The 121896-nt window shown below is 44.2% G+C and overlaps 4 protein-coding genes and 1 long non-coding RNA gene across 9 annotated transcripts in view; 2 read left to right on the plus strand and 3 right to left on the minus strand.

Moving 5' to 3' along the window:
• The window catches only part of LOC125449227 (gastrula zinc finger protein XlCGF7.1-like), a 19501-nt gene extending 2453 nt beyond the window's left edge, over positions 1–17048 (plus strand). For 3 of the 5 annotated variants that reach the window (XM_059641452.1, XM_048524928.2, XM_059641451.1), the window contains exons 3-4: positions 12295–12417; positions 15823–17048. In XM_059641452.1, coding sequence (XP_059497435.1) covers positions 12295–12417; positions 15823–16492 — 793 coding nt within the window. In that variant the 3' untranslated portion in view covers positions 16493–17048. Of the gene's footprint in view, positions 1–2005; positions 2119–11851; positions 11987–12294; positions 12418–15822 lie in introns of those variants that run through there. The other 2 variants (XM_059641454.1, XM_059641453.1) reach the window with 2 other exon arrangements.
• Positions 17049–45889: 28841 nt separating this feature from the next.
• On the plus strand, positions 45890–72361 carry LOC125449219 (zinc finger protein 850-like). The gene is made up of 6 exons (XM_059641634.1): positions 45890–46112; positions 46856–48306; positions 59359–59454; positions 60893–60966; positions 65829–65900; positions 71358–72361. Exons 2-6 carry the CDS (start codon positions 47269–47271, stop codon positions 72238–72240), a joined length of 2163 nt encoding a protein of 720 aa, XP_059497617.1. The 5' UTR covers positions 45890–46112; positions 46856–47268; the 3' UTR covers positions 72241–72361.
• On the minus strand, positions 48551–65848 carry LOC125449232 (uncharacterized). The gene is made up of 4 exons (XR_007246873.2): positions 65735–65848; positions 51961–52073; positions 51464–51596; positions 48551–49389 (listed from the first exon to the last, which is right to left on the minus strand). It is a non-coding gene; the product is annotated as an uncharacterized LOC125449232 (long non-coding RNA).
• Positions 72362–79292: 6931 nt separating the features above from the next.
• On the minus strand, positions 79293–102418 carry LOC125449229 (zinc finger protein 239-like). Its single transcript, XM_048524929.2, has 2 exons — positions 101305–102418; positions 79293–80268 (listed from the first exon to the last, which is right to left on the minus strand). The coding sequence occupies exons 1-2, from the start codon at positions 102385–102387 to the stop codon at positions 80167–80169; spliced, it is 1185 nt and encodes a 394-aa protein (XP_048380886.2). The 5' UTR covers positions 102388–102418; the 3' UTR covers positions 79293–80166.
• A 12946-nt stretch (positions 102419–115364) lies between these two features.
• LOC125449224 (gastrula zinc finger protein XlCGF8.2DB-like) lies at positions 115365–121147 on the minus strand. Its single transcript, XM_048524925.2, has 2 exons — positions 120616–121147; positions 115365–116466 (listed from the first exon to the last, which is right to left on the minus strand). Exon 2 carries the CDS (start codon positions 116138–116140, stop codon positions 115367–115369), a length of 774 nt encoding a protein of 257 aa, XP_048380882.1. The 5' UTR covers positions 116141–116466; positions 120616–121147; the 3' UTR covers positions 115365–115366.
• Positions 121148–121896: the final 749 nt, after the last annotated feature.

Raw genomic sequence — 121896 nt, forward strand, 5'->3', positions numbered from 1 at the left:
GATGACCAGGGATGGTATGACTTTGATCAAAAACAAAAAGGAAGCAGACATAAGGCCCAGGAGGATGGGAACTGACGAAGACCTTGAAGTATGTAAGGAAGTAGAAAAGAACTTAAACAGGGAATTAGAAGGGCCAAAAGGGTTGGTGCAAAATTGTTAGCAAACAATATTAAGGAGAATCCCAAGAATTTTTATACATATATAAAAAGCGAGAGGGTAGTCAGGCAAAGGGTTGGAGCCAGAAGAGATAGGTGAGATCCTAAACAAATACTTTGTGTTGGGATTCACCAGAGAGAAGGAATTGGTAGAGGATGATCTCATTCAAATTTAACAACCATGCTTTAGATCGCACAAACCTCGCTTTCAAACATAATGTAAAATTTGTTTGTATTGCAGTCACCCATCCTCAAAAGGTTCTTTCACGGATTATTAAGTAGCTCTTTCTCATTATATAATACTAGATTCAATATGTCCTGTTCTGTAGTCCATTGGGGTTTTTGCTACACATGCTACACTTGCCCCCACACCTCCTCCCTCACCCCTATCCCAGGCCCCAAGATGACTTTCCACATTAAGCAGAGGTTCACCTGCACATCTGCCAATGTGGTATACTGCATCCACTGCACCCGGTGTGGCTGCCTCTACATTGGGGAAACCAAGCGGAGGCTTGGGGACCGCTTTGCAGAACACCTCTGCTCGGTTCGCAATAAACAACTGCACCTCCCAGTCGCAAACCATTTCCACTCCCCATCCCATTCTTTAGATGACATGTCCATCATGGGCCTCCTGCAGTGCCACAATGATGCCACCCGAAGGTTGCAGGAACAGCAACTCATATCCCGCTTGGGAACCCTGCAGCCCAATGGTATCAATGTGGACTTCACCAGCTTCAAAATCTCCCCTTCCCCCACCGCATCCCAAAACCAGCCCAGTTCGTCTCCTCCCCCCACTGCACCAGACAACCAGCCCAGCTCTTCCCCTCCACCCACTGCATCCCAAAACCAGTCCAACCTGTCTCTGCCTCCCTAACCGGTTCTTCATCTCACCCATCCCTTCCTCCCACCCCAAGCCGCACCTCCATCTCCTACCTACTAACCTCATCCCACCTCCTTGACCTGTCCATCTTCCCTGGACTGACCTATCCCCTCCCTACCTCCCCACCTATACTCTCCTCTCCACCTATCTTTTCTCTCCATCTTCGGTCCGCCTCCCCCCTCTCCGTATTTATTCCAGAACCCTCACCCCATCCCCCTCTCTGATGAAGGGTCTAGGCCCGAAACGTCAGCTTTTGTGCTCCTGAGATGCTGCTGGGCCTGCTGTGTTCATCCAGCCTCACATTTTATTGTCCTGTTCTGTAGTTGGCTCTTCCACAAACTCTAGAAAACCATCTGTAAGGCAGTCCTAAGAACTTGCCCTCCACCTTAGCCTTAGTGCTCTGCTGAATTATCTAGTCCACACACAGATTGAAGTGATCCATTATCACTGTGTTGAACATGCTACAAGTTTCTCTCATCTCCTTGTCCATTCCACGGCCTCCCCTACCACTACTGGCACAGAAATAACTCCCAACCAATGTCTGCTACTGCTTGCTGTTTCTCAGTTTAATGCAACAAATTTTACATGTTTTTATTTCCCATCTGAGATCCTCCCTTACTAATGTACTGATCCCATCTATGAGAACTACACCTCCTTTTCTTTCTTATCGGTCTTTAACATCATATCTCTTGAATATTCATTTCCCAGTCCTGGTAACTGTAGGGCCATGTTTCGGTAATATAGCAGTTATATCATTACAATTTACCTGTGTTTGTGCATTTAGATTGTCTATCTTGTTGCAAATGCTACATGCATTCAAGTAGATTGCTTTAATTTTTGTCTTTTTGACATTATTCTGCATTTTAAGAATTTAAAATGCTCAGTTTTGTGTCTCCTGCCTTCTGATCACGCTCGCAGCTTTGCAACTTATTACCAGCTTAACGCCTTTCCGATTTTGTCTACCCCTCAGGTTCTTATTGCCTGACAAGCTAGTGTCCAACACCGACAGTACCAGCAAATCTCCCTGTGAAAATATCAGTTCTGTGAAGATATAACCCTCCAGCTAACCATATTTATTCATAGGTATGACACAAAGGCAAGTATATTGAGGTTGCTCAGAGGTCAGGCATATTCATATTACATGGTGGGAACAGATTCAAGAGGGCTAAAGGATCGATTCGTAGAATCATAGAAACTCACAGCAGAAAGAGTCAATGCAACCCTTTGTGCTGAAACTTACTTTGAAAGAGCTACTTTGCTTAATTCCCGAAACCCAGTTTTCTGTGTCAATTTGCAAATTCTTCATTCTCAAATACCAGTCAACTCCCCTTTTAAAATTCTTCAAAGAGTAAAGTGCCACAACTTTTTCAGGTGGAGCATTCCAGATCCTGACAATTCTCTGGTGCAGAAACTGCTAAACTCTGCATTGAGTCTGGAAGGTTGTCAAGTGCTGAATCGAAGGATGAGCGACTGTTCCTTGAGCACTCACTCAGCCTCACTGAAAAAGTGCAAGAGATGTAGGACAGAAGGTCAGAGCAGGACTGGAGAAGTAAGAGGGCAAGGGACCAGCAAGCAAGCTACTTTTGCAGACCAAGTGGGAGGTCATTAAATAAAATGATTTTCCAGGCTCTGTTTACTATATGATGACATCGGGTACAATACAGTAACAGAATTGCAGGAAGTACAACTGGTCAATAATTTGCTTCATCCCCTGAAATCTTCAGAATAGCCCAAACAATGATATTCTATTTGAAGAGTAAAGGTAAGGAAGACTCAATGTGGATGATGCAGGAGGTATTTTTCACTGTCTGGATGGGGGTGGGCAGGGGCAGGGTGTGGAGCCATGGGACACAGTCTCAGAATAAGAGCTTGGCTATTTGGGACTGAGATCAGGAGGAATTTCTTCACTCAGACTGTTTGGAATTTGTTATGCAGAGGGCTGTGGAATCTCGGTAATTGAGTATATTCAAGATTGATAGATTCATAGATTATGACATAGAAAATAGGAACAGGAGGACCATTCAGCCCTCAAACCTGTTCCACCATTCAATATGATCATGTCTGATTGTCCAACTTAGTATCCTGTTCCTGCTTTTTCCCCTTACTCTTTAATCCCATTCATCCTAAGAAGTAAATCTATCTCTTGATGTTTTAGCACCTAAACTGGTTTCTGTTGCAGCAAGGCCATACCTGGCAACAAATATAGAAAGGGATGAGGGGTTCATGCTGGTTTATGACTTTGAGGTAGATGATCAGCTGTTATCTAGATGTATGGCATAGCAAGTTCATGGGGATGAATGGCCACCACCTTTCTTTATCTTGTTTACAAATCAAAGCAAACCAATTGTTAGAATATTAATTCTACCCCAGTCATAGGGATTTTTAATATCAGCTAAAATAAATCACAACTATCCGTGAAAATGGTTCAGTCCTGGTTGCGATTAACTGCAAAATCCAAAACCTGCTGTCCCTTATTGGTATTTTGAATTAATTCAAAGATGTTATGAAGCAATTCTGGAGCAGGTGGGACTTGAATCTGGGCCTTCTGGTCTGGAGGTAATGACACTACCACTGTACCACAAGACCTCTCCGCTGTCACTTGTGAACTTGTAGTGCCTCAGTAAATCAGGTGATTAATTAAACCCCTTTTCACATTGAGCACATGAATGGTCTCTCTCCAGTATGAACTTAATGATATGTGTCTTGAAGGTGACAGAGCACCCATATACCAGTGCTGCTTATCTTTTGAGGCAAATTCTGTCAAAGTTTTCACTGAATCACAGATACCATTACCACCCACCCCAGCTCTCTCTCGTGTTAACAAGGTGTAGAGCTGGATGAACACAGCAGGCCAAGCAGCATCATAGGAGCAAGAAGGCTGATGTTTCAGGCCTAGACCCTTCATGTGTTGTGTAGGTCCAAACCAGGTGACAGGTTCTCTTTCCTGACTGATAGCGAACGAGTTGGAATTTTATAATGATTCGACAGTTCTTGTGGTCAGTTTATCATGGGCCAGCCCATAAATTACTAGTTTTGTCCAGCTGAATTTCTCAACTTGTCTTTGTGTTTTCGTGAGCTCTTTCAGTCCTGTTGTTCCTGTTTTTAAGTACACAGGGTTTTGGAAGGGGAGGACTTGGGAAGCTCAAATCAAACATCATGTCAAGATCTGACAAAGACTTAGTTGATTTGATTTATTATTGTTGCGTGTACTGAGATATAGTGAAAGGTATTTTTTCGTGTGTGACCCAAGTAAATCACGCCTTTATAGGTACATCAGAATAACAAAATAGAATGCAGATTATAGTATTACAGGGGCGATGTTGTGATCCAGCAGATCAGGCTCATAAGGATGGCCCGTGGGTCCAGCCTGCAGCTGGGAGAGGGGAGATAGTGTCTCAAGACAGAGGAGGAGTTGTTGGAGAGTGAGTGAGTCAAGGAGTTGGTAGTTGCCCTGGACACAGAGTAAGTTTTAAATCTTCACTTTTCTGGGGCTTTTGTGCCACAGTGGCAGAGGGCTCAGAGGCTCCAGGGTCAAGTCCCACCTACTCTGGAGGTGTATACAGCATCAATTAACAGGTTGATTTTAAAAATAACTAAAAATTGAACTAAGGGGCTCATGTCTGCAGTGACAGTATCCCTCGACGTACCGAGATGTGTAGTAATTATTCTGAGCAGGTTGGTTCAAAAATATCTGAATCTATTGGCATTCAATGAGTGAGATCCCTGAAATCTGCCCTTCTTCAGTTCTGAAAAAGTCATATCAGACTTCAAACACTCGCTGTTTCTCTCCGCAAAGATGCTGCCAGACCTCCTGAATTTGTCCAACATTTGCTATTTGCATTTATAATCTGCCATCTGGTTCAGTCTACTCCAGACTTATAGCAATGTTGTTGATCCTTAACAGCTCTCTGAAACGGCTGAGAAAATCACTTAGTTCAAGGACAGTTCAGGATGGATGACAAACCTGTGACAATCTCGGCAATATTTACATCCCTTGAAAGATTGGTGAGAAAATGAGAGGGAGGATGAAATAACTCTACAGAGTCTCACTTTATCTACACGTGCAATCACTGCATCCCTCCCCCTCTAAGGGGTGTGGAATAAGGATGTATGCCTGATCTTTCTTCTTTCACCCTTGCATGCTTTCATACCTGGAGCATCTCGGAAAATATTCAAGATAACGAAGTGTAGAGCTGGATGAACACAGGAGGCCAAGCAGCATCTTAGGAGCACAAAAGCTGACGTTTCGGGCCTAGACGCTTCATTATAAATGAGGGAGGGGGGAGGGTTCTGAAATAAATAGGGAGAGAGGGGGAGGCAGATCAAAGATGGATAGGGGGGGAAGATAGGTGGAGAGGAGACAGACAAGTTAAAGAGGCGAGGATGGAGCCAGTAGAGGTGAGTGTAGGTGGGGAAGTAAGGAGGGGCTAGGTCAGTCCGGGGAGGATGGACAAGTCAAGGGGGCGGGATGAGGTTAGTAGGTAGGAAATGGGATGTGGCTAGAGGTGGGAGGAGGGGCTACCTGAGAGGAAGAACAGGTTAGGGAGGTGGGGATGAGCTGGGCTGATTTTGGGTAGCAGTAAGGGGAGGGGAGATTTTGAAGCTTGTGAAATCCACATGGATACCATTGGGCCGCAGGATTCCCAAGCAGAGTATGGATTTCAACTGTCCAAGCAGTTGTGTACAGCAGTGGTATTTCTGATTCACTTCTCCCCACTTCAGGTCTGGGAAGATCAGATTTAACCTGTTGCAGAGTCTTCTCTGCTGGAGCTGTCCCTGTAGCTGCATGAGGTGTGGTCCGATAATCAAACTAGAACTGTGACAGTTGGGTATCGAGTAAAGCTGTAGGCTGCCTCCTTAAGCATGCTTTCAAAGTTTGGACTGCTCTTTCTGCCAGATCATTGGACCATGGATGGTATGATCTTTAGATTAGATTAGATTCCCTACAGTGTGGAAACAGGCCCTTCGGCCCAACAAGTCCACACTGCCCTTGAAGCATCCCACCCAGACCCATCCCCCCCATAACCCACACACCCCTTTATATGCCAAATGCCATTCAACTTTAGAAGGACACAATCTCCTTGCCGGTAAATGATGGCTCATTGACTGTGACCAACGCTTCTAGGAGCCTGTGTATTGCAAAGGATTCATACAGCTTTTCTACTGTCATCCCCGTGTTTGACGAATGAACTCTATTCATATCCAACCACTTTGAGTGGGTGTCCATTACAGGGCCGGCATTGTTGGTGTATAACTGAGTCCAGGGTTTATTGGCCAATCCCATGAATGTGGTGGAGCTGCTGGTAGCAATTTTGGTCCTTGTGGGCACTGCGCCACCAATGGGGCTATGTGTGCATCTAATCCTGGCCACCAGACATAACTCCTCACGAATATCTTCATTTTCGACACCCCTGGATGACCCTGGTGGAGTTCAGCCAATACCTGGCAACGATCTTTCTCAGGACAACCACTGTTACACCCCATAATAAAATGCTGTCCTCTATAGTGATCTAGTCTGGCCAGGTCCGCAAACATTTCACTTCTGGTCATGATGGCCCTTTTGTTTCCCCCATCACCACCTGCTGTCTAAGTTTTGCTGGGACAGGATCTTTTTCTGTCCATCGTCTGATCGTCAGTGGTGACTGGGCTAGTATCCATAAAATTTAAAACCAGAATTGACTGCTCCAATAGTGACACCACCGGTGGTGTATCTACCAGCATGAGGTGGCTCAAGACATCTGCATTTGCTACTTGGCTTCCCACATGATGTTCTAACTTGTAATTGTTCTTGGATTGAGAGGACACTGCTGAATTCAACCTGCAGCTATAGATGGCATGGCCTTGTCTTCTTTGAGTATTCCTAGCAGTGGCTTGTGGTCTATTACTACTAAATATTTACATCCGTTAAGGTATTGGTGGAACTAACTGACTCCAAATGTGACCGCCCACCTTCCTTTTCTATCCGGGTGTATTTGCACTCTGCATCAGCCAAAGTCCGGGAACTATTTGCTGTTGGGCCACCAGTGAGCCAGCACTACCCCAATATCATGTGGGGTGGCATCTAGAACTCCCTTGAGATCACAATGTGCCAACAGCTTAAACGACTGTAGCTGCTTTTTCACTTCCATAAAGGCTAATCATCATTTCCAAGGCTGTCTCTTTTTCAAAAGCAGATGTCAGAGTGGAAGCCAGGTTACATATGAACTCTCCATGATGATTCACCAATCCACGGAAAGACCTAAGGTCCAGTACAGACGTGGGAGTTCGGGCCGGTTTGATCCACTTAATTTCCCTTCTGAGGTGTATGGCCACTGGGGACAAATGTCTAAGGACTATGTGCAAGTTCTCTAAATGCTTCTTGTTGGGTTTCTCTGTTATTAGCAAATCATCCAGATAAATGACGATCTGGAGTAGACTTTGTAAGATGTTCTCCATTGTCTGCTGAAAAGTGGTAGACAAATGGTAGTCATGTATATTGATATAAACACTGATGGTATTAATTGTAGCATAATTCTGGGAATCCTCATTTTAAAAGCAATTGCAGGTACGCTTGGCTCATGTCCATGTTCGTGAAGGACAGCTCCCCCCACGTCCCCAACCACCAGCTTTGCATATAAGTCCTCTATGCAAGGGGCTGGGTATTTATTCAGCAATGATAAGCAGTTTGCTGTTTGTTTAAAATCCCCACAAAAGCAACCTGACGTGTTGGGCTTCACAATTGGTACAACTGACCTCACAAGCAAAGAGATATTTCCCTCGCGCCCCCCCAACCATCTGCCTTTTATAGGAACCTCTCACTCCACGACTCCCTCACCTGCTCCACATTCCCCACTATCCCCACCACAGCCAGCACTTTTCCCTGCAACCGCAGGAAGTGCTACACCTGCCCCTACACCTCCGCCCTAACCTCTATTCAAAGCCCAAAACAAACCATTCATATCAGATGGGTTCACCTGAACATCCATCAACCTGGCCTACTGTATCTACTGCTCCCAATGTGGCCTCCTCTGCATCGGTGAGACCAAGCTTAGACTCAGACCGTCTCGTAGAGCATCTGTGCTTTGTACGTGACAAAGACAACACCTTCCAGTCGCTAACTATTTCAGTTCCCCTTCCCACTCCCTGGGTGCCATGTTCATCTTGACTTCTTCCAGTATCACAATGAAACTGCCTGCAAACTGGAGGTGCAACACCTCATATTCTGCCTCAGGACACTATAGCCCAATGGCCTAAACATGGAATCCACCAGTTTTAAAATCTCCCCACCGCTGGCCTCATCTCACCTCAACCCTCCCTCTTACCCCTGCCTCCTGACACAATCTGTCCCAACTTCTCTCCTACCTATATGCCCCACCCATCCCACTGACCAAACGCCACCACTTTGTATCTACACTCACTTATCACCATTCCACCTAACTTCCCCAGCCCCGTCCCTCCTGGGGAGTGTTGTTGTGCAAAGAGACCTTGGGATGCAGGTTAATAGTTCATAAAAAGTGAAGTCACAAGTGGACTGCATTGTGAAAACAGGATTTGATATGTTTGCCTTTATTGGCCAAAGCATTGATCAAATGAGTCGAAGGGTTATGTTGCAGCTATATAGGATATTGGTTAAACTACTTTTATAAGAGAGCATTCAGTTCTGGTCTCCCTGCTGTAGGAAAGACATTCTGAAACTTGAAAGGGTTCAGAAAAGATCTACAAGGATGTTGCCAGGGTTGGAGACTTTGAACTATAGGGAGAGGCTGAATAGGCTGGAACTATTTTCCCTGGAGCGTCAGAGGCTGAGTGTTGACTTTAGACATGTATAAAATCATGAGGGGCATGGATAGGGTGAGTAGCCAAGGCCTTTCCCCAGGGTAGGGGAGTGTAAAACTAGAGGAAATAAGTTTAACGGGAAAGATTTAAAAGGTTCCTAAGGGGCAACCTTTTCAGAGGGTGGTGCATGTATGGGATTAGCTGCCGTTGGAAGTGGTGAAGGCTGGTATAATTAACAACATTTAAAGGGCACTTGGATGGATACATAAATAGGAAGGATTTAAGAGTGATGTGGGCCAAATGCTGGCAAATAGGACTAGATTAAGTTTGGATATCTAGGCGGCATGGATGAGTTGGACCAAAGGATTGGTTTCCATGCTGTCCATCTCTATAACTGTATACCTGTAGCACCTACAATGGCTTGCCAGCCTGGATCCTAAAGAAAATGTTAATTGTTTGACAGAAGCTTGGCTTTGTTCTGGGGTGTTGACCTTGAGTCCCTCTGTTCAGGATACGTCCTGAGTAAAGCTATGTAATTGTCCTTCAAGCTCAGTCGGCCTGGCAAGAGTGTCCACTTCCGTTTCCATTGGCATATCCTGTAGCTTGTTCCATTCGCTGTGTTTTCTAATGACAAAACCATTTGTAGTGCCAGTTTCCAAGTCTAGTTGTGTGTCAGGAAGTAGGCACTTTTGCTTGGTGACAACACTAATCCCATTTTCATTGCCACTGAAATAACTCCACAGGGGCCGGTATCTTATCACCAAGACACCCTTCATTTTTTTTAAACACATGCATAGTCCTTGCCACTGGTCCGGGTTCCTCAGAGCTAACTCAGAGTGAACAGAAGCCCTGATACTCTGTTTGTATCTGTCAGCCAGGGCTCCCTGATAGGACCAGGTTAAAGCCCCAATCAGGGAACTCATGTTTGGTAGTTGAGATCTATCTGGCTGACTCATTACAGTCACTGCAGAGGAATTGCAGACTTAAATTTCCCAGGCTGTTCTCAGAGAGTCAGCTGACTGGGAAATACCACAAGGTTCTACTGCATTGTTTGAGTCTATGCTGCTTCAACTCTTCTGTGGCCATCATGAAATTGGCACCAGTTTCCTGTCCAGGGCAACGTGTAGAATTTATAAGCCTCTCCCTAAGAATCACCTCATGGATATCTTCTAATCAATCTATTCAGAGCTGTTATGACAACTCTGGGGTGGGTGGGGCTTGAAACCTGGCCTGCAAGCTCAGAGGTACATTAACAATCACTGCACCAAAAGAGGCCCTTATCCTCACTCACCTTCCTTTTTTTGGTATCTGGAAGTGTTATCATGCATAACTGAATGGCTTTTTTCCCCCCCACCTCCAAATCACCCACAGTGTTTGTTATTAATTAACCACCACAAGTAAATCGTCCATGTTTTTCATTTGTTCAACTTGCATGCAAAGTCGAAGAAAGAATGGCTATGAAAAGCTATCCTCAAACTCTCAAGTTAAATCATCACCAGTTGTAAATAGCCTAACAGAAGGATCAAGCAATGCCCGTGAAGGGCAATACCAACAAAAGATGAGGGAGGGCTAAATCAAAATGGAATTATACAGAAATAAAACACTGTACTTCCCTGAGATGCCCACCTCTGTCTCTGCAAGGACACCCAGGTGTAAATGTAGCTGTGGAAATGGCCAGACAGTTAGCAGCCAATAAATCCCTCTCTTGCCTGCTTTCTGACCCTGTCAATGGCTATCTTGGCCAGGCCCAGGTGCAGACTCACAAAGAGGTCGTCTGACTTGGCCGCACCCCTCCATACCAAATGCCCAAAGATCAAGCATGTAGGGCTAAAGTACGACCAAGAGCACACCAAAAGATTGTTCAAATACCTAAAAAGACAATCATCCTGAACAACATATACGTGGTCAACAGTTCAGCAAAATAAATAGTTGGTTTGTGAGTCTGTGAGCCACAACGTGAAGTTACATGGGTTTGCTACATACAACACCCTCCACTCAGGAGCCCAAGGGAAAGCTGGAAGACCTCCACTGTCCGGCAATTAACAAGAAGCATGCAAGGTGTGTCTGGGCAGTGAATAAAGGATCTGGAAGTGAACTATATGTAGCAGCAGCCTAAAAATATTCTTCACCAGGCAGAAGGACACAGATGTTCCCATAAGGCAGCTCAGATTGTTGGGTATGGGCTCCTGAGGGAGGTTCAGGAACTTAGGCCTGTTGTGAAATTTAAACAAGAATATATGCAGGGAAAATCCCTGAGTGCCCTCCAAATAGTGCAACGTTGTGTCCAAACACTGCCATTTCTAGGTGATGGATTGTATCAGCCAGGAACTGGATGTCCACTGGTGCCTTTATTTACCAATTTCTGTGGTAGTGCCTAGCCACAGGCCCCCTACAACCCAGAGGGTTCCCAACTTTGATCATTCCATGGCTGTCCCTCCTCGTAGAATCCCTACAGTGTGGAAACAGACAGACCCTTTGGCCCAACAAGTCCATACTTACCCTTGCAGCACGCTACCCAGACCTATTCCCCTAGAACCCACCTAATCTACACACCCCTGAACACAATGGGCAATTTAGCATGGCCAATCCTCCTAGCCTGCACATCTTTTGACTGTGGGAGGAAACTGGACCACTCGGACAAAACCCGCGCAAACACGGGGAGCGTATGCGAACTGCACACAGTCGACCTAGAGTGGAATCGAACCCAGGTCCCTGGCGTTGTGAAGCAACGGTGCTAACCACTATGACACCGCCATCAGCAACTGGAACCTACAATGACGAAGGTGTGGAATATTTGGCCCTTTTTCATTTTTGAATCAATCTGTTCAGAGATATTATTATATATCTCTGGAGCAGACAGGACTTGAACCGGTGTCTCTAAGCCCAAAGGTGGAGACACTTTTGCTGTACCACAGGCGATGCTGATGTTCAGTCATATGAATGGAGCGCAATTGATTGACGGGGGCTGCGAACCAATTACTGCGGGCTCGGGTTGGTTTGCAAACCAGTTAGGATGAATGGTAGGTGGAGCCTTGCTGAATCATGTGACCACTCAAAACTTACGTCTCTGCGCAGGCGCATTTGTGATTTGACGAAATTATGGGTAGTGTGAGTTCTGAGGAGCAAATGTAGATAAATAGCTGATTGCAGGCTAGAAATTGATTTGTTGTCGTTTGGAAAAGTTCAGAAATACCTGGTACAGGCCTCCAGTCTCAAATTGGAAATTATTTGCGCCAAACTGGCCAATACCTGCAAGCCTCACTGGTCTTCCAAAGGCCCAAGTAACGGCGGCCATTTTCATCGGGACAATGGGTAGCAGGGCGCACGCGCGGTCATCCTGGACAGACGGGGAAGCGTGAAGGGGGAGCAAATATACATATATATATATATATATCTCTCTCTCTCTCTCTATATATATATACCAAATCCAAGCAGATAGCTTTTTTTCTTTTCTGAGCTTCTGACCGACATAATAGTGATGACTTTTTGTAACTCCTTTGACAGGATATTATATCGAAAGAATATAAAAATGGGAAACTCAAACCAAGCGTCACACCAAGATCTGACAGAGTCCCTTGAATCATCAGAACACGAAAGTCAGCGACCTTTGACTGTCGAAGGGAAAAGGTTTGTCTGCTGGTTTGTTGGAACAGATTTCGGATATTGCTGTGAATGGATAAGCACCAAGATATTTAAAGCCCTGATTATAGATATTTTCTAAACAATGCTTCTGAGGAAGGGTCACTCAACCTGAAACGTTGGCTCTGATTTCTCCCCAGATGCAGCCAGACCTGACAAGCTTTCCCAGCAAGTTCTGTTTTTGTTTCCGATTTACAGCATCCACAGTTCTTTCTGTTTTTGTTTTCTAAGCAACCTGTTCAGAGACCTGTTGGTGGCACAGTGGCTCAGTGATTAGCACAGCTGCCTCACAGTGCCAGGAACCTGAGTTTGATTCCACTCTTGGGTGACTGTAGAGTTTGTACATTCTCCCTGTGTCTGCGTGGGTTTCCTCCAGGTTCTCCTCTTTGTCCCACATTCCAAAGATGTGCAGTCTATGTGGATTGGCCATGCTGAATTGCCTGTAGTGTTTAGGGATGTGTAGATTGGTGGCCAGGGATGATGTGTAGGGATGTGGTGGGTTATAGGGGGAATGGGTCTGGGTGGGATGTGTTGAAGGTTGATTTGGATTTATGGGGCTGAAGGGCCTGTTTCCACACTAGGGTGAAGATGTTATTACACACCTCTGGAATAGGTGGAACTTGAATCCAGGCATTTTGATCCCAAAGTAAGTGTTCTACAATTTCAGCACAAGAACACTTAAAATCCTCATCATACACTTGCTATATATATCGTTTCTGGGTACCCCATCTTAAGAAGTATTCAATTAAAACAAAAAACTGCAGTTAGACCATAGAACAATACGGCCCACAATATTGTAGAGTTACAGAACATAGATAGGAGGAGGCCATTCAGCCCTTCAAGCCTGCTGCACCATTCTTCACAATCATGGCTGATCATCCAACTCAATAGCATAATCCTGCATTCTCCCCAGAGCCTTTGATCCTGTCCACCCCAAGTGTTATATCTAGTCGCCTCTTGAATACATTCAATGTTTTGGCATCAACTACTTTGTGTGGTAATGTATTCCACAGGCTCATCGTACTTTGGGTGAAGAAATGTCTCTTCATCTCTGACCCAAATCATCTACCCCAAATCCTCATACTGTGATTCTTGGTTCTGGACACACCCACATTTGGGCACATCCTCCCTGCATCTACCCTGTCCAGTCCTGTTAAAATTTTATAAGTCTCTGAGATTCCCCTCATTCATCTGAACTCCCAATCCTGACCTAGTCAATCTCTCCTCAAATATCAGACCCACCATCCCTGGAATCGGCATGGTAAACCTTCACTGCACTCCCTTGAGAGCAAAAGCAGAGAAAGAGGCTGAATAACTCCACGGAGGCTGACATACAATCACCAAATCACCGTTTATTTACCACTGGCTGACTTTGTTACAATCACTACAGAACCCATTTGGACAATCGGACTAGCTGCTCTCTGCTGAGCAATCAAGTCTTTCTCAGCCCCTATTAAATACCCAAATACCTCCAAACTATTTCCTCAAGCTCTAACCCAGTTGCTTTTTTAAATCTCTGTAGGTAATCTGCTGCGTATTACCTCACATTGCCTAAAAAAAGTTTCCTTGAATGTCCTCTGTAACTCCTATTCATAACCTTAATATTTGTATCTCTGAATCCCTGTGTCAGAAACTTTTTCTTTGTCTCATTGTCTAAGTTTGTCACAATCTTGCACACCTCTATCGAATATACCATCCTTTACTTTAAGAAAATAAATTCTTAAGTTTCTGTAACCATTCTGAACAAGGCTCACTGGAAGTCAATGTTAATGCTGTCTTCTCTTCACAGATGTTGCCAGACCTGCTGTGTTTCTCCAACAATTTCTGTTTCTGTTGTTGTTTGTTTCAGATCTCCAGCATCCACAGTTCTTTGTTTTATCTAAGTTTCTCTAAATAGTCCTGTGGTTAAAATTCCTTTCTTCTGGTACTAATGTGGTAAATCCCTTCTGCAAACTGTTGTTGCCTCACTGGTGCTTCATTGAGTCTCAGCATATTTTCCTCTTGTTGAACTTAGTATTTCTGTTTATGAAGCTAGAAACCCAACATATATTTTTTCTAACTGTTCTTGTACACCTTGCCATCACCAAAATGTCTTGTTATGTGAACGCCCAGTTCTCCCTATCCCTACACACACTTTAGATCTCTTCCACTAAGAATAGATTCCCTCCCTGTTCTTTCTGTCTTCTCCATTGTCCACCTTCTCACTGTGAGAGTTCTATTTTTGGAATGTGGAAGATTAAGAATTGATCACTTTAAAGTTTTCACAATATTAACTGGAGTTGACAAAGAAAATATTTTTATGCGTTGGAGAATCTAGCACCAAGGACACAATCCAACAATTAAAGGCATTCCTTTCAGGAGTGAATTACAAAACTCTTCATTTAAAGTTAGTAGAAGTGTGGAACTGACTTCTGTAAATAGCAGTTGATGCTAAGTCATTTGGTAGTTTACATCTGACATTGAGAGATTTTGTTAACCAAAGATTTTTGCTGATAAGGGATAACAGTAGGTCTGTTGAGATTGATTATAGACAAACCTGAAGTAATTGCATCCTGTCAAATACCTGTTGTTACAGAAGCTGCTGAACTCAAAGATGAATCTAAAGACGAGCTGCTGTTCCTCAAACACCCATTGAGTTTCATTGGAACAGTGCAGGAGACCAATGATAGAGAGGTCAAGAGTGAGACTGGAGTGAAGAATTAAAATGACAAATGACCAGAAGCCCACACTGCAGCTTTCCATCTAAGTTGAGGTTGTTCCACAAAATGATCATCCAATCCGTGTTTTGTTTTTCCAATGTGTAGAGCAGACCACTTCATGAGCAGCAAATACAGTTTTACATCACAAAACTGAGAGAACGATGCAAAACATACTTCATTTGACGAGTGAAGGATACAAAATAAAGCAAATTGATTGTAAGAATATTAATTCTATCCCAATAATAGGAATTTTTAACATCAGCAGAACTAGGCTCGCCTCTTAGATTGAACAGTGTTCAGTTCTGCAGTTTCTGGTGAATTCACTGATGTCTCAAAGTTGGATGATAGATCAGATCCCTTCTCTCAAACAGAGCAGGTGAATATGCTGTCTTCAGTTAAACCACTAGTGTATGACTGGGAAGTGATGCTTCTGCCAAGAATCAGTTGGTGGTGGAGAGTTGTAGATATGGAATATTCTGACAAAATTCTCACTGAGTTGCAGATGGATGAAGTCGATCTCCTTTGACCCCCTCCTGCAACTCACCGTCACCATCCATACAGGCCAGAGTATTGTGGAGCCTGAGACTGTGTGTCAGGTTCCCTTCTCTGAACTGCACTGATGGACTAGTGGAGTTTTGATGACAATTCAGCAGCTTTCATGGTCACTTTTTCCTGTTTTAAATTAATTTTACAGAGTTTTGGAAACAGAGGATTTGCAAGCAGGATGCTCGAGCCGAACATCAAATCAAAACCTGACAATGACACCTGATTCAGCAGGACCAGAATATCATCAGGCTTTGAACATGGAAGAATTAGGAACTGTTCACAGTGGGGAGAAGCCATACACATGTCCTGTGTGCGGACGAAGCTTCAGCCGATCATCTAACCTGTGGAAACATAAATGCAGTCACACCAGAGAGAAACCATGGAAATGTTGGGACTGTGGGAAGGGATTTATTTCGCCATCCCATCTGGAAATTCATTGGCGTAGTCACACTGGAGAGAGACCATTCATTTGTGCGGAGTGTGGGAAGGGATTTACTTGTTCATCCAACCTGCTGACACACCAGCGTGTTCACTCTGGGGAGCGGCCATTCACCTGCTCTGAGTGTGAGAAGGGATTCACGTGTTTGTCCAGCCTCCTGACACATCAACGAGTGCATTCTGGGGAGAGACCATTCATCTGCACCGATTGTGGGAAGGGATTCACTTGTTTATCCAACCTGCTAACACACCAGCGAGTTCACTCTGGGGAGAGGCCATTCGCCTGCTCTGATTGTGGTAAGGGATTCATTCGGTTGTCTCACTTGTTAAGACACCAACGAGTTCACACTGATGCAAGAGCTTGCAAGTGTCCAGACTGAGGGAGATTGCATTAATGTTTTCCATAAGGTGTTCACATTGACGTGAGCCCAATTGGATGCTCTTGCTTTGTTCAAGACATAACCTAATTTTATTGTACAACAATGATTTCGTAGTGATAAGAGAAGTTTTAAATGTCTAGACTTGGTGCTCATCCTCAGTTGTCCTAAATGCTGGTCCAGCCAGTGCCGTCCATGTCTCATGAGTAATTTTGGAAGAAAAAGTTGCCAGGAACTTGTACAACACATTCCGCAATCTTGACCTGATAACTGTCGATATGTTCAAACTGAAAAGAGACCATTCAGTTGCTCTCACTTGGACCGCGTTAAAGCAATCGTGCCATCAGTGAAGTTACACTGGGGAAAGGCCACTCATCTACTCCTGGTGTGGAAAGGAATTCACTTTCACATCCAATGTGCCGAGACACCAGTGACTTCTCCAATAACTACTGTGTTTGGGTTTTGCATCCAGTTCTAAATCGTTAGGGTATGCTTCTACTGATAATTAAAAGCTCCAATCCCAATACAGGTGTTAATATTCTGTATAAAAGTCAAATAAATCAGCTTTGTATTCAGTACAAAATGGTGATTTTTTTAAATGTCTTTAATGCAAGTTAATTCTTTTTAAAGGACTCTTCCTGTCCCCATATCTTCATTTTCACCTGTATCGGCTCATGGACCTTCTTTGTCACTAAGATTCTGACGGTCCATTTGGGTGTCCCTTTTTTCCTTTAGCCCAATGAGTCAAATTGTTTCAAAACCCCTGTCTATGACCTGAACCCCTATTTTTCTTTAGTTTTGCCTACCATCAGTTGGAGTGTATTGGAGTGGGGATAAAAGTTGTGAGAGCAGGTTGGATGGATGGTTGGTTGGGATCATGTTGTTCCTCAGATTTTTGAGAGGCAGTCACTGGGCATTGGAACACATTCTCTTGACAGACCAGAAATACATTGAATGATATAGCCTCGATCTCAACAAGAGGACAGTCCCAGCTGAATCTCCACAGCACAACCACCATTGATGCCTCAGAGCTCACAGGCTCAGTATCATGACCACACTAGGACTGTGATCAATGATTGCAGAAGCTGTACAAAGAGACAATGGCAAGGCTTTTCATTTAAGTTCTCTGGCAAATTGTTTGCCTCTTATCTCCTGTAAAAGGAGTTTTCAAGCCCAATGATAAGGGTTTAACAGATATTCAGAGCCGACAAAACCAGTTTTAATTCCTTCTATTTTCATATCCTTAAATATAGGCCCCTGTCCCCCACAGTCCTCCCCCACTCCACACAGTTCCAGATTCAGTGCACACTTTCCTAACTATTTTCTCTTCTCCAGATTCTTTTTCTGCCTGTCCTAAAGTGGTGACTGAGGCTGTGGATGAACCTCACTCATTCACTCTTTTACCTCTTCAGCAAATAAACATACCAGTTAAGAGCAATGATTTCAATTTCACTACCTTAGATCATAAATTGAATAACGTTTCTTTGCAAACTCATTGTTCCCAGTGAATTCCCTCCAATAGTTGCAGACTTCCATTGTCTCAGCTGTAGGATCAGGCTATAGTCATGATATCTGTAATGGCTGATGATGGTCTTGAATTTGTTTAGGGAATGTTTCATTATGTTAAAGGCTCCCCATAATTGAAATGTAGCAACTAAGTGACAACCCACGTGTCACAGGGATGTGTCCAAGGCCCATTTATCTTCAGCTGTTTCGTCAATAACTTCCTTTTTTTTAATAACCCTAAATGGTCAGATTCACAGTTTGACCCACTTTGTTGAGACACCAATGGATTTGGATTAAGAAGAAGCTAACTCCACTTCTTGTGGTAAGAGATTCAAGCATCCATGAAACCTCATTGCTCACCAGCACGTAAGTGGGGAAAAGATCTGCCTGGTGTGGAATGGCATTCCAGCTTCACATGGCAGCAAGTTCACACGTGGGGAGACACCGTTCTCTTGTTCCATGTGTAGGAAGTGATTTACAAAGGTTTTCAATCTGTTTATACAACAATATTGCGACACAGAGAAGAGGCTGCTCTACTGCTCTGGAGGGATGGATTCACTCAGTTGTGGACCTCCTGAGTTGTTAGGAGCAGGCCTTTCGGACTTTTGAGCCTGCACTACTATTCATATGATCATAGCTGATCACGTAATTTCAGTATCCAATTTCCGCTTTCTCTCTATACCCTTTTATCCCTTTAGCCACTACGGCCAAATCTAGCTCCTTCTTGAATATATCTAATGAACTAGCCCCAACAGCTTTGTGCAGGAGAGAATTCCACAGCTTCACAACTCTCAATGAAAAAATTCTTCCTCATCTCAGTCCTGAATGGCTTACCCCTTATTTTGAGAATGTGTTTGCTAGTACACACAAGGGGAACATTGTTGGTCACTAAAATAGAATATCATTCATTGTCACGTGTACTCACGTACAGAAGTACAGTGAAAAGTTTTGCAACGTCACCTTTTATGGCGCTATCGTAGGTACAGGTACCTGGATACAAATCCTAGATACAAAAGAGGAATAAAAAAATAAAAATAGTTGCATTACTTTAAAGTGATTCGTAGAATTATAGAATAAGTTAGAAATAAGACAGTTAAAACAATAACTATTACAGTCATATAAACAAATTATGCATGGACATTACATTGCAGTAGGTCAGCACAGGGGCTGCCATACATGGTCTGACTGCCTGCGCTAGTCCCCAGTAGCAGTCATTCTGATTGTTATCCAGTCCTTTGTCTGTCCAACTGTTCATCTCTCTCTTTGGGCTCTATCTCCACCTATCATTTACTCCCTACCCCTCCTCCGCCCACCTTCTGCATAAAAAAACACTTTTTCCCAGCTACCATTGGTTCTAAAGAAGGGTCACGAGACCCAAAGTGCTAACTCTGGTTTGTCTCCACAGAGATTTTTCAGCAATTACTGTTTTTACATCTGATTTCCAGCGTCCACAGATTTAGAGTGATATGGGCTTAAATGCAGGTGAATAGGACTAATTCAATTTAGGAATCCCGGTCAGCATGGACGATTTGGACCAACGTGTTTGTTTCTTTACTGTTGTGGCATCCGTCAGCCTCGAGAGACCATGGATCTGCGCCTGGAGAGTTTTGATTCAGCTGCTGATGATAGCGCAGCATCTGCTGTGGCTGTGCAGGCCCACACGGGAGTGACAATCTCGTCTGCAGCAACTGCATTTGAAGATACTCTCCTCCAGTGTTGCCGTGTTGCTGTCTTTCCGTCGAGCGTGCTTTTCCTCAGCGGCAAGCTTCTGTTTCTCCTCTCCTCGCTCCAGCCCTCTGCGTAGTTGCTGTCTCCAGCATGAGCGATCGTTTGCGACGTCTTCCCAACTCTCGACTTGCAGGTCCATTGACTTCATGTCCCTTTTGCAGACATCTTCGAAATGAAGATGAGATCGTCCTCATGCTCTCTTGCCGATGGCCAATTTCCCATACAGCACATCTTTCGGGATCCTCCCATCCGGCACACGATGTATCTGACCCAACCAGCGGAGGCGGCGTTGTTGGAGTAGGTTGAAGATACTGGGTACCTAGGCGTGGGTGAGGACTTCGGTGTTGGTGACTTGGTTGGTCCACTTGATGTCCAGAATGCATCTCAGGCTGCGAAGGTGGAAAGCATTGAGACACTGCTCTTGTCTGGAGTAGAGGCTCCAGGTCTCACTGCCGTAAAGCAGTGCGCTGAAGACACATGCCCTGTAGACTGCAATCTTGGTGTTTGTAGTCAGCTGTTTGTTCTCCCAGACTCTCTTGGTCAGCCTGGCGAATGTGGAGGCTGCTCGTCCGATTGGCCTGTTGATCTCGGAGCCCAGGGAGAGGCAGTCTGTGATGGTGGGGCCAAGGTGTGTGAATTCGTGGACTAGCTCCAGCTCGTAGTTGTTGATGGTGATGACAGGGGGGTGCTCAACGCCTTGACCCAGCACGTTGGTCTTCTTCAAGCTAATGGTCATGCTGAGTTCCTGCCAGGCTCTTGCGAGGTTGTCCATGAGGCGCTGCAGTTGCTCTTCAGAGTGCGTTGCCAACGCTGCGTCGTCTGCAAACAACATGTGGCCAATGAGTACTTCACAAACCTTGGATTTTGCCCTCAGCCGGGACAGATTGAACAGCGTTCTGTCCGATCTGGTGTGGAGGTAGACATCATCAGTTGATGTTCCAAACGCGTGTTTCAGCATGACTGTGAAGAAGATGCCAAACAGGGTAAGGGCAAGCGCACAGCCCTGCTTCACACCGCTGCGGATGTTGAAAGCCTCCGAAGAAGAGCCGTCAAATTGGACGATGCCTTTCATATCCGCGTGAAACAATTGGACTATTCTGAGGAGTCTCGGAGGACAGCCAATCCTGGCAAGGATTTTGAACAAGCCGTCTCTGCTCACAAGGTCGGATGCCTTCGTGAGGTCAATGAAAGCGATGCAGAGTGGTTGTCTTTGCTCCTGGCATTTCTGTTGTAGCTGTTGGAGGGAGAGGACCATGTCGATTGTGGAGCGTTCTGGCCTGAAACCACACTGGGATTCGGGATATGCCTTTCGGCGATTTTCTGTAGTCTGTTCAGAACTACGCGGGTGAAGACCTTCCCAACGATACTCAGCAGCGAGATTCCTCTGTAGTTGTTACAATCGCTTCTGTCCCCTTTGTTCTTATAGAGGGTGACAATGTTGCAGTCTCTCATGTCTTGCGGCACCATTCCCTCCTCCTGGCACTGGCACAGTAGTTACAACAGGTGGCTAAGCAGAATTCCCTTTGCACACTTGATGACCTCTGGTAGGATGCCATCCAACCCTGGTGCCTTCTTAGTGGGTAAGCTGTCAATGGCTCTGCTCAGCTCGTCATCAGTCTTCTATGCGTCCAGCTCCTCCATGACCGGTACGCATTCCACAGTGTCTAACACATTGTCCGAGATGCCGTTTTCCCTGGAGTAGAGTTCAGAGTAATGCTCCACCCATCTCTCCCTCTGCTTGCTTTTGTCTTTGATGATCTCGCCTGTCCTGGATTTTAGTGGAGCTGTCTTGGTCTGGGTTGGACCGATGGCTTTCTTGATCCCCTCATACATTCCACGTATGTTGCCTGTGTCAAATGATAACTGGATGCTTTCACATAGTTGTAGCCAGCAGTCATTTGCACAGCATCTGGCTGTCTTCTGAGCATTGTTTCTTGCTGTCCTCAGCACTTGCAGTGTTACCTGGGTAGATTGATGTTTGTGTTTCAACACTGTAGCACGCTTTGCCTCAATGGTCGCGTTCAGCTCATTTGCATTTGCTTCAAACCAGTCCCGTGTCTTGTTCTGCTTCTTCCCGAAGGTCTTCAACGCAGTGCTGTGGATAGTGTCCCTTAGAGAGTCCCATCTCTGCTCAGCAGCTCCTTCTGGTGGGTCTGCAAGGAGGGCGTCCTCCAGTGACTTGATGAATACTGCCGCTTTGTCTGAATGTTGGGTCGTAGTAGCATTGATATGCTGCTTGCCTGCAGGCTTGGCGTAGTGCATCTTCTTTGGTTGGAGTCTGAGTTTGCAGCAAACCAGGGAATGATCCGTGTCACAGTAGGCACTCTGAAAGGACCGAGTCATGAGCACGTTTTTCAGGTGGCTGTGTCTTGTGAGGATCAGGTCTAGCTGGTGCCAGTGTTTGGAGCAGGGATGTCACCATGAGACTTTGTGCTGAGCTTTGGCCTGGAAGTAGGTGTTGGTGACACATAGTTCGTGGAGCATGCAAATCTCGAGCAGTCGTTGTCCATTTTCATTCATGTTGCTGATCCCATAGCGTCCCAGACAGCCTGGCCAGGAGTCATGGTCGGCACCCACTTTGGCGTTGAAGTCGCCAAGTAGCAGCAACTGTTCCTGATTCGGGATCGCCTGTATTTTCCTTGAAAGTTGGTTGTAAAACTCATCCTTTGCATCTTGTGTGGAATAGAGGGTTGGAGCATAAGCGCTGACAAGGTTGACAGGCCCATCGAAGGTTTGCAGTCAAAGTGAGAGGATCCGCTCCGATCCATCCTTGCTGGGTTCCACTATCTTCAACAGTGAGTTCTTCACAGCAAAGCCAGCACCATATTCTCTGGTCTTGTCTATGCCTTTCCCCTGACAGAAGAAGGTATAGTCTCTCTCACGTAAGGTCCCCGATTCTGGGAGCCTTGTATCTTGAAGTGCTGCAATGTCCACTTGGAGTCGTAGCAGTTTGTTGTTAATCACTGCTGTCTTGCGGGTGTCGCTGATCTCTCGAAGGTCGTCTGATGGACCAGTTGACATGGTCCGTATGTTCCAGCATCCAAGTCTGAATGCTGGCTTCTTTCCTTGTTTCCTTGTTGTTTTGCTTGGTGCAGTGTTTACAGTCTGCAATTCAGGATACTTGTATCCCTAAGCCCCACACACCCAGTGGAGCAGGCGGACTGTGGCAGGCAGCACCTAATTGGCTGGGGGTTGCCCAGTTTGAGGCGGGCGGTAGCTGTCCAGTGAGGCGCGATGGCCTCTCCCTCCGAAAGCAACCCCGGCACCTTGCTTTATGCCAATCGAGCGCAGCTTATAACCGGTAGACAGCTGCTTTCCGTGTTTTGCTGCCACGATGAAGCGACGCTGGAGTGTCCTCCCCAGGGCGCAGACCTGGGCAGGGTTTTATGAGAGATCGGCAGTAGTCCATGCAGCACGTCTGCCCTCTCCATGCCAACAATGTTGTCCAAGGGAAGAGCAGGGGCTGATACAACTTGGGACTGGCGTCGTTGCAGGAGTTGCCAGAACGAGGTTGGATATCACATCGGACTGCCTTAGGGACTCCAGCTCCAGATTTATCCTCAGGGTTTACTCCCGAAGCCTTTCCCATGATTGGGTATGGCCGCAAGGGGCCGCAAGGCAGCCGAGGTTTAAAATCAGAGTTTTCCTTCTCGTAGATGGACTGCCCTCTCAGGCATACGAGTTACATCTACCCGTAGTTCTGTACTGTATGACTCTATAAAAGTGAAAAAAAACTGTGGATGGTGTAAATTAGAAGCAAGAACATAAATTGCTGGAAAAACTCAGCAGGTCTGGCTGCATTTGTGGAGAGAAATCAGAGTTAAAATTTTGGGTCAAGTGACCCTTCCTCGGAACTGATGGTGGCTAGGAAAATGTAGGTAGAAGCGAACTGTGCAGGGCTGAAGGACTGTCAGCTTGGTGGCAGAGCAAGACTACTGGATGAAATGAGGTTGGTGACTGTAGTTTACACAATGGCCTGATGTTCCATCATGGGGTCATGGTCCGGGGTAGATGGGAGGAGGTATCAGACAGCTGATGCTCAGCCTCTGCAATGCAGAGGTCAGTCCACCAGATGACAGCAGCACCACCCTTATTGGCAGGCTTAATTACAAAGTCAGGGTTGGTTCTGAGAATATGGATTGCAGTCAGTTCCTGGGAAGATAGCTTGAAATGGATAAAAGGTGTGGCAGAGAAATTGTAGTGATCTGTGCCAGGTCAGCATTTCTCATTGAACAGGTCGAGTGCAGGAAAAGAGCCAGAAGGACGGGTCCAGTTGGATGGAGAGTGTTGAAGGCAGGTGATGGGGTCTGTGGGACAAGGAGAGGACTCTTCTCTAAAGAAATGGACACAATGATGAAGGTGACGAAAGAAGAGTTCAATTTCATGCCATGCTAGAAATTCATTAAGATGGGAGCGCAGAGGGATAAAGCTGAGACCTTTGCTGAGTACAGAACATTCAGCATCAGTGAGTGGTTGAGAGTGGAGCAGAATGTCTTCAAAGTGGCTATACCTGGAAGAGAAGTGGCATCACTTAAATACTAGGTGAAAACGAAAAAAACTGTGGATGCTGTAAATTAGAAACAAAAACAAATTGCTGGAAAAGCTCAGCAGGTCTGGCAGCATGTGTGGACAGAAGTCACAGTTAACCTTTTGGATTAAGTGATTCTTCCTCAGAACCGATGATGGCTGGGAAAGTGTAGGTTGAAGCTAACTGTGAGGGTCTGGGGTCTATCAGCTTGGAGGCAGTGGGAGGTCACATCACTGGATGGAATTAGGTTGGTGACTGTTGTTGACCTCTCTATGACTGCCTCCAAGCCGATAATCTCCCTGCCATGCACAGCTTGCTTCTACCTACATTTTCCTAGCCACCATCAGTTCTGAGCAAGGGTCACTCAACCCAAAACGTTAACTCTGATTTCTGTCCACACATGCTGCCAGTACTGCTGAGCTTTTCCAGCAATTTCTGTTTTTGTTTCTGTATGACTGACTAATCCAGGCTCTAGGTTCATCTGCTTTGCCTGTTATACGTCTTTCATTAACAAGTTCAAGTTTGTTTATTTTTATTATTCATCATGGGACGTCCTCTTGAACTGCTGTAGTCCATTTGTCATTAGTGAAATAATTGCAGAATTTTGACCCAGCAAACTGGCGATGAATGTATTTCCAAGTCAGGAAGGTGAGTGGCTTGGAGGGGGATTTCATGGTTCCAGGAACTGCAATCAGCGATTAGTGTGCATTTATGACGGTTTAGTGTGAATAGTCAGACAACATTTGACTCTGAGATAACACAGTGTGGAGGTGGATGAACACAGCAGGCTAAGCAGCATCTTAGGAACACAAAATATTTGACTCACCTTACTTCATTGGTAATTGGCTAGAGTTGAATATTCTAGATATTCAGTGTTTGTCCCTATTTGAAAGCATCGAATTCAAGAATTCTCAGCAGCAATTAGTTTACTTCAATCGAACTTTGATATAAATGTTCCAGTGGAACTTTTGAACGGTTCCGGCATGAGAGAAAAAGATCCTGCTCTTCTTTTAATCCGATTGGTTGGAGGACACGCACGGTCCACCCGTCCCTCTATTGGTCCTAGATAATAAAATGTGAGGCTGGATGAACACAGCAGGCCAAGCAGCATCTCAGGAGCACAAAAGCCGACGTTTCGGACCTAGACCCTTCATCAGAGCTATTGGTCCTACGCTGTGTCAATCAAGCAAGGACCACCACCACCTAGCGCATGCGCAATCTGGATGGCGGACCTGTGTGGCGGTAATTTCTCGGATCTGTAGACGGTAAGAATATAAATAAAAGCAAGGAGCGGCTTTCGGTGCTTTACGTGGGCAGGTCGGATTCATGAGTATCCTGTGTGGCCTCCAACCACCAAATAAGAAACGATGGGTTCACTGTTGCAGCGATTAGAACCGATAACTACCAGGTTACTTTTCTGAGTGGGCCCCAGTTTGAGGCCACCATGCTCCACAGGGGCAAGTGCCATAGGCCCAACTGCAGCCATCTTGGCGCAGGAAACAATAGAGGTTGTTTTGAATGTTGCAAACTCCTTTGCAATGAGCTTTTAATGGCGGGCTTAATACACACATAACTTGAATCGTGGCCTGCTGTGTTCCTCCAGCATCGGCACTTCTTGCTATCTCGAAGAGAATTGCTTGTTTTGAATGTTGATGACACAGTATAAATAGCGCAAAGGAATTGAAACATCCCATATCCGATTGCAACAAGATCTGGAAAACATCGGTTTGAGTTGTAAGGAAAGGCTGGATAGACAGATTTTTTTTCCACAGGAGTTTAATAAGCTGAGAGGTGACCTGATAGTAGTTTATAAAATAATGAGGTATAATAATGTTAACGGTGGTTGCCTTTACCCTAGGATAGGGGATTTCAAGATGAGGGGACACATTTTTAAAGTGGAAGGAGAAAAATTTTAAAAAGACATGGAGAAGTATTCTTTTTACACTGAGGATTGCTCGCCTGTGGAGTGAACTTCCTGAGGAAGTGGTGAATGTGGGTAGTTACAACATTTTGGAAAGTATTTAGATAAGTACATGAATTAGAAAGGTTTAGAGGGATATGGGCCACGAGCGTGCAGGTGGGGAACTAGTTTGGTGTTATGTTTGGCTTGTACTGGTTGGACCAAAGGGCCTGTTTTCATGCTGTATGTCTCTAAATGCCTGCCCCCAAGTGCTAATGATCATCTCCTAGAAACATCACCCAGTAAAGTACAGTGCACTCTTTTAGCAGCCTATTCACCATAGAACAATACAGCGCAGAACAGGCCCTTTGGCTCTCGATGTTGCACTGACCTGTGAACTAATCTCAGTTCATCCCCTACACTATCCCTTCATCATCCATATACTTATCCAAGGACTGTTTAAATGCCCCTAATGTGGCTGAGTTAACTGCATTGGCAGGCACTCTGAGTAAAGAATCTGCCTCTTCAAAATTAATTCCCTGTGACATTGCACACAGTTAGGTGGTAATGTGTACCATCTCCACAATGCACTACAATATCTCTCAAATTCTTTTCACAGTATCTTCCAAAGCAGCACCATCTACAACATGAAAACACTTGGGAAGTAGATGTTTGCAAACACCACCACTTGCAAGTAGCCTTTCAAATCAAAATCACCCTGAGCCAGTAGCACCCATATCCTATGCATGAATGAAAAATAGAAGTGCAAGTCAAATATTTGAGTATTTTTAAGGTGGCGATAGATGGAAGTGAAAGGTTACCAGGAATAGGTGGGAATGTGGAGTTGAGGTAACTCCAATCAGCTGACCTTAATCCAATGATGGAGCAGACACGCAGGGTCAAATAAGTGATGGAGTGAAAGGTTACTGGGAGTAGGTGGGAATATGGAGTTGAGGTTACGGTCAAATCAGCTGTGATTTTAGAGAGTGATAGAGCAGACATGCAGGGTCAAATGTTTTCGGAGACATAGAGATGCACAGCACAGAAACATACCTATCAGTCTAACTTATCCATGCCGATCAGATATCCTGAATTAATCTAGCCTCATTTGGCCCATATCTAAATGCTTTCCATTCATACTTATTCAGATGCTGTTTAAATGTTGTAATTGTAACAGCCTCCACCGCTTCGTCTGACAGTTCATTCTCTTCACACACAACCCTCTTGTGAAATAATTGCCCCTTCGGTCCCTTTTAAATCTTTCCCCTCTCATCTTAAATCTGTGCTACCTGGTTTTGGACTCCCCTATACTGGGGAAAACATTTTGACTATTTCAGTCACTTGGAGACAATAAGGACTGCAGATGCAGGAAGCCAGAATCTACGGATGTGAGCTGGAAGAGCATGGCAGGTCAGACAGCATCAAAGGAGCAGGAATGTCAACATTTCAAGCCAAAACCCTTAGTCAGGACTGAGGAGGGGTGGAGAGCTGAGAAATAAAGAGGGAGGGGCTGGTGGGAGGGAAGGGTAGCAGAGATGTGATAGGAGGTTGCAGGTAGGGAGCATTGTGATTGGTCCTTGTAGAGTAGATAGGTGAGTAGGAGGATGGACAAGTTAGGTCAGGTCAAGGAGGTGAGTGTGGGGAGGGCTGAACATGGGATAAGGCTGGGGTTAGAGGGATTTTGAACCTGATGAGGTCAGTGTTGAGGCCATTGGGCTGTAAGTTCCAAAGCCAAAATATCATTTGTTGTTTCTCCAGTTTACGTTTGGCCTCACTCTGACAGTAAACAAGGCCAAGGATGGACATGTCGCTAAGGGAATGGGAGGGTAATTAAAATGGGTGGCAACCAGAAGGTCGGATTGGTTGATGTGTGCAGTGCACAGATACCGCACAAATGGTCCCCAAGTCTGCATTTGGCCTCTCCAATATAGAGGCGACCACATCAGGTGCAACGGATGCAATAGATCAGTTAGATGAAGTGCAGGTGAATCTTTGCTGGATCTGGAAAGATTGTTTGGGGCCTTGGACGGAGGTGAGAGGGGAGGTTTAGGGGCAGGTGACGCACCTCTTGCCGTTGGAGGGAAAGGTAATGGGTGTGGCGGAGAGGTTGAGGAAGGGAAGCAGGGTATCAGAAATAGTCTAAGTGAATTTATAGGTGGGATGGAAAGCATTGGTGAAGTTGATGAACTGCTCCAGCTGCTTGTGGGAGCATGAGGCTGCACTGATGTAGACATCAATATAACAGAGAGAAGTGAGGGATGATGCCAGTGTAGTTGCAGAAGAGGGACTGTTCCATAAATCATACAAAGAGGCAAGCACAGCTTGGGCCCATGCGGTGTCCATGGCCTCTCTTTTTTGGTTTGTATGAAGGAGGTGGAATCAAAGAAAAAATTGTTGACAGTGAGAACCAGTTCAACCAAGTGAATTAGAGCATCAGTGGAGGGGGACTGGTTGGCCCTACAGGAGACAAAGAAGTGGGGGGCTTTTAGGCTCTCGATGTGGGGGTTACACTGTATGTCCACGGTGATTTGAGGTGCTAGGGGACGGAGAAAATTTTGAAAAGGTGGAAGGTGTAGGTTGTGTCACTATTCACCCTATTCATGCCCCTCATGATTTTATAAACCCCTATAAAGTCACCCCTCACTCTCCAACGCTCCAGGGAAAGTAGCCCAGATTCTGCCTATAGCTCAAACCCTCCAACCCTGTCAACATTCTTGCAGATCTTTGCTGAACCCTTTCAAGTTTCTCAGCATTTTTCTGTTACAGAAAGACCAGAGTTGAACACAGTATTCCAGAAGTTGTTTAACCATTGCCTTGTACAGCCACAACATTACCTCCTAACTGCATTCACAAATAAAGGCAAGCTTACCAAACACCACCTTCATTACCCTGTCTACCTGCACTCCACTTTCAAGGAACTGTGAACCTGCACCCCAAGCTCTCTGCTCGGCAACAGCCCCCAGGACCTTACCAATAAGTGTATAAATCCTGCCCTGATTTGCCCTTCCAAAATGCAGCACCACTCACTTATCTAGACTAAACCATCTGCCACTCCTCCACCCGTCAGTCCATCTGATCAAGGTCCCATTGTACTCGGAGGTAACCTTCTTTGTTATCCACTACACCACCAATTTTGATGTCGTCTGCAGACCCATTAACCATACCTCCTGTATTCACACCCAAATCATTTATATAAATGATGAAAAGCAGTGGACCCAACACCGATCCCTGAAGCACACTGCTGGTCACAGGCCTCCGTTGATAAAGCAACACTCCACCACTACCTTTTGGCCAGTTTAGTACCCAAATGGCTAGTGTTCCCTGTATTCCATGTAATCTAACATTGTTAACCCGTCTACCACGTTGAACCCTGTCGAGCACCTAACTGAAGTCAATATGGACAATGATAATGGGAACTGCAGATGCTGGAGAATTCCAAGATAATAAAATGTGAGGCTGGATGAACACAGCAGGCCAAGCAGCATCTCTCCTGCTGTGTTCATCCAGCCTCACATTTTATTATCAATATGGACAATGTCCACTGCTCTGCCTTTATTAGTCCTCTTCATCACTTCTTCAAAAAGCTCACCAACTTGCCTACTTGCACTGACACCTTCAGGGATCTATGGACTTGTACACCAAGATTCCTTTGTTCTAAGTACTCCCCAGGGATTTACCATTCATTTTGTATAACCTTTACTTATTAGACCTCCCACAGTACATCTCCTTGCACTTATCAGGATTAAATTCCATCTGACATTGCTCTGCCTATGCACAAAGCCATTTGATTATCCCTAATCAGTCCTTGCCTTCCCAAATACATGTAAATCCTGTCCACCAGCATCCATTCAAACAATTTGCCCACCAGTAGTATCAGGCACTCCAGTCTATAGTTCTCTGGCTTCTCCTTACCTCTTCAACGTATGCACCACGTTAGCCAACTTCCAGTCTTCTGGCGCCTCATCCGTGGCTGTAAATGATACAAATATCTCAGCAAGGGGCGGTAGCTCCCAACAAAGTTCTAAGGTACACCTGATCCATTTCTGGGGATTTATCCTCTTTTATGTGTTTTCAGACATCCAGCACTGCCTCCTCTGTAATTTGGACGCTTTCCAAGATATTCTATTTATTTCAAGTTCTCTTGCTTGCATATCCTTCTCCATAACAAACACTGATTTAAAAAATACCTGTTCAGTATCTCACCTATTTCCTGCATCCCACGCATATGTGGCCTTGCTGATCTTTAAGGAACCCTATTATACCCTTAGTTACTCTTCTATCGTTAAAGTATTTGAAAAAACCCTTTGGATTCTCTTTAACCCTATTAGCCAAATGTTTATTTTGGAAACTATTTTTCAAGTGGCTGTGATGTGAGGCTTTGCCTGTGGAAATATAGAATTGAATAGAACAGAATCCTTGCAGTGCAGGTAGCGGCCATTCTACACCAAACTGTGGAGGGCATTCTAGAGCTCTTAATGATAATGGAATCAAGGGTTATGGGGATAAGGCAGGAACAGGATACTGATTGTGGATGATCAGCCATGATCATAGTGAATGGTGGTGCTGGCTCGAAGGGCCGAATGGCCTACTCCTACACCTATTGTCTATTGTCTAACCAATTCTCACCCTATCCCTGTATCCCTGCATTTAGCATGGATAATCCACTTAGCGTACACATCATTTTGACAGTGAGAGGAGCCAGAGCACTAGACAGAAATCCACACAGACATGGGGAGAAAATGCAGACTCCACACAGTCAGTCATCAAAGGCTGGAATCAAACCCAGATCCCTGGCACAGCGAGGCAGCAGCGCTAACCATTACACCACCAAATTGCCCATTTGAAATTTCAAGTCAAATATCAGATTAAGACCTGACCCAAATGATCAGATCCTGGATGTTATCGACCTTAAAGTGTAAGTGGTGCAGGAGTATTTTTTATTTGCAAGTCCAAGTTCAGTCTTTGTTCTTTGCTTTCATCTCATGCCCAAACTGTATTTAAGAATCAGCTGATAGGACCAGATTTGCTTTGTATATCTTATCTAAAATACCATGGGTTTGTATATCTCAATGAAATGCCCCCAAATGTCCTTTACTGTAATGAAGACAACCTTAGTATTGCCAAGGGAACAATGCAAATGAAACCCCTCATCCCTCCTTGGTCCTTAATAATTGCATGCTGTCATTACTTGCTCCCCAGGCATTTTATCAATGGTGCAATTTTTTTTTCCCGACTGTAGTCAGTCCTAAAGTCATAAAGCATGAAAACATAACCTTTGTTCTACTATATCTGTGGAAACCAAAAACACCAAATTTAATTGTGCACTTGGTCCATAGCCTATTGTGGTCTGGAATTTTAACTGCTTATCAAGATACTCCTTAAAAATTGTAAGCATACTTGTTTCCACTACCCTCTCAGGCAACATGTTCTATGTTTCTACCATCTTCTGGCTGAAAAAACATCTTTCCTCAGATTTCCTCTAACCACTTACTCCTCAGCTTAAACTTGTGCCCCCTGGTCTTAGACCTGCCTACCATGGAGAGAATCTCTCAAACAACCATGCCTATGCATCTCACAATTTTGTGTAGCTCAATCAGATCTCCTGTCAGCCTCCTCTGCTGCAAGGAAGACAAACACAGCCTACCTGGACTATCCTATAACTGAGACTAATATCCTTGCGAATCTCCTCAGCACCCTCTCCAGCACAGTCATGTCCTTCCAGTAGTGTGGCAACCGGTGTGGCCTAACCAGTGTTTTATAAAATTGTGACAGATTTTCTTGTTCTTTTATTCCACATTCCAGCTAACGAAGGGAAGCATCCTATATGCCTTCTTCACCAACTTGCCCACCTGTACTGACACCTTCAGGGATCTATGGACTTGTACACCAAGATTCCTTGGTTTCTCAGTACTCCCCAGGGACTTACCATTTATTGTGTGTGACCTTTACATATTAGACCTCCCACAGTACATCACCTTGCACTTATCAAGATTAAATTCCATCTGACATTGCTCTGCCCAATTTATCAGTTGATCAATATCAGATTGTAGCCTGAGATCAGCCTCCTTGCTGTCAACAACACCAATTCTGTGTCATTTGCAAACTTACTAATTATACCTTCTACATTCATATCCAAGCCATTAATGTACATAGCAAACAATAAGAGTCCAATCATCAATCCCTGGTCTATCGCTAGTCACAAGCTTCCAATTACAAAAATAGTCCACCATCCTTTGCTTCCTGTTTGCAAGCTAATTTTGGATCCAGTTTTCTCAGTTGTCTTGGATCAAATGGGCTTTTACCTTTTAGACAGGCCTTCCATATGGGACCTTGTCAAAGGCCTTACTAAATTGTATGTGAACCACATTGACTGAACTGCCTCATCATTATATTTCGCCACCTTTCACACAGGATCCCCCTCTAACAAATCCATGCTAACTTTCCCTGATCAATCTTTCCCAAATGTTGATTAATCTGTTTTGTCAGAAATTTTTACAATAATTTCCCTACCTTTTTAAAGTCATACTAACCTGGCTTATCTTTGCTGTCGTTCTTGGGCAAAGGAACCACGTTAGCTAACTTCTAGTTATCTGGTACTTCACCTGTGGATATAAATATTTTCACAAGGGCCTCACCAATCTCCTCCCTTGCCTCCCAAAGCAGCCTGGGATTCATGCATCTTTATACCTACTAAAACTTTTTGTTATTAATCTTAACATGTCGTGGAATCTCACCATCCCAACTGAACAGTGCTTATGATAACATTCCAGCCTCAGACTCCAGCAGGAGATTTTAAATTTGAAAACAGAGAAGTTGATTGCAAGGTGAGTACTTTTGACAATACATCTACAATCTGAGCCTTTGATCTGTTATGTCTGGGAGATTCTGTGGTTCTGAGTAATAGCCACTGCTGCATTTCACCTCTACACTCCAAAATCACCCTTCTGCTATTGTTTAAGTTCCTCTGTCTCTAGTATTTAGTTCTGCTTAAAGTCTTACTGCCACTGACCACGTCTAAAAAAGTTTGAAACATACCCAACCATACATTGCTTGCTTGTCATCTTTATACCCCGATAGAATCTTCCAAATTCAAAAACTGTTCTTTCTGTAGTCCAGTCCATTTCTCTTCTATTATATTGATCAAGTTCAGCATAATTTTTATTTTCTAATTCTTCTGTCCACATGCTAAAATTAACTCGTGTTTCGCTCTCCACAGATACAGCCTGACCTGCTGAATATTTCCAGAATTTGTTCATTTCGTATGAGAGAGCCTGCTGTATTTTGCTGTTACTTTCTTGCGGGCGTTGCTCCCAGATCTGAGCCTAGAGACAAGGTGAGTGTTACACTCAGAGGTTTGTCCCTGATATTGACCTATTTGTGAAATCATTAAGTGATTCCAATATGGAAAGAGGTCATTGAGCCTATTTTTTGCCCATGCAGTGGGCAAAGAAGCAAATCAGCTTGTCGTACTCCCCTTCCCCCTTCCCCTTCATTATCTGGCCGATATCATCAATCCCTAGCTGTCTGTCGAGAAGACGGTGCTTTATCATCTTGAATCGTTGCAGTCCCTGTAATGAATGCATTCCCACAGTACTGTTAGGTGAGGAGTTGCAGGTTATTCACGTAGTGATGATGAAGGAATAATGATATGTCCCCAAATCAGCAAGAATAATTTAGCATTAGAATTATATTTATTGTCACATGTACTCAAGTTTAAAAAAAGAACAAGAGTACAGTGAAAAATGTATAATGTCACCAACTCACAGTGCCATCTTAGGTATGAGGTACTTAGATACAATCTTAGGTACAAAAAATAAAGAAAATAAAAAATAAAGTCACATTACATTACAGATATAATGGTGTAGTTTGGGAAAATTTAAGGAATAAGCTAAAAAGATAGGCACGACATGTTTTCTTGAGGGGTTTCCATGTGGTCTGACTGGCTTCACTGGTTCCCAACTAGCAGCCATCTTTGCTGCAAGGCTACTGGCCACCATCCCCGGTCCGCACCAGGCTGGCTGGCCACTGTCTCTGCTTTGCTCCAGGCTCTGTGGCCACCATCCCTGATCCCTGTCCCCGGATACCAACCATATTTATAAATTGCCATTCCCGTGTTAGTTTCTTCAAAGTCTCTCACAGCCAATGCCACTTTGGTACATTTCTATCAGTCCACAAGAGGAGATGCTAGCTTCTGGGCCACCAATAGTGGAGCGATTTAAAACTGAGAATGCTCAAGTGACTGGAATTAGAGGAGCTCAGAAATCCTGTAGGGTTGTGGGATTGGATGGATGGCTGGAAGCTAATCTTGGGGTGAAATACGATGTCATGGTCTTATGCAGTCTAGTCCAGTACCAGACTATTGCCAAGCAGATGGATGAAACAGTGGTGAGGGGTTTGAGTTCGGTTTCAATGATTTCAATTTTCCCAGTATTTAAATGTACAAAATTTCTGCTGATCCAGTACAGGATCCCAGATCAAGTCAAGCCTGTGTACAACTTGAAGGGGGATTTGGAGAGGAACCTGCTACCTTGGTCTGTTGAAGTAGTGGAAATTCAGGGGTTAGATGTTGTGATTGAGTTTCAGGTGTACAAAAAATTGTCTCACCATCATCCCAATATATCACCTTCTGTCTCTCTCGCTCTCCCTCCTCCCAGAGAGTGCAGATTCTGATGTAGGCCCAGACCAGGTGATTGGTTCCCTGAAAGACTTCAATGAACCAGTTTGGTTATCATCACAATCCAGTGGCTTTGACGCTCACTTTATTCTAATGTTAGTTCCATAAATGACCAGGTTCATTCATTTGTTCAGCTCAGTTTCAGATTCTACCTGTGATTTTTAGTTATTTGTCCCTCACGTTTTGCAGATTTTTCCCTAGTACTCCATTAGAAGGGAGGATTTGCGGTGGGAGAGTTGAACACAAGCATCACCCAATTCATTATAACCTGAACAATATCAGATTATGAACATGGAACGTAAAAGTACTGTTCACAGTGGAGAGAAACCATACACGTGTAATGTATGTGGACGAGGCTTCAGCCAATCATCTGGCCTCTCAAAACATAAGCGCAGCCACACTGGGGAGAAACGCTGGAAATGTGGAGACTGTGAGAAGGGATTCAATTATCCATTTGAGCTGGAAATTCATCGGCGCATTCACACCGGAGAGAGACCATTCACCTGCCCTGAATGTGGGAAGGGATTCACTCAGTCATCGATCCTGCTGAAACACCAGCGTGTTCATACTGGGGAGAGACCTTTCAAATGTGAAGACTGTGGGAAATGGTATAAAAGCTCCTGGGAACTGACATCCCATCAACTTGTTCACACTGATGAGAGACCATTTACGTGCTCTTGTTGTGGGACTGGGTTTAGACGATCATCTGAACTCACAGCACACCAGCGAATTCACACTGGAGAGAGACCGTTCGCCTGCTTTGAGTGTGGGAAGAGATTCACTCAATCATCCACCCTGCTGACACACCAGCGCACTCACAATGGGGAGAAACCATTCACCTGCACTCAGTGTGGGAAGGGATTCACTAATTCCTCCAACCTCCTGACCCACCGCCGAGTACATAGTGGGGAGAGAGCATTCACCTGCTCTAAGTGCAGGAAGAGTTTCATTGATTCATCCACACTGCTGAGACACCAGCGAGTTCACAAGACACTAAAGTGATGGGATTTTGCTGCTAATCACACCCAGGACTGAACCATGTTCATTGTAGTCCATCTCTGTTGATGTGTTGACAGCTATGCTGTTGGAGTAAATATTCTGCATAAAGTCAAATCATTTTTGTGTTAAATACAGTGTGTTGACTATTTTTAATATCTCTAACACAAGTAATTTATTTTCAAGGGGCTGCTCCTCCATCCTCGGCAGCAACAAGATGCAGAAGGACCTGATGGACTTCTTTGTCACTATGATTGAAACAATCCGATGTCTTTGCTGCTTCCCTCCCTTCCACGAGCCTGCCCCAAACATTTCTCCTTGTCCTATCTCTTAACCCAAACCTTCCCTGGTTTTTCCCTGTCTCTCTGACGGCCTGCCAGTGTTCATTTTTTCCATGACACCCACTTTCTCCCTCAAGTCTATTGCAACTAAATTGCCTACCACCAATGGCTACTTGCCTCTTTTTTTTTTTCTGATATTGTTAATGATTCTTGTGCTAGGGTACCAGCAATGAATGAACATAAGGAACTAGAGCAGACATAGGTTATTTAGCTAATCAAGCCTCCTCCACTAGTGAGTTCACATCTGACTGGATGGTTGGATTCTGTTTTATCCAGTGGCTTAACCTGCACAGAACTTCCACACCTCAGCATCGCTTTCACTCTGAGCTGATATTCTGACAGACATCTGTTCCATCACCAAGACTGCCCATTTTCACTTCTTTGGCATGTCCCATCTCCTCTGGCTTCAGCCTATTTCCTGCTAAAACTCTGATTCATGCCTCTTCTATTCCCAACCTGACTATTCCAATACTTTCTGTGCCTCTCATACTACATCTGGTGTAAATCTGGAATGCTAGTGTCTTCTTTTCTAATTCCTTCATGGAGAGTGGGTATCACTGGTAAGAGCATTAGTTACCACTCCTGATATGTATTTTAAGCTGAAAGGCTTGCTAGGTTATTTCAGAGGTTGGTTAAGAAATTGCCAATGTTGCAGTGGATCTTAAGTCATATGTACATGTAGGGAAGGACAGTAAATTTCCTTTTACAAAGTGCATCTGTGAATCGGATGGGTTTTTGATGACACTGTTAGTTTCATGGTCACCATTGCTGGGACTAACATTTGATTCTAAAATTGATTTATGGAATTCATATTTCATTTTGGGATTTGAGCCTATATTTCCAGAATATTCTCCAGTGACTTTACCTGGGAGGGGGTCCTAGGTCAGAATCGTTTTGAAGCAGCCTAGGAAAGGTCTCCTTAAAGTCAGCATCATTTTGAAGCTGTATGGGAAGGGTATCTTAGCTGTCAGTATTGCCTTGAAGTAGTTTAGGAAGGGTTTCCACACAGTTGGCCTAACAGTGAAGCAGTCTGAGAAGGAACAGAGAAGGTGTCCAGAATGCCTGGGGCTGGGTGCGGTGGTGAAGGGAAGCACCACGTGGGAAAGCTTTGGTTTGATTGTCTAGTAAGGATCTTATGTTAGGGACCGGCTTTAAACATAAATAGATTCAGAAAGGAGTACAACAATGGAGTGGCACAGTGGCTTATATTATCAGGGACTCTGTTTCAATTCCCGCCTCAGGCGATTGTCTTTTGAGTTTGCATGTTTTCCTGTTGCCTTTGTGGGTTTCTGCTGGGTGCTTCGATTTCCTCCCACTTTCCAAAGATGTGCAGGTTAGGTAAAATGGCCATGCTAAATTGCCCAATGTGTTCAGAGATGAGTAGATTAGTTGGGCTACAGCGGAAAGGAGTAAAATGTGAGGCTGGATGAACACAGCAGGCCAAGCAGCATCTCAGGAGCACAAAAGCTGACGTTTCGGGCCTAGACCCTTCATCAGAGATGTTTAAGAAAGGTAGCAAAGACAAGCCAGGGAACTACAGGCCAGTGAGCCTGACATTAGTGGTAGGCAAGTTATTGGAGAGGATGCTGAGGGGCAAGATCAACCAACATTTGGACAGTCAGCATGGATTTGTGTGTTGGAAGTCATGTTTTGACAAATCTTTTAGAGTTTATTGAAGAGGTAACCAAAAAGTTCGATGACAGTAGGGCAGTGGAAGTTGTCTGTCTGCACTTCAGTAAGGCCTTTGACAAGGTCCTGCATGGCAGGCTAGTCATAAAAGTTAAGTCACGTGCTACTCTATGGCTCTAAATAAGGCAGGGCAAGTGACGGCAGTGTTAGTTGGGGAGTGCTTTGGGAACAGTAACCGAAATGTCATTAGTGTTAAAAAAGCTACGGAAAAGGATTAAGGGTCTAGGCCCGAAACGTCAGCTTTTGTGCTCCTAAGTTGCTGCTTGGCCTGCTGTGCTCATCCAGCTCCACACTTTGTTAGTCTGGCCCACAAGTTAAAGTTCTCAATTGCGTCAAGGCCAATTTTGATGGTCTTAGATAGAAACTTTCAAAAGTTGATTGAGGGAGATTGTTTGCAGGCAAAGGGATGTCTGGGAAGTAGGAGGCTTTCAAAAGTGAGTTAATGAGGCTTCAGGAAAAGTGTTAAGTTATGCACTTTGGTGGGAAGAATAGAGATGTAGATTATTTTCTAAGTGGGGAAGGGCTTGGGAATCTGAAGTACAAAGAGACCTAGGAGACCTCATTCATGATTATCTTAAGATTAACATGCAAGTTCAGTTGGCAGTTAGGAAGGTAAATGCAATGTTAGCATTCATTTTAAGAGGGCAAGAATAAAAGAGCAGGTATGTACTCCTGGTGCTGAAAAAAGTCTTTAATCAGACTGCATTTGGATATTGTGAGCAGTTTTGAGCCTTATATCTGAGGAAGGATGTGCTGGGCTTGGAGGGGTTCCAGACAAGGTACACAAGAATAATTCCAGGAATGAAGGGCTTATTATATGAGGAACAGATATAGAATCCCCACAGTGTGGAAACAGTCCATTCGGCTCAACCATTTTCCACTGGCTCCCTGAAGAGCATCCCACCCAGGAGCAATTGTATTCCTGTAACTCTGCATTCTCCATAGCTTATCCACCTAACCTACACATCCCTAAACACTATGGGAAATTTAGTGTGGCCAATCCACCTAACCTGCACTTTGAACTGTGGGAAGAAACTGGAGCACCCAGAAGAAACCCGTGCAGTCACAGGGAGAATGTGCAATCTCTGGGTCTGTACTCAAATGGGTTTAGAAGGATGAGGGGAAACTTAGAAACAAAAAATACTGAGAGGCTATGCTGGAGTGGAAGTGAAGAAGATGTTTCCAGTTGTAGGAAAGATTAGGACAAGACATGTCAGATCATTGACATGGATACTACCATCACACATGGGAACACGACCCAGCATATGCACCACAGATATTCATTTGACTTGGTCAACGTTGTCTGTTTCATATGCTGCAAGCAAAGATGCCCTGAGGCATGGTATATTGGTGAAACAATGCAGATATATGACAAGAGATGAATAGATTTGGAGCAACAATTGCCAAACAGAGATGTTCCTTCCCAGTGGGAGAACACTCCAGTGGTCAAGGACATTCAGCCTCAGATCTTTGGGTAAATGTCCATCAAGGTAGACTTTGGGACACATATCAATGCGTAGTAGCTGACCAGAGACTGACAGCCAAGTTCAGTCTCCATGAGGATGGCCTCCACCAAGATCTTGGGTTCGTGTCACACTACAGGTAACTCCACCACACTATACACACACTCACAAGGACCCTCCTTCATTCACACAGTCTCAAACATACGAACACTCTCTCTCCCACCAGCTCTCACACGTGTGCGCGCGCACACACACACACAAATCTGTGGGGTGAATCTGCATTTGCAGATTTCTAATTACAGATACATTCTATTTTGTTCAAAAATCACACAATTTGTAGACAGTCAATGTGACTTTTTATAAATACTTACTTTGGAAATAAAACCAGCTTGACTTCAAGTTAAGACAGAGACAGATTCTAAACAAGGCCTCATGCCTACCTCCCCACCTACACCCTCTCCACCTATCTTCTTTACTCTCCATCTTCGGTCCGCCTCCCCCTCTCTCCCTATTTATTCCAGTTCCCTCCCCCCATCCCCCTCTCTGATGAAGGGTCTAGGCCCGAAACGTCAGCTTTTGTGCTCCTGAGATGCTGCTTGGCCTGCTGTGTTCATCCAGCCTCACATTTTATTATCTTGGAATCTCCAGCATCTGCAGTTCCCATTATCTCTCATGCCTAAAATCCATCGTTTGACCTGAGGGGTCATCTCTGGTATACTGATAAAACTTTGTTATCTTGGGGCAATGACTTAAAAGAAATTCTGGGATTTGCATATTAATCAATCGAAACCTGCATCTTCTTTCTAACTGATTAAAGATTTACCAGCCATCTTCGTTTTGTTCAATACATTCGCATCAGTTCTATGACCCTTTGATCTTTTGCATCTAAATTCTTTTTCTGATGTCACCTCTCTCAGTCGCACCTGAAGGAGTGAGAATCCAAAAGCTTGTGTTTTCAAATAAATCTGTTGGACTATAAACAGGTGTTGTGTGATTTTTGACCTTGCAAAAGTAGGAAAATAGGGCAAATGATTGCTTCGGAGGTGACGGAGGGAAAGTTTTTGATTTCTGGATTACTGGGATTGTTTTTGGGTAAGGTGGGACATATGCAAATGGATGGTTTGCACCTGATCCGCACTGGGACCAACTTCCTTGCAGGTAGGTTTGCTAGTGCTGTTGTGAGGAGTTTAAGCAAATCTGGCAGGGGAAGGAACCATTAGAATATCGATGAGTGATGCAAGCAAAGGGGTGGAAGGTGGCTCAGTGGTTAGCACTGCCGCCTAACAGAACCAGTGGCTTGGGTTTGATTCCACCCTCAGGCAACTCTCTGTGTGAAGCTTGCACTTTCTTCCCATACCTTTGTGCGTTTCCTCTGGGCCCTTCGGTTTCTTCCCAGAGTCCAAAGTTGTGCAATTAGGTGGCTTGGACATTGCGTCCAGGGATGTGTAGGCTCAATGGATTAGCCATTGATATTGTGAGGTTTTTAAGGATAAGGTAGGAGGGTGAGATGCTCTTTGAGGATTGGTGTGGGCTTGAATGGCCTGATTTTCCACTGTAGGGATTCTATGATTCTGTGAAGTCACAGTGAGGTCAGCTAAGTTGAATGTCAAGAGAATTAGTCATTTAATCCTGTGAGTGCTTAACAAGTTTAATATTTTGCCATCACAGAAACACGGTTGAGGGAAGGGCTGGACAGGCAAGTCAACATTCCAGGATAAAGGATATTTTTGCAAACACTAATGATTAATGACTCAATTACTGCAATAAGGAGAGATGATATCTTAGAAGGGTCCTCAAACAAGGCTTTTTGGGTAGAACTGAGGTGTGTTAAGGGGGCTGAGAATGGATGATAGGACTTCAAAGCAGAAAATAGAGGACTAAATATATAGACAGTTCGCAGAGGTGAGTAAGTGTAATAATGAGGTAATTATTCAAAGGGATTTCAATTTTGCCAACATAAATTGGGATAATCAGGGTGTTAAGGGTTTAGCGGGAATGGATTTCTTGAAATTGTCCAAGGGATTTGTATCAATATATAGAGGGCCCAACAAGGATGGAGCAGTGCTGGATAACAAAGTGTGGAGCTGGATGAACACAACAGGCCAAGCAGCATCTTAGGAGCACAAAAGCTGATGTTTCGTGCCTAGACCCTTCATTAGAAAAAGGGTCAGATGAAGGGTCTAGGCCCGAAACGTCAGCTTTTGTGCTCCTAAGATGCTGCTTGGCCTGCTTTGTTCATCCAACTCCACACTTTGTTATCTCGGATACTCCAGCATCTGCAGTTCCCATTATCTCTGGAGCAGTGCTGGAACTGATTCTGCGGATAGAAGCCAGACAAGTGTTTGATGTGGCTGTGGGAGAACATTTTAGTGATAGTGAGCACAACATGGTATGGTTCAAATTGTTCTGGACAAGGATAAAGATAGCCTTCAAAAGATGCCTTTGGATTAGAGGAAAGCAGATATTATTAAAATAAAGCAGGATCTGGCCATAGTTGACCGGGAACAGCTCCTTGCAATGGAGGCCATTCAAAAAGGAGGTGGGGAGAGTACAGGTCCAACATGTAGCCTTTAGAGGGAAATGTAAAACAGAACTCTGGATGCCTAGGACAATTCAGGACTGGATGAGGAAGCAGAGAATGGCTTTTGACAAGTCCAAAGGGAGCAATTCAGCTGCAGCCCTGAAGGAATATAGGAAGTGCAAGAGGGATCTTAAGAATACAATCAGAAAAGCAAAAAGGGGACAGAAAAATGGACTGGCAAACAGAATTAGGGAAAATCCTAAAATAATTGAAATAAACATCAAAGGGAAGAGGTTAATCAGGAAAGGGTTGGGCCCATTTGGGACCAAAAGGGCAACCTGTGTGTGAAGCTCCAAAATATTGGAAGTGTGTTAAACAAATACTTCTCCCCGGTCTTCACTCTGGAAAAAGAGAACATAGGGACAAAACTCTGGAAAGGGGACTGTGAGGAACTCACACAGTTTTACATAAGAAATGGGAAGGTATTGGAGGCTCCGTTGGGTTTAGAAAAGGACAGATACTCTGGTCCAGATGAATTGCATCCCAGGATACCATGGAAGGTGAGGCAGAAAGTTGCAGGGGGCTCTGACTTTTAATTTTACTTCCTCTCTGTCCACAGGGGACATGCCACAAACCTGGAGGATAGCTAATGGGGTACCACTTTTCAAGAAGGATGCTAGAAATAAATCAGGAAATTATAGACTGGTAAGTCTCATGCCAGCTGGAGGGAAACTAGTGGAGAAAATTCTATAGAGTGACTTAATACACACTTAGAAAGGCATGAGTTAGTTAAGGATAGTCAGCATGGCTTTGTCAGAGGGAGGACATGACTAGCAAATTTATTAGAATTTTTCAAAAATGTGATCATGTGTGCGGATGGCGGAAGTTCAGTTGATACAGTTGATATGAATTTTAGCAAAGCTTTTGACAAGGTCCCATATGGGATACTGATTGAGAAAATTGAACTACATGAAATTCAGGGAAACATGGTGAGATGGATCAGAAATTGCCTTAGTAATAGGTCACAAAGAGTAGCGGTAGAAGGCTGTTCAAGTGACTGGAGACCAGTGTTCAGCTGTGTACCACAGAATCAGTACTGGGGCCCTAATTGTTTGTTTTATACATAAATAATATAGATGAAAATGTGGTGGGAGTATTAAGCAAATTTGCAGACAACATCAAGATTGGTAGAGTAGGTAATGCTGAAGAAGATTATTGTATGTTACAGGAAGATATAGATGGGTGGGTTTGATGGGCAGACCAGGGGCAGATGGTATTTAACCCTGATAATTGTCTGATGATGCATTTTGGAAGGAGAAACCAGATGAGGGATCTTGGGGTAATTATTCGCAGAGCTGTGAAATTAGCAGAGCATCTGAATTGGGACAGTTAAGGAGGCATATGGGACTGTTGCTTTAATCAATTGTCGCATAGAGTATAAGAGCAAGGAGGCAATGTTGGAGTTGTACAGAGCATTGGTCAGGCCACAGCTGGAGTACTGTGTGCAGTTCACTACGGGAAGGATGTGGTAGCATTAGAGGGGATCCAGAGGAGATCCAACAGGATGTTGCCTGAGCTGGAGAAATTGAGCTATAACAAGAGACTAGATGAGCTTGAATAGTTTTCTTTAGAGAAGTGAAAACAGGGGGTGGATGAGGGGAACATGATTGAGGTGTACAAGATTAGGAGGGGTATGGACAGAGTGAATAGAGAGCAATTATTCCCCCTGGTTGAGGGGTCAATCGTGAGAGGGCTTAGTTTTAAGGTAAGGGGCAGGGGATTCAGACGGGATTTGGAAGAAACCCTTTTCACTCAGTGGGTGGTGGGAACTTGGAATGCAGTGCCTGGGAAGGTAATGGTGGCCAGAAACCTTACAACCGTTAGAAAAAATTTGGATTAGAACTTGAGATATCAGAACATTCAGGAATATGGGACATGTGCATGAAACTGGGAATAGCATTCCATGTGTTGTAGTTATGATGGTACAGACTGGATGGGCTGAAGATACTTTTCTGTGCTGTATGAATCTGAATTTTCAGTCAGAAGGTGGTAAATCCGTGGAAGTCATTGCCACAGAAGTATGTGGAGACCAATTCATTGGCTGTTTCTGGACAGATATAGGTAGGTTCTTGATCAGTAAATGGATCAAATGTTGTGGGCAGAATTCAAGAGAATGGGATTGAGAAACATATCAACCATGATCGAATGGTGGACCCAATGGACAAATGGCCTAATTCTGCTGGTATATCCTATTGTCTTACCACTCCATTATCTCTACACCCCTGCCCCATTTCAGTTTTCACTCAGATGCACTGCGATGAATTTTTGATTTGATAAGTCAAGGTCAATGTTCTGTTTTTAATTATTTAAATTGTTGCCTGAAGTCCTTTCTTTAAATTCATTCATAGGAAGTGGGCATCGCTGGCTGGCCAGAATTTATTACCTGTCCCCAACTGAAGGTCATGGTGAGCAGGCTTCTTAAACTGTGACAGTTCATGTGCCGGCAGTAGACCCACTATGCCCTAGTGAATGGAATTCCAGGATTTTAACCCATCCACAGTGAAGGAGCACTAATATATTTCCAAGTTGTGAATGGCTTTAAGGAGAACATCAACCGACACTGTTCCCAATTATCTGCTGCCTTTATCTTTCTAGAAGGAAGTGGTTCAGAAGGTGCTGTCTAAGGATCGCTGAAGAATTTCTCCAGTTTGTTTTGTTGTTACTGAGAAATCAACATTTGTAGATGTGGTGACAATCAAGCATGCTGCTTTGTCCTGGATGATGCCAAACTTCTTGAGTGTTGTTGGAGCCACTCCCCCATCCAGGGCATGTGGGAAGTTTTTCATTGCACTCCTGACCTCTGCAATATTCCTAACCCCTGACCTGATCATGTAGCCACTGCATTGAGATGACAATTCCAGTTGGTCAACGGTAACTCCCAGGATAGTGGCAGTGAGGGATTCAGTGATGGTAATACCATTGAATGTCAAGGGGCAGTGGTTAGATTGTCTCTCATAGGAGATGGTTATAATCTAGCATTTGAGTGATGCAAATGTCCTAGCCACTTTCAGCCTAAGCCTGGATATTGTCCAGATGTTGTGCATTTGAACAAGGACTGCTTCTGTATCTGAGGAGTCTGAATGGTGTTGATAATGTGCAATCTTCAGTGAACATCTGATCCACCTCTGACGGTATGTGTTCTTGGATCCCCAAATCTTTGTGGATCCCCACTTTTAGAATCCCTATTACAGTGTGGAAAGAGGCCATTCGGCCCACTGACCCATATGCGTGGACCTTGAAGGGCATCCCACCCAGACACCAACCTATCCCCATAAACCTGCATTTCACCATTGCTGATCCACCTAGCCTGTATATCTTTGGGCTACGGGAGGAAACCGGTAGAAACCCACACAGACACAAGGAGAACATGCAAACTCTAAACAGGAAGTTACCCAAGGCTGGAATCGAACTGAATATTGGTGCTGGGGGCAGCAGCGCTAACCACCGAGCAACCTTGTCTGATGGTGGAGAGGTCATTGACGAAGCAGCTAAAATGGTTGGGCTTGGGACAGTGTCGTGGGGAATTCCTGCAGAGACATCCCTGGAGCTCAGTGTTTCTGACATCAGTTTCTTTCAGTTCCGAAGCCTTCAGTTTACAAATCTCAGTTTCCCCAAACTAGACGCTGAATTTCCTTTCTTACTACATTGTGTTATTCCCTCCAACAATCTCTGCTTGGATCAATACGTAAATTATTAGTGCATTGTTTCATCACATTCCCTAAATGTTTGCTGCATCCCCACAGGATTTTATCTGGTTAAAGCCAGAATCAGAACACTCCTTTTCTCCTGAAATTTGATACGATCGGGTTTCCAAAAAGGGCAGAGTTTCAGCCAATGGAGCGAGATCCAGGTATTGGCCCGCCCTCAATTCATTCCAATTGGTTAGAGGACGGGTTGCTCTCTTCAGATTGGGCTAGAGACGCTGTCAATCAGCCAGGGGCTACTGAGAACTGGAGTATGCGCATTGGGCGTGTTGGCCTCAGTGTGAAGCTTTGAAGAATTTCCCAGGCAGTCCTGAAGAAGGGTCACTGCAATCGAAACGTTAAGGCTGTTTTCTCTTCCCCGACGCTGAATTTCTCCAGCAATTTATGTCCGCCACTGTTCCAGATCTCCAGTATCCGAATTTCTTTGTTTTATTCTGCCAGGCAGCGGGGACAGGGGGATTGGAACCCATCCTAGGGCAGCGACTGAAGGACAGTTCTCATCTGAGGGAGAGGGTCAGTCAATAAGATGCTCCACTTTAGGTTGGGTGACGGTATCAATGAAGCTGTGGCCAGGAAGGAAACCCTGTAAAGGTGGGGAAGATTCCCAAAGTCTTGCGGGAATGAGGCACGTTAATTTGATTCTCAATTTGTAGACAGGAGCTGGAGAACCAAAGCCAGGGAGAGGAAAGGGATGGCGGAAACTGGGAATGGATGGAAGAAGTGGGAGTCATAGAGTCATACAGCACGGAAATATACACTTCTGCCCAAATCATCCATGCCGACCTGGTTCCCTAAACTGAACTAGTCCCATTTGTCTGTGTTTGGCTCATATCCCTCAAAACCTTTCCTATCCATGTACCTTTCCAAATGTCTTTTAAATGTTGTAATTGTACTCGCCTCTACCACTTCATTTGCAGCTCATTCCATACGTGCACTACCCTCTCTGTGAAAACATTGACAGTCAGGTCCCTTTTAAATCTTTCCCCTATCGCCTTAAACCTATGCCCCTCTAGTTTTGGATTCCCATACGGTGGGGAAAAGATCCTGGCTATTCAACTTATCTATGACCCCGCCCCCATGTGATGTTATAGAGATGGGTTTAAATTCTGCTCAGGGTGGGGGCAACAGCAATGCTGATCTTGGAATTTACAGTCTTGGGGGAACAGGAGAAAAATTGCTTCATCAAAGAGGGAATTGCTTCTTCTGAATTTCTATCTTGTACTGACAGTGGTAACTTTTGTAAATTCCTTTTCCAGGATATTGGGAAGGATTCACAGATGAGAAACCCAAACTTTGTGTTAAATTTTAACAGAGACATTTGATTCATCTGGACTGAACCATCATCGATCTTTGAATGGGGAATGAACATAGAACATAGAACATTGAACATTACAGCACAGTACAGGCCCTTTGGCCCTCGATGTTGGGAATGAGAAATGTTTGATCTGTCTGCAGGAGAATGATTCAAGTGTCAGTATGACTGGGAAGATGTCAAGATGCATACAACTAGAGAGTGTTCCACTGTTAGCACTAATTGTGGATACAGCTTGAACCACTTACACAGCTTGAAATAAATACCTCAGCATTCACAGGAGGGAGAGACATTCCACGAGTTGTGTGCACGGTTAGGTCTTCTTCCAAGCAGAAGAAACACCTAAACACTGGCACCATGGAGAAACCATGGAAATGTGAGGACTGTGGGAAAGGATTTACTTATTCCTGCCGGCTGGAAAGCCATCGACGCAGTCACACTGGGGAGAAGCCATTTGTTTGTTCTGTATGTGGGAAGGGATTCACTCAGACAACTTCTCTGATGTCACACCAGAGGGTTCACACTGAAGAGAGGCCTTTCAACTGCATTTACTGTGGAAAGAAATTCAACAACTCATCCACCCTCACCGCACACCAGCGAATTCACACTGGTGAGAGGCCATTCACCTGCCCCGTGTGCAGGAAAGGATTCACTCAATCATTCGATCTGGTCAGGCACCAGCGGGTTCACACAGGGGAGAAGCCATTCACCTGCCCCGTGTGTGGGAAGGGATTTGCTCGGTTATTCGGCCTGCAGTCACACCACCGAGTTCACACTGAGGAGAATCCATTCAGTTGCACTTACTGTGGAAAAAGTTTCAGACATTCTTCTACCCTTGCCGCACATCAACGCACTCACACTGGGGAAAGGCCATTCACCTGCCCCACTTGTGGAAAGAAATTTGCTCAGTCATTCGATCTGGTGAGGCACCAGCAAATTCACACAGGGGAGAGACCGTTCACCTGCCCTATGTGTGGAAGGGGATTCACTCGCTTATTCAGCCTCCAGTCACACCAGCGAATACACACCGAGGAGAATCCATTCAGCTGCAACTCCTGTGGAAAGAGATTTAAGCATTCATCCAGCCTCACTGCACACCAGAGAATTCACACCGGGGAGAGGCCGTTCAGCTGCGCTGAGTGTCGGAAAAGCTTCAGCAGTTCATCCAAGCTCACTATACACCAGAGGATTCACACCGGGGAGAGGCCGTTCACCTGCACCACGTGTGCAAAGAAATTTGCTCAGTCATTTGACCTGGTCAGGCACCAGCGGGTTCACACTGGAGAGAAGCCATTCACCTGCCCCGTGTGTGGAAAGGGATTTGCTCGGTTATTTGGCCTCCAATCACACCACCGAGTTCATACCAAGGAGAAACCGTTTAGCTGCACTTCGTCCTGAGTGAGTTTCAGCAGTTATACCAAATCTGCTGATACACCAACACCATCAAACTGGAGAGATGCCATTTACCTGCTCTTTGTGTGGGAAGTGATTCACTCATTTGCAACAAGTGGTGGTAGCATTTGGATGCTGTTGTTAATCTCAACCAGGAGTGATGGCATAGAAAGTCTTAGTTCATTTTCACTGATGATAATAGCCATATAATTGGCTGGAATTTAATATTCTGGATATGTTGCTGAATTTTTGGACCAACAGCATTCTTCATTGATACCTCTATCTGTGATCTTTCACCTAAATCAAGAACTCTCAACAGGAATTTGTTTACAATAAAACTAATGAATCTTTGGTGAAAAATCTACAATTCAGTGTCTAAAAATTTCCACTGATGAGCATCACCTATTAGAAAGTGTTGATTGATTTGGGTTGACAATTCTTACTGACATCGACAGTTCGTCACAATGAGTACACAGTTCTCCATTATGAAACTAAACTGTCAAAGGACATGAAGCACAATGGCAAAATATTTACAATAACACCAATACAAACTTCATGAAAGATTATTGATAGTGATTATGTTTCGAAGTTGCTGAGTTCAATTATCTGTAGGAACAACAACATTTGGTAAAGGCAGAAGCCAAAGCAAAGACTAGTTTGAGACCGAAGCTGGTTTGAGAACCCAACCTGAAAAAGTTGTGTTCTTACTTCTTATAGAAATTCTGATTGTCTCTTTCATCGTGTACATCTTAGATGCTTTCTATTTCATTGCTGGTGTTCGACATGGCGTTTGCCAAAACTCGTTTTCACAGCTGTGCTTTCTTTCTCAGCAATTGAAGGTTTCAACTGAAGTTTCACCTTTCTAGGCATAAATGCTGTCCCCTCCACACCTAATGTCAGCTTGGATGAAGAATCATCTCGACTCAAAACATTAAGCTTGCTGTCTTTCCGTGGATGCTGCCTGACCCACTGTGATTTCCAACGTTCTTGTTTTCAGTCTAGTTTGAGACCAACCCAGCAGAGGTGGTATCCACTACTGAAGCAAAAAGGAAGGCCAGGACGATACATGACTTCAGCCTCAGGACACTGCATAGTGTGGAAGAACAGGAAACCTTTTCAAAAGAGTAATCAAAACTGCTTATGACAGTTGAAGTCTAACACATGAAGTAGGATGGAATCTGGATGATGTTAGAAACATAGAAATTAGGAACAGGGAGTAGGCTATTCAGCCCTTCAAGCCTGCTGCATCATTCAATTTGATCATGGCTGACTATCCAACTCAGTACTCTGTTCCCGCTTTCTCCTATACCCTTTGATCCCTTTAACCTTAAAAACTATATCTACTGACACCCATTGCCACTTGAGTGAATGAAGAAAAGCTTGACATCATTCAGTATTTCAGCGTCAACCAGTTTCTGTGGTCGCAATTCCACAGGCTCACCGCTCTCTGGGTAATGCTGCCTGACTTGTTGTCTGCCTCTAGCTCCAGCATCAGTCGTTCTTCTGTCTCAAAGAAATTTCTCCATCTGGTCCAGCCATCACCAAAGATGAAACAGCCACACAATGAAGTCCTCACAGATCTAAACATATGTCCTGGCTGGGTTGAATGCGACTGAGAGTTATACTCCCATGAAACTAACATCTCCCGCCTGCAGCTCACCCTGTAGCTTTCTGTCATGATTGAGTTGAGCAATGAACCCTAAAGGCTGCAAAGGCTATTAATTGTTTCACAAACAGAGAGGCTGCTCCAGCTTACCGGAACTCCTGCTGAACTGCTCAAACACAGAAAGTCCTATCTACCACCACACTTTCATGAGCTCATCCTCCTCCACTGTTGGGACGTCAGATCTGTCCAATGGGACATGTGTGATGGAAAAACATCTCAATTTGCACGAAGAAAGGTGACAGAGGGCATTGTAGTAACTGCAGGGATATGTCAGTCAGTGTCATGGGGGAAGCCTTCACTAGGGTCATGTTTAAAAGACGTCCTCTACTTTCAAAATGACTGCATTCAAAAGCAAAGTACAGTTCCGGTGCTGGCCGATCGAAATTGGACGCTCCAGTCACCAGTGCGTCAGAAGTAGGGAACAGGATATACGCCCTTACCTTATGTTTGTCGAGCTCACTAAAACACTCAGTACTGTTAGTAGGGCCAAATTGAATAAGATTTTGGGGAAATTGCCCTTCAGAGCTCCTCGGTCTGATCCACTCCGCGTGCCCTGTCCTGGACTGTCTGACTGCACCATTTCCCACGATTTCAGTGTAAGAAATAGCACGAAGCAAACACCAATGCCAAAATCAGCCACCCACACCGCTTCCTGACAGCCCAGAATAACAATTTTTCTTAGAAAGATAAAACAGGGAGATGTAACATTGAACAACGACTGCATTTAAAGTCCCATACGGGGTTTTATTAAATCATTCCTTCCCAAACTACTTCCTCGTGTGACTCCTTCAAAGCCTCAGACTTTATGAGTCCCCAGAAGTAAAGTTTCGGAGAGCTGTGAGAGTTGTTGAAGGTGGTGAAGTGGGAGAAAGGTAGGTGATTATTAACAGGTTATTAATATACTTAGATGATTAACACAACCCGGATTATTCATTTTATAAAATCGGGCTTATTAATGCAGTTGGCAAATAACTAATCAAACCTGATTGTTGGTAGAATACAGGCTAAATTTATTGAAATAAATCTTTTATTTAGTGCATCTTGATTATTGATGTAATAATTTCATGATTAATGATGGACTGAGCAACTGGTTATTAGTGTAACAGGAACTGTATAAGTAATTAGATCACGGTTATTAATGTCATGGAGCCGTTATTATTGTAATAGTATAACACTGAATATTTCTCAAGTAAGATCCTGATTGTTCACATAATAGGTACCAGACTGTTAACATTATAGTGTTTGATTATCAATGTGTTATTGTCCTGAGACTTAATGTAATAGAGGACTGAGTGTAAATACAATGGCAAGCTGATATTAGTGTCATCTGTCTGTGAGCATTGATGTAACAGGATCCTTGTTATTGATGCAGGAGAACTTTGATCAGTAATGTTCTATAATCATAATTGTAAATACATTTTGATGTTGATGATTGATGCAGGCAGATCCTGATCACTGACAAAATTGACTACAAAAACAAAAAAATGTCCTGACCTTTTATTTTGCAGCAGCGATCAGGCATCAAAGACCAGTCCATTAGGCCACACCCATTAACCAAAAAAATGGGAATTTAAAGGGACCTCACAGCTGTCTGATATCTGTCCAGGCCCCTCACAGCCACCACTTTCTGGGGTGAAAAGAAGGAGAGATTATTTTACTCAGTGATTTATGATGATGCTGAGGACATTAGAATCATACTGTACAGAAGCCGCCCTTTGAGTCTGTACTGCTAAAAATACACTAAACCTACATGAAAGGAGCACAAAAGCGGACGTTTCGGGCCTAGACCCTTCATCAGAGAGGGCTACTTGGCCTGCGGTGTTCATCCAGCTCCACACTTTATTGTCTCGGACTCTCCAGCATCTGCAGTTCCCATTATTACTAAATCTACATGAATCCCACTTTCCAGCACGAGGCCCAACATTGTTGGCTGTCGGAAGAACCCATCTGGTTCACAAATGTCTTTTGAGGGAGGGAATTGCGATCCTTACCTGTTCTGGCTTGTACGTGACTCCTGACCCACCGCAATGTGGTTGACACTCAGCTGCCCTAGAGGCAAGTTGGGATGGACAATGAAACTGGACTAGTCAGTGACGCTGTCATTCTGTGAATGAAAGAAAAAAAGGCTGTGTGCGTAAGAGAGAGATGCTTCAGTTCAAACTGGAGTGACTATATCTCAGGCCACATGATCGTCTGAAGGCATGTCCAAGGACATGTAGTTAAAAAAGAAGTGGGATTCACTGGATTGCTTTTTGAAAGAGCTCGTGCTGAATGCTCTCCATTTGTAATTTAAGATTTAGTTTAAGATTCAGTAATAGTTTAATGATTCACAATAGTTCCATACAAAAGAATCATCAGGCCACTTAGCTCACAGTGCCCGCACCGTCTCTGAAAATGTTACCAATCTGTCCTACTCCCCTGCTCCTTCCCCCTCACCCTTAAAACTTTTCCTTATTGAGGAAAAGCCCAAATCACTTTCACAAGTGGGTCTGCTTCCACCAGACATTAGGGCAGCATTAATTTTAAGGTGAAAGGCAGGAGGTTTAGAGGGGATTTGAGGAAAGAATTTGTTTTCACTCAGAGGGTAGTTGGAATGCCCTGCCTGGAAAGATAGTTGACATAGGCAACCTCATAACCTTTAAAAATTGTTTGGATGAGCACTTCAAAGTGTGTGAACCTTCAAGACTTATTGCTGGAAAGCAGGATTTGTGTAGATTTAGTGTATTTTTAGCAGTACAGACTCAATGAGGTAAAGGGTCTTTTTCTGTCCTGTATGATTCCAATGTCCTCAGGATGATCATAATTCACTGCATAAAATAATTTCTCCTTTTCACCCTGGTTTTTTTAAACAATTATTTTAAAGCTGTGTTCTGCATTCTGCAGTTAAAAGATCCAAGGGTATAAAGCCTGCAATTCTATCTTTTGATTTCTAACTTAAAGTATGTAAGAAAGCTTTAGATAATATTTAACATAAAACACTACAGCATCATATCTAATATTGACTTGTGTGAATTTAATCTCAGTCCTCACAATAATATATAGCAGTCCAAATCCAGAGAAGCCACCCTTCTATATCAAGTTGTCAGGATTGATTCAACTGTTTCTGTCCAGTTATGCCCTGTGAATACATGAATATGCCGAAACATGAAAGCTTAGACTTTCTCAGTCTTTTAACCATCTTCCTATTTCTAACTCAACACCCCTGGCCTGGAAGTTTCACATACTATAACTTGACACTAAGTTGTGTTTTCCCAGATTTGTCCTACACTCTTTTCTTGGACAGAAACTATGCTTCCGCAGGTCTCCAACAAAACTGCTCCCAAAGCTTTCAATCTTTGGATTTTTTTGAGGTGAAAATTAATCCTTCATTATTGTAAATCAAAAGCAGTGCAATGTTTTCCAACACTTCCATCCCTCTGTCATAAACTTCGCAGTTTCCACAATTACCCATTGAAACTCTGGGAATTTGCAGTCACCTGCCCTCTGAATTCGATCACTGTTCAAGAAGGACCACCTGACCCTTTTGGTTTCCTCTAAACCAAATCAACAAGCACCAACATGCTAACAGTCCAAACTCCAAAACAGATCACTCACCTTCCTTGAATTTTACCAAGTCTTTGTCTTAAATGATGATTGTTTCATCCAAAAACTTCAATTAAAACAAATTGAAGTTTGCTCTCTTCAAAGTATCCATTTCAACTTTGCTTCATTTATTCTCAGTACAACAAGATATATAAAGTGGTTACAGTCAATAAATCACTTCTTCTAAGATAGCTTCCTTTGGCTCTGTTTGCCTGCCAATTCAGTGGGTTTTAGTCTTAGATTAGTTTTAGACTGATTGACTTTTACTCAAAATCACATTGAAACTTACAAATCGTTTCTCTCTCAATAGCCACATACTATCCACAGAGGAGACCAGATTATTCAGGGCTTATCTTCAGAATGGTTCTGAAGAAGAATCACATCGAATTTGAAATGTAAACTCTGTTCCTCTCTCCACTGAAAATGCTGGACGTGCTGAGTTTATTTCAGCATTCTCTGCATTTAATATAGAAACATAAGTTACTAATGTAACGAAGCCATAGAACAGTCCATGGGGTATCAGAGGAATTTCATAAAACAAACTTTGACACTGAGTCATGCAGGAGATAGGAGTATAAATTCCAAAACCTTGATTGGTGAGGCAGATTTTAAACAACCATCTTGAATCGGGAGCATACATTTAGGAAAGGAATTTTCAAGTTCTGCACACAGTCACAGTCATTATTAGAATAATTAAAATCAAGAATGGCACAGAGACCAAAATGAGAGGAGCACAGAAAGTATTGCAACCTGGGGGGTGGGGGGTTACAAAAAGAGAAGGACAAGGCAATGGACAGACTTGAAACAAGGTATGTGCATATTAAAATCAAAGCATTCTTTGGCCAAGAGCCAATATTGATCAGCGAGTGCAGGAGTGATGGGTGAATTGGACTTAGTGTGAGAGAGCAGATAAGACAGCCAAGTTACAGATGATGCCATATTTCTTGTTCGAGGGAGGTGATTGTGAGAGCCTAAGATAATAAAATGTGAGGCTGGATGAACACAGCAGGCCCAGCAGCATCTCACGAGCACAAAAGCTGACGTTTCGGGCCTAGAACCTTTATCAGAGAGGGGGATGGGGTGAGGGTTCTGGAATAAATAGGGAGAGAGGGGGAGGCGGACTGAAGATGGAGAGAAAAGAAGATAGGTGGAGAGGAGAGTATAGGTGGGGAGGTAGGGAGGGGATAGGTCAGTCCAGGGAAGACGGACAGGTCAAGGAGGTGGGATGAGGTTAGTAGGTAGGAGATGGAGGTGCGGCTTGGGCTGGGAGGAAGGGATGGGTGAGAAGAAAAACAGGTTAGGGAGGCAGAGACAGGCTGGACTGGTTTCGGGATGCAGTGTGTCAAGGGGATGAGCAGGGCTGGTTGTGTGATGCAGTGGGGGGAGGGGACGAACTGGGCTGGTTTTGGGATGCGGTGGGGGAAGGGGAGATTTTGAAGCTGGTGAAGTCCACATTGATACCATTGGGCTGCAGGGTTCCCAAGCGGAATATGAGTTGCTGTTCCTGCAACCTTCGGGTGACATCATTGTGGCACTGCAGGAGGCCCATGATGGACATGTCATCTAAAGAATGGGAGGGGGAGTGGAAATGGTTTGCGACTGGGAGGTGCAGTTGTTTATTGCGAACCGAACTGAGGTGTTCTGCAAAGCGGTCCCCAAGCCTCCGCTTGGTTTCCCCAATGTAGAGGTAGCCACACTGGGTACAGTGGATGCAGTATACCACATTGGCAGATTCTGGTGAACCTCTGCTTAATATGGAAAGTCATCTTGGGGCCTGGGATAGGGGTGAGGGAGGAGGTGTGGGGGCAAGTGTAGCATTTCCTGCGGTTGCAGGGGAAGGTGCCGGGTGTGGTGGGGTTGGAGGGCAGTGTGGAGCGAACAAGGGAGTCACGGAGAGAGTGGTTTCTCCGGAAAGCAGACAAGGGTGGGGATGGAAAAATGTCTTGGGTGGTGGAGTCAGATTGTAGATGGCGGAAGTGTCGGAGGATGATGCGTTGTATCCGGAGGTTGGTGGGGTGGTGTGTGAGAACGAGGGGGATCCTCTTTGGGCAGTTGTGGCGGGGGCGGGGTGTGTGGGAAGTGTTGCGGGAGATGCAGTCAAGGGCGTTCTCGACCACTGTGGGAGGAAAGTTGTGGTCCTTGAAGAACTTGGACATCTGGGATGTGCGGGAGTGGAATGCCTCATTGTGGGAGCAGATGCGGCGGAGGCGGAGGAATTGGGAATAGGGGATGGAATTTTTGCAGGAGGGTGGGTGGGAGGAGGTGTATTCTAGGTAGTTGTGGGAGTCAGTGGGCTTGAAATGGACATCGGTTACAAGCTGGTTGCCTGAGATGGAGACTGAGAGGTCCAGGAAGGTGAGGGATGTGCTGGAGATGGCCCAGGTGAACTGAAGGTTGGGGTGGAAGGTGTTGGTGAAGTGGATGAACTGTTCGAGCTCTTCTGAGGAGCAAGAGGCGGCGCCGATACAGTCATCAATGTAACGGAGGAAGAGGTGGGGTTTGGGGCCTGTGTAGGTGCGGAAGAGGGACTGTTCCACGTAACCTACAAAGAGGCAGGCATAGCTGGGGCCCATGCGGGTGCCCATGGCCATCCCCTTAGTCTGTAGGAAGTGGGAGGAATCGAAAGAGAAGTTGTTGAGGGTGAGGACGAGTTCAGCTAGGCGGATGAGGGTGTCGGTGGAGGGGGACTGGTCGGGCCTGCGGGACAGGAAGAAGTGGAGGGCCTTGAGGCCATCTGCCTGCGGAATACAGGTGTATAGGGACTGGACATCCATGGTGAAAATGAGGTGTTGGGGGCCAGGGAATTGGAAGTCCTGGAGGAGGTGGAGGGCGTGGGTGGTGTCACGGACGTAGGTAGGGAGTTCCTGGACCAAAGGGGAGAAAATGGAGTCCAGATAGGTGGAGATGAGTTCGGTGGGGCAGGAACAGGCTGAGACAATGGGTCGACCAGGGCAGGCAGGTTTGTGGATTTTGGGAAGGACATAGAAACGGGCCGTGCGTGGTCAGGAATGTATTGGAGGTGACAGATCTAATGCTGACACAGGTATGGACAGAGTTTTAGCAGCAGATGAGTTGTCAACAGCCATGTTATGGAGATTGAAATATCTGGTATCAGTATGATGTGGAAATGTGATGATCAGCTCATTTAACAGTTGGAAAAGCAAAGCTCAACTCACCAATCTCAGCCCAGTTTCATGAAGGGCAAGTCATGCTTGACAAACTTGCTGGAGTACTTTGAGGGTGTAATCAACCAGGTGGATAGAGTCAGAGTCAGAGAGTCACACAGCACTGAAATAGACCCTTCAGTCCAATTCGCCATGCCAACCAAGTTTGCCAATGGTCCCATTTGCCTGCATTTGGCCTAATATCTTATAAACTTCTCCCATTCATATACTTTTCCAAATATCTTTTAAATGTTGTAACTGTACCCGCATCTACCACTTTCTCTGGCAGTTCATTCCACCCATGAACCATCCTGTATGTGAAAAAGTTGTCTTTTGTGTCATTGTGTCAAAATACTACATGTAAGGCTATCTCCAGTGGATGTTGTTGTGTCTAGAACTCCAGAAGGCATTTGACAAGGTACCAAATAAAAGACTGATCCAGAAGGTTAGATCCCAGGGGGTTAACGGTAGAATAATGGCTTGGATAGAGGATTGGCTGACTGATAGAAAGCAGAGCGTCAGGATAAATGGTGAATGTAACTAGGCAAGAGCTGGAGGATTCAGTTCTTGGTCTGATATAGAGTCACATAAATGATCTGCAAGCAGGGACAGAATGTAACGAACAAAATTCACAGATTGTACTAAAATAGTTAGGAAAGCAGCTTGTGATGAGGAGATAAAGAGTTCACAGATGAATATTGATAGGCTAGGAGAAAGGGCCAGAATGTGGCAGCTGGAGATTATCTATTTGGCTGGAAAAATAAAAGGACAAGTTATTATTTGATGGGAAGTAGATTCAAAGTGCGTCAGTGTATATAATAAGAAAGACAAATTGAATTCTGGTATTTATTGTAAAAGTACTGGAGAATAAAAATAAAGAAGTGTTGTTACAATTATATAAGGCATTGGTGAGACCACACCTGGAGTATTGTATCCAGTTTTGGTCTCCTTATTTGAGAAAAGATGGCGTGACATTGGAGGCAGTTCAGAGGAGGTTCACCAGATTAATTCCAGGGGTTAAAGGTCTGTCAGAAGATGAACAGTTGAATAGCTTGGGCTTATACTCGCTGGAGTTCAGAAGAATAAGGGGGGAATCTGATTGAGGTATATAAAATGCCAAAGGGATTTCATAAAGTGGACATTGAATCCCTTGTGGAACAGTCTTGAACAAGAGGCCTTAGATATAGAGTGAAAGGTGGTAGGTTCAAAACTAAGATGGGGAGAAATACTTCTCTCAGAGGGTTGTGAATCTGTGGAACCCACTACCCCAGACTACAGTGGAGACAGAAACCATCAACAGATTCAAGAAAGAAATAGCTATGCTTCTGATGGAAAGCAGGATAAAGGGCTATGGGGAGCAGGAAGGAAAGTGAAGTTGAGACCAGGATAAGATCAGCCATGATCATGTTAAATGGGAGAGCAGGCTCGAAGGGCTGAATTGCCTATTCTTGCTCCTAATTCATTTGCTACTATATTTATTTTGAGATTAAATATTTGTCTAAGGTTGTGAAGGGCAGACAGTTCCAAGGGAGTGTGACAGAGATGAGGTGGCCGGTTGGTGTTGTCACTGTAAATGCAATAACTAACACTGAATAAATTTCTCCTCATCTTAGTCCTAAATGACTTATCCTGTATCCTTAGATTGATATCCCTGGTTCTGGACTTCTTGGTCATTGGGAATATCCTTCCTTCATTTACCCAGTCTAGTTCACTTAGAATTTCATAAGTTTCTATGAGATTCTCCCTCAATCTTCTAAACTCCAGTGAATACAGTCCTAATACCATTGAATGTCAAGGGGCAATAATGAATTGTTTCTTAGTATAAATCATAGATCATAGAATCCCTACAGCGTGGAAACAGGCCATTCAGCCAAATAAGTACACCACCACACCACCCCTCCGAACAGCATCCTACCCTGAATCATTCCCCTAGCCCTGAAATTCCCCATGTCTAACCCATCTAACCTAAACATCCCTGGACACTATGGGCTATTTAGCATGGTCAATCCGCCTACCTTGCACATCTTTGGACTGTGATGTGAGGCAGCAGTGCTGACCACTGAGCCACTGATAGCTTCTCAGAGCCTCCCATTTGTGTGGTGCAAATGTTACCTGCTACTTTTCAACCCAGGCCTTAATATTGTGCATGCCTTGCTACATTTGAATATGGCCTGCCTTCGTATCTGGGAAGTGGTGCTGAACATTGTGCAATCATCAGCAGACATCACCACTTCTGACCTTCTGATGAGGGAAGGTTGTTCGTGCATCAGCTTAAAATGCTTTTTCAGTTTGTGTTCAAGAATCCCATAAGTAAGTGAGGATTTTTGAGGTGGTAATGAGGACATCCTTAATTTCACCAATTCTTGACCTGCTCTTCTCTTTCATTACTATCACCTATCACATCTCCTAATTCTTCCGACTCCACAATCTCACTACCCCTAGACATACTTACTTGCTCTGCTCTTTTATTCATTACATTTTTAAGCAGAGCTCTCCTCTTCTCTGAAATCTGTTTTGCTATTTTCAATACTAAGAGTTCAGCTATCTTCTTATTAATTTGCTTTTCCCCACTATGTCTAGCTTCGAAATGCAACAACAATTGGACTTCCTCCTCTGTCCATATTCCTTTTCTCTTGCCCCCAGCCATTTTTCCACTATTTTGCATTCTCTGCTCTCTTGGTAACTGCTTGCCGCAATGAAGCTCAGAATAGAGAACTTATTTTGGAAGTCTTCTGTCAGGTGTGCAGATGATGTATCTCAATGCACTGACCATACCCAATGCCTTAATGCTGGAGACATTGACCTCAGAGCAGATAGTGACGTTGGAGCATCCATCCTGCAACTGAAGTTGCGGGATTATGGAGGGGAATGTTTATTTTACCATTCTAAAATAACTGATGCCTCACTCTCCATTGATTTCAATGTTAACAGAACTTAACAGCCGAACCAGTCAGCAATTATTTACAAATGAGTGAGGGTTTCACATAGTTGGAATCTTTCTCTGTTCTTTATGCTCAAGTTGTTCAATCTCTCCTGTAAATCTCCAGCGTTTTCTGAAAAGACAGGCTGTGTAAGGATAAACCATTTTCACTGGCTAGGGATTCTAGGGGGCATTGTCACAGAATTAGGGCTAGACCATTCAGGAGAGATCTTAGGAAGTACCTCTATGTGAAAAGGATGGTAGATATTTGCAACTCTGCTCCACAAATGGTAGCAGATTCTAAATCAGTTGTTAATTTCATATCTGAGATATTTTGTTAAACAAGAGTATTAAGGAATATGAGCAAAAGGCAAATATATGGAGCTAAGTAATAGATCAGTCATGATCTCACTCAGTGGCAGTACAGGCTTGAGGGGCTGAATGGCCTACTCCTGTTCCTATGTTTCATATTTCCAGCATCTGCAGTATTTTGTCTTTATGTCATATTTATCCTGTGAATATTGAGCCCAAACATTGGGCTGTGGTGTGTTTCCTTGTTCATCTTGTTGACTCTAAATGTTGAATTTATGGTTTCAGATAGTCAAGCTCCCAAAAACAGATTGTCTTTCACTGATTTTATGAACAGCTTTGCAATAATACAGGCAGAGTGTGGTCATTTGATTTGGAGAAAGGGCATAATGTTGGGGTTGACCCCTTGTCCTATGAGTATATCAAAGCTGCAAATGATTTCATTGTCTTCTATCAGTCATGACTGAAGAGACCAAATTGCGAGCAGCCTGGATAGTCATAGAAACTGCAGTTCATATTGGGGATAGGGGAGCATCTACAGCTGTGGCACCTCTAACCTACCTTGGGACATGTCATTTATTGTGAATTTTGTATAGATGCTGTAGATGTGGACCAGATTTCACTGCAGCCATCATGTGGGCTAGTTGGCTGCTGTGTTCTTCAAAGAGAGAATTTCATGGCAGAGTTTTGGAAAGAGAATTTGTTTTTCCCTGTCAGTTCCATTTCCTGTCAGTCCCACCTGTACTAACCATTGGTTATTATTATATTTACCCTGGGATATTATTTACCCTGGGACAGTTCCCTGTTGATGATCTGCTTAGGATTCTGTTATCATCTGTGTGGGAGATATGACCTGACAATATGAGTTGAGTTTTCTGCAGGATGGCCTCCATGCTGTTGAACCCAGCTTGATTGAGAACCTAGTCGTATGTTCTTTGAATTCTCCAGATGGACCTCATCTGTCTTTGGAGGCAGTGTTTTGATATAGCAGATCCAGGGGTTCTGCACCATGCAGCAAGATGGTAAGGACACTGGCCAGCTGAAGTTTAATTTTTATCCTCAGCTTAAGACCAAGCTGCTTCCAGACACAAACAGAAACAATACAGTGGATTCACAGTTCAAGGATGTACATCAATATTTCATTATCACACATGATAGAGTCATACAGCGCAGAACTAACCCTTCAGGTCAACTCATCCATACTGACCAGGCATCCCAAACTGAACTAGTCCCATTTGCCTGTGCTTGGCCATATCCCTTGAAACCTTTCCTATCCATTCATCTGTTCAAATGTCTTTTACATGTTATAATTATACCCACCTCTACCACTTCCTCTGGCAGCTCATTCCTTAACATGCACCAGCCTCTTTATGAAAACATTGCCCCTCAGATCCTTTTTAAATCTTTCCCCTCTCAGCGCAAACCTATGCCCTCTAGTTTTGGACTCCGCTACCCTTGGAAAAAGACTTTGGCTATCTCAGGCCATTCAACCGAACCAGTCGACACTGAATTTATGTTCTACTTAAGCATCTTCCCATCTTTTCAGATTTAAATCTCCCATCATTACCAGCTATTCCCATTCTCACTCTTGCTCTTGTCTAGCTTCCCCTGTGCAGGCAGGTGGGATTATTTTAGAATGGCATCATGGTCATGGTGGGCTGAAGGGCCTGTTACTGTGCTGTATTGTTCTACGTACTCACCAATCACACCCACACTTCAGAGCAGCAAATATTCTACTAGGCCGATGGTTTTCCATGACAGGCAAAATATAGTGCAGTCCAGGAGCAAACAGCAAACATCAGCTATAAAAACAGAAGTTGCTAGAACAGCTCAGCAGGTCTGGCAGCAGCTATGAAGAAAATTCAGAGTTAACATTTTGGGTCAGGTGACCCTTTCTCAGAGCAGCACCAGCCTGCTGTTTAATACAAAAACTAACTGGATGAAAAGTTAAGCCAGGTTTTCAGATAAGTTGTTTGATTCACACATCGAAGGTAGGAGCGATACTGTGGGACGCATTTTAAGTTCAAACATAGAAACTGACGAGCAGAATGGGCTTTGAGTTTTGTGATCCGAAGTGTGATACCAAAACCTTCCTAGCAGGGAAAGAAACTCTGTAGTCCCCAGTATAGAGAGCTGGAATGGGTTCACCAGTGTAACTAAAGGTATGAGAACTGAAGGTATGAGAATCCAGAGTTAGAAAGGCAAAAAGATTCAATCCTGGATGTGATTAAAGCTGCAATAAAAGATTACATCTTTGCCAATGAAATATGAACTCACTGGTGTTTCAGAACACTGGAGGACTGAGTGAATCGCCGATTCACAGGTGGAGCATGTGGGAAGCCACTCCTTAGGGTGAACTCAGTGGTGCCTCTACAGGAGAAAGAAGCGGTGAATCCCCGTCCACACACAGACCATTTGATCGGCCTCTCCCCAGTGTCAGCGCTCTGGTGTCTGACAGAATTGTTACAATGTTGAATGAGACCATTCGGCGCATCATACCTGCACTGTTTCCATTGTAGATCAGAAGACGGGATGAATGAATGAATCCCTTCCCACACACTGAGCAGAGGAACAACATCAGCCCATTGTGAGCTTCATATATATTAGGATAATGAAATGTGAGGCTGGATGAACACAGCAGGCCCAGCAGCATCTCAGGAGCACAAAAGCTGACGTTTCAGGCCTAGACCCTTCATCAGAGAGGGGGATGGGGTGAGGGTTCTGGAATAAATAGGGAGAGAGGGGGAGGCGGACCGAAGATGGAGAGAAAAGAAGATAGGTGGAGAGGAGAGTATAGGTGGGGAGGGGATAAGTCAGTCCAGGGAAGACAGACAGGTCAAGGGGGTGGGATGAGGTTAGTAGGTAGGAGATGGAGGTGCGACTTGGGGTGGGAGGAAGGGATGGGTAACAGGAAGAACAGGTTAGGGAGGCAGAGACAGGTTGGACTGGTTTTGGGATGCAGTGGGTGGAGGGGAAGAGCAGGGCTGGTTGTGTGGTGCAGTGGGGGGAGGGGACGAACTGGGCTGGTTTTGGGATGCGGTAGGGGAAGGGGAGATTTTGAAGCTGGTGAAGTCCACATTGATACCATTGGGCTGCAGGGTTCCCAAGTGGAATATGAGTTGCTGTTCCTGCAACCTTTGGGTGGCATCATTGTGGCACTGCAGGAGGCCCATGATGGACATGTCATCTAAAGAATGGGAGGGGGAGTGGAAATGGTTTGCGACTGGGAGGTGCAGTTGTTTATTGCGAACCGAGCGGAGGTATTCTGCAAAGCGGTCCCCAAGCCTCCACTTGGTTTCCCCAATGTAGAGGAAGCCACACCGGGTACAGTGGATGCAGTATACCACATTGGCAGATGTGCAGGTGCACCTCTGCTTAATATGGAAAGTCATCTTGGGGCCTGGGATAGGGGTGAGGGAGGAGGTGTGGGGGCAAGTGTAGCATTTCCTGCGGTTGCAGGGGAAGGTGCTGGGTGTGGTGGGGTTGGAGGGCAGTGTGGAGCAAACAAGGGAGTCACGGAGTGAGTGGTCTCTCCGGAAAGCAGACAGGGGCGGGGATGGAAAAATGTCTTGGGTGGTGGAGTCGGATTGTAGATGGCAGAAGTGTCGGAGGATGATGCGATGTATCATCATTCTCCGACACTTCCGCCATCTACAATCTGACTCCACCACCCAAGACATTTTTCCATCCCCACCCTTGTCTGCTTTCCGGAGAAACCACTCTCTCCGTGACTCCCTTGTTCGCTCCACACTGCCCTCCAACCCCACCACACCCGGCACCTTCCCCTGCAACCGCAGGAAATGCTACACTTGCCCCCACACCTCCTCCCTCACCCCTATCCCAGGCCCCAAGATGACTTTCCGTATTAAGCAGAGGTTCACCTGCACATCTGCCAATGTGGTATACTGCATCCACTGTACCCGGTGTGGCTTCCTCTACATTGGGGAAACCAAGCGGAGGCTTGGGGACCGCTTTGCAGAGCACCTCCGTTCGGTTCGCAATAAACAACTGCACCTCCCAGTCGCAAACCATTTCCACTCCCCCTCCCATTCTTTAGATGACATGTCCATCATGGGCCTCCTGCAGTGCCACAATGATGTCACCCGAAGGTTGCAGGAACAGCAACTCATATTCCGCCTGGGAACCCTGCAGCCCAATGGTATCAATGTGGACTTCACCAGCTTCAAAATCTCCCCTTCCCCCACCGCATCCCAAAACCAGCCCAGTTCGTCCCCTCCCCCCACTGCACCACACAACCAGCCCTGCTCTTCCCCTCCACCCACTGCATCCCAAAACCAGTCCAACCTGTCTCTGCTTCCCTAACCTGTTCTTCCTGTTACCCATCCCTTCCTCCCACCCCAAGCTGCAACTCCATCTCCTACCTACTAACCTCATCCCACCTCCTTGACCTGTCCGTCTTCCCTGGACTGACCTATCCCCTCCCTACCTCCCCACCTATACTCTCCTCTCCACCTATCTTCTTTTCTCTCCATCTTCGGTCCGCATCCCCCTCTCTCCCTATTTATTCCAGTTCCCTCTCCCCATCCCCCTCTCTGATGAAGGGTCTGGGCCCGAAACGTCAGCTTTTGTGCTCCTGAGATGCTGCTTGGCCTGCTGTGTTCATCCAGCTTCACATTTCATTATCTTGGAATTCTCCAGCATCTGCAGTTCCCATTATCACTGATACAATATATATTAGGAGTTTGGATGATCAAGTGAATCTTTTCTCAGACACAGAACAGATTCAGGAAGTCTGGGTTTAGGTCCCACTGCTCCAGAGGTGTGTAATAACATCTTTGAACGGGTTGATGAGAAAATAAAGAATTTCTACTGTGCATAAAAAAAGCAATTGGGCAAATCAAGTCTGCGCCAATCCTCCAAAGACCAAGACCCAGCCTTCCAGCCTATCCCCGCATTTACCATGGCTAATCCACCTAGCCTGCACATTCCTGGACAATATGGGGCAACTTACAATGGCTAATCCACTTGACCTGCACCTCTTTGGACTGTGGGAGGAAACCAGAGCACCCAACAGAAATGCATGCAGACATGGGGAGAATGTGTAATGTCCACACAGACAGTTGCTCGAGGATGGAATTGAACCTGGGTCCCTGGCGCTGTGAGGGAGCCACCATGCTGTTCCATTTCTATAACAAAGTCTGACACCAAGCCACATGTTAGGGAAGCCAGAGACCCATGTTTGATTCCAGCTTCGGGCAACTGTGTGGAGTTTGCACATTCGCCCCGTGTCTGCCTGGGTTTCCTGCGGGTGCTCCAGTTTTCTCCCACAGTCACAAAGATGTGCAGGTTAGGTGGTTTGGCTATGCTAAATTGCCCATTGTGCTCAGGGATGTGTACGCTAGGTGATTTAGCCATGGGAAATGCAAGATGATAGAGGGTCATTATGGGCTGAATGGCTTCCACACTGTAGGGATTCTATGAATGTTATATCGTATCCCTACGGCTGCAATCGCGATAGATCACAAAGCGTCACAACAACGCTTTTCAAATGGCAGGTATCTCACGCAGCATTCACGACGGAAGAAACATTGGTAAATGGGCTGAATGGCCTTTTACTGTTCCAAGGTCCCGTTGTGCCTTATCCTGCGTACGCGAGATGATTGCGCATTCTGGGTGGGAGCATGCGCAGGAGCTGGAGCATGCGTCTTGCCGAGTCCCGGCTGCGATGACATGAAGATTTCGAATGCCCAATCCGTGAGCTGAAGTCATTTGTAGGAGGGTATTGGAAAACGTGTTGTGAGCAGGCAGGCTTCATAAACACGTACTTACAGGCCTAGGCCAGAATAAAGAACAACTGGTCCCGAGTTAACCCCGAACGTGCAGTCGCTACTGTCGCGTTTCCTGGTGAAAATCCTTGGTCAAGGTCTGCCATCTTTGTTGGGGGCAGTATGGCGATGCGCATGCGCGTTTTTCGGGCCGGCAAGCGAATGAAAGCGTAATAGCTGAGAATGAAATGTGAGGCTGGATGAACACAGCAGGCCAAGCAGCATCTCAGGAGCACAAAAGCTGACGTTTCGGGCCTAGACCCTTCATCAGAGAGGGGGATGGGGGGAGGGAACTGGAATAAATAGGGAGAGAGGGGGAGGCGGACCGAAGATGGAGAGTAAAGAAGATAGGTGGAGAAGGTGTGGGTGGGGAGGTAGGGAGGGGATAGGTCAGTCCAGGGAACAGTCCATCTTCCGCACCTACACAGGCCCCAAACCCCACCTCTTCCTCCGGTACATTGATGACTGTATCGGCGCCGCCTCTTGCTCCCCAGAGGAGCTCGAACAGTTCATCCACTTCACCAACACCTTCCACCCCAACCTTCAGTTCACCTGGGCCATCTCCAGCACATCCCTCACCTTCCTGGACCTCTCAGTCTCCATCTCAGGCAACCAGCTTGTAACTGATGTCCATTTCAAGCCCACCGACTCCCACAGCTACCTAGAATACACCTCCTCCCACCCACCCTCCTGCAAAAATTCCATCCCCTATTCCCAATTCCTCCGCCTCCGCCGCATCTGCTCCCACGATAAGACATTCCACTCCCGCACATCCCAGATGTCCAAGTTCTTTAAGGACCGCAACTTCCCCCCCACGGTGATTGAGAACGCCCTTGACCGCGTCTCCCGCATTTCCCGCGACACATCCCTCACACCCCGCCCCCGCCACAACCGCCCCAAGAGGATCCCCCTCGTTCTCACACACCACCCTACCAACCTCCGGATACAACGCATTATCCTCCGACACTTCCGCCATTTACAATCCGACCCCACCACCCAAGACATTTTTCCATCCCCACCCCTGTCTGCTTTCCGGAGAGACCACTCTCTCCGTGACTCCCTTGTTCGCTCCACACTGCCCTCCAACCCCACCACACCCGGCACCTTCCCCTGCAACCGCAGGAAATGCTACACTTGTCCCCACACCTCCTCCCTCACCCCCATCCCAGGCCCCAAGATGACATTCCACATTAAGCAGAGGTTCACCTGCACATCTGCCAATGTGGTATACTGCATCCACTGTACCCGGTGCGGCTTTCTCTACATTGGGGAAACCAAGCGGAGGCTTGGGGACCGCTTTGCAGAACACCTCCGCTCAGTTCGCAACAAACAACTGCACCTCCCAGTCGCAAACCATTTCCACTCCCCCTCCCATTCTCTTGATGACATGTCCATCATGGGCCTCCTGCACTGCCACAATGATGCCACCCGAAGGTTGCAGGAACAGCAACTCATATTCCGCCTGGGAACCCTGCAGCCATATGGTATCAATGTGGACTTCACCAGTTTCAAAATCTCCCCTTCCCCCACTGCATCCCTAAACCAGCCCAGTTCATCCCCTCCCCCCACTGCACCACACAACCAGCCCAGCTCTTCCCCCCCACCCACTGCATCCCAAAACCAGTCCAACCTGTCTCTGCCTCCCTAACCGGTTCTTCCTCTCACCCATCCCTTCCTCCCACCCCAAGCCGCACCCCCAGCTACCTACTAACCTCATCCCACCTCCTTGACCTGTCCGTCTTCCCTGGACTGACCTATCCCCTCCCTACCTCCCCACCCACACCTTCTCCACCTATCTTCTTTACTCTCCATCTTCGGTCCGCCTCCCCCTCTCTCCCTATTTATTCCAGTTCCCTCCCCCCATCCCCCTCTCTGATGAAGGGTCTAGGCCCGAAACGTCAGCTTTTGTGCTCCTGAGATGCTGCTTGGCCTGCTGTGTTCATCCAGCCTCACATTTTATTATCTTGGAATCTCCAGCATCTGCAGTTCCCATTATCTCTGATAGCTGAGAATGGGCAGTCCCACGTGGGCCAGAGCAGGTAAGGATGACAGATCCTCTCCTCTCCGAGCACGGGCTTTTACAACAATTTTTGAGAGTTTCATGGCCACCTTTCATGAGATGGCTTTATTTTCCACATTCATCACTGAAATTAAATTCCACCCGCTGCTGTGATTAAATTGAACCTGCATTCGCGGAGCTTTAATCCAGACCTCTGTTTTATTAATACAGTGACATTATCACAATACTTCCATCTCTCTTCACCCACCCCAAAAAATGCGGTGGGTCCTAGATTGACAGGGATGGATTTTGTAAACTGTTAATTTTGTTATTTTGGATGTACCCAGGAGTGTTGTCACACACAACTGAGCGATATCTTGGTGACTTTCCTTTTTTCATTTTTTTAATCGCTATCCACCACCAGTAAAAAAAAACCCATACAGCCATCTCAATATTTACATGCGAAGCACAGGCAATGCAAGCCATCAAAAGTGACGGGGTGGTAGGGACCGAGGAATGGGACTAAATCAAAATGTAGCTGGAGGAGGGAATAAAAAACTGTATCTCCCGCGGTGCCCACCTCTTGAGAACTCCTTTTAAAGCAGGTTAGAAGAGAAACTTTTCTCAATGGGATACTCAAAATAAGAACCAGATCAAGATCTGAAATTGTCACTTGAATAATCAGAACATGAATAAGGACAGCTTTTGAAAGTGATAGGATTGAGATTCTTCTGTAGGGGAAAAGATTGAATTTGTAGAAATGGAGAGGGAAAGCATGTGGAGGAATTAAAGAACAAGGAGGTGAACTCCAAACAAAAACTAAAATTGCTGGAGAAACTGGGGCAAGAAAGTAGAGTTAACACTTCATGCCGAATTCTTCGAAGAGTCACCAGAGTTGAAATATTAACTCTGCTTTCTTCTTACAGATGCTGCTTGAACCTGCTAAGTTTCTCCAGCAAACTCTGTTTTTTGCTTCAGATCTCCAGCATCCGTAGTTCTGTTTTGTATTTTAGAGGTGCATTTTAATATTGAGGAATTGCTTAACCAGGAGCTTTTGCAGATCAGTAGGCAGAGTTAAGGAACAATGGATATAAGGGACATGGTGTGAGGAAGAATGTAGCAGAGGTTATATGATTCCAAGTTTGTAAGGACTCAATATGGAAAACTGGAAGGAAGGTGTTAGGATCATCAAGTGTACACGGTGAAAAAAGGACTGATGAGAGCTTCAGAAACAGCCGATGTTACTGAGGTGAGTGGGCAATGAAGTGGCAGGTGGACTACAATGTGGGAAAGTGTGGGGTTAGGTACTTTGGTAAGATGAATAAAGTTGGCTGATGTTACTGAGGTGCATCTGCCTGATTACAGACTTGCTCTTTTGTTTCTTCCTCTTGCCCATTTCCCCAGCACCCCCTGTTGCCTTTCACTCACTCCATTCTCTTCCCTTTCCTCATTTCTGAGGGATTGTCATCCTGAGTTGAAACCTTTACAATCTTTTTCTCCATCCGTGCAGCCTTACCTGTTGGATCTTTCCACCATTTTCTGTTTTTATTAAAACCATAAGCTGAATTAATCCAATCAGCCTATCAAGTCTGCTCCACCATTTCATCATGGCTGCAGTGTTAGTCAACCCTATTCTCTTGCCTTATCTTTGTGACCCTTGATCTCCTTACTAATCGAGAGTATATTTATCTCTCTCTGAAATATACTCAATAGCTTTGCCTCCACTCCACTGTGACAATGAGTTCCACAGATTAACTATCCTCCTGTTGAAGAAAATCCTCCTTTTTGGCATTAAAAAGGGTTCGCCCCTTCATCTGAGGCAGTAACCTTGGGTCCCAGCCTCTCTTACGTCTTCTCTCCAGGCCTGTCAGTATTCTGTAAGTTTCAATCAGATCCTCCCTCATCCTTCTAAACTCCATTGAGTACAGACCTAGAGTCCTCAAGTGCTCTTCAAATGAGAAGCCCTTCATCCCTGGACATCCTTCAAGGCCAGCATATCTGTCCTTAGGTATGGGGTGCAAAACTGCTCACAGTGTTCCAAATGCACTATGACTGGAGCCTTATACAGCCTTGGCAGTACATCTCTGTTCTTGTATTCCAACCCTCTTGAAATGAATGCTGACATTGCATTTACCTTCCTAACTGCCAACTGAAGCTGCACCTTAACTTTAAGAGAGTCCTGAACTCGAACTCCTAAGTCTCTTTACATTTCAGATTTCTGAAGCCTTTTCCCAATTCCAAATAGTCTATGCCTTTATTTGTCCGACCAAGTTGCATAACCCCACATTTTCCCACATTGTATTCCATCTACCACTTCATTGCCCACTCTCCTAGCCTGAGCAAGTCATTCTGCCACCTCCTTGCTTCCTCAACACTATCCCTCCACATAGCTTTATGTCATCTGCAAACATAGCGACATTTCTTTTAGTTCCTTCATCCAGATCATTAATGTATAACATGAATAATTGTAGTCCCAACACAGACGCGTACAGAACTCCACTAGTTACCGGCTGCCATCCTGAAAACCATCCCTTTGTCTCTACTTCCTGCCTTCTGCCAGTCAGCTAGCCCTCTATCCAGACCAGTTCCTTACCCTTAATACCATGTGCTGTTATATTTTTTAGCAGCCTCCTTGTCAAAGGCCTTCTGGAAATCCAAATAGATCACGCCCACTGGCTTTCCTTTGTCTGACTTGCTCATTACCATGTCAAAAAGTTGTAACAGCTTTGTCAGCTCTGATCAACCCCCTTAACAAAGCCCCACTAACTCAGCCCTATTTTATCATGGACTTCCGACTACTCTGTAATCTTATCCTTAATAATGCACTGTAAACTCCTACCAACTACTGAGATCAGGTTAACCAGCCTGTGTTTCCAGTCTTCAGTCTCTCTCCCTTCTTAAACAAGGGTATTGCATTAGCAATTTTGCAGTTAACTGGCACCCTCCCTGACTCTGTCACGGAAGTGCAAAGACATTTAGATGATGTAGATTTGTAGTCAGAAGCTCTCCTTGGAGTGAAACATTTCACCATGATTATGACAATTCAGTTCAGCCTCAGAGGCTCGGAGACGTGATTGGGGATTGGCTTTTGTAGCAGAGATTGAGACAATGGCTTCAGTCTTCCCAATGTTTAAACAGAGGAAATTTCTTCACATCCATTCTGCATGTTGGCCAAGTCAGGAAGTGTGTGAATTGGAGAGGACCTTGTAGCTTATGGAGTTCACATGTGCCTGTGGATGTAGTATTTCTAGGTGATGGAGGTTGTTTGGGATATTCTGTCAAAATCCTGGTCATGTTGCAGGATGTGGAACCCCTACTTCGCCACTTCTGTTTCTCTTACTTGTGTAGACACTAGAGTCTTGTGTAAGCCAAGGCAGGGTGGACAGGTATGACAGTATTACAATTTTTATGGTCAACATTTTACTTGTGCCATTCCCACACATTACTAGATTCATCCAGATCAAGTTCATAATCTGCATTTGTTTGGGATTTCCCTCATTCCCTTTTTTTTCTGTTTCAAATCAATTTCCCAGGGAATTCGAACAGGAGGATTTGAAGTCAGAAAACTAAAACCCAAAATCAAATCAAGATCTGATGGAGTCGCCCAACTATCCCAACCTGAATAACATTGGATTGTGAACATGGAAGGTAAAAGCACTGTTCACAGTGGAGAGAAGCTATACAAATGTTCTGTGTGTGGACGAGACTTCAGTCAATTATCTGGCCTGTCGAGACACAAGTGCAGTCACATTGGGGAGAAGCCATGGAAATGCAAAGACTGTGGGAAGGGGTACAGATCCCCATCTCAGTTGGAAACTCATCGACGCAGTCACACTGGAGAGAGGCCATTTACCTGCCCAGAGTGTGGGAAGGGATTCACTCTGTCATCCAACTTATTGACACATCAGCGAGTTCACACTGATGAGAGACCTTTCAAGTGTCCAGACTGTGGGAAATGCTATAAAAGTTCTGGGGAACTGATTCGCCATCAAGGTGTTCACATTGATGACAGACCATTCAGGTGCTCTCAGTGCGGGTCTGGGTTCAGACGATCATCTCACCTCACAGTACACCAGCGAGTTCACACTGGGGAGAGACCATTCATCTGCTCCGAGTGTGGGAAGGGATTTGCTCAGTTCCCCAACCTGCAGAAACACCAGCAGGTTCACAGCAATGAGAGGCCATTTACCTGCCCCAATTGTGGGAAGGGGTTCACTCAATCATTCAGCTTGCTGAGACACCAGCGAGTTCACACTGGGGAGAGACCATTCACCTGCTCACAGTGTGGAAACACATTTACTCAGTCTTCCAGCCTGCTGAGACACCAACGAGTTCACACTCAAGAGAGGCCATTCTCCTGCTCCTTGTGTGGAAAGGGATTCACAACTTCATCCAGTCTGCTAGAGCATAAGCGAGTTCACACCGGAGAGAGGCCATTCAACTGTTCCAAGTGTGGAATGGGATTTACTAAGTCATCCACCTTGGTGAGACACCAGCGAGTTCATAAATAACTGCAATGATGAGATTCTGCTGTTAATCAGATCAAAGACTGCACCAAATTCATTGGGTTCCTGCTAATACTAATAAACTTCTGTCCAGTCATAGGCATTAATATTCTGGATAAAAGTCAAATAAATCAGCTTTGTGTTCGATGTAGTTTGTCAAGTCTTTTAAATATTGCTAACAGAAATTAGTGCCTTTTGATGGGATGTCCCTCTCCTGTCTTCTCCAACAACAAGTGCAAGGACCTCCTGGAACTTCTTTGTCACTAAGATTTATCTAATCAGCTTCTTCCCTCCTTTTGGCAGCAAAGTACCTCAACAGATGCTCCTTGCCCGAGTCTTGAACCCACCACTTTCTCCTCTGTCCCATCACACTCTGTCAGTATTGCTGTTGTTCATCCATCCCACCACCTGGTCCATTGACACTACTGCTACAAAATGCCTGATCCCTTAACCTCTTTGTGTCACTGAATTTCTTCAAAGGTGTCTCTCTTTCCAAATTCTGTACCTCCTCCTCAAATCGGCCAGCATCACCACCTGCTCAAAAACCTTTGACTACTGTATTCTTGAAAACTACTGCCCCATCTGCAATCTCCCTCTCGTCTCAGTCACAGAATTGCTGCGCCTCTAAATGAAGCCATTCAGCCTATTGTGCCTGCGATGTCTCTCCAAATGAGCATCATTTACACCATGTCAAGTGCTTTTTCTCTAGACCTTTGAATGCCATTTCAAATAATCATCCAATGGCCTCTTGAATGCATCAATTGAACCTACCTTGTCTACATGTCCAGGCCCCACAATCCATGCCCTAACTGGTCATACTGTGGAAAATGTTATTCCCCAACATTGCTCTTGCTTCTTTTGCACATCACTTTAAATCTGTGCTCTCTCATTTTTGTCCCTTTTATGTTTCTTCCTATCTGTTCATCCCATTCATGATTTTGAAAACCCCTTTAAAATCTCCTCTCAGACTTTTCTTCTTAAATGTATTCTTATTACTGAAGTTTTTCCATTCCTGGAACCATTTGTATAAATTCCTCTGCATTCTTTTCAGTGCATTCACATCTTACTTCTAATGTACTGCCCACATTGTGCAAAATACTCCTGCTGAGGTCTAACAAGCATCTTACAAAATTTCTACATCTTCTCCTTGATCTTGTACTTTGTTCCCATTAATAAAGCCGAGAGCATAGTACGCTTTATGAACTAGTCTCTCAACCTGTCCTGCCACCTTCAATGATCTGTGCACATCTACACCCATTTAACACAGTGATAATGCAGTACAGCACAATGGAGCGTATTCTCAATGTGAAGGTGGTATGTCATCTCCACAAGGAATGCAGTGGTCCCTCTTGCGGATACTGTCATGTACGTATACACCTACAGGTTGATTAGGATGAGGTTGTGTGTTTTTTGCTCTAGTTGGTTTCCTCACCACCTGCTGCAGATCCAGCCAAGCAGTTGCATCCTTTAGGCCCTACCAGTTTGATCAGTAGTGCTGCTGCCAAATTGCTGTTGGTGGTGGGCATTGAAAACCGCTACCCTGGATATATTTTGCACCCTTGCCACCCTCCGTGCTTCCTCCAAGTGTTGTTCAATATGTACTGATCGAACAGCTGAGAGAGGATGGGACATGGTAATCAGCTTATACTTAACCTGATGCCCTAAGACTTAATGGGGTCCGGAGTCAATGTTGCATCCCAACTCTGCTGGGTCTGTCCTGCCGATGGGACAGGACATATCCAGGAATGGTGTTAGTGACGCCTGGGACATACTTTACAGATAATGCCAGGCTGTTGTTTGACTACTCTGTGGGACAGCACTCCCAATTTAGGCATTAGACCCCCAGATGTTAATATGGAAGACTTTGCAGGGTCACAGGGCTGTTTTTGCCATCGTCATTTCCAATACCGAGGTCGACGTCAGGCTTCTAACCAGTTTCATTTCTTTATTGAGACTTCATAATTGATACAACTGAGTGCCTTGTTAGGTCATTTCAGAGGGCAGTTGAGAATGAACCACATTGCTGTGGATAATAAAATGTGAGGCTGGATGAACACAGCAGGCCCAGCAGCATCTCACGAGCACAAAAGCTGACGTTTCAGGCCTAGATCCTTCATCAGAGAGGGGGATGGGGTGAGGGTTCTGGAATAAATAGGGAGAGAGGGGGAGGCGGACCGAAGATGGAGAGAAAAGAAGATAGGTGGAGAGGAGAGTATAGGTGGGGAGGTAAAGAGGGGATAGGTCAGTCCAGGTAAGACGGACAGGTCAAGGAGGTGGGATGAGGTTAGTAGGTAGGAGATGGAGGTGCGGCTTGGGGTGGGAGGAAGGGATGGGTGAGAGGAAGAACAGGTTAGGGAGGCAGAGACAGGTTGGACTGGTTTTGGGATGCAGTGGGTGGAGGTGAAGAGCAGGGCTGGTTGTGTGGTGCAGTGGGGGGAGGAGGCGAACTGGGCTGATTTTGGGATGCGGCGGGGCAAGGGGAGATTTTGAAGCTGGTGAAGTCCACATTGATACCATTGGGCTGCAGGGTTCCCAAGCGGAATATGAGTTGCTGTTCCTGCAACCTTTGGGTGGCATCATTGTGGCACTGCAGGAGGCCCATGATGGACATGTCATCTAAAGAATGGGAGGGGGAGTGGAAATGGTTTGCGACTGGGAGGTGCAGTTGTTTACTGCGAACCGAGCGGAGGTGTTCTGCAAAGCGGTTCCCAAGCCTCCGCTTGGTTTCCCCAATGTAGAGGAAGCCACACCGGGTACAGTGGATGCAGTATACCACATTGGCAGATGTGCAGGTGAACCTCTGGGGGGGAGTGGAAATGGTTTGCGACTGGGAGGTGCAGTTGTTTATTGCGAACTGAGTGGAGGTGTTCTGCAAAGCGGTCCCCAAGCCTCCGCTTGGTTTCCCCAATGTAGAGGAAGACACACCGGGTACAGTGGATGCAGTATACCACATTGGCAGATGTGCAGGTGAACCTCCGGACCAACCACATTGCTGTGGATGTCTGTTTCTCTGTTGCGGAGGCTGGGACCAAATGTATCATTTCTATGTTTTCAGGTGTTACAAAGACAATTGGGAATGTGCATTTTGAGGAAGGTGGAAAGCAATTTCAGGACAACTTGGACAAGTTTAATGATTTGGCAAGAACATGAAAGTTGAAATATAATGTAAAAAAAATGAGGTTATCCACTTTGAAGAAATAGAGGTGTACGAGTACTTCATAAATAGTAAAAAGTAGGAAGAGTTCATGTCCAAAGAGATCTAGTTGTCTTTGTCAATAAGTCACTGAAGGCTGACATGCAGGTGCAACAAGCTATTAGGATTGCAAAAAGATTTGAGTACAGGAATAGTAAAGAATTGCTTCAATTGAGAAGGAGCTTGGTTAGACCGCACTTGGAGCACTGTGCAGTTTTGATCTCCTTTTCTCAGGTAAGATAATAACCCCACAGAGGAAATGCAACCAAGGTTCATTGGACTTGTCCCAGGAATGGCAGGATCATCCTATGAAGAGAGATTGTGAAAATTGAGTCTGTATTCTCTAGAGTTTCAAAGAAGTGACAGGAGATCACGTTGAAGCTTACAAAATTTCAAGGAATTAAGGGACACAGCCTCAAAATAAGGGGAAGCAGATCTAGGCCTGAGTTGAGAAGGAGCTTCTTCACCCAAAGGGTTGTGAATCTGTGGAATTCCCTGCCCAGTGAGGCAGTCGAGGCTTCCTCATTGAGTGTTTTTAAGGCAAAGATAGATAGGTTTTTGATCAGTAAAGGAACTAAGAGTTATGATGAGCAGGCAGCTAAGTGGAGCTGAGTCCACGATGAGATCAGCTTTGATCTTATTGAATGGCAGAGCAGGTTCTATGGGACAGATGGCCTATTCCTGCTCCTATTTCTTATGTTCTTAAAGGTATGGACAGGGTAGATGAAGGTAAGATATTTCCCTTGTGTTGGGAATCTAGAACCGGGGGCACAATTTAAAAATAAGGAAGATGCCAATTAAGTCCAAGTGGAAGAGCACTTTTTTTAACTCAGAGGTTTATGAACCTTTGGAATTCTCCACCAAGAGGAATGTGGAAGCTCAGTCTTTAAGAACGATTAATGTAGGAAGTGATAGATTTCTGATTACCGATGACACACATAAAGGCGATGAGGTGGGTACAAGGTTGTGATGTGTTCAATCAGCTGTAACCATATAGAATAGCAAGGTGGCCAAATGGCCTTCTCCCAGTCCTATGTTCCCAGAACACCTGAGATTCTTTTATTAATATATAATAATCTCTTGGGAAATAATGTAGCAAACTAAATCTCAGAAGTTTTATTCAGGTAGTATTTACAGTAATTTTAAAATAGTCTATGTGGACAGACAGGTAGCGTTGAGGAAGTAGGCAGTTTGCAGAAGGAATTGGACAGGTTCGGAGAGTGGGCAAAGTAGCAGGTGGAATACAACGTGGGAAAGAGTGAGGTAATATACTTTGACAGGAAGACGAAAGGCATAGACTATTTTCTAAATGGGGAAAGTCTGCAGAAATCTGAAGCACAAAAGGACTTAGGAGTCCTCGTTGAACCTGGGTCACTAGTGCTGTGAGGCAACGATAGTAACCACTGAGCCACTGTGAATTTCTTCAGCCAAAGGATGGTGAATCTATGAAACTCATTGCAACAATAGGCTGTGGACACCAAGTCATTGAATATGTTTAAGAGGTAAATAGAAAGTTTCTTGATTGGTAAAGATCCAGAGGAGATTTACCAGGATGTTGCCTGGTCTGGAGCGAAGGTCTTATGACGAAAGGCTGAGGGACTTGGGTCTGTCCTCATTGGAGAGAAGAAGGCTAAGAGGGGCTTTAATAGAAACATACAGGATGATCAGAGAAAGATTAGATCAGGTGGACAGTGAGAGTCTTTTTCCTAGGATGATGACGTCGGTTTGTACAAGGGGGCATAGCTACAAATTGAAGGGTGATGGATTTAAGACAGATGTCAGAGGCAGGTTCTTTACTCAGAGAGTGGTAAGGGCGTGGAATGCCCTGCCTGCCAATGTAGTTAACTCAGCCACATTAGGGGCATTTAAACAGTCCTTGGATAATCATATGGATGTTGATGGGATAGTGTAGGGGAATGGGCTCAGATTCATTGACAGGTCAGTGCAACATTGAGGGCCAAAGGGCCTGTTCTGCACTGTATTGTTCTATGTTCTATAAGGGGATCAAGGGTTGAAGGAAGAAGGCAGGAGAATGGGGTTGACAAACATAACAGCCATGATCAAATGGTGGAGCAGACTCGAAAGGCCAAATGGCCTAATTCTTCTCTTATATTCTCTGGTCTTGTGAGTTTTGTTTCATATTTAAAGTTCAGTTTTTAAACAGCGGATTAATTTTGGAGGCAATTATTTATTTTATCAGTATTTTATACTGGATTAGAAAGTAAACAGTTAGTTGTTTATCAACACAGGTAAAAAATTCAAACACATCTCTGGGGTAGAGTGGGAGATAAATAATGAAGCAGATAGACAAATATCCTTTCTCCATCTACAGTAATTTCTTTATAAAATAATCTGTTTTTAGGTATAAATGCTTGTTGAGGGAATATTAAAAAGTAGCAAAAAAGAAATAGATCAAAGTTAAATGTCCTTGACTGAATTGAATAAAAATAGACCAAGGAGTGCAAGAAACTGGATGAATGAATAATATAAAATGGAAAAGAGGAAATATTGATGGAATTAAAGAGGCTATGAGACATGAAGAAATGAACAGGAAATGACAAATAATAGAACTCTCCAAAGAAAACAATACTGCAACATGACAACATTGATACAATCATCAACACACTTTATTCCATCAATTTGATGTTGTAAATATTTTTAAAACAACTTTCTCAGACAATTTACAGCACAGCTCTGGGGCAGATGGAATGTGTACCTGGACTTACTGGTCCATAGGCAGGAATATGACCACAAGAGCCCAAAGATCCACTGCATCTGGTATTTCCCAAAACAAGATATTCTGAAAGTGTTACTATAAACTCCACCATTCCTTTCTCCATGATTAGACCTTGTACGTACTTTAATCAATTCCCTCCCCTGTCCCTGTAACCCCACATTTACCATGGCTAACACACATAGACTGCATATCCCTGGACACTGTGGGCAATTTAGCAGGGCCAAACCAGCTAACGTGCACATCTCTGGATTATGGGAGGAAACCGGAGCACCCTGAGGAAACCCAAGCAGACACAGTGCAAACGCCACAGAGATTGTCAAAGATATAATCAAACACTGGTCCCTGAAACTGTGACACAGCAGTGCAAACCACTCAGCCACCGTACTACCCTTTTCCTGCTTCTATTTCTTCTGTTCAGCTAGACTGACGCCTCATGAGTTCCAGACTCCATGGATATACAAATTGCTGTTTTAACCAAAAGCAGGTTGGAGATAGCACTAGAGATAATGGGAACTGCAGATGCTGGAGAATTCCAAGATAATAAAATGTGAGGCTGGATGAACACAGCAGGCCAAGCAGCATCTCAGGAGCACAAAAGCTGACGTTTCGGGCCTGGACCCTTCATCAGAGAGGGGGATGGGGAGAGGGAACTGGAATAAATAGGGAGAGAGGGGGAGGCGGACCAAAGATGGAGAGTAAAGAAGATAGGTGGCGAGAGTATAGGTGGGGAGGTAGGGAGGGGATAGGTCAGTCCAGGGAAGACGGACAGGTCAAGGAGGTGGGATGAGGTTAGTAGGTAGATGGGGGTGCGGCTTGGGGTGGGAGGAAGGGATGGGTGAGAGAAAGAACCGGTTAGGGAGGCAGTGACAGGTTGGACTGGTTTTGGGATGCAGTGGGTGGGGGGGAAGAGCTGGGCTGGTTGTGTGGTGCAGTGGGGGGATGGGACGAACTGGGCTGGTTTAGGGATGCAGTAGGGGAAGGGGAGATTTTGAAACTGGTGAAGTCCAGTTAGCACTGGACAGTTAGCATTGGAGATAGCACTGCTCCCTCACAGGGACCCAGGTTGGAATCCAGCCTTGAGTGATGGAATGAATGGAGTCTGCACATTCTCCCTGCATCTGCATAGGTTTCGGCTAAGTGCTACGGTTTCCTCCCACAGTCGCAAAGATGCACAGGTTAGGCAGATTGGCTGTGCTAAATTGTCGTGGCTAGGGATATGCAGGCTAGGTGGATTAGCCATGGTAAAACTGCGGGGTTATGGGGATAAGCGTAGAGGCTCAGTCTGGGTGGGATCCTGTTCAGACGGTCGGTAAAGATTTGATCGATAGAATAGCTTCTTTCCATGCTGTAGGCATTCTATGATGCTCGGTCTGGGAGAAGGTTTCTGACTTACCCAACCATCTCCCCCATCTAAGCCTAACAGGGATAGTCCTTCAAAAGGAACTAGCCTGTATTAGAGATTTAACAAGACTCAATACTTTGTGTTTCTTCATATTATTAGCACATGTAACTGGGGCTAGAGTTTATTAACATCAATAGAAACAGACCCCAATGGACATCATTCATTCTAGGATGTGATTAACAGCAAAATCCAGTCACTGCAGTTACCCGTGAACTCACTGGTGTTGGCAGTGTGGATTACTGAGTAAATCCCCTTCCAAACTCTGAGCAGATGAATAGTGTCTCTCCAGTGTGATCTTACTAGTGTACAGTGAGTTGTGGTGATTGCCTGAACCCAGGCAAAACATTGTGAGCACCCGAATGGTTTCTCATCGCGTGTGAATACGTTAATGATGCAACAGTTCTTCAGTACTTTTATATCACTTCCCACAATCTGGGCATTTACAAGGTCTCCTGTCAGTATGAACCTGTTGGTGTGTCAGTAGATTGGATGACTGATTGAATCTCCCGACATATGGAACTGATGAATGGTCTCTCCCCAGTGTGAACACATTGAATCAATTTGCTGGAGTTTTTATAGCACTTCTTATGGTCCTGGCATTTAAAAAGGCCTCTCTGCAGTGTGAGTTCGCTGGTGTGTCAACAGGTTGGATGCTTGAGCAAATCTGTTCCCACACGTGGAGCAGATGAATGGTTTCTCCCCAGTGTGAACTCGCAGGTTCAAAGAACAAGAGAATCTTTCCATTCACATAGCAGGTAAATGGTCTCTCTCTAGCGTGACTGCGTGATGAATTTCAAAGTCCGAGGGATAATTTAATCCCATCGCATAGTCCACACTTTTCCACAGCTTCTCCCCAATGTGGTTGCATTTGTTGTTTTGACAGGCCAGGTGATCAACTGAAGCTTTGCCCACATAAACAACACATGTGCGGTTTCTCTCCACTGTGATCAGTGCTTTTTCCTTCCATGTTAATTATTCTATCACAAGTTGTGATAAATTGGGCAAGTGGCAGTTCCAGGTATGGTCGGTTTCAGTTCCCTGGTTGCAAATCTTCTCCTTCTCTTATCCTGTGAAACTGACTTAAAACAGAAAGACAACTGAGAGAGAACCCACAAAAACAGCCAAATGAAATTCAGTCAAATGAACCTGGTCATTTATGGGACTGGCAGTTGGAAAAAGCTGACATATTGTTGTAGGAACCCAAGCAATTCACTAATGGCCTTCAGTACAGAGAACTTGTCCCCAGTCTGAGCTCATCTAAAATTATGCAAAATTTAAAACTATTCCCTGTACACAAAGGATAGTTCTATCAAAAATAAACAAAGAACTGCAAATGCTGAAAACGGAAACTAAGGCTGAAAATGCTGGAAAAACTTAGCAGATTTGGCAGTATCCGTGGAGAGAAACAGAGCTACTGTTTTGAGTCTCGCACAGGACTCGAAACATTAATCATGTTTTTCCCTCCACACATGCTGCCAGATCTGGGAGCTTCTTCAATACTTTTTGCCTTTGCTTCAATTACATCAAGTTCACTTGTGTAAATCAGAAAGAGGAGTCCTAACAGCAATCCATGGTGAACTCCACCACTAACTTCAGTACTAACTCCACTATTAACTTTCCTGCATTTTGAAAAATACCAAATAACCAGTGATCTCTTTTTCCTGTCTTCCAATTTCATGACTCAACTTACTGCCTTTTATTCTAGTTCTAACGCTGCTCACAAGTCTTTTGCATGGAATTTTGCAAATACATTTTGCAACTCTATAAACAGCACATCAGCAACATTACCTCGAAGAATTCTGCTTGACGCTTCATCAAAAAAAAATGTAAGCAAGGCTATGATAATCCGCCAACAAAACCAAGTTGGTCTTCCTTAATTAACACAGTGTTTTTCTTCTGAATTATTAGTTCTTGAGGATTCCCTAGCACTAAGGCTAATTTGAAAAGCTGTGTGTCATTTGGAACCTGTCCCTGCCCTCAAACCCAATGAAGATTAGAAAATTACAGCCATTGCCTCTTTTCACTCAATTTTCACTCCCACTTGCCCCAGTAACATTTCATCTGTTCCTGATGTCACATTAATTTTCATGCACATCCCATTCAATGTCTCCTTCTCATCAATTTTAAACACTTCAAGTGTCTGAATTTCCTCCTCTTTCACTATGGCCTGGGTTGCGTCTTCTTCCTTGATAAAGTTAGAGGTAAAATTCATATTTAATACATGGGACATGCCTTCTGTTTCCTTTCTAAGTCCCAGTTGGACCCACTGCTCCTTTTACCACTTTTTGTTTTACTATTTACACGCCTATAGAAGACTTCTTGATCAACTTCCATGTTTGCTTCCAGTCTTTTCATACTCCCTCTTTGCTTCTCTTACTTGCCGCTGATCGCTCTAAATTCTGCCTAGTTCACAGTTGAATTATCAACCTGATTTTTGTCACACACATACTTTCCTTTTTCACCTTAATTTCTTGACTTTGTCATCTTGTCAATTCATTTGTGCTACTTACTCGCTTCATTGGAATATATCTTGACCGTGTCAGAACTAACCCAATGTTCAGTTACAAATTTGATTCTAATTTATCCATTCATATACAATTGAAATTGGCCTTCCATTAAATAATTATACCTCCTCTTAGCTGAAATCTTTGCCCACTGAAAACAGGCAAATCTTTTACCCTCCAAATTCAAAACTGGATGATATTCTGATCCTACTGAATTCAGTGATTCTGATCTGAGTGCCCGAGCTGTCAATTCTAATCTACTCCTCTACTAAAGAAATTTACAAAAACCTTCAATATCAGTAAAAGATACTCAAAACAGACAATCATTCCAAACAGAAAATGATGCAGTATCTTAGTAGGTATCATGGGGAGGCAATGGCCTGGTGATATTGCTGTTGATAGAATTTAAATTCAATAGAAAAATCTGGAATTAAGAGTCCAATGATGACCATAAAACCATTGTCAATTGTTGGAAAGCCCCATCTGGTTCTTACCCTCTATGTGAAGTCTATGCTTGATCACTCCATCAAGGGAAAGAAATTATTCCTGTCTACCCTATCTATGCCCCTCAATTTATACATCTCAATCACGTACCCTCTCAATCTCCTCTGTTTTACAGAACATAACCCCAGTCTGTCCAATTTTTCTTCATAACAGAAATTGTTCAGCCACGCAACACCCTTGCAAATCTCCTCTGCACCCTCTCCATTGCTATCACATACCTTTTATAACATGGATTCCAGAACAGTACACAATACTCCAGCTGGGGCCTACCTAATGTTTGATACAGTTCCAACATAACCTACCTGCTCTTAAAATCTGTGCCTCAGGCAATAAAGGCAAACATATGCTTTCTAAACCATTTCATCCCCTGTCCTGAAACCGTAAGGGAGCAGTGAATACATACCAATGTTCCTTTGATCTTTGGTGCTTCCCAGGATCCTACTGTTCATCTTGTATTCACTTGTATTGTTTGTCCTGCCCAAGTGCATCACCTCACATATAAGTGGGAAATTTGTGCATAGAGTCAAACGATATTGGTAGATTCTTAAACAAGTGCTTCTCAGCTGTCTTCATTCTGGGGGAGGACGTAGACACAGAATTCTGTGAACTTCATCAGCAGATTGATACAATAAGTGAGGAGGTATTGGGAGTTTTGATGTGTTAAATATGGACAAATACCCAGCTGTATCTGAAGCTGCTGTGGAAAATGAGGGAGGAAATTGCAGGGGCCCTTAACCAAATTTCTGGTTTCTCTCTGGCCACAGGGACCTGACAGAGGACTAGAAGGTAGCCAACATGTTTCCACATTTTGAAATAGATGATCAAGATAAGCCAGGCAATTGCAGACCTGTGTGTCTCACATTCCATGGTAGGGAAATTACTGCTGTGCAGCAGAGCCAACTATGGTGCCGCCGACTTGGCTGTTGCTGCTTTCCCGATTGGCTATCAGCCCTGACAGTATCTAACATATATATCTGATTGAGAGGTGATAGCCACAGAGAGCTCCTGCACTATTCTCTTGTTTACCACATTTCTGCCTGTGTCACCTTTACTTGTGGTGTGACGAGCTCGTTAAATGTGCTTTCCACAATGTCCTCATCATCACGGATGCTCTGTAATGAGTCCATTCATAGCTCCAGCCACTCCATGCAGCTGAACACACGTCCTGCATACGTGGTCACTACAGATACTCAAAGTGTCCCCGATTTCCCATATGTTGCAGGAAGAGCATTACACAAGTTGAGTCCTCTTGCTGTTTTGAATCCCACAAATTGCAAGGAATTGGCTGGGAAAAAGTCACCTAACCATACCTGCTACTCACCAAATCATATTTCTCGCTCCTTCTCTTTACTCCTAAAAAGTTACGAACCACAAAATAAGGACTTCCCCTCTCTCTCTCTCTGTATGAATCACTCAGTCCCTAAATCTGGTTTCTAAGCAACCGATCTTTTTGCCCTGTGTCCTTTTTGAATCCTGATGTCATCTCAGGAGTTCTGCCTGTAGATTCAATGAAGGGTCACTCTGCCCCTCTCCCACTGCTGTTCTGACTGAGTTTGATTGGAGCCATGCCCCTCAGGCTTTAATCTGGACCATCTGCTGCTACCATTCACCCCAGTTTCACTCCACTCCACCTCCTCTCCACTGTTGCTCTGACTGATCATCCCTTTATTCCCTGTTACTATGTCTCTCTTTTCCTTTTTATCCAGTCCCAAATACTCCTGGAAATCCAGGATTCTCTGGACTTGTTATTCTTACATTTCAGCTTGAAAGGAACATGTTGAGCCTATAGCTTTTTGAATATCTCTTACTGCTCCGCTGCAGATTTACACTCAACTCACTGTTCCCAGTCTATTTTGGCCAGATGTGCCTTATTTTATTAAAAATCTGCATTACCCCAATCAAAAACCCCTTTTCTGCAAAGACCACTTTTCTCCTTTTCCATAACAAACTTAAAACATATGGTATTGTGCTCGCTATCACTAAAATGTTCTGTGAAAATTTCAGTTAGCCTCTCCATTGTAACAAATGGGTGTTCAGCAGCTGAAAGGTCTCCACTGGGAAAAATAAAAACAAAATTTCCTTTTACAATGTTTAGATTTTTTTCTCTCTCTGTATGATTCTAATACGAAGTACCACAACTAATCTGTACATTGTTTGGAATTGTAACTTTGAGGAACTGAAACACTTTGACACAAGCAGAGGAAAACATACAGATTTATGCCGGAAGTAGAGGCCAGAGGAGAGACAAACAGGCAGAGCAAGGATGTCAGCAATTTCTCTGAGTTTTTTTTTGACTTGTATCTGCAAATTTAGCCATGGATTGAACATGGCAAATTTCCTATAATGTCCAGGGATGTATGGGTTAGGTGGATTAGCCAATGGGAAATGCAAGGGATATGGTGGGGGAATGGGTCTGGGTGGGATGCTCTTTGGAGGGTCGGTGTGGACTTGATGGGCTGAATGGCCTACTTGCACGCTGTATGTATTCTACATTTTATATATTCTATGTTCTGGGTCCTTGCAAATGAACGAAAACAAGGGTGATGTTTGTTCCCTGTAGCCAATAATTACGTCTGTGGAAATATATTAAAAGTCAGGAATCTAAATATAATTAGCAGTGTTCAAAGCTAAGGCATCTCTCAAGAGTTTTTAAAACCAGCATGTCAACCATTCAACCACAACCACAGCACAAAACCAACTCTCCAAAGTTATTGTTATTAAATCAGGAATGGTTAGTCTGGTTCAGTACAGAATTTTGATGCATTGACTGAGGATCCCCTGACCTCTGGTGTGAAAAATTCCAAAGATTCACAACCATTTGAGGGAAGAAATTTCTCCTCACTTCAGTCCTAACTGACTGACACATTACCTCAGAATGTGATCCCAGCTCTCGACGCTGTGGCCAAGGAAGGGTGTTACAGCAACCAAGAGGTCAAATGTCAAACTACCTTGGATTTTTACACGTTTTAAAGAGCAGCACTGAGAAATGAGCGACATGGACGCACCGAGAGAGTGAAAGGGGGTGAGGTGGATACACAGAAACAAAACGAGACAGATAGACTCAGAGAGTGTGGCAGACACTGAAAGGAACAGATATATTTTACCATTCTATATGATTGTTAATGGAGATCAACAAACAGTAGAAAGAAAGACACACATTCAACATTCAACAAAGCTTTTTAACCACCTGAGAACAACAGAAGGAGCCTTAGAAACAAATGAAGTATTTTTGAAGTGTTCCCACTTGTAATCTATTGACAGAGAGAGGGAATTGGGTAAAATGCTGATTCAACAGGTACGTAAAAATTATCTTGAAGATTTACCTCCTGAAATAATTCCATAGAGGCTGGTATCCCATTAACAAGTCACCTTTTATGTGAACAAGTCCAATGTGCATAGTAATTGACACTAGTCTGGCTTCCTCAGAGCCAGTTCTCAAAGTGAACAGAACCTGGGACCTTTTTGTTTGTGTCTAGCAGCCGGGGCTCCCTGATTGGACCAGTTTAACAGCCCCAGGAGGGAACTCATTTTCGGTGAGGTCCACTTAGCTGATCTTGTTATAATCATTACATTCCTTCCCCTCTAAGTCTGGGGACATGGGCCTGTTCTTTATTTTACAGTCTCTCTTGGGGCATTTCCGCACTAAGTCCAGTTCCTCCGTCTCAGCCTCAGATAGGGGGTGTGTACAGGAACATAGCTCACCTCTTGTGCCCAGGGCATCTTGGAAAAAAATTTATCCTCTTCTTCAGGCGGTAAAGGCGTCGAAAGTGCAACATCTGCCATGTCCAACTGAGACTCTAAGGTTTCTTTGACACTAGATGGAGAGGGAGAACTGATGTCATACCTGAGGATTCACACTGGAGAGAGGCCATTCATTTGTTCTATGTAATGGGGAGGCGAGTTCAGTGATTTATACAACCTGGTAAAGGATCAGTGAGTTCATACTGGATGAGACCCTTTACCTGCTCTGATAGTGAGCAAGGATTCACCGATTCATCCGCCCTTCTCGTAAACCTTTTTCATGATAAACCTTTTAAACGTCAACTTTGGGAAGTGTTTAAGCATTCTTAGGAACTGATGTGCCTTTAATGTGTTTACACTGATCGGAGACAGATCAAAGCTCTGATTATGGAGTTAGGTTCAAGGGATCACCTGACTTCACTGTACAGCAACGAATTCACACTGGAGAAGAGCCATTCACCTGCTCTGAGCATGGTAAGGAATTTAATCAGTTATCCAACCCGCTGAAACACCAAGAAATGCACACTGGAGAGAGGCTGTTCACTTATTCTGCTGGAAGGAGTCACTTAGTCCTCTAACCTGCCAAGACCACAGACCTTGCAAGTAACTGCAATGATTGGATCTTGCTGTGATCATATCTGGGATACAACCATTTTGATTGGCCTCTCTTTCTGACAATGTTAGTAAATTCAAACTGAGTTATTGGTATTGTTGTTCTGGATCAAAATCAAATAAATTGTGCTGTGCTAAATCAGGTTAGTTCCTTTGCAGGGTTTTCTCTATCTTGACCATTCCCATCTCTAACAAGGAGGAGTCATTGGAAGTTCAATGTAACTAAGATTACACCAATTGGATCAGTTGCCTGTATGGCTTCCCTCCCTTCCACTAAGCCACCTAACAAAACAAGTCTCTATAGCTCCCATTATCTGAGCCTTGAAATGCAATTGTCTCCAATTTCTCTCCTGCCTCAACTTGCCCTGTCAGAAATAATTCTATCATGTGACTCACCTTTATTCACTTGACCCTCTTCTCAGTTAATGCTAATTATCAATTATTCCAGGTTCACTAATAATGTTAACTGTTTTTCTGGTACTGCCCCTCTCAGCTCTAAATCCACCACTGCCAGCCATGCTAAAAAAATTAACACCACTATCTTCACAAACTACTACCTCATCTCCCAACTTCCTTTCCTCTTCAGTGTTCCTGAGCTTGGCGTACCCCAAGGATCTAGCCTTAGTCCCTTATACTTCTCATCTACATGGCGCACTGGACGACATCAACTGAAAATACCACGTCAGATTTCACGTACACACTGATAATGCCCAATTCTACTTGATCACAACCTTTCTTTACTCTTCCAATGTTGCTAAATTATCAGATTGCTCACTCGACATCCAGTACTGGATGGGCAGGTATTTCCTCTATTTGAAAATTGGGGAGGCTAAATTCATTGACTTTGATCACCATGACAAGTTCAGTTCTAGAGCTGTACAGCATGGAAACAGACTCTTCAGTCCAACTCATCCATGCTGACCAGATATCCTAAATTATTCTAGTTCCATTTGCCAGCATTTGGCTCATATCCCTTTAAGCCCTTCCTATTAATGCACCTATCCTTTTATCTTTTGTAATTGTACCAGTCTCTACCACTCCTCTGGCATGTCATTCAATACACACATCATCATCTGTGTGAAAAAGTGCCCCTAAGGTTCCTTTTAAATCTTTCCCCTCTCACCTTAGACAACACTCCCCAGGAACCTACCATTAAATATAAGTCTTGCCTTGATGTGTTTTCAAAATGCAACATTTCACATTTATTTAAATGAAACTCCATCTGCCACTCCTCAGCCCATTGGCCCATCTGATCAAGGCCCTGTTTTACTCTGAGATAACTTTCTTTACTGTCCACTACATCATGAATTTTGGTTTCATCTGCAAACTAATTAACCATTCCTCCTATATTCACAGCAAATCATTTACATAAATGAAAAAAAGCAGTGGACTCAGCACCGTTCCTTGCGGCACACTCCTGGTCACAGGCCTCCAGTCCGACAAACAACCTTCCATCACCACCCTCTGTCTCCTGCCTTTAGGCCAATTTTGTATTCAAATGTCCAGCTCTCCCTACCCCGTGGAACCTTGTCACGAAAGTCCTTGTGGGCAACATCTATGACTGTGCCTTCTGTAATTTGAATAGTTTTCAAGACATTATTGATTATTTCTCCAAGTTCTCTAGCTTCCATGTTCTTCTCCACAGTGAATATTGACTCAAAATACGCATTTAGTATCTCACCCATCTCCTGCTGTTCAAAACATTGCCTTGTTGATCTATAAGAGGGCATATTCTCTCCCTAGTTACTCTTTTACCCTTAATGTATCTGTAGAATCTTTCTGGATTCTTTGTAACCCCATTTGCCAAAGCTATCTCATGCCCTTTTTTTTCCCTCCTGATTTCCCTCTTGAGTATACTCCTACTCCTTGAGGGATTCACTCAATCCTAGCTGCCTATACCTGCCATATGCCTCCTTTTTTTTCTTGACCAGAGTCTCAATCTTTCTAGTCATCCACCATTCCCTAAACATACCAGCCTCACCCTTCAGGCTAACAGCTTCTCGATTCCCATTATCTCATTTTTGAAGGCATCCCACTTTCCAACTGCCCATTTACCTGCAAATAGCATCTCCCAATCAACGTTTGAAATTTCTTGCCTAATGCCATCAAAGTTGGCCCTTCTCCAATTTCAAACTTTAACTTTTAGATCAGTTTTATCCTTTTCCATAACTAACTCCAGAGTCCGTCCCTTTCCCTGGTACTCTCTGAGTCTCCTGCATAACTAGATTTAACACATTTAGAACAATCAGACTTCTTCATAACAGACAAGACCCTGAAAGTTTCAAAGTGAGACAGTCCCATTCATAGGGCGGATGGAAGTTGGTTTAATGGATGTGCTTTGTGCGGGTCTCATCTGTCCACAACATTTCTAGATAATGTTGAATTTGATATCCATATTTGCTCAGGTCTTCAAACAGTAGGATGTATCTAGAATCATTGGAGAACATGCAAAGAAGATTTACCGGAATAATGCTGTAACTAACAGGTTATACCTATCAAGAAAGATTTAATAGGTTAAAGATGTGTTTTCCATGTTTTGGGAATGGGGTCTTTAGTCCTTGTGAGTGTTTGTTTGTCATCGAGTTTGATAGCATGCAAGCCCACAGCCACTCTACGACAAGCACTCACAAGGACTAAAGACCCCATTCCCACAACATGCGGAACCAACGTGGTTTACAAAATACCACAGAAACATTACATTGGACAGACAGGAATGAACTAGCCATCAGAATACATGAACACCAGTTGACAGCAAAACAACACAACACACTTTCCTTAATATCAGTATACTCGGACAATGAAGGCCATCAGTTTAACTGGGACAACGTAACAATAGTAGTCCAAGCCAAACACAGACATGCATGGGAGTTCCTAGAGTTTTGGTTCTCAACCCACAATGCAATCAACAAACATATAGAATTTGTCCCCATATCCCTTGGATAAGCATATGGATAGTGATGGGATAGTGTAGGGGGAGGGGCTTAGATTAGTTCACAGGTCGGCGCAACATCGAGGGCCGAAGGGCCTGTTCTGCGCTGTATTGTTCTATGTTCTATACAAACCCATACAGAACAAAACCAGAAATGACCATAACAGACTGGACAGTATAAATCCCAAGTGAAGTAGAGCAACATCGATTTATGAGAGGCCTCACTGATGGTATTACCTAGCATGGTGATAAAATGACTGAAGAAAAACAAACCAGCGAGCAAGGCAACAACATCACCCACAACCAGATCTAGAGATTTTTGCTAAAACCTTAAAAAATCCTCACATCCCACATAAACCTTCTGTCCGTTACCTTAGACCTGTGCCCCCTCATCACTGATCCCTTCACAAAGGTTTTTGTCCTATCTACTCTATTTGTGCACCTTGATTTTATTCATCTCAATCACGTCAGCCTTCACTCAACTCTGCTCCAAGGAAATTAAGAACAAAAACAGAAGCTGCAGTAAAACCTCAGAAGCGTCTGGCAGCATCCGTGAAGAGAAAAACAGAGTTAACATTTCGGGTCCGGTGACCCTTCCTCAGAACTGATGGTGGCAGGGAAAGCATCAGTTTACATGCAGAAAAAGGGAGGGGGATGGAGTATGGAGTAAACAATAGGATAGAGCCTAAAGAGAGAGAAGAGCAGTTGGACAGACAAAGAGTTGATAATGAGCAGGCTGGAAGGGTGCATAGTTGTTAACAGGGACGGTTCGTGACAACAGGTGGCGTATAATGGCAGGTTATGTGGGAACAAGGCCTGGTGTGTGGTGTAGGGGGCTTGGACATGGGAGAATTTAAGCCCTAAAATTTTGAACTCGATATTGAGTCTGGAGTGCTGCAGGGTCCCCAGGCGGAAAATGAGGAAATCAACCCCAGTCTTCCCAATATTGGTTCATGACTAGGACTCCAGCCTGGGCAACATCCTGGTAAATCTCTTCTGCACCCTCCACATGTGTTATGTGCAATGTGCTATCACATCCTTCCTATAATGTGGATTCCAGAACTGCACACAGAAGTCTAACTGTGACCAGGGTTTTATACAGTTCCAGCAGTGTCCCTGCTCTCAAACTCTATATCTCAGTAAATAAAGGCAAATACTCCATATGCCTTCTTAACCAGTTAATCTAAATGTCGCAGGAGCTGACAAAGTCCTGCTGCACTTTTCAATCATAGAAATGGCAACTGGGTGTTATAGAAGAGGATATGGTTTCGATGATGATTTGTCTTCACTTGGCCAATGTGCTCAATTTTCACATCTTTCCTGAAATGTGACCCTCAAGATGTTGGAAAGACTAGAGGGAAATTTTTCCAGAATAGCATCAGGGACAAATGTTTTCGGTTCCATGGAGAGATTGAGGAAGCTGGTCTTATTCTCTTTAGATCAGAGAAGACTGAGATATTTTACAGGTGTTGAATTTATTTTGGAGGAGTTTGCATATCCATTGAGAGACATTGTTTTCAATGCAAGTTGGCTGGTAAAAAAAGTCCAGTGTGAAGATGAGGAGAGATTATTTTATTCAGTGAATTAGGATGATCTTGTGGACATTGTGCTGTAGACCTCTATGACATTCAGACAGAAAAAGGCCTTTCAGCCCATCATATCAGCACTGGTCAAAAACAAATACTTAGCTATTCTAATCCCAGCTTCCAGCACTTGGCCCATGGCTTTGTGTGCCTTTTCATCACCAGTTCACATCTTAAAAACTTCTTAAACATTATGAGGGTTTCTGTCTATCACCCTTACAGGCACTGAGTTTAGCACGCTTGCCATCATTGCTTAGGCCTTTGAGAATAGGAGTTGGGACGTCATGTTGAGGTTGCACAGGATGTTGGTGAGGCCTCTTATGCTGACCAGATATCCAAAATTAATCTAGACCCATTTGCCAGCATTTTGCCCATATCCTTCTAAACTCTTCCTATTCAAAAAAACACCCAGGTGCCTTTAAGATGTTGGAATTATACCCACCTCCAACACTTCCTCTGGCAGTTTGTTCCATACAGGCAGCACCCCCTGTGTGAGAATGCAACTTCTCAGGTGCTTTTAAAATCTTTCTCTCCCTCCCCCACTCAGTAAAAAGACTTTGGCTCTTCACCCTAACCATGCCCCTCATGATTTTAAAAACCACTATAAGGTCACCACTCAACTTCTGATGCTCCAAGGAAATATGTCCCTGCAGTTCAAACTTCTCAATCCTAGCAAAATTCTTGTAAATCTCCTCTGAACCCTTTCAAGTTTCTTAACATCTTCCCAGTAGCAGGAAGACCAGAATTGAACACAATGTTACAGAAGTGCCTTAACCAATGTTCTGCATAACTACAACATGACCTCTCAATTCCTATACTGAATATACTGACCAATAAAAGCAAGTGTACCAAATGTCTTCTTCACTACTGTGCCTACCTGTGACTCTTTGAAGGCACTATGAACCTACACCCCAAGGTCTTTTTGTTGGGCAACACTCTCCAGGACATTAAGTACATGAGTCCTACCCTGATTTGTTCTTGTTACATTATTAACCAGTTGCCTATTCCATCAAACAGTAAGTCTCTCCGAGAAAAGTGTTTATTACTCATGTCACCCTGAAACTGGGAAGTGGTTTTTGGAAGAGTAATTAACACAAAGTTTATGGTCATAAAATGAATGGATCAGACTGAGCAGCATCTGTGGAGAAGAAAGCAGAATTAACATTTTGGGTCCAGTCATCCTTCTTCAGAACTTCCCCAAAATTGTCAAATCCTGTCCTGCTGATGATGTTGAATGCTCTCCTGAGATCTATAAAAGTATAGTAAGGAAGTATGTTCTGTTGCTTACACTTTACCTGTATCTGCTGACCCACCGTTGATCTACTAGCACAGGATCTGTGCTTCTTGGACACACTCACTCTGCAAGTGGATGGAGTCTTATAATCATGACCCTAATGAAAATCTTCCCTGAGATGCTGAGTAAGATCTCCTTGCAGTTATTGCAATCTCCTCAGTCTCCTTGTTTTATGAAAATTGTGATTATTTTTATACCACACATGGCCAGTAGAATGGATCTGATCTCCCAAATGAGAAGCAAGAAGACATGAAGCTGTGGTAGTAGCTCAGGGTTTCTGTGCTTCAGCAGTTCAAGGAAAGTACCTTGCTGCTGGTGGACTTTCTACATAGTAAGTAACTAATTGTTCCTCATCCAACTTAACCATGACAGGAGTCACAGGAGAGTCAAACTGAGACTGGAAGATGTTTTCAGTTATAGTGGTACAGCTCAAAGTCATGTTTTATCCAGTGAGACTTCTGTTTATTTCAGTTAATGAGGAATCTACCATCTGTTGATTTCATCTGGGAACTTTGGTATCCAAGTGCTCTCTTGGGGGTGGAAGTGAGGGGGGAAATGGTAGAGGTCGAGGAGGCACCAGCATATAGAGTATGCAGGTTTCCTTCCCATTGTCACAGTCAGTTTATATTTCCTGACAGGTTCCTTTATTTTACACATTGTCTCCCTGTCTTTTACACAACTGTCTGAGCTACTTTCAGGCTATACAGCCTTCTTGCTGATGTTGTGCACAAGGTCAGACTTACTTTTTACTTCAATGAAAAATGTCACCTCCAATGAGTTGATCTCAAACCAGCCTTTGTTGTGGGTTTCACTTCTACTTCATGTTGCCGCTGCTGGGTCATAAATGATTCATCTAACAACTTCCAAACTGCACCAACCTAAATTCTGCTTTACATCCCTTGATAACTTAATTTCACAAAGCACATTGTGAAATGACTGCAGCAAAATGGGAAACCAGTGAGAATTAATTTCTCATTTAAGTTTAATCAGTGGAACCTTTCAGAGTTGTATATCTTTTCAAAGACCAATTGCCCACATTGCCCCTCTGAAAAGCATCCCACCCAGACCCATCCCCCTACCCTGCACTTCCCAAGATTAATCCACCTGGCTTGCACATTCCTGGACACAATGAGCAATTTAGCATGGCCAGTCTACCTAAACTGCACATCTTTGCACTGGGAGGAAACCGAAGCACCCAGCAGAAACCCATGCAGACATGGGGAGAATGTGCAAACGCCACACAGTCACCCAAGGCTGGAATCAAATTTGGGTCCCTGATGCTGTGAGGCAGCAGTGCCAACGACAGACCCACTATGCTACTTTGGCATTGAGACCACAAAAAACAATCTGTACAAAATAACTGAGGGCATTGTTGTTAAGTTTGCAGGTGACACAAAGATAGGTGGAGGGACAGGTAGTTTTGAGAAAGCAGCAGAAGGAATTCAGCAGATCAGGAGATTGGGCAAAAATGTGCCGAATGGAATATAACGGCAGCTCTCTGGTTACCACACCCTCAGGGATCCTGATTTGATTCGAGCCTTGGGTGACTGTGTGGAGTTTACACATTCTCCTTATGTCTGCACAGGTTTCCGCTGGGTGCTTCGGTTTCCTTCGACAGTCCAAAAATGTGCAGTTTAGGTGGACTGGCCGTGGGAAATGCAGGATTAGTGGGATAAGGTAGGGTATGGGTCTGCATGGAATGCTCATTGGAGGCTTAGTGTGAACTCAATAGGCCAAATGGCTTACTTCCACATTATAAGAATTCTATGATTCTATGCCTCCAAGACCTCCATTCACCACTGGCTGCCATGCTGAAAAAGATCTACTCTCTGCCTTCTTCTGGTCAGCCAATCATCTATTGGCTAAGTACCTTGCCCCTAATACCTTGGGCTCCTACCTTATGTGTGTCCTGTGTGACACTTTGTCAAAGGCCTGTGGAAATCCCAAATGTATCACGTCTGCCTGGCTCTCCTTTGTTAAACTTGCTCATTATCTCCTCAAAGAACTCAAACAGATTTGTCAGGTATGACTTCTCCTTGACAAAGTCATGCTGGCTCAACTCTACTTTACCACACACTGTCAAGACTGCTGCAACCCCATCTTTAATAATGGGCTCTTAAAAACTTACAAACGACCAAGGTCAGGCTAATCAGTTTATAATTTGCTGTTTTCTGCCTCTCTCCTTTCTTAAACAGCAATGTTATATTAGCCATTTTTCATTACTCTGCAACCCTCCTTGACGTCAGTGATTCTTGAACAATCATTGCCAAGGGCTCTGCAATCTCTCAGCTATCCCCTACAGAACTCTGTGATGTAGTTCAGACTGGGTGATTTATTCACCTTCAGGCCTTTTACCTTCTCTTGAGTGATGGTCACTATACTCACCTCTATCCCCTAACTCTCTTAAAATTCTGGTGTACTACTTGTCTTCAACTGTGAAGACTGATGCAAAGTACCTATTCAGCTCCTTTACCATTTCTTTCCTCATTACTACTTCTCCAGTCTCATTTTCTAGTGGTCCAATGTCAATCCTTACCTCTTTTATATATCTTTAAAAAAATTCTTGCAATCTTGTTTAACTAGCTAGCTTATTCTCAGATTTCATTTTCTCCCCCCCTTATTGATTTTTTAAGTTACCCACTGGTGGTTTTTAAAAGGCTTCCCAATCATCTGGCTGCCCTCTAATCTTCACCACATTGTATGGTTTTTCTTTTGCTTTAATGCTGTCCCTGGACTTCCCTTGTCAGCCATGGTTGCCTCATCCTCCCCTTAGTATCTTTCTTCTTCCTTGGGACAAATTTCTGCTGTCCCTCCTGAAGTGCTCTTAGGGTGGCACGGTCGCTGAGTGGTTAGCACTGCTGCCTCACAGCACCAGGAATCTGGGTTCAATTCCACCCTCAGGTGTGGAGTTTGCACATTTTCCCTGTGTCTGCATGGGTTTCCTCTGGGTGCTCTGGTTTTCTCCCACCATCTAAAGATGTGCAGGTTAGGTGGACTGATCATGCTAAATTTCCCATAGTGTCCAGGGAGAGGTGGGTTAGACATGGGAAGTTCTTGGTTATAGGGAAAGGGAATGGATCTGGGTGGGATATTCTTCAGAGGTGTGGTGTGGACTTGTTGGGCCAAATGGCCTGTCCCCACACTGTAGGGATTCTATGACTACTCCTGCCACTGCAGCTCCATATTTTGTCTCCTAGAATTCCCAGTTCCATTCCTGGCTCCCCAGATACTGAAGTAGTTATAAAATGCAACAAGATCTAGACAATATCCAGGCTCGGGCTGACAAGTGGCTAAGAACATCTGCACCACTCAAATGCCAAGCAATGTCACCTCCAATAAGAGATTATCTAACCATCACCCCTTGATATTCAATGGTGTTACTATCTTTGAAACACCCCACCCCCATCAATATCCTCAGGGTTACCAGGACAAAGCAACTCACTTGATTACACCACACCCACAAACATTCACTCCCTCCAGCATCAACACTCAATCACAGCAGTGTACTATCTACAAGATGCACTGCAGATATTCACCAAATGTCCTGAGCCAGCACCTTCCAAACCCACAATTATTTCTACGTGGATGGACAAGAATAGCAGATACTGGGGAATAATACCGCCTTCAAGTTCTCCTCCAAGCGACTCACTGTCCTGACTTGGAAATATATTGCCATTCCTTCACTGTTGGTGTGCCAACATCCTGCAATTGCCTCCCTGATGGGGGCACATAACAGCATTGACGATAGCAGTTCAAAAAGGCAGCTCACCACCACCTTCCCATGGGCAACTAGGGATGGCCAATAAATGCTGCCTAACCAGCAACACCCATGCCCCATGAGTGAATATAAGGAAAGAATTTGTTGGTGCAATAAGATAGTTGACTCAGTAAATCCCCTTCCAAACTTAAAGCAGCTGAATGGCTCCTGCCCCCAACACCCTAACTGTCTGCATCAATGTAGAATCAGCTGGCATCCATAAGGGAATCCTTTACCACAGTCCTCACATTTCCATATTTTTGCCAGAGAGCTGTCCTCAACAAGAGTGTGTTGTTGGATTTTCAGTTGTAATAAATAATTGAATTCTACACTGCAGCCCTCATATTTCTATGATTCCTCCATAGTGCTGAACTCAATGTGATCACAACAATGGATCATTAAATCCTTTGACACACTCCCTACATCAGGTCAGCACTGCTGCCTCACAGCATGAGGGAACCTGGGTTCAATTCCACCCTCAGGTGACAGTTTGTGTGGAGTTTGCTCATTCTCCCCATGTCTGTGTGGGTTTCCTCCCACAGTCCAAAGATGTGCAGGCCAGGTGGATAGGCTATGCTAAATTGCCCATAGTGCCAGGGATTTGTAGCTTAGGTGGGTCTGAGTGGGATGCCCTGAGTGTTGGTGTGGACTTGTTGGGTTAAAGGGCCTGCTTCCACATTTTTTTTTCTCTGTGGTGTGCATGTCTGAGTGTCGGTCTACGTTAGGTAATCACTTGAAGCTTTGTTCTCAGACAGAACAGTGCATGGCTTAATCAGTGTTGGGAAAGGTGTCATGCTTCTCACAAACTATGAAAAATAGGTGAAATTTCTCAGTCACAATATTGGAACAGCCCAACTTGGGGGTCTGTGTCTCACAGACCTTTTCAGTCATTGATATTTGAAATGCTTTCCCATAGACAGAACAAACATCTTTCCTTTGTCAAAGGCCCATGGTATATGGTATTCAGGTGCTGATGGGCCATGTCGATGTGAAGTTTGCTGTTCCCAACCTCAAATCCTCTTTCAAGATCCTGAGTTTCCAAAACTCATCACCATTAGTCCAGGGTGGAAGTTCAGGGCAGATAATTCCCATTTCTATTTGTTTTTTCTCATTTCCCCAAAGCCATAAATTTCCATCCACATATCTCCCTCCTCGGGCTGAAATCCAGACCCACCTCCCCTATTTGTTTCATCCATTCCCATTTTATCTCTCTCCTCTGCCTATCTTCCATTCTCTAGGTCATATCAACAGACTAAGAACCAAAATCAATGAGTCTGACTCACAGCAGAACTTTGCAAATCCTGCTTGCCTTCCCCGGTCTCCTGCCTTGCCACAACCTCATTGATAGCCCACCCAATCCAAAATGGAACACTTTCTTGACTGACGCACTCCCTCAAGACAGCTGTCCTCAGTAGTTGCCCCAGGATGGGGTCTATGCCCCTGAGAATGAGAAGCCCCGTGGCTGCAAACCAGAATCAATCTTGGAGAGCTCCTCATCCTGGAAATACAGCCCGATACCATTCTTTCTGCTCCCAGGGCTGGTGCCTACATTGCTCATACTTCAGTTACAATGGGGCCTGGCTGAACCCCCAATCAGAGTCAATAAGGGGTGAAATGGAGCTCAGATCTCTGGAGCTCTGTTTCTGGCTTTAAACAGATGATACAATCATACAGTGAAGAGGATCTCCAATCCAACAAGTCTGTACAGCCTCTGAAACAGGTTGTAGTCTACTTTTCATCTAGTTTCTCTAGCACTAAGATAAATAAGCATGTGCTTAATCATACAGTACAAAACAGTCCTCCAACCCATTAAGTCTGTACCACCAAAACTACATTCAGTCTGCACTTGCCCCATTTTTCAGCACGAAGCTCATAGCCTTGAATGCTATAACATCACAAGTGCATATTAAAAGGTTCCCATCTCATCTGCCATCCGAGGCAGTGATGCCAGACCCCCCACCTTAAAATTATGCCCCCTTGTTACTGACCCTTCAACTAAGGGGACCAGCCGCTTCCTATTCCCCTCATAATCCTACACATCTCAAGCAGAGAGCATCTCAACCTGCTCTGCTCCAACAACCTGAGCTTATCAGCCTCTTTTCACAGCTAAAATACTCAATCCCAGGATTCATGGTGGTGAATCTCCTCTGCACCCCTCCAGAGCAATCGCATCCTTCCTGTAGTGAGGAGATCAGGACTACAGACAGTACTCCAGCTCTAGGCAAACCAAAATCTTGACAGTTCCAAAAAACCCTCCCTGATCTTACAATCTACAACTTTCATTGACAAAGTTAGCCATCTGCTTACTTAACTACTGTATTAACCTGACCTGCCACCTTCAGGGATTTATGGCAAGCACAAGTTCCTTCCGTATCTGAGTTTTCTACTGTCCTGTCATTCGTTGAATGCCAATTGTTCTGTTACTTCTTCCAAATTATCACCTCACACTTAGCAAGGTTAAATTCTATCGATCACTGATCTGTCCATCTGACAAATTCGTTTATGTCCTCCTCTAACCCAAGACCTTCTTCACTGTCAACCTCCCAGCCAATTTTAGTATTAGTATTATCCACCTACTTATTTTTCATTCCACATTCCCCCACACCACACAATGTTCACAGCACAAACAGTAAACGACCCAACACTGATCCTTATGGTAAGCCACAGGCCTCCAGTCACACAATTAGCCTTCTAGCAACACCCTCTGTCTCCTGTCACTAAGCCAATATTAGATTCAATTTGCCAAATTATCCTGAATCCCATGTCTTTTTACCTTCTTTATCAGTCTCTCATGTAGGACCATATTGAAAACTTTGCTGAAATCCCTATGACCTATACTACCCACATCATCACACTTTGTGACCTCTTTGAATAATGCAATCAAATTTGTTAGTCATGATTGCCCTCTAATCAAGTTATGCTGACTATCCTTGATCAAGCCTCGCTTTCGAATTCAGAGATTAATTCTCATCAGAATTATAGACAATAGTTTCGCTATAGCTGATAAAAGATTCACTGGTCGTAATTCCCTGGTTTAGCTTTACTGCCTTTCTCGAAAAGTGGAATCATATTTTATGTTCTCAGTCCTGTGGCACCTCCTTTGTGGCCAGACGGTAATTTAAAATTGGGGTCAGAGCCCCTGGTCTTTTTCTCCCTCATTTCTCACAGAAGCCTGGCAAACAACTTAATTGTTCCTGGGGATCTCTCAACTTATAAGCCCACCAAACCTCCAATACCTTCTCACTCCCTATATCAACCAGATAAAGATAAAACCCTGTCTGTTTGAAGGAAATATTTCAACATTTGTTTTAGAAATGGATATCATGGTGAAATAGTGTGTAAACAAATGATTACTTAAGAATAACTGGGCATTTAGGGAATGACACCTTTAGAACAAGGAGAGTCCCTGTTTCCAATAAATTAACCGGCAGAAAAATTAGGACAGGTTAAGATGAAGGCTAATATCATCGTTATTCAGAACAGCACAGAGAATTTGCTAAACAAGCAGCACAGTCAAACACACAGCATCCAATACATACACCACACACTACATTAAACTCACCAGTAGTTTGTACTCTGTGACAGTGAGGCCCTATGGTCCCCTGGGTCTCGGGTGACTTTACCTAATTTGCAGCAACTTTCTGAAATGTTATTAAGCTGTGGTTTGATACGTTGGTTAATAATACAAAACCAAATACGACTGACAGTGCAAATGCTTCACTGAACCTGAAGCTGTTCTATAGAATGGTGGATCAGGACTAGCAGTTTTGAAGTGATGGGTTGTTTGTCACTGATATTGTGCAGTCTTTGATGGTAACAATCTTTGTTCTTTCTTTGGGAACTCCAGGTCTTCTCCCAAGATAGTGCTGGTTTGTTTCCCTGGACCCTCCATCTCTCTTCCTCCTTCTCTCTACCCAGCTATCCTTGTTGATATATATTATTTTGCAGGTTGGCCACCAATGTTATATAAATCATCTGTTTAAACCCTCATGGCCAATGACCACAAGATGACTGTTGTCCCCTTGCCTATCCCTATTTGAAAGTTAGTTTTCATTCTTTCCAATGTCAAAAACATATCTTCGAAGACCATGCACTCTATAATAGGGCAGTGTGACCAATAAACTTTTTTTTAAGGATTGTAGAAGGCTAGTTACAACTGTAACATAGTTAAATGAAGTCTCATACTTCAGACGAAATACTAAATACGCTAAAGGTGACTCCAATTCCTAAACACACACACATCCACACAGATGCACAGTGACCAATGCACATAGAGAAACACGTGGACACTCTTGACCACATGTTCAGGCATCCTCCAAACACACACAGGTTCACTGCTGCCATAACTCTGAATCCCATTGGTGGTCCCACACTTCATAGACCCATCCACTCTGCTCTCATGACTCCAAACCGCTAAGTCTCATGATTCTTCCAGCTCTTGCCCACCCACTCTGCTCTCAACCTGTCAAAGAACCATGTTCACTGCTTGCTTCACAATTTTCTCAGTCTCTCCTCTAGTCTCACTCTTTGTACTTGCAGATGAACAAAGCTTCAAACTGATCATCCAAGCTGGACGGACAAAATGGAAATCGAGGCAGGAGATAAACGAGAAAAACATGCAAGTTCAGACCTCAGTTAAGGAAGAATATTAGCAGTTTTGCCCTGTGCTGGTGAATGTGAAGAAATGGCAACAAACAGCTGATTGGATGATGTCAATGACTTGGCTGCAGTTTATTAACATTAACAGAAACAGACTCCAATGAACATGGTTCAGTTCTGAACGGATTAACAACGAAATCCAACATGGGGAGCTGCTTGTGAACTTGCAGGTGTGTCAGCAGATGGGATGACCGAATGAATCCCTTCCCACAGACTGAGCAGGTGAATGGCTTCTCCCCAGTGTGAATGTACTGGTGTTCAATGAGTTGCGATGATCGCCTGAAACCAACACCACAGTGTGTGCACCTGAATGGTCTCTCATCTGTGTGAACACGTTGGTGTATCAGCAGATGGGATGACTGAGTGAATCCTTTCCCACACTCTGTGCAGGTGAACGGCTTCTCTCCGCTGTGAACTCTCTGGTGTCTCAGCAGGTTACAGGACTGAGCGAATCCTCTCCCACACTGAAGGCAGATGAATGGCCTTTCGCCAGTGTGAACTCGCTGGTGTACACGGAGTTGAGACGGTCCTGTGAACCCAGATCCACAGTAAGAGCATCTGAACAGTTTCTCGTCAGTGTGAATTTGCTGATGTGACTGAAGGTTGGATGACTGAGTGAACCCCTTCCCACATTCAGAGCAGGTGAATGGTCTCTCCCCGGTGTGAACACGCTGGTGTCTCAGTAGGTTAGATGAAGTCGTGAATCCCTTCTCACACTCAGGGCAGGTGAATGGTTTCTCTCCTGTGTGAACTCGCTGGTGTACTGTGAGGTCTGATGACTGCCTGAATCCAGTCCCACATTCAGAGCACCTGAATGGTCTCTCATCAGTGTGAACACGTTGATGGGACATCAGGTCCCCAGAATGTTTAAAGCACTTCCCACATTCCAGACATTTAAAAGGTCTCTGATCAGTGTGAACACGTTGATGTTTCAGCAGGTGAGCAAGCTGAGTGAATCCCTTCTCACATTTGGAGCAGGTGAATGGCCTCTCTCCAGTGTGAACTCGCTGATGTTTCTGCAGGGAAGAGGAATCACTGAATCCCTTCCCACATTCTGAGCAGGTGAATGGCCTCTCCCCGGTGTGACTGCGCCGATGTGTTTCCAGTTTAGATGGATAATCAAATCCTTTCTCACAATCTTCACACTTCCACAGTTTCTCTTCACTATGAGCAACGCTTTCTGCTTCCATGTCCACAAACCGATGACATTCAGGTCCTGAAGAATCAAGCGTCTCCATCAGAGAATTTGCTTTGAATTTCCCATTTTAAATCCTTCCCTGTGAAACCCTGAAAAACTGATTCAAAACAGAAGGCAGGCTGTGAAATTGAGCTGAATGAACCTGGTCATCTGTGAAGTTGGCATGATGAAAAAGTGATCACGAGTCAGCCTATAAATCTAGCAAGGTGCAGATTCGGGCCTAGTGTTCACAGGGCACTTAGCTTAGAGCAACAGTGGCGGGGAGGGTCCCAGTAACAGGTAAACTGCAGGAACACTGCAACAACCTTCAATGTGGTTCCTGCAACATTATAACTCCGAAAGGTGAGAAAGGGTCTGGATTGGAGAGTACTGGGCACCTGACAATTACTGGTTAACCCTTTCTTACCCACCAGATTTACAGCAGTGGGAACATAGTTAACTTTTCAAAACCTTAGTGATGCAGTAGCAAGTCCAACAAAACAAGATTAATAATTCTAGTCTAAGGCATTAATTGTAAACTTGAGATGTCAGGAGATTCCAACCAAGCAGAACATGTAGCTTGTTAGGTGCGGGGAGTCATAGATACTGTCCGTGACCTAGATGACTACATGTGCAGGAAGTGCTCCCAGCTGCAGAAGTTGAGCCTCCGGATCTCAGTGATTGGAGACGCTGTGGTGCATCCGCAAGGCTGACAGTTATGTGGAAAGCACATTTCGAGAAGTGGTCACATTGCAGCTCAAGGGACGAGAGGGAAGGAGGGAATGGGCAACCACCAGACAATTCAGAAAGAACAGGCAGGTAGTTGGGAGTGTTCTGGGGTCCCACTCACTAACCAGCATTCCATTGTGGGACCTGATGAGGATTCTGGTACCTCAGAGGAATGCAGTCAGAGCCAAACTTCTGGCACCACAGGCAGTTTGACTATATGGGGTGGGAGAGAGGGAGGGGTAAAAAAATGACAACAGTCATAGGGGATTCTTTAGTCAGGGGAGCTGACAGGTGTTTCTGCAGCCAAAGACATGACTGCAGGATGAAATGTGACCACGGTCAGGGACGTCACTGAATGGCTACATCTTAAAAGGGGATGGTGATCAGTGAGAGGTCAAGGCACATATTGGTATCATAACATGGGCAAAGTGAAGAATGAAGTCTTGCATCAAGAATTCAAGGAGCTAAGCAGTAGATTAAAAATCAGGTCCACAATGGTTGAAATTTCTGGAGTACTCCCAGTGCCATATGCTTGCTGCACAGAAAAAGGAAACTAGGTCAGATGCATGTAAGACTCAAGAGTTGGTGGAAAAGGAGGGTTTTAGGTTCCTGGATCACTGCGACCGTTTTTGGGGAAGATGGGACGTGCACACATGGGACAGTCTGCACCTGAACCACAATGTGACCAACATTCTTGCAAGTAGGTTTGCTAGTGCAGTTGGGAAGAGTTTAAACTAGTCTAGCAGGGGAGGGAACGTAGAATATCGATGAAAGAGGGACATATCGCGCTACGACAAAGGACACAAATTACAGTGAGTTCAGCTATGCTGAATGTCAAGAGTAAAGTAAGGCTGGAATGTCTTTATTTTAATGCTAGAAACGTAACACACTGATGAGTTAATGGGTTTGATTGACACATGGAAGTATGGTATTGTTGCCGTCACAGAAAAATAGTTGAGGAAAGAGCAGGATTGGCACCTTAATATTCAGGGGTATAGGATCTTTAGGTGAGACAATGGACGATGTAAAAAATGAGGTGGTGTAGCAATGATTAAGGAGTCGATTACAGCAACAGCAAGAGACAATATCTTGGAAGTGTCTCAAAGAAGGCTCTGAGGGTAGAACTTTATGAGTGTTAAGGCAGCAGCCACTTTACTGGAAGTGCATTATAGTCCTCCAAAGAATCAGCAAGCAATAAAGGAGCAAAAATATAGACAATTCACAGAGTAATAATGGACTAATTAAATGAGGGATTTCAATTTTCCCAACATTTTGTATCCAGGCTAGCCAGTGGAGAAGTCCTGGAGGACTGATGAGTAGCTAACGTTGTTCCTCTTTTCAAGAGGACAAACAGGATAATCCAGAAAACTATAAACCAGTGAGGGTCACATTGGTGGTTGGGAATCTATCGGAGAGAATTCTCAGGGATAGGATTTATGCGCATTTGGAAAAGCATGGCCTAATTAGGGACGGTCTGCATGGCTTTGTGCAAGACACGTTATGTCTGACTAACTTGATTCAATTTTTTTCAGGTGGCAATGAAGGCGATTGATGAGGGCACAGCAGCAGATGTTGTTTACATAGATTAGAACATAGAAAAGTACAGCAAGTACAGGCCCTTCAGCCCACGATGTTGTGCCGTAGATTAATCCTAATCCAAAAATAAACTAACCTAACCTATGTTCCCCTCAATTCACTGCTGTCCATGTGCATGTCCAGCAGTCGTTTAAATGTCACTAATGACTCCGCTTCCACGACTACCACTGGTAAACTATTCCATGCACTCACAACTCTCTGGGTGAAGAACCTCCCTCTGACGTCTCCTCTATACCTTCCTCCTAACACCGCAAAACTATCACCCCTCGCTGCAGTCAGTCCTGCCCTGGGGAAAAGTCTCTGGCTGTCGACTCTATCCATGCCTCTCATTACCTTGTACTCCTCAAATTATAGTAAGGTTTTCAATAAGTTCCCTCATGGTAGGCTCATCCAGAAGATTAAGACGCATGGGATCTATGATAACTTGGCTGCCTGGGTTCAGAATTGGCTTGCCTACAGAAGGCAGAGGTAGTGGTGGAAGGGTGTTTTTTGCTGACTGGAGGTCCATGAGTAGTCGTCTTCTGCACAATATCATACTGGGACCTCTGCTGTTTGCTTTACTCATACATAAATGACTCGGATGAAAATGTAAATGGATGGGTTAGTAAGTTGTCGACAAAACATAGATCAATGGAGTTGTCAGAAGGTTGTCAAAGGATACACTGGGATATATATCAGTTGCAGATTTGGGTGCAGAAATGGCACATGCGGAGTTTAATCCTGGTAAGTGTGAAGTGCTGCACTTTGGGAGATCAAATGTTAAGGAAAAGTACACAGCATTATACTGAACAGCAATGATGTACAGAGGGATCTTGGGGTTCAAGTCCATAGCTCCCTGAAAGTAGCCACATAAGAAGACAGGGTGGTCAAGCAGGCCACTGGCATGTTTGCCTTTATTGGTCAAGGAGTTGACGACAAGAGTCATGATGTCACGTCCTGGCTTTGTAAGATTTTTGTTAGGCCACATTTAGAGTACAGCGTTCAAATCTGGTTGCCACATTACAGGAAGGAGGCAAAGGTTTTGGAGAAGGTGCCGAAGGTGGTCTACCAGGAAGCTGCCTTGATTAGATGGTTATGAGCTAATAGGAGAGGCTAGTAAAACCCCGGTTGTTTTCTCTGGAGTGGCGGAGACTGAGGGAAGACTTGATCAAAGTCTTTAAATTATGACATCCATAGATAAGAGTTGACTTGTCAGCATCTTTTTCTCCACCAAGAGTTGAAATGTCTGATACATGGGGGCATATATTTAAGGTGAGACAGGGAAAGCTTAAAGGAGATGTGAGCGGCAAGTTTTGTTTTGACATAAAGAGTGGTAGGAGTCTGCAGTGTGTTACCAGGGGTGTTATTAGAGGCAGAAATGATAGGGATATTTAAGGATTTTTAGATAAGTACATGAATATACAAGGAATGGAGGGATATGGACCAAAGGCAGGCTAAAGAAGGGATTAGTTTAGTTTGGTGTCATGTTTGGCACAACATTGTGGGCCGAAGGGCCTGTTCCTGTGCTGTGCTGTTCTATGTTCTAATGTAAAGTGGGATTATCATAGTGTTAAAGGTTTGGAAGGTGTGGATTTCTTGAAATGTACCCGGGGAATGTTTTGTATCAATACATAGAAGGCCAAAATAAAAAGTTTTGGATCCGATTCTGGGGAAAGAAGCAGGTAAGTTTTTGATGTAGCTGTGGGGAACGTTTTAGTAATAAAATCCATACAATTGATCACTTTTTTAAAAATTCCATCAAATTTATTAGGCAGGACCTCCCTCTGACAAAAACATCCAGCACAACACACCTTTTTTTAAATTTTGGCTTCTATGTAGGCCACAACTGGAGTACTGTGTGTAATTCTGCTCCTCTCACTACAGGAAGGATGTGATAGCACTAGAGGGGAACAGAAGATTCTCACCAGGATGTTGCCTGGGATGGAGAGGTTGAGACTACATAGGCTTTGATTGTTTTCTTTAGAGCAGTGATGACTGAGAGGGTAATGATTGAGGTGTATAAGATTGAGGGACATCGACAGGGTGACTAGAGAACAATTGTTCCTCTTGGTTGAGGGGTCAATCACATGGGAGCATAGTTTTAGGGAAAGGGGCAGGGCATTCAGAGAAAACATTTACACTCAGAGGGTGGTGGGAATCTGGAACGCATTGCTTGGAAAGGCAATGGGGGCCAGAAACCATGTAATCTTTAAAAAAATTTGGATGAGCACTTCAAAAATTGTATCATTCAGGAATATGCGACAAGTGCAGGAAATGTGGATTAGTGCACCTTTAGCAGTAGTTATGTCAGTACTGACCTGATGGGCTGAAGGGCCTCTTCTTCATTGTATGAATCTACGCATGCCCCAAATACCCAACTAGATCCTTCAATGAAGGGAACTTGCTACTCAGTCTATTACCAAATAAGTACCTGGCCTCTGTGAGAGGAGTGCGTGAGAGAAAGCAGAAAGGAGAAAGCGAGATAGAAGGAGATAAACTGAGACAAGTAGATGGAGGATTGGACAAAAGTAGTGAACTTTCATCTGCCTGCAACTCAACCACTGTCTCAAACCGAAGACCCTCGGCACTCAAAGCCTACAGCAGCCAGTGCACGGGAAAGCCATCAGCTCCCACTCTCGTACCAGGGTTTATAGCTGACCATCCTCCAAACTTAAGTGACTTCAACAGTTTTTTTTTAAAACTAACAGAGTTGTCAGAATTTGGAACACTGGGCCTGAAAAAGTGGTGAGACTTGACATTATAAGGAATTTGAAAAGGAAGTCAACAGATACTTAAGTGTAAGGAATTCACAACATGAAAAACAGGAAGATAGAAGACTAAATGTCACTCTTCTTTCAAGAAGAAACAAGCACAAAGCATTGTCTGGCCTCTTCCTACGTTGGAAGCTCCTGAGAAAGTTGACCATTCAGTTAACTCCCGCAACTGCACAGTCTAATTCATCATCGAGAAACTTTTTTCACCCAGTTGGTGGGAATCTGGAATTCACTGCCTGTAAGGTGTGGTAGGGGCGAAATCCTCATAGCACTGAAGTAGTATTTATATGTGCACTTGCCATGCCAAGGCATCCGTGGTTATGAGCTGAGTGCTGAAAAATGGGATTAGAATAGTTAGATGGTTGTTTTGACCAGCACCTACTCAGTGGGCCAAAGGGCATTTTTCTGTGGGGATTTGGGGAAAAACCACTGACTGTGTTGTCGCCAGGACTGATCTGTAACCCTTTGTTTCATAAGGTGCAGCGCCTTATAAAGGTTAATAAAAGGTTTATCAATGTTAGATTTAGGATTCACATAGACCTTGAATGAACTGAGGGAACAGATCCAAACCTCCCTCAAATGTACAGGGCAAATGATTCCTAACTTACTCCTGAAAGGTTTGGCTCTAACTTTGAGACCATGTCCCCTAATCTGAAACTCCGCAAACCAGTGGGAACAGTTCTTTTCAATCTACCCATCAGTTCCAATTAATAGCATGAAATTATCCCTCAAACTTCTAAACTCCAAAAACTATCACCCCCAAATAAAAACAGAATGCCCTGGAATAACAGAGCCAATTTGTGGAGGCAAAAAATAAATTAATGCTTTGGGATAGTATGACTCTTCTTCAGAACTCACAAAATTCGGTGATACATTTTGGCATTAGGGATAGGGAGAGGAAATAGATACTTAACCTTAATAGACATTTAAGTGCGCTTTGATGGAGTTTAGGTTAGCAAAATACACAGGGCTTTGGGTTCATAAATAAAAGTATTGAGTATAAAAGCCAGAAAAACATGTTGGCCTTATATAAAACTCTGCTTGGGCCACAATATTGCTCCAGTTCCAGTCACCATGCTGATTCTTGAAAGAATGCAGATGAGATTTACGTGAATGGTTCTCAAATAAAGGAATGTAGTCAAATGGTTGGTTTGGAGAAGTTACAGTTGAAGCAAAGGAGTTGAGGAAATATTAGATTGAGGTGCAAAAGATGTTGTCAAATTTTAGAAAGGTGGTCAAAAGGAAAGCTTGTTTCTATTAGCTGATGGCACATATACCAAAAAACATAAATGATTTTTGAGCAAGTCATACTGAGAAGCACACACATTATTTATGCAGTGATTGATAATACCCAGGACACTCTGCTCAAAAGGGTGAAGAGTGAAGGGGATCAATGATTAAAATAGGTCATCAGGACAGGCACTCAAGGAACGTGGAATGCTCCACAGAGAACCAGACTGAACTTGATGGACTGCATACTATGTGTGATATTGACTCAATGACCATTGGATTAAGAGGAAAGGTTGAACACTCTCTGGAATCCAGGTATCATTCATAGAATCAGAGAATCCCTAGTGTTGGAGCAGGCCATTTGGCCCGTCAAGTACACCACTCTTCAAAGAGCATTTCACTCAGATCCAGCCCCCTTCCCTATCCCTGTGACCCCTACATTTCCCATGGCTAATTGACCTAGCCTGCACATTCCTGGATACTATGGGCAATTTAGCATGGCCAATCCACCTAAACCACACATCTTTGGACAAATCTTTTCCACTCTCCAACATGGATCAATACATTTCTCCCTTCCTCAGATGTAATGCCCAGAACTGCACATATTCTCCAGGTCTAACGAGGTTTTTGAATATTTTGGTGCCTTTCCAATCAAATAAATTCCCTTGTTCTTCCTGGCAAATCACTGACAGGTGGAATTTATCACTGAAAAGTGAGATAATGCACTTTGGAAGAAGTGGCAAGACAAGGGAGTCACTGAATGGCACGACACTAAGAAGCTCAAAGGAGGATGGTAGCTCAGATGAACAGTGTAGTTAAGGGGGCACATAGCACACTTGCCTTTATCAGTCACAGCAGGGAGGTTATGTTAGGCCAAGGCTGATGCAGTCTGTGCAGTTCTCATTACCTCACTACATGAAGGATGTCACTGCACTGGATGGGCTGCAGAGGAAATTCACCAAGATGTGGCCTGGGATGGAACATTTCAGCAATGAAGACAGGCTAGATAAACTTGGGTTGCTTTCTTTGAAAGAGAGAAGATTGAGGGAAACCTGATTGAGGTGTATAAGATTATGAGAGGCGCAGACAGGCTGGATAGAAAGCAGCTGTTCTCCTTAGTTGAAGGGTCAATAACAGAAAGTGTGGAGTGGATTTGGAGGGGGGGGGGGTCACTGAATGTGTTGGAAACCTCAAATGCAAAAGGTACTTCAGACAGGAAACTTTACAAAACTTTAAAAAAAAGCATGGATTAGTACTCAAAAATGTAATAACCGTGAAGGCTATGGGCCAAATGCTGGGAATCAGGATTAGTGTAGCTAGGCCAGTAGGGTGGGTGGCACTGCGGTAAGCACTGCTGCCTCACAGCACCAGGCACCTGGGTTTGATTCCACCCTCAGGTAACTGTCTGTGTGGAGCTTGCATACTCTCCTCGTATCTGCATGGGTTTCCTCCCACAGTTCAAAGATGTACAGGTCAGGTGGATTGGCCATGCTAAATTGCCCTTAGCATTCAGGGATGTGTAGATGGATTATAGGGGGATGGCTCTGGGTAGAATGCTCCAAGAGTCAGTGTAGACTTGTTAGGCTGAAGGGCGTATGTCCACAATGTAGGGATTCTCTGACTCAATGGGCTGAAGGGGCTCTTCTATGCCATTTGATTCTATAAACTAAACAAACCTTTCACATTCCACATTCAAATAATCAGGTCCTGATGAATTGGCTGATGCTTGGCTTGATCTGCTTGTTCACAAACCCTTCTGTATTTAAAATCTGTGAAAGGAGTTTATAAAACAAAATTACCATCAGTCGTAACAATAAAAAACAATTAGAAGAAATATTTCTCCAGCTTACGCTTTCTCTGTGCAGATCATCCTCTCACAAGTGAACGTAAGGTAGCACATGCGCCCTCCTGCGCACTGCCCCATTGCCGTGGCTGCTGCGCATGCGTCCTATTGAACATTTACCCCAATGACACTCTCATCTGCTTAACCAAACTCGTCCTCGCCCTCAACAACTTCTGCTACACCCGCTGTGGCCTCCTCTACATCAGGGAAACCAAGTGGAGGCTTGGGGACCGCTTTGCAGAACATACATGCTCAGTTTGCAATAAACAACTGTACCTCCCAGTCGTGAGCCATTTCAACTGCCCCTCCCATTCCTCAGATGACATGTGTACCCTGGGCCTCCAGCATTGCCACAACGATGCCACCCAAAGGTTGCAGGAACAGCAACTCATATTCCGCTTGGGAACTCTGCGGCCCAATGGTATCAATGTGGATTTCACAAGCTATTGTGACTAGGGCTAATGTGGTATATTGCATCTGCTGTTCCCGTCATGGCCTTCTCTACATCAAGCCCCACTCCCATCTCCTACCTGCTAACCTCATTCCGCCCCCTTGACCTGTCCGTCCTTCCTGGACTGACCTATCTCCTCCATCCCCACCATTGTCCTCTGTCTCCTCGCCACCTATCTTCACCTCTATCCCTATTTATTTCAGAACCCCCTTCCCCTCCCCCATTTCTGAAGAAGGGTCTAGGTCCGAAACGTCAGCCTTCCTGCTCGGCCTGCTGTGTTCATCCAGCTCCACACCTCGTTACCCCAATGAAGATGGCGGTTTGGAACACAAGGCTCAGGTCTGTTCGAATCCCGCAGCCCATAACCATACCCTGAGAATTTGAGAAAAGGACCCTCTAATTTCCATCAAAATGTTCACAGTCAACTCTCCAGCTCCATTTAAGTTTTAGTATCATTTTTTAAATCATGATCCTCTGATTTCACAAACGACACACCGTTTACGGCCGCGACTACAGTGCGCCTGCGCAGGGGAAAAGGTCGACGTGCAAGTCACGTGTCGCGGTACCACCCCCGCCTTTTTCTGATTGGTGATGGATGTTCGGCACACCCCGTCCGTACTGGTCCACAACTTCCGTCAATCACCAGGCCATGGACCTGCAGCGAGAGAGGGTGGAAGCTGCAAATGCACCGGACGCAATATCTCAGAAGCAACCGCCGCTGTCTGGTTAAATGAATAGAAATGTGGGTGACATGTTAAAGGAAACAGTTAGGTCATGATAACAAAGCGTGGAGCTGGATGCAGCAGGCGAAGCAGCATCTTAGGAGCACAAAAGCTGACGTTTCGGGTCATGTTGCTCATTTAGCGAACCTTTGCAGGCACGATGGGCCGAATGAGTCCTTCTGTGAAAGCTGGGCCTCTTCTTTATATAACAAGGGGTATAATAAGGTCGAGACCCTTCTTCCGCTAATGCTGCTTGGCCTGCTGTATTCATTCAGCCCTACACCTTGTTATCTCAGATTCGCCAGCATCGGCAGTTCCTATGACCTCTTTGTATGTTCAGTTCAACACTTCATTGGCCAGAACGTCAGACGCGAAGACGTAGGCTCGGAATTGGGCCGTTCAGCCCATTGAGTCTGTTCCACCAGTGTGACCATAGCTGATGAGATAATCATCAGCTCTATTTTTCTATCTTTTCTCTGTAATTCTCAATTCTCTTACTGATCTATCTCAGAATTAAACATACACAAGGGTTTCACCACACAGCTCTCTGTGGCAAAGAGATTCAAAGACGCTCAACTCTCAGAAGAAATTATCCTCGTTTGAAACTTAAATTGGCACCCCTTTATTCTGAGACTATGCCGTCTACTCCTACACTCTCCCACGAGGTGAGGCATCATTTTGGCAATTACTCTGTCAAGCTCCTTAAGAATTCTGTGTTTCAATGACATCACCTTTTTTTCTAAATTCCAAAAGGTTTAACCTTTGCTCTAAAGACAATTCCTCTGCACTGGGTATCATCCTTGTCAACCTTCTCTGAACTGCCTCTAATTAACTAGTATATTTCATTAGATGAGATGACCAACTGCTCACAGTACTTCAGATGTGGTCTCATCGGATATTGTACAGGTTCAGCAAGGCTTTCCTACTCATACACTCTTATATGGTTCAGCATCATTCATGACTACTCAGATACTGTAACAGGATCTCAGTAATATCTAGGCTTTGGCTGATAAGTATCAAGTAACATTGGCACCACACAAAAGAAAGATAATGACTATCTGCAATAAAGAGACAATCAAACCACACTCCCCACCACCACCACCTTGACATTCAATGGTGTTACCATCATTGCATTCCCCATTATCAATATCTTAAGGTTACCACTGGCCAGAAACGCAACTGGAATCACCACAAAACACAGTGGCTCCAACAGCAAATCAGAGGCTCGGAAAACTGGAAGTAACTCACATCATGACTCCTCAAAGCTTGTTCACCATTTACAATACACAAGTCAGGAGTGTGATGGAATACTCTCCACTTGCCTGGGTGGGCGCAGCTCCAACAGTACTCAAGAAACGTGACGCCATTCAGGGCAAAGCAGGCCCCTTGATTCCACCCTGACTTTCAGTAACAGCAGTGTGTACTATCTACAAAATGCACTGCAGAAATTTAACTGTGACAAGCCCACAAGCATTTCCACCTAGAAAGACAGGGCAGCCAATACATGGGAAAACTACCACCAGCAAATTCTCCTCCAAGCCACTCCCCATCCTGACTTGAAACAGATCACTGTTCCTTCAGTGTTTCTGGGTCAGAATCCTGGAATTCCTTCTCGAGGTCAACCTACTGTATATGAACTGCAGTAGTTCAAGAAGACAACTCAACGCCTCCTTCAAGGGAAGCTAGGGACAGGCAATAAATGCTGGCCCGACAGCAAAGCCCATGTCACATGGATAAATAAAAAAATACTTCAACCACCCTGAAACAAGGGGCCAATGTTTCAATAACCTTTCTGATTACCTGTCAGCTGGCTTTGTGTTAGTACACAAATACAAGTATCTTTGTGTTGTAGTTGTGTACAAATTTTCTCCATTTAAATAACATTCTTTGTTCTCCCTTCCAAAATGAACAACCTCATATGTTCCTACATTATACCTAAATTGCCAACTTTTTGCCTACTTACTTAGCCTATCAAAATCACTCTCTAAAATTGTTTGTATTCTTCTGGCTACCTGCCTTTCCATCTGTTTTTGTCATCTGCAAATATGGCTACAGTACATTTGCTTCCTTTCTCCAAGTCATTCATACATATTGTAAACAGTTGCGCTCTCAGCACTGATAATTGGAACCCCATTGGTTACAGTTTGCCTCCCTGAAAAAGAACTGCTTATCCCCACATGCCATTTTTTGTCCATTAGCCAGTCCTCTATCCACACCAATATACTACTTTCAACACCACGGCCCATATGACTCAACCTTTCATGAAGCGAGAAAGTAACACAGCAGAAGTATAGACACTTAGAACAAAAGCAGGGATGTAATAAAGGTCAGGTTTGGCTACAACTTGATCCAATCTGGTCACCACTTTTGGGAAAGAATGTGAGAGAGTCCTTGAGAGGGGGCAGAGGAGATTTTCCTAGAATGGTCCCAGGGATGAGCAAGATTAGCTACATTTTACATTTGACAAGCTGCAGTTGTTCTCCATGGAGCAAAGGCTTTTTTGATCAAGGTGAACAAGACGATGGAAAAGGTGGATGAAGAAAAGCTGTTCCTATTAATGCATGGGGACAAGGGGAGACAGGCTTATTCATTTCAGAAAGAAATGCAGGGGTCGGGGGGGGGGGGGGGATGAGAGGAGGAACATTATGCAATAAGTATTAACAACATTGCTGAAGAAAGAGGTGAAAGTTAATTAACAATTTTGAAATAGATTTGGGGAGGTAAACTTACAAGGCTCAGAACACAATGGTGCAGTGGAACTGAAAGCCTATTTCTACAAAGGACCAACAAAGACTGAAAGGCCTTCTGTGCCATAATGACTTGAGCATCTAAAGACAATCCTTTCAGCTACTCAAGTCTTTTCAATTCACCCTGGTATCATTCTCACCACTCCCCTCTGTAGCCTCTCTGAGAACTTCCCAGCATTCCTGAAGAGTGGGTCTTCTTTCCACAGGGGTAGAAATTGAAAAAAATGGGAAGGTTCCATTCAACTGATTCAGAACCAGTTAGACTCCACTGTCAACATTCAATGATCTCCATTTAGAGAAGGGAAATAGAGGCATTGGAGAAGGTGCCACACAGATTCACAAAAATAGAATCAGAACTGAAAGCATTTAACCCTCCGGAAAGGCTTTGCTCGAAATGGCAGAAGAGAGAAGGGCAACCTGATGCTAGGGGCTTCAATAAACTCATAAGATTGCATAAAAAAACCTCAACCTAGCAAGTGGTGAGAATGTGGAACTTGCTACCACAACTACCACAAGTGTTTGAGCTGAACAGTATGGAAATGTTTAAAGGAAGCTGGATACAATCAAAACAGAGAAAGTATTAGAAGGATATGTTGTTGGGGGGGGGGGGGTGATGAAAGGCGAGATTGGAGACTCATACGGACATAAATGCTAAGGCCAACTGGCTGGTCCTACACTATAGACTCTATGGAGCAGATACAAATGTATTTATTTTAGATCTACATGTAGTGGTAAGAAAACACTATGAACTATCCAGGAAGGAATAAACTTACATTTGCAGATCATTTCAATGGAAAAGTGCAGTCAGGCTCAAAGAGCATCAGATGACTGAAAAAGTGGAGACACCGACCAGTCCAGCAGAAAGACGCCCTCCAACCAATGCCCCTACTTCACCCACTGTCAGAATGAGACATAATTACATTCAGCACTGAGAACAGCAGCAATAACAGCAGAATCCAACTCTCGTAGTCACTTGTGAACTCGCTGATGTTTCTCCATGTTGGAAGAATCAGTGAATCTCTGTCCACACACAGAGCAGGTAAATGGCTTCTCTTTGATGTGAACTCGCTGGTGAGTCTGCAAGTGAGATAACTGAGTGAACCCCTTCCCACACTCTAAGCAGATAAATGGCCTCTCCCCAGTGTGAACACGCTGGTGTTTCTGCAAATTGGATGAATCACTGAATCCCTTCCCGCACACAGAGCAAGTGAATGGCCTCTCCCTCGTGTGAACTCGCTGGTGTGTCAGCAGGTGGGATGACTGAGTGAATCCCTTCCCACACTCTGAACAAATGAACGGTCTCTCCCGAGTGTGAACTCTCTGGTGTGTCAGCAGGTGAGATAACTGTGTGAATGCCTTCCCACACTCAGAGCAAGTGAATGGCTTGTCACCAGCATGGACCTGTTGGTGTTTCAACAGGTTGGATGATTGAGTGAAGCCTCTCCCACACTCTGAGCAAGTGAAAGGTTTCTCCCTGGTGTGAACTCGTTGATGTGTCAGCAGCTTGGATAGCAAAGTGAATTCCTTTCCACACTCTGAGCAGTTGAACGGCCTCTCCCCTGTGTGAAGTCGCTGATGTTTCTGCAGGTTGGATGAATCAGTGAATCCCTTGTCACACACGGAGCAGGTGAATGGTCTCTCACCAGTGTGGCTGCGGCGATGAATCTCCAGCTTAGATGGAGATCTGAATCCCTTCCCACAGTCTGCACATTGCCATGGCCTCTCCATGTTGACGATGTCCATGTGCCTTTTCAGGTTGAATGACCAGTGGAGTCTTGTTGATAGGTAGAACGCATGTGCAGTCTCTCCCTGTTCTGGACACCAAATGTTTCCCGTCTGTGTAACTGGTTAAATCTCTTTCCACTGTCAGTTCATTCGCATGCATATGCCTTGGTGTTTTTCCAGTCTGATATTTAAAACTTTTTGCAGCAAAAGAACTGATAAATATTTCTCCTTCTCGATTCCACAACCAATGAGATTCAAGTCTCAATTAATTGATTGACTGTGTCAGATCTTTACATGACATTCTTTTGAGGATTTGCAGATGAAAATCCTCTCCTTTTAACATTCTGTAAAACATATTTACAAAAATCATTACTGTCAGTACAGGATAGAAATTCTGAACAATTCCACTTTCCATAGAACATTCCTTCCTCTCTCGTTATCCATAAGCTGAGCATCTCCATCCCACTCTCCGCCCCCATGCTGATCCTCTCTCTTACACAAGAACTGAGGAAAGAGCCGAGTTCAAAAACTTGCCTTTTCAAGTAAACCTGTTGGACTATAACCTAGTGTCACGTGATTTTTGACCTTGACCCTAAATATCAACCTTGACATAAATGTAGATTCGCTGATTTGGTTAAAAAAAATCCCGAGGAATAATTTTACTTCAGCTCCATGTGCTCATAGGCTGAAAATCACCACTTGAGGGTTCGGGAAGCTGAGTGCTTGAAAGAAATAAACTTGCAGGGACTCAGGTATTTTGAAACACTCTCATGGATTCAAAGTGCCAAATAGCTGGAAACATATAATAGAGTTACCTCAGAAGAAAAGACTAGCAATAATTAGAAATTAAGTTCAGATAGCCACAAATAAGACATCGAATATATAACATACTGTATAATAACACCAGACATATCTCTGTCCTATACTAGTTTACTGTCCACTTAAATATCAGTCAAATCCTGGGAAAACCACCCCTATCATTGTGAATCTTGGGAAAAGGCTTACTTTTAGCCAGCTGAGGAAGCAGAGCATGACAATTATCAACAGCCTGAGGTTTACCAATGACTGGAAACAGCTATATAAAAATTATACACACACTGTAGCTATAAGCACAGGTAAGAGGCTAGGAATAATCCATCAAGGAACTCACCTTCTGACTCCCCAAAGCATGTCTAACACCTACAAGGCAGAAGTCAGGTATGTGATGGAATACTCTCCACTTACAAGTCCAACAACACTGAAGAGATTTCAAGTCATAGACATCTACAGCACAGAAAAAGGCCCTTCGACCCACTGAGGCTGTGCTGGTAAAAAATAACCACCTAACTATTCTAGCTTGACACCATCCAGGACAAAGTAGTAGTGTTATTGGTGTCATATCCACAATCATTCCCTCCAACACTAACACTATAGCAACAGTGTGTACCGTGGCAAAAATAAATGAATTTATGCTGCAAATAGAGGTCAATAAATATGATCTCATAGCCATTATGGAAATACGGTTACAAGGAAATCAAAACTGGGAACATAACATTCAGGGATTTTTGAACTTTCGGAGAGACTGAAAGAATGGAAAAGGCAGCAGGGTAGTAATGAAATGAGGTCAGTTGAGAGAAAAGTGACAGACTTTGGGTGGAGGCAAAAATAACAGCAAGAGAAAGTAGACATTGGTAGAACTGTATAGACTCCTAAACAGTAGCCACTTTGTAGCAAAGCCTATAAGTCAACAAATAGAAGCATTTGAAAAGAATAAAGCAATAATTCTGGATGACTTTAATCTTTGTATTGATTGGGGTAATTGAATTGGAAACAGTAGCTACAACAATTAATTCATTGAGTGCATTAGGGATGGTTTCCTAGAGTAATATATCATAAAGTAAACCAGGAAGAAGGCTATCTTGGATCTGGTAATGAGTAATGAGGCAGGTTTAATAAATAACCTTACAGGAAAAGATCCCTGAGGAAGTCATGAAAATAAAATGATGAATTTAGTTTTCAGTTTAAGAGTGAGAAACTTAGGTCAAAAGCAACTGTGTTTAATTTAAGAAGGGGAATTGTAAAGAAATTGTACAGAAATTGTAAGTGAATCATTTTCTAAAGAAGGATCCCAAACTGAAACATCAACTTTCCTGATCTTCTGATGCTGCCTGGCCTGCTGTGTTCCTCCAGCTCCACACTGTGTTATCTAATATATGTAAAGGAATGAGTTAGCTGAAGCAGTCAACTGTAATGTAATGACAGTAAGCAAGCAGCAGGAAACATTAAAACTCTTAACAAAATTATATTCCATTAAGGAGGAAAGATTCTAAGAAAAAGATAAACAAGCCATTGCAAACCAAGGAAATTAAGGAGAATATTAAGTTGAAACTAAAAACATACAAGAAGCCAAAAGTCAGCGATAGCACCAAGGACTGGGTTAAAATCAGAATCCTGCAAAGGAGGCAGACTAAAAGGTGAAAAAATAAACAAAGGGCAAACTACCAAGAATATAAAAACTGACAAGATGATGATCTTCTTTAAATGTACAAAAAAGGGGAAAAGTCAGAGGGAACATAGGTCTCTTAAAAAATGAATCTGTGGCAACAAAGAAACGGCAAAGGAATTAAACAGATGTCTTTACAGTGGAAGTCAATCCCAACATCCCATTAATGCTAGAGAATATGGAGTGGAATTAGGTGCCATCACCATCAACACTACTAGACAAACTGATAGGGCTAAAGGTGAATAGTCCCCTGGCCCTGATGACTTGCAACCAGCAGCCTAATTGAGGTGGCTAGAAATAGTGGATGCATTAGCTGTAATTTCCCAAATATCCTCAGACCCAGAGAAGTACCAGAGGATTGGAAAATGTGATACCCCTATTCAAAAGGAGGAGAGGCAAAAAGCAGGCAAACGTAGGCTAATTATCCTAACATCTATTGTTGTAAAACATTGGAATCATTTATTAAGAAAGCAATAGCAGAACATTTCGAAAATCATCTGGCAATTGTATCTGACTAACTTATTAGAGTTTCAACCAGAATCAAGAGAGGGGAACCAGTATTTGGACTTGTGTATCGTGTTTGGACTTCTAGAAAGTGTGTGAAAAGGTACTTTACAAAAAGTTATAAAATAAGAAACAAAAATACCCAAAGAACTGCAGATGCTGGAAATCAGAAACAAAAACAAATTGCTGGGAAAACTCAGAAGGCCTGGGAGCACCTGCAGAGAGAAAGGAGTGTTAATTTTTCAGGTTCAGTGGCCCTTTTTCAGATTGAACAGTCACTGAACACAAAATATTAACTCTGCGTTCTCTTCACTGGTGCTGCCAGACCTGTAGAGTTTCCCCAGCAATTTCTATTTTTGTTCATAACATAAGAGCCCATGATTTTGGAGGTAAAATATTGGCATGGATAGAGAATTGGCTAACAGGCAGCAAACAGTGAGAGGGGATAAGGAGTTCTTTTCACGCAAACTGTGGCCAGTGGGATTCCACAAGGATCAATGCTGTGGCTGCAACTGTTTAAAATATATATTAATGACTTAGAGAAAATAAGTCTATCATAGCCAAATTTGCAGATGACACAAAAATAGCTGGAAAGGCCCACCACAAAAGGCATACAAATGGTTTATAGAGAGCAAGTGATATGTTTACTAAGTGGACAAAAATTTGGCAAATGGAATATTATGTGGGAAAACATGAGGTTGTTCATTTTGGAAGCCGACACAAAAGAATGGCACTATTTAAATGGTGAAAAACTACAGAAAACCACAACACAAATAGACTTGAAGGTACCCATGCATGAATCAAAGCTACCACAAATGTGCAGGAGGATGTCATGATGGCTAATGGAATGTTGTCCCATATTTCAAGGGGATTGCAGTAGAGTAAGAGAGCCTTACTACAACTGTACATCATGCTGGTGAGACTACATCTGGAATACAGAGTGCAGTTTTTGTCCCCTTATTTAAGAAAAGATATTGTTTAATTAGAGGCTGTTCCGAGAAGCTACTAGGATGATTCCCAGTATGGAGGAATTTTCTTAAACACAACGATTAAACAGCTTGGGACTCAACTTGTTGGAGTTTAGAAGAATGAGAGGCACGACACTTAGGAGATGGTTTTAACTGGTTAATGCTGAAAGGATGTTTCACCGCATGGGAGCGTCTAAGACCAGAGGGTGTTGTCTCAGAATTAATGGCTGCCAATTTAAGAGTGAGATAAGGAAGAAGGTCTTCTGAGTGTTGAGTGCCTTTGGAACTCAGTGCCACAGTCTTGTATATATTTAGAACTGAGATATATTCTTGATCAGTAGGGGAAATCATGCTTATATTTCTCACAGTCATCAAGGTTCCTCGAACAGCACCTTCCATATTCACAGCCATTTTTACCTAGAAGGACATGGTCAGCAATTACATGGGAACATCATCACCTCCAAGCCACTTACAATCCTGACTCACTTGTTCCTTCACTGCTCCTAGGTTAAAGGTCAGGAACTTGTGGATATACTTACGCCACATGGACTGCAGTTGTTCAAGAATGCAGCTCACCACCACCCTCTCACTGGTTAGTCAATAAGTGGTGGTCCAGCCAGTGACATGCTATTTGTGGTTGGCTGGCTCGCCGAGCTGTTCGTTGTTTTTCCGCAGATGTTTCATTACCCTGCTGGGTAACATCATCAGCGCAGCCTCTGATGAAGCGCTGAGCTACAAATCTACTCTAAAACCTTAGTGACATTCTAAGCCCAAAACGTCTTGGAGAGAGGGAAATATCTGGGCCAACCTTTCCAGAGTCGGCGATCTCGGATTTACGTAGTTTCCCTTCAGGTCAACAATTTCAGCCCCGAATCAAAAAAATAAATGGAAAGGGGGAGAATAACTGCTTTGTTCACAAATGTTGGCCGGAGGAGGTATTTTCGGTCTGGATAAAGATCAATCTTCATTCAGAGAAAAGAACCGCAGAAGTACTTTCGCTGGGTGGAAAAGAGCTGCTTCAAAAGCTCAAAATACAACATCGGCATTCAGACAGTCGGGAGGTTAAGAGTGGCTGAGGACCAGCCTCCTTCCGGTCCTCCAGCACTTCCCATTGGTCAATCTCCCACAGTCCGTAATAGAAGCTGCCTTGTCCATGCGTGTTCGTTCACTACTGCGCATGCGCGTTCATTTGCGCGGCCGTGGGGAAGAATTCCCTGATGCAGGGGCTTATGGGTGCTTTGACTGCCATGGCAGCACCTGAGCCCATCCTCAGCTTCCAGAGGTGATGAACAGCAGTTACCAGGATGGACTGAAGAAGTTGACGCCATTCTGCTTAGAGAAAAGGCGGCTATGAGAGCTAATAAAGGTGAAATAACTCCATAGAGACCTGTAATCCGTCACTAAGTCACCCTTTATTTATGGGCGAAGATTAGACCATAAGACTAGGAGTGGAAGTAAGGCCATTCGGCCCATCAAGTCCCCTCCGCCATTTAAATCATGGCTGATGGGCGTTTCACCTCCACTTCCCTGCACTCTCCCCGTAGCCCTTGATTCCTTGTGAGATCAAGAATTTGTCAATCTCTGCCTTGAATGCATCCAACGTCCCAGCCTCCACTGCACTCAGGTGGGGACTCAGCTCATTGGCGTTTAGAAGAATGAGAGGCACGATGTTTAAGAGATAGTTTTGATGGTTAATGCTGAAAGGATGTTTTACCTCATGGGGAGTCTAAGACCAGAGTGTGTTGCCTCAATTAATGGTTGCCACACAGAGCACTTGACACTCCTCCACTTCCCTCAGAGTGAGCACAATCTGTGACACT

This window comes from Stegostoma tigrinum, chromosome 42 (genome assembly GCF_030684315.1).
Source record: "Stegostoma tigrinum isolate sSteTig4 chromosome 42, sSteTig4.hap1, whole genome shotgun sequence".
Taxonomy (NCBI): domain Eukaryota; kingdom Metazoa; phylum Chordata; class Chondrichthyes; order Orectolobiformes; family Stegostomatidae; genus Stegostoma; species Stegostoma tigrinum.

What these genes read in the sequence shown, in the direction of transcription:
- LOC125449219 (XM_059641634.1), top strand. Translation starts at nt 47,269, where the DNA reads ATGGAGAAACCATGGAAATGTGAGGACTGTGGGAAAGGATTTACTTAT. An exon ending in CGTTTAGCTGCACTTCGTCC is followed by an intron (nt 48,307 to 59,358) that starts TGAGTGAGTTTC and finishes TCTTGCCCCCAG; the next exon opens with CCATTTTTCCACTATTTTGC. An exon ending in GCCGGCAAGCGAATGAAAGC is followed by an intron (nt 65,901 to 71,357) that starts GTAATAGCTGAG and finishes ACCTGAATAACA; the next exon opens with TTGGATTGTGAACATGGAAG.
- LOC125449224 (XM_048524925.2), bottom strand. Translation starts at nt 116,140, where the DNA reads ATGGACATCGTCAACATGGAGAGGCCATGGCAATGTGCAGACTGTGGG.
- LOC125449229 (XM_048524929.2), bottom strand. Translation starts at nt 102,387, where the DNA reads ATGGAGACGCTTGATTCTTCAGGACCTGAATGTCATCGGTTTGTGGAC. An exon ending in CACACCTGCAAGTTCACAAG is followed by an intron (nt 80,269 to 101,304) that starts CAGCTCCCCATG and finishes CGAGTTCACACT; the next exon opens with GGGGAGAAACCATTCATCTG.